We start from the raw sequence: 144,179 nt of genomic DNA, 5'->3' as shown, positions 1-144,179 counted from the left end.
GTCTTCACCTCTGCGAAATTCTCATTGTCCCTGGTAAGGGAAAGACCAGGGTCCACCTCCGAACCTGGGAGGAGAACGGGCGGTGTTGCAATCGGCTAGATTGCACAGTGGGCGTGGAGGACTTCCTATTTTGCCCCCGCCGATACTTCATTCCGGACTTTGGGGGTTGCTGCGGTCTGGGGAGCGGAGAAGGCAGCTGATGTTCGGCGAACCCCTGGGGGCATTACAACTGGCTGGGACAAGACTTACCCCCGCAAGACACCGAGAACTGCTAGGAATGGTGCATTCTGGGTCCTGTAGGCATTGCACCACAAGCAGCCTGCAGGCAGTGTTCTGCGATTGGTACTTACATGGAGGGGCAGAGTCACGTGTCTAGCAGCATGAGGAGGCAAAAGACATTTAAAGTCAAGCAGATGCCTGAACCGTGCATATACCCCTGGCGCTGAGGAAGGCGAACTCAAAGCCGAAATGCATTCGCCACTGTGGGTGTTTTCTACCGAATAAAGAAGCCTTCGCTATTTCCCCTGGTGTGGCCTCTCTTCTTTCTACGGAGGAGTTCTTGGTGATATTTCAGCGCGTGTACCAGAAGTCGCGCTTTGAGAGGTCCCCGCAGCACAAAGTTGGCCCTGGCAACGCTGGTCTTCGCCTCTGCGAAATTCTCATTGTCCCTGGTAAGGGAAAGACCAGGGTCCACCTCCGAACCTGGGAGGAGAACGGGCGGTGTTGCAATCGGCTAGATTGCACAGTGGGCGTGGAGGACTTCCTATTTTGCCCCCGCCGATACTTCATTCCAGACTTTGGGGGTTGCTGCGGTCTGGGGAGCGGAGAAGGCAGCTGATGTTCGGCGAACCCCTGGGGGCATTACAACTGGCTGGGACAAGACTTACCCCCGCAAGACACCGAGAACTGCTAAGAATGGTGCATTCTGGGTCCTGTAGGCATTGCACCACAAGCAGCCTGCAGGCAGTGTTCTGCGATTGGTACTTACATGGAGGGGCGGAGTCACGTGTCTAGCAGCATGAGGAGGCAAAAGACATTTAAAGTCAAGCAGATGCCTGAACCGTGCATATACCCCTGGCGCTGAGGAAGGCGAACTCAAAGCCGAAATGCATTCGCCACTGTGGGTGTTTTCTACCGAATAAAGAAGCCTTCGCTATTTCCCCTGGTGTGGCCTCTCTTCTTTCTACGGAGGAGTTCTTGGTGATATTTCAGCTTGTGTACTAGAAGTCGCGCTTTGAGAGGTCCCCGCAGCACAAAGTTGGCCCTGGCAACGCTGGTCTTCGCCTCTGCGAAATTCTCATTGTCCCTGGTAAGGGAAAGACCAGGGTCCACCTCCGAACCTGGGAGGAGAACGGGCGGTGTTGCAATCGGCTAGATTGCACAGTGGGCGTGGAGGACTTCCTATTTTACCCCCCCCCCCGATACTTCATTCCGGACTTTGGGGGTTGCTGCGGTCTGGGGAGCGGAGAAGGCAGCTGATGTTCTGCGAACCCCTGGGGGCATTACAACTGGCTGGGACAAGACTTACCCCCGCAAGACACCGAGAACTGCTAGGAATGGTGCATTCTGGGTCCTGTAGGCATTGCACCACAAGCAGCCTGCAGGCAGTGTTCTGCGATTGGTACTTACATGGAGGGACGGAGTCACGTGTCTAGCAGCATGAGGAGGCAAAAGACATTTAAAGTCAAGCAGATGCCTGAACCGTGCATATACCCCTGGCGCTGAGGAAGGCGAACTCAAAGCCGAAATGCATTCGCCACTGTGGGTGTTTTCTACCGAATAAAGAAGCCTTCGCTATTTCCCCTGGTATGGCCTCTCTTCTTTCTACGGAGGAGTTCTTGGTGATATTTCAGCGTGTGTACCAGAAGTCGCGCTATGAGAGGTCCCCGCAGCACAAAGTTGGCCCTGGCAACGCTGGTCTTCGCCTCTGCGAAATTCTCATTGTCCCTGGTAAGGGAAAGACCAGGGTCCACCTCCGAACCTGGGAGGAGAACGGGCAGTGTTGCAATCGGCTAGATTGCACAGTGGGCGTGGAGGACTTCCTATTTTGCCCCCGCCGATACTTCATTCCGGACTTTGAGGGTTGCTGCGGTCTGGGGAGCGGAGAAGGCAGCTGATGTTCTGCGAACCCCTGGGGGCATTACAACTGGCTGGGACAAGACTTACCCCCGCAAGACACTGAGAACTGCTAAGAATGGTGCATTCTGGGTCCTGTAGGCATTGCACCACAAGCAGCCTGCAGGCAGTGTTCTGCGATTGGTACTTACATGGAGGGGCGGAGTCACGTGTCTAGCAGCATGAGGAGGCAAAAGACATTTCAAGTCAAGCAGATGCCTGAACCGTGCATATACCCCTGGCGCTGAGGAAGGCGAACTCAAAGCCGAAATGCATTCGCCACTGTGGGTGTTTTCTACCGAATAAAGAAGCCTTCGCTATTTCCCCTGGTGTGGCCTCTCTTCTTTCTACGGAGGAGTTCTTGGTGATATTTCAGCGCGTGTACCAGAAGTCGCGCTTTGAGAGGTCCCCGCAGCACAAAGTTGGCCCTGGCAACGCTGGTCTTCACCTCTGCGAAATTCTCATTGTCCCTGGTAAGGGAAAGACCAGGGTCCACCTCCGAACCTGGGAGGAGAACGGGCGGTGTTGCAATCGGCTAGATTGCACAGTGGGCGTGGAGGACTTCCTATTTTGCCCCCGCCGATACTTCATTCCGGACTTTGGGGGTTGCTGCGGTCTGGGGAGCGGAGAAGGCAGCTGATGTTCGGCGAACCCCTGGGGGCATTACAACTGGCTGGGACAAGACTTACCCCCGCAAGACACCGAGAACTGCTAAGAATGGTGCATTCTGGGTCCTGTAGGCATTGCACCACAAGCAGCCTGGAGGCAGTGTTCTGCGATTGGTACTTACATGGAGGGGCAGAGTCACGTGTCTAGCAGCATGAGGAGGCAAAAGACATTTAAAGTCAAGCAGATGCCTGAACCGTGCATATACCCCTGGCGCTGAGGAAGGCGAACTCAAAGCCGAAATGCATTCGCCACTGTGGGTGTTTTCTACCGAATAAAGAAGCCTTCGCTATTTCCCCTGGTGTGGCCTCTCTTCTTTCTACGGAGGAGTTCTTGGTGATATTTCAGCGCGTGTACCAGAAGTCGCGCTTTGAGAAGTCCCCGCAGCACAAAGTTGGCCCTGGCAACGCTGGTCTTCGCCTCTGCGAAATTCTCATTGTCCCTGGTAAGGGAAAGACCAGGGTCCACCTCCGAACCTGGGAGGAGAACGGGCGGTGTTGCAATCGGCTAGATTGCACAGTGGGCGTGGAGGACTTCCTATTTTGCCCCCGCCGATACTTCATTCCAGACTTTGGGGGTTGCTGAGGTCTGGGGAGCGGAGAAGGCAGCTGATGTTCGGCGAACCCCTGGGGGCATTACAACTGGCTGGGACAAGACTTACCCCCGCAAGACACCGAGAACTGCTAAGAATGGTGCATTCTGGGTCCTGTAGGCATTGCACCACAAGCAGCCTGCAGGCAGTGTTCTGCGATTGGTACTTACATGGAGGGGCGGAGTCACGTGTCTAGCAGCATGAGGAGGCAAAAGACATTTAAAGTCAAGCAGATGCCTGAACCGTGCATATACCCCTGGCGCTGAGGAAGGCGAACTCAAAGCCGAAATGCATTCGCCACTGTGGGTGTTTTCTACCGAATAAAGAAGCCTTCGCTATTTCCCCTGGTGTGGCCTCTCTTCTTTCTACGGAGGAGTTCTTGGTGATATTTCAGCGTGTGTACCAGAAGTCGCGCTTTGAGAGGTCCCCGCAGCACAAAGTTGGCCCTGGCAACGCTGGTCTTCGCCTCTGCGAAATTCTCATTGTCCCTGGTAAGGGAAAGACCAGGGTCCACCTCCGAACCTGGGAGGAGAACGGGCGGTGTTGCAATCGGCTAGATTGCACAGTGGGCGTGGAGGACTTCCTATTTTACCCCCCCCCGATACTTCATTCCGGACTTTGGGGGTTGCTGCGGTCTGGGGAGCGGAGAAGGCAGCTGATGTTCTGCGAACCCCTGGGGGCATTACAACTGGCTGGGACAAGACTTACCCCCGCAAGACACCGAGAACTGCTAGGAATGGTGCATTCTGGGTCCTGTAGGCATTGCACCACAAGCAGCCTGCAGGCAGTGTTCTGCGATTGGTACTTACATGGAGGGACGGAGTCACGTGTCTAGCAGCATGAGGAGGCAAAAGACATTTAAAGTCAAGCAGATGCCTGAACCGTGCATATACCCCTGGCGCTGAGGAAGGCGAACTCAAAGCCGAAATGCATTCGCCACTGTGGGTGTTTTCTACCGAATAAAGAAGCCTTCGCTATTTCCCCTGGTATGGCCTCTCTTCTTTCTACGGAGGAGTTCTTGGTGATATTTCAGCGTGTGTACCAGAAGTCGCGCTTTGAGAGGTCCCCGCAGCACAAAGTTGGCCCTGGCAACGCTGGTCTTCGCCTCTGCGAAATTCTCATTGTCCCTGGTAAGGGAAAGACCAGGGTCCACCTCCGAACCTGGGAGGAGAACGGGCAGTGTTGCAATCGGCTAGATTGCACAGTGGGCGTGGAGGACTTCCTATTTTGCCCCCGCCGATACTTCATTCCGGACTTTGAGGGTTGCTGCGGTCTGGGGAGCGGAGAAGGCAGCTGATGTTCTGCGAACCCCTGGGGGCATTACAACTGGCTGGGACAAGACTTACCCCCGCAAGACACTGAGAACTGCTAAGAATGGTGCATTCTGGGTCCTGTAGGCATTGCACCACAAGCAGCCTGCAGGCAGTGTTCTGCGATTGGTACTTACATGGAGGGGCGGAGTCACGTGTCTAGCAGCATGAGGAGGCAAAAGACATTTAAAGTCAAGCAGATGCCTGAACCGTGCATATACCCCTGGCGCTGAGGAAGGCGAACTCAAAGCCGAAATGCATTCGCCACTGTGGGTGTTTTCTACCGAATAAAGAAGCCTTCGCTATTTCCCCTGGTGTGGCCTCTCTTCTTTCTACGGAGGAGTTCTTGGTGATATTTCAGCGCGTGTACCAGAAGTCGCGCTTTGAGAGGTCCCCGCAGCACAAAGTTGGCCCTGGCAATGCTGGTCTTCACCTCTGCGAAATTCTCATTGTCCCTGGTAAGGGAAAGACCAGGGTCCACCTCCGAACCTGGGAGGAGAACGGGCGGTGTTGCAATCGGCTAGATTGCACAGTGGGCGTGGAGGACTTCCTATTTTGCCCCCGCCGATACTTCATTCCGGACTTTGGGGGTTACTGCGGTCTGGGGAGCGGAGAAGGCAGCTGATGTTCGGCGAACCCCTGGGGGCATTACAACTGGCTGGGACAAGACTTACCCCCGCAAGACACCGAGAACTGCTAAGAATGGTGCATTCTGGGTCCTGTAGGCATTGCACCACAAGCAGCCTGCAGGCAGTGTTCTGCGATTGGTACTTACATGGAGGGGCGGAGTCACGTGTCTAGCAGCATGAGGAGGCAAAAGACATTTAAAGTCAAGCAGATGCCTGAACCGTGCATATACCCCTGGCGCTGAGGAAGGCGAACTCAAAGCCGAAATGCATTCGCCACTGTGGGTGTTTTCTACCGAATAAAGAGGCCTTCGCTATTTCCCCTGGTGTGGCCTCTCTTCTTTCTACGGAGGAGTTCTAGGTGATATTTCAGCGCGTGTACCAGAAGTCGCGCTTTGAGAGGTCCCCGTAGCACAAAGTTGGCCCTGGCAACGCTGGTCTTCGCCTCTGCGAAATTCTCACTGTCCCTGGTAAGGGAAAGACCAGGGTCCACCTCCGAACCTGGGAGGAGAACGGGCGGTGTTGCAATCGGCTAGATTGCACAGTGGGCGTGGAGGACTTCCTATTTTGCCCCCGCCGATACTTCATTCCGGACTTTGGGGGTTGCTGCGGTCTGGGGAGCGGAGAAGGCAGCTGATGTTCGGCGAACACCTGGGGGCATTACAACTGGCTGGGACAAGACTTACCCCCGCAAGACACCGAGGACTGCTAGGAATGGTGCATTCTGGGTCCTGTAGGCATTGCACCACAAGCAGCCTGCAGGCAGTGTTCTGCGATTGGTACTTACATGGAGGGGCAGAGTCACGTGTCTAGCAGCATGAGGAGGCAAAAGACATTTAAAGTCAAGCAGATGCCTGAACCGTGCATATACCCCTGGCGCTGAGGAAGGCGAACTCAAAGCCGAAATGCATTCGCCACTGTGGGTGTTTTCTACCGAATAAAGAAGCCTTCGCTCTTTCCCCTGGTATGGCCTCTCTTCTTTCTACGGAGGAGTTCTTGGTGATATTTCAGCGTGTGTACCAGAAGTCGCGCTTTGAGAGGTCCCCGCAGCACAAAGTTGGCCCTGGCAACGCTGGTCTTCGCCTCTGCGAAATTCTCATTGTCCCTGGTAAGGGAAAGACCAGGGTCCACCTCCGAACCTGGGAGGAGAACGGGCAGTGTTGCAATCGGCTAGATTGCACAGTGGGCGTGGAGGACTTCCTATTTTGCCCCCGCCGATACTTCATTCCGGACTTTGAGGGTTGCTGCGGTCTGGGGAGCGGAGAAGGCAGCTGATGTTCTGCGAACCCCTGGGGGCATTACAACTGGCTGGGACAAGACTTACCCCCGCAAGACACTGAGAACTGCTAAGAATGGTGCATTCTGGGTCCTGTAGGCATTGCACCACAAGCAGCCTGCAGGCAGTGTTCTGCGATTGGTACTTACATGGAGGGGCGGAGTCACGTGTCTAGCAGCATGAGGAGGCAAAAGACATTTAAAGTCAAGCAGATGCCTGAACCGTGCATATACCCCTGGCGCTGAGGAAGGCGAACTCAAAGCCGAAATGCATTCGCCACTGTGGGTGTTTTCTACCGAATAAAGAAGCCTTCGCTATTTCCCCTGGTGTGGCCTCTCTTCTTTCTACGGAGGAGTTTTTGGTGATATTTCAGCGCGTGTACCAGAAGTCGCGCTTTGAGAGGTCCCCGCAGCACAAAGTTGGCCCTGGCAACGCTGGTCTTCACCTCTGCGAAATTCTCATTGTCCCTGGTAAGGGAAAGACCAGGGTCCACCTCCGAACCTGGGAGGAGAACGGGCGGTGTTGCAATCGGCTAGATTGCACAGTGGGCGTGGAGGACTTCCTATTTTGCCCCCGCCGATACTTCATTCCGGACTTTGGGGGTTACTGCGGTCTGGGGAGCGGAGAAGGCAGCTGATGTTCGGCGAACCCCTGGGGGCATTACAACTGGCTGGGACAAGACTTACCCCCGCAAGACACCGAGAACTGCTAAGAATGGTGCATTCTGGGTCCTGTAGGCATTGCACCACAAGCAGCCTGCAGGCAGTGTTCTGCGATTGGTACTTACATGGAGGGGCGGAGTCACGTGTCTAGCAGCATGAGGAGGCAAAAGACATTTAAAGTCAAGCAGATGCCTGAACCGTGCATATACCCCTGGCGCTGAGGAAGGCGAACTCAAAGCCGAAATGCATTCGCCACTGTGGGTGTTTTCTACCGAATAAAGAGGCCTTCGCTATTTCCCCTGGTGTGGCCTCTCTTCTTTCTACGGAGGAGTTCTAGGTGATATTTCAGCGCGTGTACCAGAAGTCGCGCTTTGAGAGGTCCCCGTAGCACAAAGTTGGCCCTGGCAACGCTGGTCTTCGCCTCTGCGAAATTCTCACTGTCCCTGGTAAGGGAAAGACCAGGGTCCACCTCCGAACCTGGGAGGAGAACGGGCGGTGTTGCAATCGGCTAGATTGCACAGTGGGCGTGGAGGACTTCCTATTTTGCCCCCGCCGATACCTCATTCCGGACTTTGGGGGTTGCTGCGGTCTGGGGAGCGGAGAAGGCAGCTGATGTTCGGCGAACACCTGGGGGCATTACAACTGGCTGGGACAAGACTTACCCCCGCAAGACACCGAGAACTGCTAGGAATGGTGCATTCTGGGTCCTGTAGGCATTGCACCACAAGCAGCCTGCAGGCAGTGTTCTGCGATTGGTACTTACATGGAGGGGCAGAGTCACGTGTCTAGCAGCATGAGGAGGCAAAAGACATTTAAAGTCAAGCAGATGCCTGAACCGTGCATATACCCCTGGCGCTGAGGAAGGCGAACTCAAAGCCGAAATGCATTCGCCACTGTGGGTGTTTTCTACCGAATAAAGAAGCCTTCGCTATTTCCCCTGGTGTGGCCTCTCTTCTTTCTACGGAGGAGTTCTTGGTGATATTTCAGCGCGTGTACCAGAAGTCGCGCTTTGAGAGGTCCCCGCAGCACAAAGTTGGCCCTGGCAACGCTGGTCTTCGCCTCTGCGAAATTCTCATTGTCCCTGGTAAGGGAAAGACCAGGGTCCACCTCCGAACCTGGGAGGAGAACGGGCGGTGTTGCAATCGGCTAGATTGCACAGTGGGCGTGGAGGACTTCCTATTTTGCCCCCGCCGATACTTCATTCCAGACTTTGGGGGTTGCTGCGGTCTGGGGAGCGGAGAAGGCAGCTGATGTTCGGCGAACCCCTGGGGGCATTACAACTGGCTGGGACAAGACTTACCCCCGCAAGACACCGAGAACTGCTAAGAATGGTGCATTCTGGGTCCTGTAGGCATTGCACCACAAGCAGCCTGCAGGCAGTGTTCTGCGATTGGTACTTACATGGAGGGGCGGAGCCACGTGTCTAGCAGCATGAGGAGGCAAAAGACATTTAAAGTCAAGCAGATGCCTGAACCGTGCATATACCCCTGGCGCTGAGGAAGGCGAACTCAAAGCCGAAATGCATTCGCCACTGTGGGTGTTTTCTACCGAATAAAGAAGCCTTCGCTATTTCCCCTGGTGTGGCCTCTCTTCTTTCTACGGAGGAGTTCTTGGTGATATTTCAGCGCGTGTACCAGAAGTCGCGCTTTGAGAGGTCCCCGCAGCACAAAGTTGGCCCTGGCAACGCTGGTCTTCGCCTCTGCGAAATTCTCATTGTCCCTGGTAAGGGAAAGACCAGGGTCCACCTCCGAACCTGGGAGGAGAACGGGCGGTGTTGCAATCGGCTAGATTGCACAGTGGGCGTGGAGGACTTCCTATTTTACCCCCGCCGATACTTCATTCCGGACTTTGGGGGTTGCTGCGGTCTGGGGAGCGGAGAAGGCAGCTGATGTTCGGCGAACCCCTGGGGGCATTACAACTGGCTGGGACAAGACTTACCCCCGCAAGACACCAAGAACTGCTAGGAATGGTGCATTCTGGGTCCTGTAGGCATTGCACCACAAGCAGCCTGCAGGCAGTGTTCTGCGATTGGTACTTACATGGAGGGGCGGAGTCACGTGTCTAGCAGCATGAGGAGGCAAAAGACATTTAAAGTCAAGCAGATGCCTGAACCGTGCATATACCCCTGGCGCTGAGGAAGGCGAACTCAAAGCCGAAATGCATTCGCCACTGTGGGTGTTTTCTACCGAATAAAGAAGCCTTCGCTATTTCCCCTGGTGTGGCCTCTCTTCTTTCTACGGAGGAGTTCTTGGTGATATATATATATATATATATATATATAGATAGATAGATAGATAGATAGATAGATAGATATAGATATGTATATATGTATATATATATATAGATATGTATATATGTATATATATATATAGATATATGTATATATGTATATATATATAGATATATGTATCTAACAAGTCTACAGCCCGAACCGCTGAACGGAATCACGCCAAACTTGGCAAAATTGTAGGGACTGGTACGCAGATTTGCCTTTGCTATATTTGGTGAAAATTGCTCCAGTGTTTTTTTTTAAATTTAACTTCAAAAACACATATATATCTATAGGCGCTCTCCGAGCGCTCACAGGTGCGCGTACCGGGGAGCGCACCCGGCGCGCTACCGGAGTGCGCGAGCGGAAAGCTGATTGGCTGTCGGGTGTCTGTCAACATTCTAAACAGTCCGGAGAGTCCGCCATCTTGTGTCTCGGTAGAATCGAGACACAAGAGGTGAAAAAGAAAGGGGGAAATAATTAAAAGGGGGCAGAGTAGACACCCCTTGACCCCCAAGGTTTTCTGAGGGGGGTCTAGAAGGACCCTGAAGGGCAAAAAAACATATTATTTTTTTTGCAATTTTCGCGGGGTAAGCGCTGGGTGCGTTCCCAGGAGCGCGCTCCGGTACGCGCACCCTGAGCGCACCACAGGAAAAAACAGTGTAAAAAATATAGTAAAAAAATAATTTACAGTGCTTAGAGGTAGGGTAGCTCTGAAAAGAGCTGTTGTTTTATGTGGGGGGTTTTTGTACCTACAAGTAGGTACCAATGCAGAGTCTTATATTCAAGAGGAAAACTCTATTCCCCTCATCTGTAAAATGCACACCATCTCTCCTATAGATGCCTTGCATGTTGTAATGCAAGTTGTTGTGGTATATACTACCCATTCCATAGTCTCTCATGTAAGCAAAAACAGATTTTTTTACATGTTTCCTTGCTTTCTCAATCTGTGGACAAAATTGGTTGGACCAGTCCATTTTTGCCTTTGGCATATATTAGAAAATACCAAGGCAGTTTTTGGAAAAAGTGACATTTCCAGACCTACCCCAGTCAAAGTGCCCAAGTCATTGCCACCACAGTGCACAATTATAAGGCCAGGGCGTGGTAAATGCATAAAGGATTTTACCAATGGTATCAATTGGTGACTTCTCAATCCTCTCTGTCCAATCCATACAATGTCTACATTTGGTAAATCAAGGTTGTAATTACCTCTGTTAGCTGCGTATTTTTGACTCCAGTGGACATAGCTATGACCCACAAACCAGATTTTTGGCATCTTAAAGGTAGATGTGCTTCTAGTCAGATGAGTTGTGGAAATGAAAAGGCAGTTTCATTATGAAAAAAAAGTGTTTGAGAATCAGTGCAGTTGAATAACCAGAAATGATTGGAGCTTTCTTAAAAATCTCCACTGAAAATTAGGGTGCATTCTTTTTTTTTTTATTAAGAAGTCATTTCAATGGTTGAGAAAAAGTCATTTAAACAAACATTGCATTTCATTAGCTAGTAGATTGAGAGGTCAAACAGCCTTGATGGATTTTTTTGCAACATAGTATGATGAACTTGTGAACTGTGTGCTGGTTTAAGAGGGAGTTACCATGGTTACTTGGTGAATGAGCACTGGGGGGATGGGTGAATGTTATGTGAGTTTCAAAGTCTTGAAATGTACAACCAATTAAAATGTGCAGTTTGGTTTTGAATTTGTGTGGGAACATTTTTCATTGGTTAGGTTATGGCTCTGAAATGAGAAAGAATCTATGCCATTATTCTCTGGCTCAAGTGAAGGTAGCATTATTCAGAAATTCTCCATAAGAATATCTGCTGACTGTGACTGACACTGTTTTACATCTTCCAAAGCATTTTTAAAGGTGAGTAATGATTGTTTTAGAAAAGATAGAGAGCATAAAGATTTTTCACAAGTATCACAGTGAGTGTCTGTGTGAATTAAGGAATTATATTTTTAACTTTTTCCATAATGTTAGCTGTGTGTTTATAAGGTAGACTTCTTTTTAAATTGTTTTTTATGCTTGGATTCAATGCTGGTTTAGAAATTGTGTAATGGTTTCATTGGACTAGTAAATATGCTCCTTTTTTTGAAGTGCCTTGTGCAACCTTTAACATGGGTGGAAGCAGTGAATGTATGGAGAGGGATAGGAATAGCAGATAGAAAACCATATGAAATGGTGTGGGAGATGCATAAAGTATTTCAGTAATGGTATCAATTGAGATGGAATATAAGATAAAGAGGGGCATATTTACAAGACTTTTGCGCAATGTTTGACATTAAAGCTGATACAGAGATAGTGTATTCGTTTCATTGGCATATTTACAAGCCGCGTGCGCAATGTTTGACATTAAAGCTGATAGAGAGATAGTGTATTGGTTTCATTGGCATATTTACAAGCCGTGTGCGTTATGTTTGACATTAATGCTGGTCCAGAGATACTGTAATGGTTTCATTGGCATTTTTACAAGCCGCGTGCGCAATGTTTCATATTAAAGCTGATACAGAGATAGTGTATTGGTTGCTCGAACCATGAGCATAACACTTTGTTCCCCATAACAAAGTAGCTGATCACATTGTCTACATTTAATTGTGGCTTCATTAAAAGCAGGCTGAATATTAGGGATCAGCTCTTCTGGTCGCCCCCTCACCGATGCAGTTGCTCCTCCAGTTGAAGTAGAGGCACCATCTCTTGGAGCCTCTCGTGCCAGAGTCCTGACACTCTCCCGGACATAGTTCTGGGGATGCCTTCTCTGGACGTGGCGAATCATGGTAGAATTACCAAAACTGTACTTCCTTGTGGGGTCTCCTCGGGAAAGTACAGTATGGCAGATCTTACACTCCACCTTTAGAGCATTTACTTTCTTACGTCCCTCAGGTATATCAAAAAATTTCCAAATGAAATGTTCTTTCACCTTCGGCTGAGGAGGCCCTTCATCTATGAATCCATTAGAGTCTTCACTGCTGCTGGATGCTCTGGCAGCCGTGATAATCCAAAAAAGATTAAGCAGGAAAAAGACAGGTCTTGCAGTCACAAAAGTGAAAGAAGAAGTGAAGGAAATGGGTGGGGATTTCATTCTTTGTAAAAAAAACTGTTAGCAACCAATGAAAAGTGTTATTTTAAGGTCACATGACTTGACACGCTTACGCTGCGCGCACCGGAGCGCTTACGGGGACGCTTACGCGGCACTAACGTAGGCGCTTCCGGGGGCGCTTACGTGGCGCGCCTGAGTGACGTTTTGGTAGCTTTACGGAAATGCAAAATCATTTTCATTACGTAAATCAAAAATACTGCTTTTATAAGTATGGTACTGAATGTCTTGTATTATTATTTAGTTTTCTTACATATTTTTGTTTTACGAACGGAGAAATAGTGCTCTCGCTGCGCTCTCGGGAGAGCTTAAGGGTGCGCGCACCCTGAGCGCTCCAAGTCAAAATGATACGGGTAAGCTTACAGGTGCGCGCACCCTGAGCGCACCAGGAGAAAATGATTAAAAAAAGAAGAAAAATACAGTGAACAAATCATTTAAAAAAAATTATAATAATTATAATTAATAGTTATAAAAAACAGCCAATAAAAAAAAAATCGTAGGTAACAAAGTCGATATACAAAGGAATTAACTTTTAAAAAAACTATGAAATTCACTGAAAAAACCATAGGTTTCACACTCGTTATAGTTAGGAATTAGCATTTAAAAAACCTTTCAAATTCACTGAAAAAACCATAGGTTTCACAATCGTTATAGTTAGGAATTAGCATTTAAAAAACTTTTGAAATTCACCGAAAAAACCATAGGTTTCACACTCGTTATAGTTAGGAATTAGCATTTAAAAAACCTTTCAAATTCACTGAAAAAAACATAGGTTTCACACCAGTTATAGTTAGCTGAACATTTTACTCATACAAAACCATTGAAATTCCCACGTTATAGTTAGTTGGACTCACTATAACTCGCGCGCCCGCAATCCACTGCTGATGATGTCACATATTACATCATTCATGACATGATCGGTGACATCACTGATGACATCTCAAATGACATCACTGATGACATCACTGATGACATCATCCATGTGATAATACGATGCTCCTCCTCACACTCTAATCTAACCTTTGATACACCCAGTGTTAAATACAAACTACCATTCCTGAAATTATTGACACACCAATACCAGTAACTACATACGTACTCACTGATTTCTAGGTCTACACACACATCCACTCATTCACCCATACAATCACTCATACATACGGTCACTCATCAATAGAACACTATCATATCCACTCATACACCTATACAGACACTTACACACTGACACTCATCCACAGAGTTATTCAAACACCTAGTCAGTTATGCAGAGAATCAATCACACTCCCATTTCCTCAACTACACAGTTACACACACTAAACCTTACTTATTCAAACATATACTAACACATACTTACTCTCTTTTACAATCACTGATACAAGTACACATTGATTTATACAGTCACTTACGCAATCACAGGCTCTCATGTATAGTCAATTATATATGCCAACTCTCCCATGCACTGTGTTTTACATATGTACTTACTTGGACATGGAGCACTGAGATAGCCATTCACTCACCAACACATCCATGCAGACAGTCAACCCCCCATACAGCTCTTTCTACAAGCACTCTTGAACCCATATACCAAGTGAATCAACTGCTCACACATATATGCACAGAGTCACACACCTCAACACATGCAGCAGCTTACACAACAACAGACATACTGATGCACACATTCAGACAGTTTAGTCACTAACCAATGCATTCAGTAAGACACATTTAATCACTCACTCATACAGTCAGTCACGCACCTACTAAATCCTTCATCCAGACACTCATACATACACTCATTCTTCAATATGTAAAACATATTTTAACTTTACAGAAACACACATTAACTGGATGATGTCATCAGTGATGTCATCAGTGATGTCATTTGAGATGTCATCAGTGATGTAATTTGAAATGTCATCAGTGATGTCATCAGTGATGTCATTTGAGATGTCATCGGTGATGTCATCAGTGATGTCACTGACCATGTCATGAATGATGTAATATGTGACATCATCAGCAGTGGATTGCGGGCGCGCGAGTTATAGTGAGTCCAACTAACTATAACGTGGGAAATTCAATGGTTTTGTATGAGTAAAATGTTCAGCTAACTATATCCTGGTTTGAAACCTATGGTTTTTTTCAGTGAATTTGAAAGGTTTAAATGCTAATTCCTAACTATAATGAGTGTGAAACCTATGTTTTTTTCAGTGAATATATATATATATATATATTACCTACTGGCGGTTGCCAGTAGGTAGTTATAATTAGGATCGTTTTCCATAGGAAATCCGCAACATTCTATTGGGAATAACTTTGGCGCCGAATGAGGGATCTGCCTGTAATTTTCCTTAACTTTGCCTCGCTGCGCTCCGCTCCTTCCCTGAAAGTTTCGGGGGGATCCGTCAAGCGGGGGCCGAGATAAAAGGGGGGTCCCAAAACGTGTTTTCCCCATGTTAATTTCCATAGGGCGGTTGGACTCACTTTCAGCCCGAACGGCTGAATGGATTTCCACCAAACTTGGCAAAATTGTAGGGACTGGTACCCCGATGTGCCTTTGCTATGTCTCAAGATATATGCTCCAGTGGTTTTTACGAAAATTTACTTTGAAAAAATATATATTGGGCTACATTGGGCTATATATATGTTAGAGCCCAAATGTAGCCCAATGTAGCCCAATGTAGCCCAATGTAGCCCAATGTAGCCCAAAGATGGCCACCAGAGACAAAAAAAACAAATGTAGCCCAAATATCAGCCAGATGTAGCCCAACTATAGCCCAATGACAGAATGTCCCAGAGTGTTCTAAAGAACAACTAGAACACTAACAGTCTTACTTATGACAAAAGTATGGCACACCTGAAGTCATCTTGATTGGAATAAAGTGGTAACACTTAATACATTTAATTTGAAAAGGAACAAAATTAGGGGTTTCATTTTGCCATAGAAATGTTATATATATATATATATATATATATATATATATATATATATATATATATATATATATATATATATATATATATTCACTGAAAAAAACATAGGTTTCACACCAGTTATAGTTAGGAATTAGCATTTAAAAAACCTATTAAATTCACTGAAAAAACCATAGGTTTCACACCAGTTATAGTTAGGTGGAAATGTTACTCCCATAAAACCATTGAAATTCCCACGTTATAGTTAGTTGGACTCACTATAACTTGCGCGTGCAATGCACTGCTGATGACGTTACATATTACATCACTCATGACATGGTCAGTGACATCACTCATGACATCACTGATGACATCTCAAATGACATCACTGATGACATCATCCAGTGAATGTGTATCTTTCTGAAAAATAAATATTTTGTATATATGTATATCTAAAGGTTGATGGAAGAATAAATGGGTAAATAAATGTCTAAATGGATGTTTTTTTGTGTAAAATTGATTGGTTAACTGACTTATTAAATGTATCTTAGTGAATACATATATTAGCGAGTAATGTTTAAATATTGAAATATCTGTATCTGTGTCTCACTTTGTGCATAAGTGGCTGCATGGGTTGGTGAGTAGCTACATGAGTGTGTATATGGGTAATTAGTTGTTTTTTTGAGTATCAGTATCAGTGTCTGTATGGTTCGGTGGGGGATATTACTTAGAGCACAGATGCATGAATGAGTGACTCACTATTTGTATGTATTTTGAAGACAGCATGTGTGCAAGACTGTATGGGTGGATGATTGTGTGTATGGGTGGGTTAGTGAGTATGTGTTTTTATAATTGATTGTTTAAGAGAGTAAATATGTTTCCGTTTCTGTAGAAGTATGTGTAGTGGTGTGTATATAGCAGTATAATCAAGTAAATGGTTTTTTGATAGTTTATTTGCATGTGTGAATTTGTGTGTGAGTAACTATATGGATGAGTATTAGTCTGTAACAGGATGTATAGGTGTATGAGTACATATGATGAGTAAGTACATGCATGAGTGACTATATAGAACTGTTGGTGAATGAGTGGATGTGTATGTAGATGTTGGAATTACCTAATAAGTTGTTGTAATTGGTATTGGTTTCTCCTTTTTTAAGAAAATTTTAGTTTCTATTTTTGAATGTGTGTGTCAAAGGTTATTTTATGCTGATAGGAGGTCTGCCACTTTGTCACAAGGATGCTGTCATCAGTGATGTCATTTGAGATGTCATCAGTGATGTCATGAGTGATGTCACTGACCATGTATTGTATTGTATTGTGGTATACTTATATAGCGCACCTATCACCACCAAGGACATCCTGGCGCTTTTGACTCATGGACCAAGCAAAGCAACGGCTCAACCCAACCTAGGGAAAAGGTACGTTTTCAAAGCCTTTCTAAAGGCTGAAAGTTCCTCAAGACTTCTCAGGGATAGGGGCAGGGAGTTCCAAAGTTTGGCCGCCGCTACTCTGAACGAGCGACCATGTCATGAGTGATGTAATATGTGACGTCATCAGCAGTGCATTGCACGCGCAAGTTATAGTGAGTCCAACTAACTATAACGTGGGAATTTGAATGGTTGTATGCGAGTAAAATTTCCACCTAACTATAACTGGTGTGAAACTAATGGTTTTTTCAGTGAATATATGTATATATATATATATATATATATATATATATATATATATATATATATATATATATATATATATATATATATATATATATATATATATATATATATATATATATATATATATATATATATATATATATATATTACCTACTGGCGGTCGCCAGTAGGTATATATAGTTAGGATTTTTTCTCTATGGGATTTTTGAAAATTCTATGTCTAATAACTTTGGCGTTTGTGGACGGAATTGGCTGAAATTTTCAGGAAAATGGAACATTTTGTTTCTGAGCAGCCCCTGAAAATTTGGGGGGGGTTCGTCAAGGGGGGCCGAGAAAAAAGGGGGGTCCCAAAACGTGTTTTTAACATTGAGTTTTCCATAGGGCGGTTGGCCTCACTTTTAGCCCGAACGGCTGAATGGATTTGCACGAAACTTGGCAAAATTGTAGGGACTGGTAGCCCGATGTGCCTTTGCTAGGTCTCAATATATGTGCTCCAGTGGATTTTGAGAAATTAACGTTCAAAAAAAGATATATATCTGTAACAGCGGACCAGGCAGCGCTCCGGTTCGCGGACTTTACGCGTTACGGAGCTTTGTGAAGCGAAGCTGATTGGTTCTCCGGCGTCTGTAAACATTCCAAACAGTCCGTAGCGGCCGCCATCTTGTCTCTCGGTAGGATCGAGAGACAAGAGGAGGCCAAAGCGAAGGGGCAAATGACCATAAGGGGGCATAGTAGATCCTCCCTGACCCTCTAGGTTTGATGTGGAGGTTATAAAAGGGCCCCGCGGGGCAAAAAAAAAAATAACAATAATAATCGAACGGCTGACTGGATTTGCACGAAACTTGGCAAAATTGTAGGGACTGGTAGCCCGATGTGCCTTTGCTAGGTCTCAATATATGTGCTCCAGTGGATTTTGAGAAATTAACGTTCAAAAAAAGATATATATCTGTAACAGCGCTCCGCTTCGCGTACTTTTCGCGTTACGGAGCTTTGCGAAGCTGATTGGTTCTCCGGCGTCTGTAAACATTCCAAACAGTCCGTAGCGGCCGCCATCTTGTCTCTCGGTAGGATCGAGAGACAAGAGGAGGCCAAAGCGAAGGGGCAAATGACCATAAGGGGGCATAGTAGATCCTCCCTGACCTCTTAGGTTTGATGTACCATTTTGCCAAGTTTGGTGTAATTCCGTTCAGCCATTCAGGCTGTAGACGTATCTAAATGTCCTATGGAAAATTGCATGGGGAAAACACATTTGAAAGTGTTGAAATTTAGAACCAATTAAAATGTTACTTTGGTTTTGTATTTGTGTGTGATGAAAGTTAATTGGTTATGTATATATCTAAAATGAGAGGAAACCACAGCCATTTTGTGATACTACTGTCTGAGGTACATTTGTGAGGAATTTTTGGTGGTCAATTGCTGGTGTTTGATTTACACAGTACTAACACTTCTCCTACTTTTAAAAAGGTGAGTTGTTAATTTGTAAGGGGAACTATGTTGTACACTTGAAGATAATTTGAAAAATGTTTTCTGTTATTTATTTACAGTCCTTCTGTTATACTAAATACTTGATAAAGTTAGTTTTATATTATGTATTACTAAAAACGATAAATGAAAGTGATTATTTTTTTTTGCAATTTACAGCAAGCAATTTCAAAATAAAATGGCTCACAATGAAGAGACCGTGGCAATTTCTTTTGAATTATCCACTACATGTATTGAAATTGAGAGCACCAATAATGAAATATTGTCACAAGGAGGAGATGACTTGAATGATTTTTTGGATCAATCTGTTGATGGCGAATTTATCGAATGTTTGGAGACCATAGAGTTAGAAGAATCATCATTGCAGACTTTTCATGAGGAGATTCCAGATGAGATGATTGAAGAGGAAATTCCTGATGAGGACATGTTACTAGTTCTTTCAAATTTTGAAAATTCAGAAGAATAAATTTATATTTAGAAATCAAAACTTGTTTGAGACATTATTCATTTTTATTTTTAATTTATGAGGTTGTAGCGAAGTGATTGTAGTATAAAATGAGACTTATAGTATAGAGTGCAACATTTTTATGTTACATGGTAAGTTTACTCATATTTACTTTCCTTCTCCCACTATATTATCTTCAATGTGTATTTGACATCTCTTCTTCATCTCCGGCCTCCTTTCTCTCACTGTCTGTCTCTGTTGCATCTTATCGCTGCCATTTTGTGTAATTACAGAAGAGAGTAAAAAAAAATAGTTCGGAACGTGAAAAGGGGGTAAAGTAGAGTACCCCTCACCTCCTAGGCCTTCTCAGGCGGTCCCAAAAGGATCAGTTTCTGCTTTCCTGAGAGATTATGGTATGAGTTCCATATACCACAATAACTTGCATTACAACATGCAAGATATCTATCTCCTATTACCAACTTTTGGAGATATTCGCGCTAAGCGCGAATATCTCCAAAAACTAACACCTGCCCTGAGCAGTTCTTAGCCATGTTATCCAATGGGAGGTGGATAACATGGCTAAGAGCATTAGCTCGGTAATGCATGAATATCGCTGACTTTTTAGCGATATTCATGCATTGCGGCCGTTTTTTATCGCATTTGCGATAAACCTTGATAATAGCAAGGTTTATCTTCGATAATTTCTGACGATGCTTAGCGGTAAAAAATTCGTTGCTAAGCATCGTTAGCGATAAATATCGCTTAACTTTGGTAATATGCACCAACGTCTGTTAACGTTCGATTCGAAGGAAATGAGGAAGTGTTGAAAAACATTGTCTGCGCCATCTTGCCTTTTTTGAAATGCCACACTTTTGTCGTGCACGGCAGCCATTTTAGATGCCTTGACCAGACCCACTCTCTGCACGCTGTCGATCCTTAGCATGGCTCCCCACCTTCGCAAGCATCTTCCCCAGGCACTGGTCACCCCCGCTCTCTGTGTTATGCATGGGCAATAAACCTCCCCCCATCTGCGCTGCTCTTCCTTGAGAATCACACTCTGTGCCCGCCCGACACCTCCCTTTCGCCCTATTCACTACCGCACCCTCTGACACTCCTCTTCCTCTGTGTCCGATTGTCCAGGCTATCAGCTAGCCCTGCAGATGTAGTTTATGGCCCCAGCTGTAAAGAATCACCCCTCTTCAAAGGAGTTATAGTAGATCAAGGCCCACACCCGATGAGATCCGTCACACCACACGTGCTCCTACTATCTGAAAAACATCCTGTATTGTGATTGGGGAGGGGACCGAGCCTGAAGCGGAAGATTCCAGGGATGACTCTTTGTACATCAAAGTTTTTACAATTATGTGTCACATTAAAAATATATAGCACTCCAACAAAGTAGTAGGATTATAAAACTTTAATAACTTATAAATATATACAACAAAACAAAAACAGTAAAAACATTTAAACAACGAAGAGACTGTGGCAATTTCTTTTGAATTATCCAATACATTTATTGAAATTGACAGCACCAATAATGAAATATTCTCACAAGGAGGAGATGACTTGAATGATTTTTTTGATCAATCTCTTGATGGCGAATTTATCGAATGTTTGGAGACCATAGAGTTACAAGAATCATCATTGCAGACTTTTCATGAGGAAATTCCTGATGAGGACATGTTACTAGTTCTTTCAAATTATGAAAATTCAGAAGATGTTGCCTGGGTGCCGCACTGATTTGGGTATCCGGCGTGGGGCGTCCCGGGGGGTGGATTGTCAGTAGCGGTCTGTTGTGCGAATAGTTCCAAGGCAGCAGAAAGCGCTGAAATCTGGATGTCACGAAGGTGATGTCTAGTAAGTTGCCGCCCAGCAAATAACGGCGTGGGGCGCCGCGGGGGTGAGTGAGTCCAGTGGCACCACAGCTATACTTATCGGCATTGCAGAATTACTGCTGGAGACAATGCCTGTGCTGTAGCAGGGTCACAGCAGAAACAAAAAGAATTCTGTTGAAGATGTTGTTGGTTTTCAATTTGAAAACAGTTCTGGTGTCAACTGCTATGCTAATGTAGTGGTTAATGTTTTGTTTACTCTAGAAAATGTAAAAGAGGGGGAGGCAGTCCATAGTTCCGGTAAAAGGGCAAAGGAAAGGATCGGTGGTTTGAACTATCAGTCAAAAAGGGGAGGGGGTGCAACAATTTTTCCTACCGGGTCACACTGTGCTTTCACCGGAACTGAGGTCTGCAGGATTCTAGTCATTCAAACTGAGGCTGGTGGCAGCATGGGAGCGCCGACGTCCCGCGGATACAGTTTCGTCACTCCACGGGCGATCATGGCAGTCATTCCCCATCGGGGGTGTCTGCGGGGGTCGGAGACTCCCGCGGCTCCTCTAGAATCTTCAAGGTCGTGGAGGACTACGGTGGTGGAGTCAACCAGTGACCGGGCCATTTCTTTATGCTGGGCCCGCTCTTGCCAGGTCGACCGCCATTTTGAGAGTTCGGTAGCTACTGGCGATCGCGGGGTCAAATGAGCGGACGGGCTCCACCCTGCCGGGCGAGACGTTGCAGCATCGCCACAGTGGAAGAACCCTTTTCCGGGCGCCTGGAGCGCTGAGGGTGCAGCTGGGAAGCCTTCACCTGGGGAGGCGGGAGAGGCCTGTTCGCATCGTCTCTCCCTCCCAGTGCACCCCACGGCGTCTCGCTTGACATTTGTTATGGCCGGACCAGGCGATGAGGATGAGGGGGGGGGTCGGAGGCATGTGCAAGACATCCCCCCCCAGTGTTGTCGCAGCCATTATAAAAGAAAGAAGAAATGTCCCGTCCGTCTTTGGGCCGCACCTCCGGTGGATGGCGGCCGGACGCCCTTTGCTCTGGCCCCATGAACGGGTTCCTTGGCTCATCGGCTGCAGCCGGATCCCGTCGGCCCCAGCCCCCGGCCGTTGGTGGCCGGACCGGGAGAGAGTGTGGAGGGACAACCTGCAACTCTCAAGGGCCACCGCGGCCGGACTGGGAGAGAGAGGGGAGGGTCGAGGACAGGGACATTCCCCCCCCTGAAACTCTCCAGTGTTGTCAATCCCCCTGGCCGGGTCCCGCTGGCCTCGGCCTCTCCTCCGGCTACACCCTACGTGATGATCTCCTGGCCGAGGCGTGGCAGCAGGACCCGCCTTATATGTGTTGCTTCCGGCTGGGCGTAGCCGAAAACCTGTTGCCCTTTGGAAGTTTCTAGAATGGGGCGGATGTCTGCTGACTTCTATCTTTCCCAGTTTGCCGTTATTTGGCCGTGGCAGGCGGTGGGACAGACACGTTTTGGGGCAGTGAGGGGCGATGTTTTCAGGTTTCTTATTACGGGCTTACTTCTAACGTTTCTTGTTTCTAGGACAATAATAGGTTTTATCATTACGTATTGTTATCGTTTCTTTGTTTGTTATTTAATAAAAAGTTCATCAGTGGCCTACTGATTTTCGTTTTCCTATTCTTTTCTTTCCAGGTTGTTTCATGCTAAAATTTCTGTTAACAGGATACAGTGATCACTTCGTTATTATTGCATATGTCCTTTTCACTAGGGGTGCTCTCTGGTCAGGCCAGATGACCTATCTCTAGTAAATGGTCCGGGTGAAACAGGTGCATCAATCAGTGGGGAGTAGATAGGCATGACAGATTACAACGGGGGAGAAAGGTCCGCATTACGTACCCTTTCACTACTTGCAAAGATTTTCCTACGTTTATTTGCAAACAGGGAATACCTCCAAAAAGAACTAATTCCCAAACAGTCAATGTTCGGACAATCAATCAATCAATTAGGAATGAAATAGGTACGACGTGTTAAAGGCTTGCGTTACCTACCCTTCACTATCTGCAAAGGGAGAGAGAATATTCCTATTCTTCCTCGTTTGCAGGCAGAGAAGATCCTTAAGAGAACCAACTTCGAACAATTCAATGCTCGATTCAAACAATCAACAAGGGGTACTGTGAACAGAAATGAACGCCGCTTATGTACATACACATTGCTATTTTCAACAGGTTGTTCCTAATGTTTCTATTTTAGCGATGTCAAAAAGAGATCCCATTAGTGGCCTACTGATTTTGCTCGATTCCTTTTGTTTTTTTACACGATTTTTCGCTATCTGCAAAGACTAAACAGAGTATTGCGACTCTGTGCTTGTTTGTAAATAGAGAATGAACCAAAGAGAACAATCAATCAAATGGAGAGAGAAGCAGGCACGACGGATTACAACGGGGGCAAAGGCCTGCGTTAACTACCCTTCACTATCTGCAAAGAGAGAGTACTCCTAATAGAAATGAGGGGTGGGGGGCAGCATTCAAAGCAGATCAGTGTGCATAAACACGAAAATGTTTTTACTTACCACGTACTTGACATTCGACAGTGTATGATATTTGCTATTAAAAAAACATTGAAATTCACTGAAAAAACCCTAGGTTATAGACCATATATAGTTAGGAATTAGCATTTACAAAACCTTGAAAATTCACTGAAAAAACCATAGGTTATAGACCATATATAGTTAGGAATTAGCATTTACAAAACCTTGAAAATTCACTGAAAAAACCATAGGTTATAGACCATATATAGTTAGGAATTAGCATTTACAAAACCTTGAAAATTCACTGAAAAAACCATAGGTTATAGACCATATATAGTTAGGAATTAGCATTTAAAAAACCTTATTTTACTCACACAAAACCATTGAAATTCCATATATAGTTAGTTGCACTAACTATATATCGCGCACCCGCAATCCACTGCTGATCATGTCACATATTACATCATTCATGACATGGACAGTGACATCACTGATGACATCACTGATGACATCTCAAATGACATCACTGATGACATCAATGATGACATCTCATTTGACATCATTCTTGTGCTAATACGATAAACCTCTTCAGACTCTAATATAACCTTAGATACACTCAGTGTATACAGACACTCACACACTGTCACTCATCCATGGAGTTACTCACACACCTAGTCAGTCATGCAAATAAACAATCTCACCTCCATTTCTTCAACTATACAGTTATACACACCTTACTTATTCAAACATATACTAACACATATTTACTCTCTTATACAATCCCTGATACAAGTTCACAATGATCCATACAACCACTCACACATTCAGTGGCTCTCATGCACAGTTATTTATATATGCCAACTCTCACATGTACTGTGTTTTACATATGTACTTACTATGACATGTAGCATTGAGATATCCATTCACTCATCAATACACTCATGCACACAGTCAACTGCCCATGTAGCTGTTTCCACATGCACTCTTGAACTCATACACCTAGTGAATCAACTGCTCACACATCTATGCACAGAGTCACACACCTCCCAGCCACCCCTACACAAACTCAATCTCCCATACAAATATTTGGGCAACCAATCAATAACACATATAGCCTCTCGTATAGCTAATGATCAACACATGCAGCAGTTTACATCACAACAGACATTATGATGCACACATTAAGACAGTTTAGTCACTAACCCATGCATTCAGTGAGACACATTTAATCACTCACTCATACAGTCAGTCACGCACCTACTAAATCCTTCATCCAGACACTTATACATCCACTCATTCTTCAATATGTAAGACATATTTTAACTTTACAGAAACATACAGTCACTGGATGTTGTCATCAGTGATGTCATCAGTGATGTCATTTGAGATGTCATCAGTGATGTCATCAGTGATGTCACTGACCATGTCATGAATGATGTAATATGTGACATGATCAGCAGTGGATTGCGGGTGCGCGATATATAGTTAGTGCAACTAACTATATATGGAATTTCAATGGTTTTGTGTGAGTAAAATAAGGTTTTTTAAATGCTAATTCCTAACTATATATGGTCTATAACCTATGGTTTTTTCAGTGAATATATATATATATATATATGTATATATATATGTAGATATATGTATATATATATATATATATATATATATATATATTACCTACTGGCGGTCGCCAGTAGGTATATATAGTTAGGATTTTTTCTCTATGGGATTTTTGAAACTTCTATGTCTAATAACTTTGGCGTTTGTGGACGGAATTGGCTGAAATTTTCAGGAAAATGGCACATTATGTTTCTGAGCAGCCCTTGAAAATTTGGGGGGGGTTCGTCAAGGGGGGGCCGAGAAAAAAGGGGGGTCCCAAAACGTGTTTTTAACATTGAGTTTTCCATAGGGCGGTTGGCCTCACTTTTAGCCCGAACGGCTGAATGGATTTGCACGAAACTTGGCAAAATTGTAGGGACTGGTAGCCCGATGTGCCTTTTGTAGGTCTCAATATATGTGCTCCAGTGGATTTTGAGAAATTAACGTTTAAAAAAAGATATATATCTGTAACAGCGGACCTGGCAGCGTCCCAGGACGCGTACTTTTCGCGCAACGGAGCTTTGTGAAGCGAAGCTGATTGGTTCTCCGGCGTCTGTCAACATTCCAAAAAGTCCGTAGCGGCCGCCATCTTGTCTCTCGGTAGGATCGAGAGACAAGAGGAGGTCAAAACAAAGGGGGAAATAACTATAAGGGGGCATAGTAGATCCTCGCTGACCCCCTAGGTTTGATGTGGAGGTTTTAAAAGGGCCCCGCGGGGCAAAAAAAAATAATAATAATAATAATCGAACGGCTGAATGGATTTGCACGAAACTTGGCAAAATATTAGGGACTGGTAGCCCGATGTGCCTTTGCTAGGTCTCAATATATGTGCTCCAGTGGATTTTGAGAAATTAACGTTCAAAAAAAGATATATATCTGTAACAGCGCTCCGCTTCGCGTAACGGAGGTTTGCGAAGCTGATTGGTCATTCTGTCACTGGGCTATAGTTGGGCTACATCTGGCTGATATTTGGGCTACATTTGTTTTTTTGTGTGTCTGGTGGCCGTCTTTGGGCTACATTGGGCTACATTGGGCTTCATTGGGCTACATTGGGCTACATTTGGGCTCCAACATATATATAGGCCAATGTAGCCCAATATATATTTTTCAAAGTTAATTTTCGTAAAAACCACTGGAGCATATATCTTGAGACATAGCAAAGGCACATCGGGCTACCAGTCCCTACAATTTTGCCAAGTTTCGTGGAAATCCATTCAGCCGTTCGAGCTAAAAGTGAGTCCAACCGCCCTATGGAAATGAAGGAAATGAATGGGTAATTTGTAATTAGCAAATAGCTAATCGCAAACTAGGAATGGTAAAGAATCGCTATTTATTCCTTAAAGTTCGCTATTTAGGAAATGCAAAAAACTTTGATGATACATATGGCGGTTCATCTCTAACAAGATAAGAAGCATAGGGATACATTTATGATGACTGGCGCATCACCAGGGATGTGTTAGTCATTCTGTGCCGCTGTTCCGTCACCTATGGTGTGCTGCATTTACAATGCGGCGCATCATGGGGCAAAAACAGCACAGATGCGTGATGTATCTGTGCCGTAAAGGTGGCGCATTGCTGGAGTTGTATCGCAAGTGTGATGAAGCTCCAGCAAGGGTCGGGGGTGCCCCTGTCGCAGGGTTTCTGTTCTCACACAGAACTGTGGACAGAGGATTGGAACCTCGGCGAATTAGGGTGTCCCAAAACTCACGTTAGTAATCAAAAACTCCTTAGCAAGCTAGGTACAGTGTCACATTGGATATAACAAACTCTCAATGTTTAGACAATCCAGAATATGAACTTATAGTACCTCAGGATACGTGGAACTCATGAACAGTCGGTCGTTATATATTTCTTAGAAACCAGAACATGGAGTTAAGAAGAACACATGTGTATTTGAAATGTTTATTTACTAATGCCGTCTTCTCAGGCGTAGTATCTTAGATAATACAAGTACACATATTATCAGTAGCAAAATTACCAGCATAGTTACTAGTACATAAAAAGCGAATGGTGATAGTATGTTAACATGCTGTAAATGAATAAGAGTTAGCAACACTTATAAGCAGCCGCGGGCCGTGGAGGGAGTTACGGTGAGGCAGGGAGGCGGGGAGGGGGAGAAGCAGGGTGGAGAATACAAGTACACATATTATCAGTAGCAAAATTACCAGCATAGTTACTAGTACATAAAAAGCGAATGGTGACAGTATGTTAACATGCTGTAAATGAATAAGAGTTAGCAACACTTATAAGCAGCCGCGGGCCGTGGAGGGAGTTACGGTGGGGCAGGGAGGCGGGAAGGGGGAGGGGCAAGGTAGAGAGGGCTCCACCCTGCTTCTCCCCCTCCCCGCCTCCCTGCCTCACCGTAACTCCCTCCACGGCCCGCGGCTGCTTATATCTCACCCTCCCTAATACACATATTATATTATTTGCTAAGAAGGTCTCTTTGTGTTGGTTTAGGGCGTGCCCATACTTTAGTGTCTTAGATTTGAAGGAATCACATCAGCATACACCAGCTCTCTCTTCATGTGAACCGCATCAACTGTTGTGTATGTGTGTTCGGCAAAGCAATATAAAACCCGCCTCATGCCCAGAATTGGCAGAAGTTGCACTTATGTTATGAGTATGAAGTCGTGGATCAGACCTCATAACAATTCTGTATCGTGTTGTTCTTGAAACTTTAGCACTCGCTGTACAGATATAGTTTAACAAGCAAAGCAGATAGTAGAGCAATAACATATTATTCTCATGTAAACCACGATGAACTACTAGGTGGAAAGCTAAAGCAACAACTAAGTGTCGTGTGCAGAAGTTGCAAAAAAGGAAAAATGGCGTTTAAACCGGTAATGAGCCCATGCTAACTTAACACGGTGTAAAGATATCCAGGACCTAGATGACACCTCCCCATGATCCGGAAACGAACTGAATAAGATAATAGAAGTGCCATCTCATGAGAGCAGATTGCAAGTTTATATGTGGACGGTCCGCAAGGTAAAGCATTAAAAACTAGGAAAATTTAATGCTAAAGAAAAATAAAACAGCCAAGTACTTTATCGAGTCTTAAGCCAATAGGCAAGGTAAATAATAAAAACTTGACAAATAAGTCAATGAATTGTCAATGAAATGCTAGTACTCAGCATATCAAACATGAAAAAGGTCTATGACATAACTGTGTATGCAAAATAAGCTGCAACAGCCTCCAATAGGAAGTCACCGTCTTCATCCGAAAACAGTTCAGCCATCCAATTTAAAAGCGGAAAATAACATACGTGCTCTCCAGGCACCGGATCCTCTATCACCATCAGAGGACAGCTAGGTGGGTTTTCAAGAAAGCTCTGTTCCAAGAAAGACTGTGCTGCCGCCAGTAAATTCCAGGGACCAAGTAGTCCATGCATCAATGCCACAGCCATAATCCTTTCGCCAGGACAAACCAACTCGTGAGTAATGATAGGAGTCATCAGCTGATTAAAGTCGACGTCAGGAGAAACCGGTCCGCAGAGACACAAATCAATGGCCCAATCGAAATCACAGGTCAGGCAGTGAAATACAGGCTGGACACAGGTGAAGTAGGAGAATCGAAAAGATAATCCATATGCCGTGCTTAATATCGCCAACGGCATTGTGCCATAATATTCTAGCATGCGATTGCGGAACAGTGTCAGCAGCTGCAGGGTGGGAGGTTGCATAGGAGGGACATCCATATTTAAAAATGTAAAAAAGCACAAGAGCGTCCGCTGGTAATGCAAGTAAAAATGCCAATCCACGAACCAGAGTGGAGAAAATAGAATGAAAGGAAGCAGGGATGACTCCAAAGATTTTCTCAAATGAAGTCACGAGACCACTGGTAACAACTTTACAAAAGTGCGCCAGGGCCTTTGTGGAGGATGCGTTAAAGATAGTCGGAACCATCTTGCTGAAATTGAAAGGCAAATCTGAATTGAAAAGGGTCTGCACCTCTGTACGGGTGTTCGCTATGTGAAGCACGAAAGTTTCACGGGCCGAACTCAAGGCCACCTCTCTCTGAGACAAAAGAGCTCTTATTCTTGCCATGCCGTTGAAATCTGTCCCAAGGTTGGTATTTGTGGCCAGATTGAAAACTCCCTATGTTCATGTGTGGGAGGAAATAGAACATTTCTGCAGCAAATAACCCGTTCACTTACTGTTACGATAAAAGGAATACTTTTAATTAACTCAGAACAATCTTCATTATTGAGCATCAAATAACTACCATTTTCCAACAACTTGAACGTGGGGATGATAGCAGGAACTGGCGTGCCTTGCAACACGCAAGCCATATTTGGTCGGTGTTTGTTGCATGAACCGTGTAACTGTATGTGCCTACACATTAGTGAATGATCTGGTGTCTCAGTGCATTCCTCTCCATTCAGATAAACTTCTTGATCATCTTTGAAACATCTGTATGTGTATGGAAGCGACCAGGCCTCATGAAGAAAAGCACTACCTAAAGGTTCATAACGACCTATTGGTATATATTTCATACAATTTGAAAACTTATATAAAGCAAAAGGCAGCGTTATTAAACCGTGGATAAGGCACGTTGCCAAAAAACCCGCAATCCTCTGCTGATGATGTCACTGAGCATGTCATGAATGATGTAATATGTGACATCATCAGCAGTGGATTACGGGTAATAGTATCTCTAGTTTACTCCCCTATAGCTGTCTTTCTTTTAACATAAGTGTCTGTTTCCTTCCCTTATACTTACTGTTTTTGGTTCGCTTCCGGTTCGCGTACCGGCGAGCGAACTGGGAAGCGAACTAAGAGAAATAGAGGTTGGCACAGTTCCAAATATTGTACCAATTTTTTAATAACGGGGAGGTAGTTCTGAAAAGAACTTTTTTTTTATTGTTTTTGTTGTTTTATATTTTTTTTATTATTTTTCGGAACATTTTTTTACTTTTTTTGAATTTTTCTGAACAGTTTTATATTTTTTTGGGTTTTTCTTGGAGGGGGCAATGAAAACGATTCATTGTAAAGGGCTCAACAGGAGCAACAAAACAAAAAAAGAAGTATTTATTATTTTGGGCGTTTCGTACAAACTTGCATATGATAGTCAATAGCTCTGTTGATCAGAGTGATGCTTCTTTCTCCGTAGGAAATGAATCCATCGCAAAATACGCAGATGTGTTTTACTTCACCAAATTTCATTTGTATATTTGGCACCATCTCCCTGCCCTCTGGTCCCGTTACTTCCGGTACAACAGATCTTCTGGCCATAATAGGGAGATTATCTAGGTCGTTCCGAAACTGTGCAGCACTGTAGTTGTTAGGATGCCACCTAGTCATATGGCGATGCATTGTGTAGTTTCCGAAACTGTATTTTTTCTCGGTTCCTCTGGACAGTCTATCTTGACATATAAGGCAAGTTACGTATCTTGCATTTACTTTTTTCTGACCTTTGGGAATTTTAAAAAATTGCCAAATGAAGTTTTCTTTCCGGTGAGACGTCCTGGGCTGCTCAGGCAAAAACTGCCTCTCTTCGTGCTCGTCGTCCTGTTCCTCTTCTTCCTCTTCTTGTTGAATTATAACTTGAGCAGGTGGTCCACTCTTCCTTGGATGTGGCGGAGGTGGTGGGGAAGCACCAGCTGAAGCTAAAGAAGCCATTGCTCAGTGATCACAAAGGGTCTTTCTCTCACAATGATGAAAGTCAGAGTGAGGAAAGAAGGAGGGATTTTCATCATTTGGGAAAAACAAGAGTTCTCGACCAATCAAAAGTGTTCATTTTAGATTATATGACCTAGTCTTACATCATTAGGAAACCAAAAGTGAAATGAACCAATAAAAAGTGTTATTACCAAGTCACATGACTTGCTGTGTTTACGTTAAGCGCTTTGCAGGGCCTCCCGGTTTGCTTCCAGAAACCTGCGCTTTGCGACTCGCTTCGCGTACCAGTTCGCTAACGTAGCACGTCATATGACGTATCACGCGACAACGTGAAACGTCATGCGGACGGGAGGCGTCACGATGTTGTTTTCTAACGCGGCACTTACGGTAAAGAAACGTTTACCGGCTCGCGGTCTATTTCGCGGCATCAAGGTCAGCTAACGGGAAGCTTCCCGATTCGCGAAGCGGGAACGAAGAAAAAAAAATATTAAAAAAAAAAATTATTCATAAACATATAAAATATATTTTTGGATTTAAAGAAGAATACATTTTACAGCTACAGATATTAGCTGTTAAAAAACCAATGAAATTCACTGAAAAAACCATAGGTTATAGACCATATATAGTTAGGAATTAGCATTTACAAAACCTTGAAAATTCACTGAAAAAACCATAGGTTATAGACCATATATAGTTAGGAATTAGCATTTAGAAAACCTTATTTTACTCACACAAAACCATTGAAATTCCATATATAGTTAGTTGCACTAACTATATATCGCGCACCCGCAATCCACTGCTGATGATGTCACATATTACATCATTCATGACATGGTCAGTGACATCACTGATGACATCACTGATGACATCTCAAATGACATCACTGATGACATCACTGATGACATCTCAAATGACATCACTGATGACATCATGACACACCAATACCAGTTACTACATACGCACTCACTGATTCCTACGTCTACACACACATTCACTCATTCACCCATACAATAACTCATACATACAGTCACTTATTATTACAACACTATCATATGCACTCATACACCTATGCAGACAGTCACACACTGCCACTCATCCATGGAGTTACTCACACACCAAGTCAGTCCTGTAAAGAATCAATCACACTTCCATTTCTTCATCTATACAGTTGAACACAGAACACCATACTTCAGTGACATCACTGATGACATCACTAATGACATCTGAAATGACATCACTGATGACATCTCAAATGACATCACTGATGACATCATGACACACCAATACCAGTTACTACATACGCACTCACTGATTCGTACGTCTACACACACATTCACTCATTCACCCATACAATTACTCATACATACAGTCAGTTATTATTAGAACACTATCATATGCACTCATACACCTAGTCAGTCCTGTGAAGAATCAATCACACTTCGATTTCCTCATCTATAGTTAAACACAGAACACCATACTTTTCACACATATACTAACACATACTTACTCTCTTATACAATCACTGATACAAGTACACATTGATATGCACAGAGTCACACACCTCCCAGCCAGCCACACACACACTCAGTCTTCCATACATCCAGTCATTCTTCAATATGTAAAACGTATTTAAACTTTACAAAAACACACAGACACTAGATGATGTCATCAGTGATGTCATTTGAGATGTCATCAGTGATGTCATCAGTGATGTCATTTGAGATGTCATCAGTGATGTCATCAGTGATGTCACTGACCATGTCATGAATGATGTAATATGTGACATCATCAGCAGTGGATTGCGGGTGCGCGATATATAGTTAGTGCAACTAACTATATATGGAATTTCAATGGTTTTGTGTGAGTAAAATAAGGTTTTCTAAATGCTAATTCCTAACTATATATGGTCTATAACCTATGGTTTTTTCAGTGAATTTTCAAGGTTTTGTAAATGCTAATTCCTAACTATATATGGTCTATAACCTATGGTTTTTTCAGTGAATATATATATATATATATATATATATATATATATATATATATATATATATATATATATATAAAAGCCATTCCAAGATGGTGTACAATGTAACGCTGGAAGGGCTGGTCCCTTGTTGATGTCTATCAATAATCACATGACCTTATTTAAATGAGTATGCTGGGAAATGGGTTGTGACACTGACGAAGGCTTCTGCCGAAACGTTTGTTTTGCTGTAATAAACTGCACGTTGTATGAGTAACCCCCCGGAGTGCTGCTCTTCTTTTCCTGAAACGGAATAAGCATGGGCGTATTTTGCGGATTTGCAATCCGCGAATTTGCGGATTTGCGGATTTGCGGATTGCGACAATACGCAAAATCCGCGAATCCTCGCGGATTTGCGGATTTTTTGGGGGGGGGTGTGTTCGCACGGGTTTCTGCAAGTTCGCGAGGGTTTTGTACAATTTCGCAAATTGCGAACTTACTTGTCGGGTCGCCAGTTTTGAGAACTTGTTGTTTCTACGTGCCCAGCCTGTTTGCAAGGCTTTCTTTATCACTGCCACCCTCTGTCACCACTGGCACTCTCTTTGGTCACCCATGCCACCCTCTGGCTCACCCATGTCACCCTCTGTGTCATCACAGCACCCTCTGGTTCACCAGTGTACATTATTGGGGCAAAACAAAGCACTGCCATCCTCTGTCAACACTGGCACTCTGGTTCACCCATGCCACCCTCTGGCTGGCACACCCATGCCACCCTCGGTGTCATCACAGCACCCTCTGATTGACCAGTGAGTGTACATTATTGTGGCAAAGCCAAGCACACCTGCTAAGTGCTTTAAGTTTTGCAAACAACAACACCTGCCCTGCCCCAACTGACATTAATGAAGGCTGGCATCTGCTTGTCTGCTCCCTTTCCTTTTTGTTGCAATAACAGGATGCAATGGCATACTTGTAACTATTCTGTGACTGTCAGAGCAGGGTCACACAATAGTTGCAAGTAGGCAACCGGATTCTGGAGGGCCCCTTCAGGAAGCACTACAGGTAAATGTTTACAAATGATGAGCTCGAACTTTTGCACCTGCTCGTTGGTTTTGCTTTTGCAAAACTCGTTTTTCGGTAATTTCGCCCTATTCGCGAGGCGCGGCGTCGTGCGAAATCGATCGTGTAAGCCGCGAACTCGTGCGAGTTACCCCAAGGTTGAGTACGGGCGCCGCCATTTTGTTTGCGTGACGTATTTCCGTTTCCGCCCGCTATGTGTAATCTCGCGCGATGAGCGCCTTGCGAATACAAGTTCGCACGAGTTCGCGAGAGAAATCGCGTGCGAACTTACTTACACGCACGTGTTCGGGCGGCCATCTTGTTTTTCATTCATTCCTATGTGTCTGGGCATGGTGTTTCTATCCTGTGTATATCTCTGCCATCCTTTGCTTGTTTTATTTTTTTTTTGATCTATTAAACTTTTTTTTCTATCCCTCTTGTTTTCTAGGTCTATATTTTTGTGTTTTAGTCTACTTTTGTTTACTTTTCAACTACTTTTTTAAACTTTTATTTCCTTCTTCTCTACTCTTCTTCTTTTTCATTTTATCTCCTTACCTGCCCAGAACATGGTGAAGACAGCTGTCAAGCTGCCCAAGACGGGCACCGCAGCCTGGCCCGGCTCCCGTGTGGCCGCTTGAGGGCGGAAATGGTGGTGCCCAGGGAGATCTTCAGCCCTGAGGAGGTGGGCTCACTGGTTTATTATGTGCAGCGCCGTCTCCCCAGGACCATCGCGGCAGGCGGCAGGATCGCTGCCGGTTATACCAACAGCCAGGAGCGACGGAAGCGGTGGGGGCAGGTGTGCCGGGCCCTTTTTAACATCACGGGGGTCCAGCGCACCTATAATCAGGTGACCCACCGCTGGACCGATATCCTGGACCGGGAGCACGACCTGCTCGACCTGCTGGGAGTGGAGGTCCCCGGGCTTGGTGAGTAGTAGTAGCAATTTTTTCATCACTCACTACTCTGTTTTTTCTCCTGCTCTGTGTGTATATAATATTGCAAATGTTTGCTTTAACTTTTTTACAAAGAGCAATAATGCTGCTGATTACATTGATAGGAGAGGTAAATTAATATTTCAAAATCTTCTGTGCATTTCAGGTGCACTGCTCTCCTTCTCTGTGGCGGTGCCACTGCTTATTTGTTTTCTATTTTGTGTTCATTTATTTGGGCTTAGTAATGTATGAGTGTACTTTACAGAACTGCGTAATGTTAGACACAAAGGGGCAGATTTACAAGCCCCTTGCGCCACGTTTACGCTGCCTTACCTGACGCACAGCGACGTAAACGTGGCGCATCCCTGCGAGTCATGTACAACGTGATGCTTCTAAGGAGATGCGCCACGTTAAGACCTGGGCCTGCGCCACAATGGGTGCGTTCCCACGCAGGGGGAGGGGGGCGGTCAGGCAGATGTGCGCCTCGCAAAAGTGCCTGCGTGAAATCTACAAGATTTAACGCAGGCACTTCCGCGACGCTGCTACGTCAATTCTTTATGCCTGCTTGCTTGAAGCAGGCGTAAGGACTGATGCGGTATGTTGAGTATTGGGCAGCCCTGAGCATTGCTAGAGTTGCATCGCGCCTGCGACGCGACTCTAGAGATGCACCCCTCTTTCGTCACTAGATGAGTCACGCATCTGCCTACCCTTGCGCCAGGGTTTGCCGCATTGTAATTGCGGCGCATCTGCCGTGACGCAAGGTTAGTTTTGCGTTACGCATTTGTTCTGGTGCACATCTGGAGGTGTCCAGCTCAGAACTCGTAAGTATGCCCCTAAGTGTCAGATTAGCAATTACCTGCGCATCCCTGCAAAGTGTGAGAAACGCCAGCACCACCCATGGTGCGCCGTATTTTCAATGCGGCACGCCATGGTGCCAAAACGTCACCGAAGCGTTACGCATCGGTGCCGTAAAGGCGGCTCATTGATGGAGTTGCGTTGCAACGATGGCGCAGCTCCAGCAATGCTGCGTCAAGCCGTAAGTCTGCTTCATGCAGGCGCAGGGTTTCAGTGACGCATCATTCATTGTCCTAAATGACTAATTGAAATTTTATCTATTCCCCATAGCCACTTTTAGCATGCGTTCCTGCGCAGGAATGCCCTCCCTTGCGCTGGAACGCTCCCTTATGGCACAGGGCTTTAGAATGGGATGCATCTCCCATATGCGTCACGTTGTTAATATACGCCACACCATGGCGCCTCTCTTGTTGTGGCGCTGTGTCACAAAAGTGACGCAAGAATGGAGCAAAAGAGCTGCAAGGGGCTTGTAAATCTGCCCCTAGAGTAGAGGCTCAGGTGCAGTCCTTCCTTTGTAGCCCTCTTTTTGGCTGAAATAGTTGGTTCTTGTTCTTTCTAAATGTTTGATTTGGTTGACAAGGACATCGACAAGCAGCAATCATCAATTTTTTCTGTTCTTTCTTTCATGTTGTACGTCAGGTCCGCCCAGGGGCAAGCGGACAGAAACAGCGGATGCAGTGGCTCCAAAGGAGGAGGATGCAGGCCAGGGCGGCGAGTGCTTCTTTGCTGGCCCCAGTAAGTTTTCATTTAAATATAGAGGACCTATTGTTGTCCAAGCGTTCCTAATTTAATTTTTTCGAAACAGTGTTTAGATAGGAGCAAAATCAATAATACTACTGTTGCAGGGACAATTCTCCACAAACCAAACTATGGACACCAAAGACCAGAGTCATAATTTTTCAGAGTGGTGTGTTTGGCACACTGTATAATCCTGGTAGTGTCAGCGGCACGGACTCCTCCTTGCAAAAATTACAAAACCTTTCGCTCAGTCACTCTAGTCTGGAGGACCAAAAACCACAGAGTCTATTCAAGTTTAAAAGCTTTATTAAAAGTAAAAGTAAACACATATATTAAAATAAAGTTAGCTGGAAAAGGAAAAGTGCTTGGTGCTGAGTTGATGAGTAATGGAACACATTTCTTGTGGTCGAGCCGAGCTTTCACCTGGTTTAGTTGATGTTGCTCTTGTCCGTAGAAGTCCAGCGTCTGTCTGTTCAGAGAAAAATGATGTGTGTTAAAATTAAGCAAGCATTCATCAATTGTGACAAAAAAAGCAGCAAGACAACAGCCTTCCCTGGAAGGAGGGACATTTTTACTTTAGACTAGAGTAGACAGTCAATTATTTTTTCTGTTGTTTTCAAATTTCTTCATTCCTAAACCAAATACTAGTGAGTGGTGTAATCTAACAGTCTTAAATATATTTTTTAGGTGGAACATCTGGTGGCGGGGCCAGCTCGGACGTGATCGTGATTGACTCCGAGTCTGAGGACTACTCTGTGGAGGATGCGGCGCCAGAGGACAATCAGACTGTGAGGAAGCAGGCAGTGGTGGTGGCGAGTATAGGTAAGCTGGATCATGGTACTATCTGACTCTTAGATAGCATATGATGTGTATCCAGTGCTGGCCCAGTGACAAATTACAATATGGTAATTACAGCAGGCTGGGACCGACAGACAGATAGAGGCAGAGAGAGAGGAAGACAGAAGGAGAGAGAGAGAGAGGGAGGGAGCCAGAGGGAGGGTGAGGGAGGGAGACAGAGAGAGAGAGACAGCGAGGTAGAGGGAGACACAGGGAGACAGAAAGAGGGAGACAGAGAGAGAGAGAGAGAGAGAGGGAAACAGACATATCGCCTGGGCCTGGTGCAGATGATACGGTTGCTGGTGTGGTTAACGGCTCAGAGGAAAAGTCACTCACTTCTGCCAGATCTCTTTCATATGAAAGAGCACCAAACCATAAGCGCCCCACCTTGCCCCTCCATGCAGACGCCCATGATACTGGCCTGAATAGATTTGTACTGCGCTGGCTAGTTGCTAGTTGTACTGTGACACAACTTCCTGCTGAATCATTTTGTGTTAATCATATTTTTAAAGAGCATTCGTTACAGATTATGTCTTTCTTTCTTCATATAGTTGGTAATACTAAAACTGCAAAACCGAGCAGGAGTATGCTGGCTGTACTGGCCCGGCAACGGAGGCTGTATGCCACTGTTGCGCAATATCGCCGGCTGGTGGAAATGGAGGGGGACGACACGCACTCAAGTGCATCAAATGTAACATCTTCTGCATCCTCCTCCGTGACCCCACGTTCTGCCGGTAAGCGCAGTGCTCCAGCCAACCAGAGCCGTGCTGGAAGACGCCACCGCCGAGCAGCAAAGGCTGCACCTCCTCACAGTACTGTAAAGGCTCGCTTGCGCCGTGCACTCCGCAGAGTGTCCAACCTGGAGGCGGAGGTCAAGAAATGGGAAGAGTACAAAAAGGTGATGGAGGGCCTCCGCTTAGATCACGCCATGCTCCGGGAGGAGTACGATGCCCTGGCCCTAAGGCATGATGCCCTGGAGGCCAAAGTGAACAACCTGCATCCGTAGAGTGTCCCTTGCCCCTTTTTTAGAGACTTTTGGGGGGTGGGAATTGGGAGTTGGGTTTTTTGGGGACTTTTGATGGACTATTTATTTGGGGTTAGGGAGGGTCTTGCGGGAGATTATTTTGTTAGGGATAGAAATATACTTTTTCAAACTTTATCTGAGCATACCTGTTTTTTACTACTTTTGAGCCTGGTGGGTGGTGGTTTTGCAGTAAGTTCGTTTTACTGAACACTGTCATCGTGTTGGTTCACGTGTAATAGGCCAAATGTTTTCCAAAGTAAATGCCTGTCACAGAGTTTGTTAATTCAAGAGCCCTAGGACTTTACTGCTAGTACCACTGTCACTCTCTCGCCCCACCGAATACTCCATTATACTACCTCCCATCCAAACGCTTATCTTACCTGTAATTTGTGTTTGAGGGCTGGCTCCACCTGGAATTCACAGTGTCCTAAGGCGTTCTGCAGCAGGGCCCCAACTGGAGTTTCCCGGCGTGGATTTTCTGCAAAACAAAAGCAATCAACATTAGAAATGTGGCAGCGGTGCTCACACAACCCAAAAACCTAGAAGCCCCACAGACAGCACCCCTGAGACAGGCAAGCGAGCAATAATAACGCCTAAACGTTCACGTGTAATAGGCCAAATGTTTTCCAAAGTAAATGCCTGTCACAGAGTTTGTTAATTCAAGAGCCCTAGGACTTTACTGCTAGTACCACTGTCACTCTCTCGCCTCTCCGAATACTCCATTATACTACCTCCCATCCAAACGCTTATCTTACCTGTAATTTGTGTTTGAGGGCTGGCTCCACCTGGAATTCACAGTGTCCTAAGGCGTTCTGCAGCAGGGCCCCAACTGGAGTTTCCCGGCGTGGATTTTCTGCAAAACAAAAGCAATCAACATTAGAAATGTGGCAGCGGTGCTCACACAACCCAAAAACCTAGAAGCCCCACAGACAGCACCCCTGAGACAGGCAAGCGAGCAATAATAACGCCTAAACGTTCACGTGTAATAGGCCAAATGTTTTCCAAAGTATATGCCTGTCACAGAGTTTGTTAATTCAAGAGCCCTAGGACTTTACTGCTAGTACCACTGTCACTCTCCCGCCTCTCCGAATACTCCATTATACTACCTCCCATCCAAACGCTTATCTTACCTGTAATTTGTGTTTGAGGGCTGGCTCCACCTGGAATTCACAGTGTCCTAAGGCGTTCTGCAGCAGGGCCCCAACTGGAGTTTCCCGGCGTGGATTTTCTGCAAAACAAAAGCAATCAACATTAGAAATGTGGCAGCGGTGCTCACACAACCCAAAAACCTAGAAGCCCCACAGACAGCACCCCTGAGACAGGCAAGCAAGCAATAATAACGCCTAAACGTTCACGTGTAATAGGCCAAATGTTTTCCAAAGTAAATGCCTGTCACAGAGTTTGTTAATTCAAGAGCCCTAGGACTTTACTGCTAGTACCACTGTCACTCTCTCGCCTCTCCGAATACTCCATTATACTACCTCCCATCCAAACGCTTTCCTTACCTGTAATTTGTGTTTGAGGGCTGGCTCCACCTGGAATTCACAGTGTCCTAAGGCGTTAGGCGACTCGTCAACGTAAGTTTCTTCATTGTGCATAATCCAGGCATCAGCATTATGGGTAATGGATAGGGTGAGTCTGGAGGAGGAGGACTCAGGATAGACGACCAGGACTGAGGTCTTGTCAACTAACTGTTGTGAACCTGAGGAATGCTGCGGCATCAAAATCAAGACAGTTCTGTTGATGGGCTTGTTGTTTTATTGGTTGATTACAGTTTTGTTGGGAATGTGATGAAGCACTTGCTAAAGAAAGACAGACACACAGGAATAAAAGTGAATAAGGAGGACTAAATTTACAATTAATGAATGATTGACTCATTTTCAGAACTCGCTGTCAGGGAAGCAGAACTCGTCCTCATACTCTGCTAAATCATCAGTCGGGGTTACTTCTGGTAACTGAGGAGAACTTTCCTCAGGTAGGTCGGTGTCCTCTTCTTCCTGCGTGGATTCTCGTACTCTGTAATCTGGTGGTATGAAGTGCTGGTTCATCTTTATCAAGGTGAGCCGCTCCACATTTGCGGGCAAGAGGCGGGACCTTTTGGAAGTCACAATGCCACCAGCAGAACTAAAAACACGTTCTGAGGACACGCTTGCGAGTGGGCAAGACAAGTAATTGATAGCCAGGTTGGTGAGCTCTCGCCATATTTTTCTTTTCCCATGCCAATACGCCAATGGGTCCTCAGTAATATTGACCTCTGTTGAGTCATCCAGATAGGCCTGCACCATTGAAAGAATGTCCTCCCGGATTCCTGTACTTTGCACTTCTGTGTCCTTTCTAGGACAAGGAAACCCTAGCTGAGTTAGCCAACCCGCTTCAGACATATCGCCTGGGCCTGTTGCAGATGATACGGTTTCTGGTGTGGTTAACGGCTCAGAGGGAAAGTCACTCACTTCTGCCAGAGGCACAGATGCAGAAGTGCTTTTTTGGGACGCCTGATGGCCTGCTGATTCACTAGTAGTACTGTCTTCTCCTACAGTTTCCTTCCGCTCTCTTTCAAAACGAATGGCTGACTGAGCTAGCCAACCTTTGTACTCTGTAACATCCGATGTTTCAAAAGGAATTATTACTTTGCCAAACAATGGCTTTTTGTAACGTGGATCCAGAATAGTAGCACAAATGTAGTGCTGTTGTTTCTTGATATTTACAAGCCGTTTATTGCTAACTAGGCGTTGTAATAATCTCTGCGCCAACTCATGCCCTTCGTTCTTTCCAACGTCCTTTAATTGTGAAGACACCACCTTGACTTGGTGCTCGAGCTTCAGCAACAATGGGATAGCTTTGCTCAAAGAACAGTCCTCCCTGCTGACGTCACGCGTGAAGACCTCAAAAGGACGAAGCATGTCTGTCAGGCTTTTAACAAGCTGCCATTGCTCCACCGCTAGCATCATTTCTGTCGTATCACCACCCAGGTTGTAGAAATACTCATTGACTACTGGAAACAGCTCATGCAGACGCTCAAGCATGTAGAAGGTTGAGTTCCAACGTGTTGCCACCTCCTGGATAAGTGCTTTCACTGGCATTCTACGTTCATTTTGCTTGCGCCTCAGCTCCTTCCGGGCCTTAAAAGAATGGTTGAAATGTGTGCATATTCTTCTGCAGATGGTCAGTGTTTTGTCGACTGCAAGTTCTTTTTTCAAAAAATTTTGCACAACAAGGTTGATACAGTGCGCCAAACACGGCACTCTGAAATAGAAACCGTCCTCCATGGCCCTAACTACATTGCTGCCATTATCTGTAGAAACATAACCAACCTTGCAATTTCTTGGGGGCAGCCATTGCGAGACCTTTTTGTTAAAGTCAGCCAAAATGTTGACTGCAGTATGACTTTTCTCCATGCCAAACATGGCTAATGTTGCATGTTTACGAGCACCCTTAAAAATCTCGACCAAGTCACCACCTGCATTTATCTGTTTTATAACCCCTGAAAAAGAGACCCAGTGTGCAGTGATGCACATGTAATCAAGGGCTTGGCAACTGGTCCACATGTCTGTTGTCAGGTGTATAGTGTGAACAGCACTCTTCTGCAAAGCTGCCCCCACCAACTCAAGCACCTCTTTATGTAGTGCTGGAACAGCAACCCTGGCAAAATAGAACCGGCTAGGAACCTTCCATTTAGGGGCCAATGTTGCCACGAGTTCAAGGAAACCCACACCTTCGACAAACGAAAAAGGGAGAAGGTCCACCGCTAGCATTTTAGCCAGCTTAGTGTTATACAGGCGTACAGTTGGGTGGTTGGGTTGAAATTGCACATCTGAGGAGAACATGGCTGAAATGGTGTGCTGGACAAATTTACGGGATGATGCTGATGCCTCCTTCGATCCACTTCTGATCAGTGTTGACATTTTCCGCATTGGTGTGTCTCCCAGACTCTCAGTGTGCCTCCTATGTGTTCCGGAGGGTGTGGTGCTGCCAGGGGTACTGGGTGCAACCGGACACATGTCTGACGCTTCTTCTACCTCCCCGTCATCTTCAGATGAAACACCTAGTATGGGTATATTTTGGCCACTTGCCCTTTGGGATCGCTTTCCCTTGACGTTTGCTAGGTGCGGAAACCATTCGACAGCGTGCTTTCTTTCAAGATGACCTATCTGGCCTCCGGTTCCATAGTTGGTACCAGTCTTACCACTGCTAACTCTAGTCTTACAAATGCAACAAACGGCTATGTTATCATACTTTTCATGGACACTAAAAAAGTTCCAAACTGGGGACTGGAAACTTCTGGTTTTGCCGCACGAGGTGATACTGCCAATGCCAGATGAAGCAGTGGTGGATGAGCCTTGCAGACATCTACTGGGTTGTGCAATTATTGCAGCAACCTTACTTGAGGGAGTCGAGCTGGATGGAGTCCCCCTCTGGGGAGAAAATATGGGAGCTGTAGGTTTTGTTGAACTTGTTGTACTACTTGACTGCGTTGGTGGTGCTACCAGTGGCACGTCGCCAGGGTCACGCTCAGCATGACGTCGGGATAGGGTATAAATGTCTGTCTGCTGCATGGCCGGTGTGGCTGGACTGACATGTGTGATGACTAGGTCATTGCTGTCATCCTGTTCAACAACATTAGAATGCACCACTTCATCAAGTCCGACGTTCGGATCCATAAGTATGAGCTTTCCGTGGCCCTTCCTTTTAACATTTGATACCTTTCGCAGCTCATGGTGTGCCTCCCTCTCAGACGTCGGAGATGGTTGCCAATCTAGATCCAGATCATCATCTGATGGAGCGGGGCTTGAAGAGGAACTTCTACACACCCTCCTTGATCTTTTCCTTGCTGGGGAGCTGGGAGAAAATGAATCATCAGGAGGAGTGGCTTCGTCTTCCTGACATGATACCCCGGCTCCAAAGTCAATTTCCTCCTGTGCCCCTACTTCTGGAAGAACAACCATTGTGGGCACTTGCACCGCTCCATGCGCCGCTACATGGGCATCTTCACTGACCTCTACTTGCAAGTCTCCATGGACCTCTCCTTCTCGGTCTTCTCCTTCTCGGCCTTCTCCTTCTCGGCCTTCTCCTTCTCGGCCTTCTCCTTCTCGGCCTTCTCCTTCTCGGCCTTCTCCTTCTCGGCCAGCTCCTTCTCGGCCAGCTCCTTCACAGCCAGCTCCTTCACAGCCAGCTCCTTCTCGGACAGCTCCTTCTCGGACAGCTCCTTCTCGGACAGCTCCTTGCGCATGTACTTCTGCTTGTACTAGTAGCCCATGCAGTTGTTGTTGCGGCTTTGGTTGTTGAATAGTACTTGTGAGATGAGTTACAACCTGTGTTGATGGTGTGCTGCTACTTTCTTGCGATGAACCAACATCACTGGTCGTTGGTGATTCAACAACTAAACAGGCTACCTGTGCAGCACTCATGGTGGGCCTTTGTTTTTTTTGTTGTTTTTCCCCAAAAAATTTAGTGGTTGAGCCATCAGTCTCCTTGGTAAGTGGTGCCACTTGCTTCTTCTTCTCCTTAGTAGAGACATCTTTCTTGCAAGAGGACCTACGGGCACCTCTTTTTGGAGCCATCTTCTTCAGATGTCGGAACAACAGGCCGCAGCAGGACTTCTTCCTGGCACTGATGCTCAACGATGATGCGGAGTTTTGTGCACCTAAAAGCAAACGAAGACAGAGGAACATCAGTAAATATATGTTGCATATGTAGCGCTTCAATAAACAGTTTGCAAGTAGGCATTTATGAATACACACGTGCACACCACACAATATGGAAATTTCAAAATTAGGATTTGCTACATTTTTGGGAAACAGGAATTTAACATTGATCCAAGAGAGCACACACAGAGAGGGTTGTACTTTCATGTACCCCTGACTCCGCCTGGGCACAATGGGTGAAAGCAAGGCAAAATGGGTGCAGGCCTATGTCTCAAAGCTCACTGCCTGCCTTCAAAATGGCCGCTTGACCCCCATCCACATGGCCAGGACCATGCCTCAAAATGGCCACCACCAACATAGCCAGCCCCCAACCCCTACTCCAAAAAGTCAAAAAACACAACACAAATCAAATCACCACAATCCAATGCCATCCATCAAGTTTCAGAAGGCTTATGCTGCCTGCTGGTGGTTTTCCGGTGCAAAATTGCAATTTTTACAATTTCGCGAGTGCGAGATTGTTGCTTCACGGCGCGAACGTGGCGAAAAACCAGCAAAATCCGCGAACAGACCGATTCTGGGCCCCCTGGGCATTGGATGACATCAGAGCACACTGGGTGCAGGCCTATGGCACAAAGCACACAAACTGGCTTAAAAATGGCCCCTAGACCCCCACCCACACGGGACCAGGCAATAAAATGGCCCCCACCCACATAGCAAGCCCCCAACACAACCCCAAAAAGTCGTAAAACACACAAAAATCACCACAATCCAATGCCATCCATGCCCTGGCCAGAATCATGTTAAAAAAAAAATTCAACAAAACAGTTGTATCATGCATGCACCCATAACTAAGCCTGGTGGTTTTCAATTCATGTGCAGAATTGTAATTTTTACAATTTCGCGAGTGCGAGATTGTTGCTGCGCTGGACACGAGCAGTGCGAACACAAGCAAAAACATCCTCAGCTCGCGAACTTGCAGATTTTCCCCCCCAAAAAGTCGAAAAAAAAGCACCACACACAAAAATCACCACAAACAAACAACATCAACTTACTTCTTTGTGAAATCAAATTTCGAATCCAAAAGTAATCCAAAAGGCCTCAAATCCAAATATCCAGCAGCAACCACAAAAAGTAATCCTTCCCAGTCAAGATCGAAATCAAAGTGGCCAGGAAATGGACTAAGCAATGGGAGGAGCTTGCTGGACAGGAACAGGAAGTTGGAGACTGGGGCACTTCCTTCACCCCACCCCTATGGGAGGAGCTTGCTGGACAGGAACAGGAAGTTGGAGACTGGGCCACTTCCTTTACCCCTCCCCTTGTAATTTTTGTACTTTCGCGAGTGCGAGATTGTTGCTGCCCGCGCCGCGGACCGCGAGCAGTGCGAACACAAGCAAAAAATCCGCTTCGCGCGGATTTGCGTATTCTCGCCACATCCGCGAGAGTTCGCGGATTGCGGATTCTCCGAAAATCCGAAAAATCCGCGAGCGTAACGGATTTTACGCCCATGCTTAAAACGGAGGAGTGTTTGAGCGTTTTATATCGCGGGAGTCTACGACCCGCCGAGCAGCACCCGCTCCAGAGTGCCTGAGGGTTTAGTGGAAACTCGAGCGTGGAAATCAGGTATCCCTCGAGCACCGCCGAAGCACATGTGGACACCGGAGAGGTTTCGGCTTTGAAGCAGCGCCGCAACGAAAATTCCTCTATTGCCGAATGTGGTGAAAGACTGCACGTCTGACCGGTGAGCCTTCTTTCTCTCTTATATTTGCGAGGAAGCGCAGAGTGATTAACGGCAGAGCGTCCTGGGGAGTGAAATACAGCGTGTCTCGAACCAGGATGGTTACGAGCAACAGCATCTAATTTAGTGAGAACGACCCTACTTGAGTGCAATATGGAGATGTTTGGCGAACAAGAACGACGCGCATTGGCGCAAGACACGTTTAAAAAACGAGATAGACCGCCTACAGCAACAGCCTCGTCCTCTGGGGTGGGGAACGGGAGTAACAAACTGAACGAACTATTTTTTAAACTTGAAAAGCTTCATGAGCGTGAGATCCGCAAATGGTGGGAGGCCACCAGCCTCAGCAGTTATATCGACGAAAAAATGGTACCGAGGGGGTTGAGAGTGTACACTGTACCTGCCTATGAGCACCCCGACCCTCAGCTACTAACGGACTGGCAGGAACATACCCAAGCATACTGTGATGGCATCCTTAAACTCCTAGTGAAATACGCATGGAGAAATAGGGAAAAGGCAATTGCTGAAATACAGACGCTGGAAACCACCATTGATGCGGAAGGGAATGTAACAAAGGTGAATGAGCTTAAGGAAGCCCTAAAAAAACATCTGGTCAGATATCAACAGAAGATAATGGCACGCAAACAAGAAAAGTTTGAACGTGACGAGAATGACTATCGTCAGGGGCGTATCCTTACGTTCGCGAAAAAATACGATGCACCTAGGAAAGCCATGAACCAAGGTACCACTTTGACACCGGGCTCGAGTGCACCAACCTCAGAGTCTGAGGTAACGGCAGATGAATCGGGAGACGATCAGTGAGAACAGAGGAGTGAGCGTAGGAGAACCCCTGTCCCTTTTCATACAGAGTTCCAATTAATTCGACAAAACTGGCTAAGAGGAGGCAAAAACAAGCCCCCGGAGCGACAAGAAGAAGGAGAACCAGGAGAGCAAGGGGAGGTGGCAAAAGGAAGAGGAAGGGGGAAACCAAAACCCCAAACCCGGTCAAATCGCAAAACGAGGAAGTAAAAAACGTTGATCAGATAAAGGAGAATAACCTCACAGTGGTTAATCTCACCAATAGATCTCTGACCAATGAACAACATGAACTCCTCAGCCTGGGACTCACTTTTTGCCCTAATGCGGATCTAGAATTCACACAAACTAAAATCGACCTGTTCAAGTTTACTAGAAAGCTTAAATTGCATAAGCATTTTAAAATAAGACCTCATATCAAGGGAACGTCCAAACCTGGGCACAGGTTAACAGCCACTGACACCTTGATTGGCAAAGACATGCCCTGTATTGAAGCAATGGAAGCTTTGAGGAGTGAAAATGAGGACATGAATATGGCAGAGAGGGCAGCGGCCCAGGGCATTGAACAAGAAAGAGACGGTAGCCAGTTCAAACCTCTCTCAACGTTTATCCCTCAATCTCCCTGGGATGCCATTGACGCTTTCTCAGAAGCAATGATGATGGAGTTGGTAAAACAAAGAAAGGTTTCCCACTCTATTACAAGCAATATCACCCAATCTCAAAAGAGAGCCTTACAGGAATTATTAAGCGACACAAAAACGATCATAAAACCTTCAGACAAGGGAAGTAATGTCGTCTTAATGACAAGAGAATATTACCATCAAGAAGCTATGAGGCAACTCTCTGACACAAAGTACTACACAACCACCACTAGAGAACTGTATGAACTGAGTGTCAGGGAGTATGATAACTTGATTTTAAAGTGGTATAACCTTTCAATGCTTGATAAGGATGAACATATCTTCCTACGTAGCAGTAACCCGATGGTGCCTACATTTTACCACCTGCCCAAATTACATAAGAACAATATCACTCCACCTGGCCGACCGATTGTGGCATCTATCGGGGGCTAACAGAGAACATGTCTAAATTTGTGGACAATTACATCTTCCCCTTGGTCTTGAGACTTGACTCTTATGTTCAAGACACCAAAGATTTTTTGAGTAAAGTGGACAACATGGACTGGCAACCGGATTATTTATTCCTTGTGATGGATATTACCAGTCTATATACCATCATTGAGCACCTACATGGACTGACTGCTGTTGAACACTATCTTAACAAACGTCCGATTCGTTTTGCACAGCACAATATCATGCTTATGGAATTTGTGCAATTCTGTTTAACAAACAATATATTTCTGTTTGAGGATAGTTTGTACCGGCAGACCTCTGGGACGGCTATGGGCACCTGCTTCGCTCCTAGCTATGCGAACTTGTTCGTTGGCTGGTGGGAGGAGCGGGTGCCCAGAAGCTATCAAGAAGGCGGTGAAAGCGGGAAAGTGGTACACTGGTACCGCTACATTGATAACTTGTTCATCGTGTGGCAGGGGACTGAGGATATGGCCAAGAAATACATTCATTCCCTCAATGATAACATCTATAATGTACACCTGTCTGGGACTATTAGCGGGGTGGCAGCCAACTATCTGGACCTACGGGTGTACATTGAGGATGGCCATATCCAAACCTCTTTGTATCGCAAAGAGACAGCAGGAAATTCTATTCTATTTGCCAAAAGTGCCCATCCACCTAAACTCATTAAGAGTATCCCGTATGGGGAACTGTTAAGAATAAGAAGAAACAGTACCCAAGATAAAGATTTCGAGGCGGCCGCCTCGGAATGTTTATCCCGCTTCCGACTCAGAGGATATGATGAACCACTTTACCAAATACTCTGAAAAAAGTGAGAATGATCTCGAGAAAGGACCTACTCGATAAGAAACTGGGTGGGGTGGATACGAATACCAGGAATGTCTTCAGAATGATTACTCCTTACTCTGCGGGTGCCGAGAGACTTAGAAGCTTGATGCGTAAGAACTGGCACATCTTGCTCACAGATGACGTACTAAGAGACGATTTACCACCGCACCCATTAGTGACCTTTAGCAAGGCTAGGTCTTTGGGGGATTTGCTAGTACATAGTCATCTTGAACCCCTACCCACTCAGACTAACACTTTAAAAACAATGAGTGGTTTTTTCCCATGTGGGAAATGTAAGGCGTGCAGCAATAGCCGTAGGGTTTTGCAATATGATATTCCTGATGCTGGTAGGACTAGAAAGATCCAGAAATGTATTACCTGTAGTACCACCTATGCTGTGTATTGTCTGATATGCCCATGCGGTCTAAGATATATTGGGAGCACCATCAACCAACTTAAATTGAGAGTGCTAGAACATCAGAGGGCTATCGACAAAGTTGACCCCGCGTACCCAGTAGCCCGGCATTTTGCCGAATATCATAACAGGGATAGGACAAAACTGCGCTACTTTGGGCTAGATTATGTTCCATACAATCCACGGGGTGGCGACAGACTGAGAAGGCTTAGACGCCTGGAATCCAGGTATATCATCGACCTGTCCACCTAGTTCCCTAAGGGTATGAACAGCGGGGAAGAAATGGTGGTACACCTGGGCAAATGAAGGGAAGTAACAAGAACACGAAGATATTAGTTCAGGATATCTATCTATTACATTCTCTTACAATACTTGAAAGTAATGTTTATGAGAATATATGTATATACTGTATACAATGTATAGATTTATCAGCTGTATCTTCCTCCCACAATGATCACCTACCTCTATATACAGTACAACCATCAATGAATTATTATTGTATATATCCCATATCTTGAATCTTGAAATTCTCACTTTCTGTGTCTTATTAAGATATGTATATATTTGGCTTTCATAGTCCACTGTACCACTTCACATCATGATATGACGGATTTTATGGACATGATGATAACTTCTTCTGTGTAGTGGTGAACAGTTTGTACATAGCATACCGTGTGTGTTTCCTGCTGGACGGACGTCTGGCTGTCTACTGTGTTGTTAGGTTTATCTTTTTTCATTAATTAATTTTGATTAATTGATTGTTTAGGATGATGTCATTGCGACAATAATGAATTGCCGTTTTATGAGATGCGCTGAACTCATATATATATTTTTCTTAGCATTGTAATGTATGTTGTCATGATGCCTGTTTATTTTCTCTATACAAGGGACCTTTGCCGATCCACGGCCTCATTACTTTTTCTATAATTAGAAGAGATTGTTGAATTTTGCCCATTGTTAATGAAGATTTATCCAATTCATGGATTAATTTTGCAGTGGTTCTGAGGTTAAGAAACCATTCCAAGATGGTGTACAATGTAACGCTGGAAGGGCTGGTCCCTTGTTGATGTCTATCAATAATCACATGACCTTATTTAAATGAGTATGCTGGGAAATGGGTTGTGACACTGACGAAGGCTTCTGTCGAAACGTTTGTTTTGCTGTAATAAACTGCACGTTGTATGAGTAACCCCCCGGAGTGCTGCTCTTCTTTTCCTGAAACGGAGGAGTGTTTGAGCGTTTTTTATATATATATATATATATATATATATATATTGAGGAGAGGAGTATGAATAAAGCATATTTATCTAAGAGAATTTAGGTATTCAGATTTAGGATTTATGATAAGTGATAGGTGTTGGTCCTAGCTATCCCACAAGGTCAATCAGGAAAACATCGACAAACAACAAACACAAACCTCGTGATGACTTATGACAAACTAATCGTTTTTTGTTGAAACCATCTCAAGATCAAAGAATGATCGACCAGATCCTACATCTATTATAATCTAGTATTAGTCATAGACTCATCTTTACTGCCACTGTTTTGTTGCCTGGCAAAATGATTTAAAGTGTGGCAAGTCAATTCTGCTTTGCAAACGAGCATGGATACCTTAGATCCAGGTAAGACCTGGGTTCTTGAGAAGCAATGTGTTTGTGTGTTAATGAAATGTAAGGGAACATTCAGGCACAAAGGTCGATATGAACGGGGAGAATATTGAAAGTAAAGTGTATGCTTTATTTATGCTCAATGCAATTACCAACTGAATTTATGAAGTTTTTAAATATAAAGCCAATTCAAAGAGCGGACAAACATCTCAGAAACTTAAATACCAAGTGATGAAGGCTTGTGAAAAATGTGTTACATTGATTCTTTTGGTTGCCACTTTAGTGTTAACAAATTCTGGCTTCAGCAGGACAGGAAATCTCTTTGGGTTTCTTTCATACCCATCTAAAGCAATCAACTCGCTTCTATTGCATGTATCAAGAAATACATATGGCACAAATATCCGTGTATCCACAAGGGAAAATGGTATGCAATAAAGTTGCTACCATTGGTTGATAACAATAATGCAAAGTATATAGATAGGGTCAGGATAAGCGATCAGCGGACACTTGCTGGTAACACTACACCGAAGAAAGTTTTTTATGAAGGTCGTTTTTATTTCATCACGTCTGAGTAAGAAGAGCATTGGGGCACATTGATATTGACTAAAGGTATGTATATGTGTGTAGAAAATTGCATCTACGTCGTGTATCTGTTAAGTTTTGTACGACTGGAGTTGTGCTGTTTTGCTATGGCATAAGGCCTGCTAAAAAGGTTCAGCCACACATGCTTTCCTAAAATAGAGAGGACTCCTTCACACACAAAATCATACATTTACTCCTGTAGATTTACACCTATGTTTGCAGCCTCTTTTTATTTGATTTTGAAGCGGTACTTTAGGCCCTCTTTCAAGTATTGGGATAGACTCACCCATCCGCTGGAATGATGCAAGGCACATCTCCATCACATTGGCCAAGACTTCTCCACAGGTACTACAGGGCTTTCACTCTAAAGTTAGCTACTGCAGCTGGCAAAATAATATAATGACAGCAATGTCATCATGCCTAACCATCAATGCTGAATTGTCATTGTAGGAAATGACTGTTGTTGTTGTGCTGTGCCCCCATATTTTTGTCCTATCTACTATTACTGGTTGTAGAACCCAATGCACTTTACCCCTGCTTTCAAGTAGACAAGTGCACGTGTTCTCCCTTCAAACAGGATTGAATTGGCTTAACCCTAATTGGTTAGTTTCACTTGCAAGTGCCTAATATATGGTACAAGATAAGGGCCTGTAAGTTAAATGTCGCTGATGGACTGCAGGACCTATTGTGCCATCCACTACAGTGTCAGTGTAAAAGATGGCTTCAGGACTGCCAGCGTAGCCTTACTGTAGCAATATAAAAACTGCAAATTGCTCTGTCAATAGAAGCCCTTATGACAGCTTTGAACCTTCCTTTTAAATAAGATTAAATTACCCCTAAGTAGACCTTATAGTCCATAAGGCAGGTTGCACAGTATTTAAAAGTTAGACATGTAGAATTGTAATGTTAAACATGTTCTCACAGCAGGAGCGGCCCATGCAGGTAAGAGCGGTGGGACCGGGTTGGGGGGATTCGACAGACGCCCACAAGGGAAAATTAAATAAATAATTAATTTTCCCTTGTCATCATCTGTTGAAACTCCCCCCCCCCCCCAATCAGGCCCCAATGCCCCACCGCTCTAACCTGCACAGGCCCTGGCTGTCTCACTGCGACCAGCTCCCGAAAGCTATTGTCACTGTAGTCACTGTTGCTATTGTTTCCCTCTGAGGCGGAAAGCCGGAGGTCTGCTTGTGCTTCCTTGCACCTCTTTACAATTTAACTGCCAAAAAAACGATTGAGACAAGAATTGTTTTTAAGAATTGTAATATATTTTAACTGGTGTGCTTTTATTAGTACTGTCATCCCCTTAGGCGAGACTACTTCGCCGGGGTTCGAACTTCCCCTGCAGCGCCGTAGCATTCAGGCGCAGGGAAGCTTTTGCATTTCACGGGGCCGCCATCTTACATTGGGCAGGCTGGCCAAGAGCTCTGCGCTCCTCCCGCCCTCCCAGGGTATTTAAAAGGCGTTTCTGCATTCGCCTGGACCTTGCTATTGTTTCCCTCTGAGGCGGAAAGCCGGAGGTCTGCTTGTGCTTCCTTGCACCTCTTTACAATTTAACTGCCAAAAAAACGATTGAGACAAGAATTGTTTTTAAGAATTGTAATATATTTTAACTGGTGTGCTTTTATTAGTACTGTCATCCCCTTAGGCGAGACTACTTCGCCGGGGTTCGAACTTCCCCTGCAGCGCCGTAGCATTCAGGCGCAGGGAAGCTTTTGCATTTCACGGGGCCGCCATCTTACATTGGGCAGGCTGGCCAAGAGCTCTGCGCTCCTCCCGCCCTCCCAGGGTATTTAAAAGGCGTTTCTGCATTCGCCTGGACCTTGCTATTGTTTCCCTCTGAGGCGGAAAGCCGGAGGTCTGCTTGTGCTTCCTTGCACCTCTTTACAATTTAACTGCCAAAAAAACGATTGAGACGAGAATTGTTTTTAAGAATTGTAATATATTTTAACTGGTGTGCTTTTATTAGTACTGTCATCCCCTTAGGCGAGACTACTTCGCCGGGGTTCGAACTTCCCCTGCAGCGCCGTAGCATTCAGGCGCAGGGAAGCTTTTGCATTTCACGGGGCCGCCATCTTACATTGGGCAGGCTGGCCAAGAGCTCTGCGCTCCTCCCGCCCTCCCAGGGTATTTAAAAGGCGTTTCTGCATTCGCCTGGACCTTGCTATTGTTTCCCTCTGAGGCGGAAAGCCGGAGGTCTGCTTGTGCTTCCTTGCACCTCTTTACAATTTAACTGCCAAAAAAACGATTGAGACAAGAATTGTTTTTAAGAATTGTAATATATTTGAACTGGTGTGCTTTTATTAGTACTGTCATCCCCTTAGGCGAGACTACTTCGCCGGGGTTCGAACTTCCCCTGCAGCGCCGTAGCATTCAGGCGCAGGGAAGCTTTTGCATTTCACGGGGCCGCCATCTTACATTGGGCAGGCTGGCCAAGAGCTCTGCGCTCCTCCCGCCCTCCCAGGGTATTTAAAAGGCGTTTCTGCATTCGCCTGGACCTTGCTATTGTTTCCCTCTGAGGCGGAAAGCCGGAGGTCTGCTTGTGCTTCCTTGCACCTCTTTACAATTTAACTGCCAAAAAAACGATTGAGACAAGAATTGTTTTTAAGAATTGTAATATATTTTAACTGGTGTGCTTTTATTAGTACTGTCATCCCCTTAGGCGAGACTACTTCGCCGGGGTTCGAACTTCCCCTGCAGCGCCGTAGCATTCAGGCGCAGGGAAGCTTTTGCATTTCACGGGGCCGCCATCTTACATTGGGCAGGCTGGCCAAGAGCTCTGCGCTCCTCCCACCCTCCTTACGTCCCGCCCAATACATGTATAAAAATAACAACTTCGCCCGTCCGCGCAGCGGGCGGGCGCAGCGGGCGCGCCAGCGGCGCGCCAAAGGCAAGCCCGTCTGCGCCCGTCCGCGCCGGGACCGGGCCAAGGGCCATGACCCCTGCCCCGTTTCTCTCCTACACCCGCAATGCTCTCCTGGACCTTCGGCCAGCTCACGCACCGCTCTGCACTAAAATCGATTTATCCCTTATGCAGTCGGTTCTTCTTTCACAATGTTCTCATTGCAATATTTCACCTGTGTTGGATATTCCAACTAGGCACGTCAAATCTTCCGCCATGGAGGTTGACACCCACATCGCCATGGCACTCATTAATGCGCGCTCTCTGAGCAAACACTGCCAGGAAATAGCTGACTTGGTTAGTGATTTTAATTTAGATGTCCTTTACATCACAGAGACTTGGACCGATGACGCATCTGCTCCCGACTATGTCACGGCAGTTCCCCCAGGCTACAGTGCCTATCGGCAGGATAGGCCTACTGGAAAAGGTGGTGGGATAGCTATTATAGCGAGAGACCAATTTGAAGTCCGCTGTTTACCGATTCCAACCATTTCATGCGAAGCCATGCATTTTAATATAAAATTGTCCCCGACCTATAATTTCAAGGGAATCTTGATCTACAGACCCCCAGGGACCAGATCTGCGTTCCTAGCAAATCTTAGTAACATAATGGAGTACATAGCTACAGAAGACTCCACCACGATTATGGGAGACTTAAATTTCCATTTGGAGCTTTCTAGTGATAAGGACACTTTAGCCCTTTTGTCTGACCTAGATACATTGGGCCTTAGACAACTGGTCCTGATGCCTACCCATCAGGCAGGCCATACATTGGATGGTATTTTTACAAATGTTGAAGGACTAAGTATCACCTCAGTTCTCCCAATGACCTGGACAGACCATTCAGTTATCTTTAGCAGATTGACCATTAAAAATCTGCAAAGACAAAAAATGGTTATTAGTACAAAAGGAACGTTTAAAGCATGGAATGATATTAACTCCAAGGACTTAAAGCTGCTTCTTGATACCACCACCCCAGAATTATCCACTGATCCCAATATCGCCACTAATCAATTCCATAAGTGGTTGGGTGAGGCCACGACTCAGTTGGCACCCACAAAATCGCTTTCCAAGAATAGAAATGCACCAAAAGCTCAGTGGTTCACTATAGAATTAAAAAATCAAAAACAACTAACCAGGAACAAAGAAAGACACTGGCGGAGATCTTATGATAGTGAAAAGAAGGAAAACTATAAAAAAGCTCTTGCCACTTATAAAGCTATGATAATAGCTGCAAAGAAAGATTTCTTTACACGCCAGATAGAAACGGCAAAAAATTCCAGTAAACAGCTATTTAACATCGCCAAAACCCTGGCTGGAAATTCTCCAGACCTCAATCCTCCCCCTTCACAAGCACTATGCGATGCCTTATCTGAGTTCTTTTATGCAAAGGTTAATGATATTTATCAAGCCTTTAGCTCAGATCAGGCTAACAGCAGGATTACTACCCCCATGATTACCTCTAAAAGTGCCATGACCTGCTTTACCCCCCTCACCACTGAACAAATCGAGAGCATAGTCAAATCGATTAAAGCAGGCTCTGCTCTGGACCCATGCCCGACCTCCGTGCTTGCCACGGTTCCAGACACAATTATCCCCATTATTACTGCTGTCTGTAATAACATTTTGTCATCTGGTATTTACCCTGACTCTTTAAAAAACACTTTGATTAAACCCCTGCTTAAAAAGCCGGGCTCAGATAAAAGCGAATTAAAAAACTATCGCCCTATTGCGAGCCTCCCCTTTCTAGCTAAGGTTCTAGAAAAGGCAATGAATCAGCAGCTATCTGCCTATATAGAAAATCATAATTTGCTGGATGAAACACAGTTCGGTTTCCGCAAAAATCATGGCACCGAAACCGCCCTCATCAAAGCTGCTGATGACATTAGAATCATCCACGATCAAGGAGGAACAGCTTTGCTAGTTCTTCTGGATCTCTCAGCAGCTTTCGACACGGTCGATCACAAGATCTTGGTCGACCGTGTCGAGAGGATGGGCATTCAGCTTACTGCCAGGAACTTACTTGCTTCCTTTTTGGCCAACAGAACTCAGGCGGTCACCCTGGGCCCCTTTCAGTCGGCCAGCCTGTCGCTACCGTGTGGGGTCCCTCAAGGCTCATCCCTAAGTCCGACACTATTTAATATATATGTGTCGGAACTTGCTAGTGTCATCAAAGCATATGGGATGGGCCTGACCTCATACGCTGACGACACTCAGCTGGTACTGGCAATAAAGGGTGATGGACAGAGGGTGGCAGAGAAATTCCAAAATGGGATGATCGCTATTGATGAGTGGATGGCAAGGAATTGCCTGAAGCTCAACTCCAATAAAACGGAGGTGGTTATCTTTGGCAATCTCACACCAGCATGGTCCGCCATTTGGTGGCCATCGGCCTTAGGTACACCTCCCTCACCTACGGTCAAAGTGAGAAAGTTGGGTGTCACTTTTGACGACCAGCTTAATTTCATGGCCCACGCAAATAAGGTGGCAGCTAACGCCCACTTTAAACTTAGAACGGTAAGGAAAATTATACCGTATCTACCAGACTCAGCAGCCAAAACGCTAGTCACGACTCTAGTTTTGACTTCATTAGATTACTGCAACGGTCTGCTGCTCAATGCTCAGAGCAGAGTTATTAAAAAATTACAGACCGTGCAGAATGCTGCTGCTCGCGTTCTGTCAAAAAAACCAAATTTGCACCTATATCAGACACCCTGAAAAACTACCACTGGTTGTCCATCCACAACAGGGTAAAATTTAAAGCTTTGTGTACAGTCTACAAGACTCTGCAGGATCAGGGACCTCGTTTCCTTAAAAATAAACTGACCCCGTACAATCCATCTAGACCCCTCCGTTCCTCATCACTTAACCAACTAGTGGTTCAACGTAGTCGAACAACTTCTTGGGGTGATCGCCGCTTTTCAATTGCAGCCCCTAGACTTTGGAATACCCTTCCAAATCACATAAAAACCTGCCCCTCTCTTCTTCAGTTCAGAAAGAAACTGAAAACCTGGTTATTCAATCAGTAAGCCACACCTTTTCTGGATCAGGGTGAGACAACAATGCATTTTCAGCGCCGAGACGCCCATGGGTAATTGTACGCGCTTTTATAAATACCAAAAAACATAAACATAAACATAAGACTGGCTGGTCGATAGAGAAATGCAGGGATGCAATATTAAATACAATAATGCTATGTTCCGCTAGTAAACACCAAGAAATATAATTCTTGGACTATTTGTTCTATTTATTAAAAGCCAATTCACTGGCAAAGTTGCATTTTCAATACCTATTACTGTCGGCATCATGGATATGGTGTTGAGACCAGGTGAAGTAGTGCAAATTACAGTGCAAAAAGTAAATAAGTGGGAGGGGAAAGTAGAATTAAGCAAGACAATGAGTGTGGTGTTTACAGCGGAAGAATCACTAGGCAGGAGCGTAGCGTCCAATGATACACCAGGTGCATATTGAACCAGAGATTAAACTTGCCATTGTCTTTGGTCCTCTCTAACAGTTTACAGAACCTGCAATTTCTGAAAATAAGCAGGAGATTATTAATTTCGGTGATTGCGAAAATAAGATCTGCTCCCGCAAATTACATTATAGTGTGCCCACATCCTTCACATTGAGGTAGAGTGCAAGGCACTTGTGTATATGGTGTGCTCCTCATATCTTAGCCGATTGGAATATTGGCTTTGTATCTACATGACTTACCTCTATGTAAGCTGTAACACGTGGAGTTGAAACGTGCCTGTCTTTTGGAGCCCGTGAGTGTGCTCTTTGTACGCTACAATATTTGTTGAACACCGAGGTGCTTCTCAACTGTCTGCCTCTCCTTCGTGTCTGCTCCCTGAAGGAATGGGATTCTTTGTTCAACGTCGCTTCACTTCATGGTGTCACCATGTGTGCAGAGATGACATAACAACTAGAATACTGACGTTTGACTCACATCGACATGCACACTGAGGTGAAAGAAGCGTGTCTCTGAATCCTTTGCAGTGCCACACACACTTACATCAGAGAAACGTGTTCCTGCTTTTCATAATGAAAGCTCTTCTATAAGATTTCACACCGTGTGCAAGGGTGGTATAACAAAAGAGGTTTGACGGATTAGATGGAGTACTTGGGCCTTTGGTATACTAAGAAGAGCAAACACACACAGGAGCACCAGGAAATTGCAGGTGTGCATCATTAGTCACTCCACTGTGTAAGGATGCGGCCCCAGAGAAAGTAGGTTATGACTGGAAGTGGTCATGGGGTATGTGATTGAGGGGAGGGAGCAGAGTAAGACCCTTTAAAAGTGGGCTGGCACCTTGAGGCCCCCCATTAGTCCCCCGATACGCTGCATCGTGGAGGTCGTTGATTGAAATCTCTTGGTGGGGTAAGAGAGGACCATGCAGTTTGTATGGGTTGTTGACCCCATCACCATTGCATGAGTGAGCACACTATAACCACTTAATGTTCACCATTGATATACAACATGCTTCAATACACTTCACAGTCTTTTGTCCCTTTTACCTCACTTGCCGTGTTCAAACCCCTTGCCTTCTCTCCACACTAGGCACACCTTTTAGGCACAGCTCAATGCTCTCCGATATCAGGCTCTACCATGTCCTTCACATTTCTAACCCTACTCCACCATGCACTTTTCTCACACCCTATACTCCTTTCAAACAAACACTGTCCTCTGCTGTGTCTGTCATTGCATACGTGCTGTCCCCTTTATCCTTCTTCCATACTCCTTAAACGTGTTTTCGTATATACTGCCTGTACCTGCCTAAAATGACGGCTGCGACAAACCCTCCTGCGTCTCTCCTGACCTTACCTCCCTCCTTCCCCTACCCCTCCCCACTCTACTCTTCTCCACTTTACTGCTACTGACCTTTGCCCTCACCTGTCCTGGCCCCTAGTCCCCATCCTGTTTAGCTGTGAACCTCATCAATTGAGATCTAGCTATTTTGTCTGATGCCCGATGGAGCTACCTGGTTTAGCTATAGAGGAGACAGGTCGGGGATTCCCTCCTTGGACGTCACCTACCCAGTCAGTCTTTAGACAGACTTCCTTTCATCTCTCCTGTCGTCTCTTCCCGCATCCTCCCTCTATTTATGTCTCTCCTCTCTCAATTTATTGAGACTGAACTATTTTGTTTGATGCCCGATGGAGCTACCTGGTTTAGCTATAGAGGATATGGGCCGAGGAATCCCTCCTAGGTCGTCACCTACCCAGTCCGTTTTTAGACAGACTTCCTTTCGTCTCTCCTTGTTGTCTCTTCCCTTATCCTCCCTTCTCACCTCCCCTGCCCCCTTCACTACTTTTCTCCCTCCTTTCTCTCCTCTCCTAATGTATTGGCTATTTTTTGATGTATTGTGTAATTGTTGATCTTTTTCTGTTACATTGTTGATTCTCATGTAAAGCGCTCTGATACCTTCGGGTCTAGCCAGTGCTATATAAAACTCTTTAAATAAATAAATAAATAAATATCTGTTCTTCGTCTACATTAAGCCCACTCTCTAGGTAATTTGCGTCTGGTAAACTTTTCCTATAAGAGGGACTTCGCTAATACTTTCTGTTGCTTTTTAGTAGTCAGTACTTGGGGCCACTACTTATCCTTTTGCCCTATTAAAAATTCGACAAAAAAGAAAGGTGTTACATCCAAACATCAAAAAAGTGTGCTTCTATATCTTTAGTGTAGCTCGCACATTGAGTGATCAACAACGTTATCCGTAATAGGTTTGACAATTTCCCCATATCTGCATTCAAGCGTAATATGCATAATTTTTGCGAATTATGCAAATGTTGCAAATTACATCCGGGTGAAAATTGCATGCAAAGTATGACCTGCATACAAAAGGCAAACCAGGTACCAGCAGAATGTATTTTTATACCGTTTTTAAAGTCATGCAGAGAACGTCACTGGAGCAGTACGTGTAACCACAACACCAAATCCTGTATTACAATACATTTTCTGGTTGAACCGTGTCTCCTGTGAGAAAAAAATTAACCCTAAAGCCTAAGCAGGCAAAAGCAACGAATACACAAAATATAGGTACTTCAGTGATCGAGAATTTATCGGTATTACACTTGTGTAAAAAACAAATACCCTGACTTATTTTCAACACTGAATATGTTATATTCATAGTAAAAGCAGAGAAATGATGCATTAACTGAAAATGGGGTTACATTCTTTGGTGGGTGATGTCTGCTTTTCTTTTATCTTAAATGTGCATATGCATCTGCCATCAAAATCACTTTATGACACTAAGGCTGATATTAATTGACCTTGCTCCATTTTGGGAAAACTCACCAATTTTAATTTGAAGAACTCTGTCAAGATCCTTTCAGAAATATATATTTTCCTGTGGTCTTTTCCTCTGTGTTCTTTTATCCTTTGCCAATACCTTAAATCTAAATATTTTCTTTGTTCCGTCAACAGAAAACAATTCGAGATGAAGGATGCCCAAACCGTATCATTATATAACATTGTGCAAGGGGTAATAGTGAGCATGCTCATTTGAGAGTTGTTAACACTAGTTATCTTCCTTTAACCGTTCCCAGTATGTAACATGCTATTAGGCAGTCTTAAATAAGAAATTTCAACGCAATTAAGTTTTAACTGTACAACTAAAATAAAATGTTATTGGTGGTATGAATATCACCACAATATCATAGGACCGTTTATGTGTCTTTATTTTCCATGAGCTTTTTGTATATCACTCAATGTGATGCACGGCTGCTTCAAAGATTTGCAGGGTGAGTGGCAGGGTGGACTGTTCACTATTGTTCATTGATTTCACTATAAAGCGGGTCTACAAGTGCTCCAAGGGAAGGCACGGAAAGCAGGGTTGGTCAACAAATATTTTTGGTCTTTGATTGAGGAGTCCTTCCAGTTAGTATATATGGATTTTCAATGAACAATGAAATACAAATAAGTCCTCTTCAATCCTGAGATTCACAGAAAAGCAGTGGCGTGGCAAGAGGAGTGGGGGCAGGCAGTCCACCTGGGTGGCACAAGTTAAGGCGACAGCGGCCTCCCCCCACATCCCCACTCTTACCTGCACCCATCACGGGGTGGAAAACACAAGAATGGCCAGCACCCCCCATACCTGCGGCTGTGGCGGGACAGCAAACACAGGAAGCACCAGCATCTCCCCTCGTTCCTACATGCGAACACCGCAGGGTGGCAAACCCAGGAACCGCCACAGGAAGCAAAAGGTTACGCTGCGCCACTGCGGAAAAGATGATTTGTAGTGATTATTGTTGTGTGCCTGGTCATCTGCCTCGATCGATCTCTGTTTCTCCAATTGGACAACAACTAAGATGTGGGCCATCACCTGTTCGCATTGGCTTGGCTGAGTCAGGAGAGTGTCCATGTAGGACTTTTTGGTCAATGCAGTATGCTTTGAATTACATTGTTTCCTGTGGCTATGGTAACTGTAGTGCTTACAAAACTGTGGACTGTGTATTTAGCCCAAAAGTGGTTCACTCTGTGGTCGCGGGCTCTTTGCAGTATATGCAAAGGTATATCTGAGAGTTTCCTACGTCATCATTGGTTTTTTGCTTCATGGTTCCCCATAATGCAGCTAAAGGTTTTATGGGCCTAATCTACATGTATAAGAGATAACATTTGTCAGTTTGGATATATGCCCTTGCCTTTTGTGCCGCCTGTGCTCTTGCTTCTCTGTGTTTGACAGACACGCATGTATTACTATACTACTGTACCTTTTCTGTGTGTATTGCTATGGATGTTGTCCCTTTTCTATGATTGTGGCGTAACCCTCTATTTTCACGACCTATCCTGTAGTTATTCTTTGTGTTAGGGATTTTCATTGCTGTTGCCCAGGCTGTACCTGTGTCATGTATTTGCGAAGCTCGGAAAACCCTTTTTACTACCCAAGAGCCAAAATAACTGGTATTACCTTTGCTTGTTTGATAGTATCATATCCATTATTTGATTTGTCCCTCAATACCAAATTGCATTGTACTGTATGCTCTCTTGGACAGTTAATGTGAGTTGCTTTACTCTTGAATCATTATAGCATCTATTCTCTCTCGTTCTGTCTTTGGCTCCAGCCACCCTGTATATATTATGTCCTTCTTATTCTTCTGCCTGCTGAATATCTGACAGTTTACAACTACGATACTCTATTGGATCTTCACCACTGCTAATGTAACAAAGTTTCTTTGATGTCTGTTGCCTGTTTTGTGAAATAGTGATATCCTTGTAAATGCAATATAATCCACTCCCTTTACCTGGAAGTACATCTCCCAGCATTTGTTGTATTATATTACAGCATTGCATTTGTATAGCGCTTACTACCCTTATGTGGGGTGCTGATGCATTTACCACATAAAGAGCAAGCTGCACCGTATAGGGTGTGTGGCTGGGAAATCTTTGTTTTTGTTTTGAACCTATAAGGGAAATGTTGTCATATTGTGTGCAATGACAACCGATGTGCGTTTATCCTGTTATGTGACGCAGAGCTCGGTGATGTGATGGATGAGCGTATGTAAGAGAAAGATGCAGAAATTATTATTACAATAAAGACTAACTGGCTTAGCCACAGGAGAAGTAATATGCTGTGTGCCCCTACACCAAAACGTGGTGTAATCAGAGAAGGCCCAGTAATGCATACAGCAACATGCGCCAAGCAGAAATTATGTTGAACAGGCCCGGACTGGCCATAGCGGACACTGGGCGTTTACCTGGTAGGCCGCTAGGGCGGGGCTGGTTTTGGGCCCCTCGGGCCGTTGTTGTTACCTGGGGTTGGCAATATCGGCCCCCCTGTAACAGAATCGGCCGAAACCGACCCACGCAAACTGCTCAGCTTCACTCCCCCTCACCCCAGTGGGGGGGGACGGCTGAGCAGTTTGCCAGGGTCGGTTTCTGTTCCCAGTACGGACCTGATGTTGAATGAGTAAACGGAAAGCAAAACGGCAAATAGGGTAACTGGTAACAAAGGCAAAAGCCATGCACCATTTTGTTTTATTTTTTATTTCATTCTGTTTACTACTGAACAAATACACCCCAGAAAGACAAAGCATGTGGAAGAGAAATCAAGGGTGGTAACCTGAGAAAAAACGACACACACTTTGCCCAGTTTCAACCTATTCCTGCTAGGGCACAGAAAGCCAAAGATTTGTACCAGGAATTCATGCCCATAGCCCTTTAGGCTCTCAAAGGCAGACGAGCACCAGTCGGGCAGGACCTAGAAAGATTAAAGCTCAACCCCCAGCTAGTGGGACTCTATGCACATGCAAGGGTGAGAGATGAAGCGCTTGATAAGTTGCTGCCCTACCAGTGCAAGAGTAAAGTGGTTTGCCTTGTGCTACCCTGCTGTCCTCACCTCTCTATGTGTGCCCACTACTTTTTGTGGATCCTGAAGAAACATGTTCTTTTCAGTTTACATAACTACCTAGAATTGCCTTTTAGAATATGCTTTCAGAAAAACGACCAATCTCATTATTTATAGAGAATGACATTTCAGAGTTATAATGAGATAATGTAGTGAAAGGAAACCAACCTCGCTTCTATTATTTCAGCTAGGACTGCAGCATGCACAGATTTGGTAGATCTCAATTTGCTCAATCTTATTCCAGCTCTTCTTTGACCTGTGAGCTTTGTGAAAAACACTTTTTATATATATCTTTACAAGTCAACTTCCCTTCCAAATTCTTCTGTCTGGTGTATTCCCACTCTACCTCTCGCCCTCCCTTTAACTCTACTTTTAGCTCTAGCCAGGGGCCTTTATCTAAAACAACAGTAGCCACTAGGTACCCGTTCCTGACCAGACTACTCTTAATTCAACACCTCTGAATGCTGGCTCGAGTCAGCAGAGTGTGTTGTTTGAGTTTCAAGTAGCTCAATTTTGGCTCCACCCTCACTCGTCACAAATACCTTAAAATATATGTGAATTTAGCCCTACAGACTTGGGCATCCTAACATTATTAATGTAAAGTATTGCAATCAGACTCAGTACTGAAATGCATTCACTTTAGAACTAGAAAAGATTATATATTGTGCGCCTTATCTTTAGACATTGGACACAATTCTCTTCACACTATTAACATGTATTTACTTTAGATGGAAGAGAGATTCATGTAAACATGTGCACTAATGTTTTCACATTGGTATTCATAATGTAGTTCTTAGTCACACTTTTATTTGTGCATTCTAAGTTACTTTAGGTTTACTTAAAGTGCAATGTGAATCTAATGCTGAATTTATGTACTTACATGTGTAATTTCATTGTAGTTGTTTGTGCACAAACAACACACATTAATTTGCACCATTGAATTATATGCTTCATTTGACTAAAGTAGGCCTGTATTTCTTCCTGCATAAAATATAGTTTCCCTTTCTTCTTGCGTGTCTTTTCCTTTCAGGTAGGTTAACATGGTTTGTTGGTTTGAAAATAGATGTAACTCTGTACTAGCAATAGAGAGCCTGGGAAGAAGACGTTTACAAAGAACATGGAGAGCCAGAGCGCTAACTGCAGTAATGTATCGGAGTGTTCCAGGTGAACAAGGATAATGCCGTTCTCAGGACTGGCCAGGGAGAGTCTGCCAATGTTGCAGCGCACAACGTGAGAAAGGAAAGGACAATGGAGCCCCTGATGGTGTGAACAAGGGGTGTTGCCTAGAAGATTCTTGTGGTATTAACTAGTGTTCTCACAGGTTGATGTCAGCCACTTTTCCGTGGACTTTGGGAGTTGCAGACCTCTATGCTTACCCCTTTCATTCTTTGCTGAGTGTGGCTTCATCTAACACTTGTTCTCATATCCCTTTACGACTCCTGAATGACCTTCTGAAATGCTGACACCTTCCTGAATACTTTTCTCTTTTTCGCATTTACCTGACTTTTTGAGACCCCATTTAGATTAAATTACCTTTAGCATTTTTAGATTTTAGATTAGAGGACTTTCATATTACTCATGTTTAAGGTAGAAGACTCTTCTCTGAGCATCACATTCTGATGTTAATCATTTGTGCTAATGTGACTGAACTTCTGCTTGTCTCATACTAATGCGCACAAATTTTTTCAGGAGGTTTGGATATTCGGTTATTATTCAATACCTTTACAGCTCAGTATTGAGGTTGATTTACATTAACCTAACTGCTAACTCGTAATAAAACTCCTTAACTTTATTTACTGATTTCTGGTCCTTATTGTGCAGCCGAATGGTGTACACTGTTAATTATATGTGTTTCACCAAGTGCTGACTCGCCACCTCTTGGTCGCAAAGAAAAACCCATTGGATAACCAGTGGTAAGAGGTAGGCCCCAGTGGTTAATTTGTAATATAAAAAGCGCTGGGGCTCTCCTCAGGAGGCAATGTTAACAGGGGAAAAGTACTGGTGGAAACTGCTTCCTGACTACAGCCCCGGCACTTATTAGTCTGGAGAGGACTCTGTCTAATGGCTAGAGCTGCCGATTTCGGAGCTGGGGAACCGGGTTTGAGTCTCGGCGTGGCTCAATAGTCTGTGATTATGGGGAATATCCCCTGCCTTCCAAATGAGTGTGCCCTTAATTAGTGGTACAAGCTTTGGTGCTGAGGATTAAGTGTCAGTGCTAAGCACCATAAAGCACCAGCTCAAAATAAGCACTGGTTGGCCCACGCTGGATCAACTCTATTGGCTATGGCACCTTTGATCTACTCTGTTGTAAGAACTAAATAACTCAATGTTTGCATATATTTAAACTCATTCCTTCTCTTGCATCTTCTTTATCCCTCACTACTTGTCTGTTGCCCTCTATGGCCTGTGAAAAAAATGTTAACACAATTGGTCAACATTTTATTCTATATGAAACTGATTTGAGTAGAAAAAGTCTCACAAGAGCAGTAAAAATCTTTCAGGTGACATTTTTTCCTCAAACTGGGTTGCCATGCCAGTATTTCGCAAGATATTTAACAGGAGGTATGCTCTCAAGTTCAATTTTACACTCGATGCCCCAAAAGTTTGTTTTGTGAAATTTTAAGAAATGTAATTTTAATTTAATCTAATGAAATTTTGCAGTTTCTCTCAACTTTGCAAAGGCCTTTCGCCTTTTCTTTTCTTTCACTCAATAGACAAACCTGCCTGCTTTATTACTACTAATGTCTATATAAAGTTGTCTAACAATCTGAAACCTAGTTTAGTGGAATCTGGCATCCACCCTATATAATGCAGTACAGAAATGAAGAAATAAATACATCAAGAAATAAATGTACATATATACACACACACATTAGGAATTAATTAATTAAAATGATGATCTACATCTTACACAATGCAGGTATTCAATCTTATGTGAAAACTTTCTTCATCACTGTCTTAATATTTACCCTTTAACACCCATTTCACCCGACAGCTTACAGGTATATTCTCCCATTCCACCTTCAGCTTGTTCCTTGCTATAAAGCATGTATACCATATTACCTCCTCGTCCGTCTTCCTGTCCCATTCCTTAACAGTGAGCAGCTTGTCTGCTCCCAGAAACCTCATTCCTAGCAGAGTTTCCCCCTATATGGCCCCACTTATCAGGTGAGAATGTAGGGGGAAGTACATCACACAATATCCTGTTCGTTTTTTTTCTGACTTTGTCAGTACTCTTTGCTAGCGGGGCGGTAGGTTGGGTAAGTGTTGTTCCCTTCTTTTTTATTTTTTGGTTTTTCACTGTTTTACATTTATGTTGACGCGCCCCGCTCTAGCGGCCGCTTGTGCCTGTTTGCTCACTTTGGCTTGACTGTTGCTCTGGTGCGCTTGTTCCTGGGCAATTTCTACAGTCTTGGTGTGTGTAGTGTTGGCCGCAGTGCAGCAGTGGGATGTAATGTGCACCTTCTTGGTATTTCCGTACGCAGCCTGCTCTAGCGGCCGCTTCTAGTTTGCCGGTGCCTTCACGCCCTGCTTTAGCGGGCGCGGGACTCCTGTTGATAGCTGACGCACTATGCTTCCTGGTTTTCCTGCCTCCCTTACGGTGTTTTCCATCAGCCTGGCTCATTTTTATGCTTCCGCCCACTTCCTGATTACGTGAGAGGTCGGGTGCCTCAGGACTTCGTTTTCTTTTTAAATTAGTCCTTTTTCAGTTGGTCCCCGACCTCTGCTGGGTTGATTTACGGCACCTATTGTTGACTGTTGCTCTCTTCTTGCGCTGCCATGGAACAGGGTGCATCTGGCTCTGCTGCTCCTACTTTGGATGCCCTGCGCCTCATTGTAAATGAGACTGTGGCTGCTGCTTTCCGGGCTCGGGAGGCGGATGGCTCTCCTGCCAAAGAGCCTCATGGGTCCCTGAGTCAGCCTGGTCCACCGGCTGATGATGTGGGGGCCTAGGAGGAGGATTGTTTGCATGGTCGTTTTGTTTCGGGGGGCGGAGCTCTCTGATTTGTTTGGTCATGTGCGGGGCAATTTGGGTTTCGCTCTTCCTGTGCCAGAATGTCCTGGAGGATGACTTTTTTACTCAGTATCACCAACCAGATCCTGAGTCTTTGCCCTTGCACGGCGCAGTGCACAAAGTGCTTACCCATGTGTGGAAGGATGTTGATAAGTCAGTTTTCCCTCACTTTTTGAGCAAGCGTTGTCTGTTGGAGGGGTTTTCTGCTTAATTTCCTCAGTCGGTCAATGTTGACAGTGTGATGGCCGTCTGTAGTATTGTGTAAGTTGTATTTTATTATTTATTTCTGTAGAGTTTAGAGTTGACTTATGTCATTGGGTTCTGATGCTATATTCTAATGTTGTGTCAAGTACATTCTATGATTCATTTACTGAATTATTTATTATTCAATTACTACACTGTCCTTTCTACGCAGGGCTTGGTTCTGTCGGATGATGCCCTTCCTTCAGACGCTGTTGATAAAAGGGTGAAAGGGGCAGTGAAGCGTTCCTACGCCACTTCCAACTTTGCTGTCAGGGCGACAACCTACTCCAACTATATGGTCCAGTCCCTGCTAAAGAATTTCCAGATCTTAGCTCTTCTGTTGCAGGAGGGGTAAGATGCCTCCTCTCTCTTGGCTCTGATGGAGCTGCAGGTGTGCTATTTGTCGGACATTTCTTTTGATTGTTTGTGTGCTGCAGCAGCTGCCTCTCGGGCTTTGTTTGCTGCTCAACATCATATATGGATGCAGACTTGGAAGGCTGAGTCCTCTCAGAAGTCAGTCCTGCTTAAATTGCCATTTGTGGGTCCCAAGGTGTTCGGGTCCCAGGTGGAGGATTTGGTCAAGCAGTTAGCGGAGAATCGTAAGCTTGTGGCTCCTGTTCGCCCTCCTTCTCGGGCGTGGGTTTGAATACAACCATGCCTTTGGCTTTCCTTCCACCAGGGGTGCTCCGCAGCCCTTTCGTGGCAGGGGTCATGGCAGGGGGGCCCCTGGTGGTGCCAAGTCCCTAGCCCAGGCCAGTTGTTCTGCCTACGCTCCTTCTCTAAAGCAACAACTATCTGCCTTTTCCGGTTGGGGGTTGCCTTCGATTTTTTGTGCATCAATGGTTGAGTCTTCCGGATGCCTGGGCGGTGTAGACATACTCCGCAGGTTACAGGATCGAGTTTGACTCTCCTCCCCCTCCGGTCTTCCGGGAGACTCCTCTGCCTCGTCATCCTCTGAGGAAGGCAACCTTACTGGAGGACGTGCGGCTTCTCTTGGAGAAGGCGGCTACTGTGAGGTTCCTCCTCTGGAGAAAGGCCAGGGTTGTTATTCCATCCTCTTTCGGGTCTCCAAGAAGGATTCGGCAGACATGCGCCCTGTTTTGGATCTGAAGAGAGTCAATCTCTACATTACTTGTTGTCCTTTCAAAATTGTGACTTTGCTGTTTATCCTGCATCTGGTGCAGCATCTGGTGCTGCTGGGGTGTTTCCTTGCCTCACTGGACCTGATGGATACCTATCTACACGTGCCTATCCTCCTGCTGATCAGCAGTTTCTCCGTTTTGCTGTCAACTCCCAGCACTTTCAGTTCTGGGTGCTTCCTTTCAGCCTTTCATCGGTGCCAAGGGTTTTCAAGAAGCTCTTTGCCCCTCTGGTGGGTATTTTCCATTCCGATGGTATTCAAGTTTTTCCCTACCTTGATGATTGGTTGACAGATGTGGACCAGGTCTGTCGTCTTCTGGAGTCTTATGGGTTCCTCATCAATCACAGGAAGTCCTCCCTGATGCCTTCCCAGACTCTGGAGTTCCTGGGGGCTCTCTTCTGTATGGATCTGGGGATGGTGTTCCTCTCCCAGGAGAGACAGTTGGCTTTGTTCCGGCACCTTTCATGGGTTCTGTCCCAGTCCCAGGTGTCAGCCTGGCTCTGGTTGCAGAGTCAGGGGGAAATGGCTTCCACTCTGCATCTCCTCCCTTGGAACCGTCTCCATGTGTATCCCCTCCTGCATCATGTTCTGGCCCACTGGGATCCTCCCCTTTCAGGACTACGATGCTCTTCTTCCTGTTACACCAGGGATTCGGACTGCTTTCCAATGGTGGTTGTCCCCTCAGTCTCTTTCCCGCGGTTTTGACCTTCTTCCTCCTCCGGCTGTGGTGGTGTTGTCAACCAATGCCAGTGTCGTGGGTTGGGATGCAGTCCTAGGTGCTTCATAATCTCGGGTCGGTGGTCCTTGTTCGAGTCTCTCCAGTCATGGGACTGGAAGGAGTTTTGGGTGGTTTGGTTGGCCCTTCTGTGGGTTTCTCCTCTCCTTCTGGGCCGTGCTGCCTCTGTTCAGACCGACAACCAGGTTGTTCTGGCTTATATGAATCATCAGGGGGTCATGTGCCGGTCTCTGTTTCTCCTTTCCAGGAGGATCGGTCTCTGGGCCGAGCGGAATCTCCTGTCTCTGACAGCTGTCTATCTTCCGGGCCGGAGAATGGGCATGCAGACTCACTGAGCAGGGTGTTTCCTTGCTCGGTGACCATGTGGCTGTCCCCTCTCCTGTTCGATCAGATCCTCCTCCGGTTCTGCCTTCCCTGGCTGCATCTCTTTGCCTCAGAGAATTCTGTCCTTCTTCCTCATTTTTGCAACCTCGTTCCTTCTCGGCTGTCCTGGGCGACTGATGCTTTCTTTATTCCGTGGTTGCTGGGTCTCCTGTTGCCTACCCGCCCTTTCCCTTGATCCCTGGGTCCTCAGAAAGATTCGGTTGGATCGGGTGGAGGTTCTTCTGGTGGTGCCGGAGTGGTCCTGTCGGCCTTGAATCCTCCTTCTTCTGGCCTTGTCAGTATGGCCCCCATTGGCAGTTTCCCCTATGTCCCTCCACACTGCGGGCTCCTCTTCTCTGCATGTCCTCTCTGCACTACCTCCGGCTGGGGGTTTGGCACTTATGAGGTTGAGCTTTTTGGGCCAGGGTTGTTCTGTCGAGGTGGCCCCGAGCATCCAATTGTCTTGATGGCCTTCCATCTTGAAGTCTTATGACCGGCATTGGAAGAACTTCTCATCCTGGTGCCTGGGGAAGGGTGTGTCTGTCTTTCTCCTCATGTGAGCCTGTGCGGGCACTGGACTTCTTGCAGGATGGGTTTGTGCTCGGGCTCGCTGTCTCCACTCTCCGTGCTCAGTGGGCTGCTATACTTGCTTTTAGGGGTTCTTCTGTGTCTTCTGTCTCCCCTTTGGTAGCTCGCCTTTTGCGGAGTTTTTTGATTCGGCGTTCTGTCTCTCACTCTCCTGTCCCGGCTTGGGATCTCCCCCTGGTTCTGCAGGCCTTGACTGGACCCCTTTTGAGCCTTTGCTTTCTGTGTACCTTAAGTTCCTTACGACTAAGGTTCTTTTTTTGGTGGCCATTTCTTCAAGGCAGCGGGTTGGTAAGCTTGGAGTTTTGATGCCCCCCACCCCATTTATTACGTTTTTGCTCTGACAAGGTGATTCTTCTTCCTAGTCAGTTTTTTCTCCCCAAGGTTTTGTCATCTTTCCACTGTCAGGTGGATATTGTCCTCCCAGTCTTTTTTCCGGAACCCTCCTCCCCTGAGGATGTGGTTCTGCATTCTTTGGATGTGTTGAGGGCTCTCCGCATCTGTTTGGATCGGACCAGTGCTTTTCGGAAAGTTGATTCCTTGTTTGTTAGGTACGGGATCTCTGGGAAGGTGCTTCTTCCTTTCTTGTCCGCCTTGACTCATTGGGTGAAGTGTGCTGTTGTTTTGGCTTATGAGTCAGCTCACTGTCCTCTCCCTTCTTCTGTCCAGGGTAGGTTCACCCAGGGTCTTCTTCAGGGCTTGAAAAAATAAGTATAATAACGAATGTTCGATCGAGTAATCTTTCGTATATTACAGCTGGTGATTTTTAGATTTTAGTTTTGTGCACCTCCTCATATATTCAAAGTAGTTTTGCACCTTGGCGACCATGTGAGGCGGACGTGATCGAGGACCTCTCCTGTGGAATTCGTACGACTATAACCGGGACATCACCCGTTAATAAAGTCTTGTCACCTGTGAAAAACTACTTTGAATATATGAGGAGGTGCACAAAACTAAAATCTAAAAATCACCAGCTGTAATATACGAAAGATTACTCGATCGAACATTCGTTATTATACTTATTTTTTCAAGCCCTGAAGAAGCCCCTGGATGGGACGAAACGCGTTGGCGGTTTCAAAAGTGTTGCGTTCAAAAGTCTTTTAAAAGAATGAAAAATAAAGAATAAAATGAAAACAAACATCGACTCGCCTATGGAACCAGACTTTTTTTTAACTGTGTGATTTACTACAAATTGTGTTTAAAGTGTGCCGGGCTATCATGTGTTTGTAGGTTGATGAATGCTAGGTTCCTTTGAATCGGCTTCTAAATTAATGGAAGTATAGGGAATTGTGCTTCCAGCCCGTTGTTTGCACCTTTTTCCAAATACTGACAGGGACCCCAAGACAAGTGCAGGCGAAGTATGCTTTGATTCCCATTCTTTTGCCTAGGTTCACCCAGGGTGTCTCCTCCTCCTGGGCCATGTTCAAAGGTGCCTCCATGCGCGACATTTGTAATACTGACATGTGGGTCTCACCCCATACCTTTGTTTCCCATTACCCTCTTCAGTTGGGGATGGCGGCCTTGGCTACCTTTGGCACTAATTTTTTGTCTGCTATACATGGTTTGTGATTTGCACTGCTTTCTTTTTGATTAAATGGACCTGTTTGCTGCATTTCCTGGTCTTTAGGGCTCGGCTTAGAAACGCGCGAAGCGCGTTCTCGCCAGAGAACTATAGTGATCGGTTCAGCCGACAAAGGGAGACAAGAGCTGTGCACGCGCGCAGCATTGTCAATGGGAGAGGGAGAGACAAGAGCTGGCCACGCGCGCATAGGATTTGGTCGCGCGCGTGAGTCAGTCTCCATTTTAGTTTCGGAGCTGCCAATGTGCACGCTCACGGCGCCAGCGTCTCCGCCGCGTGCCGATAAGTGCTCTCTTCCTGGCCGGCTTCACGGAAGGCAGGATGCTTGGAGCCCATAGGCGCCCCCTGTGCCCCGCTGACAGATGCGCTGCGTGTGGCACCCGGCGCACAGGGCATTCCTCTCCCTGTCATTGGCTGGTGCGAGCGGCTCTCAGTCCCATCGGAAGCCCCAAATATATTTCGGCAGAGCTGGCCGGTCCCTCTCTATGACTCGGTCCGCAAGTGTTGGGCTGGCATAACAGAGGGCGGCAGCAGCAGCAGCACGCAGACATGCGTCACGCTGCCCCTAGCGCTAATAGTGCTTAACAGGCACTACATGGGCAGAGCTAGACAGCGCAGAGGGCAGCAGCGCCGGTTCTCCCACTACGGGACATGTACACTTATCCGGCCACAGAGAGTGCTGTACTGAGAGCTCACACCCCCTCGGTAACCGGCTACTGGAGCCTCAAAGCAGCCCGCCACTCCCTAATAAACACGCCACAGGATGCGCTGTGCTCGAAGCACCCTCCCTCCCCCCCTATATTTTAATGGCCACAGGAGGTGCCCAAGCAGCCTGCGGCCTCCAATTAGTACCGGTCCAGGAGGTGCTGGCGAAGGCATCCCCCACCCTGCAGTTCTGTACTCATCTGTGATGTGCTGTGCGGACAGGGGCCTACCCTTCCTGTATTACTCACTCAGAAGGTTCTCTGCTTAGTAGCAGCACCCTTCCCTGCAGTGTCAGCTCTCTACAACAGAGACACAGACCTATGCCCCGTCGGTTGCAGATTCAGTCCTGTGCAAAGAGCAGTCTGGCCAGCACACCGCCTCCCGTGCAGGGACCCAGCCACCCCCACCCCCTTCCTTGCGCTCCAGAACACGCTGTCTGTCCTTCCTTAGTGGCATTACGGTTCCTCCTCACTCCCACCATTTCCCTGCAGCGCCAGACCCAGAGGGCCCCAACCGCAGTGTACAGTGGACAAAGCTAGAGCTTGCGATATCTTGTTGGAATGCCTGAAATTACCTGATGCTGATTCCCCTGACAGTTCCATACACACTGGTCTAAATCCCAAGGATGACCAAGCAGCAGAGATACCGCATGAGGCATGACTTCATTCATACTCAACCTGTGCCCAGCCCACACTGGAGGTAGATATACTTGGTATTATGTTATGCTGGAAATTCAGGAGGCACGGTAAGGGGGAATAGCTTGGGGGGGGTTATTGAAGTTCTGTGCAGGAATGGGGCACAAGCACTATTTGTATATGCATATACTATCGTGGCCTACGAATACTCAAAAAATATTAACCTGATGCGGAAGTTGAGCAAACAGTATAATGTAATATAACTGGGAACGTCTTGTTATTTAACATGCCTGCATAGTATATGATTTTGTTGCCATACAACAATAAAACGTATGTTTGCAAAAAAAGAGAAATCATGCGGTTGAGACTTTTGGACACTATTGAACTGAAATGTTTGATTGGCAGAGTGGAAATGTCATATTTCTGTGATATACAGTGGGCACAATATGATTATTCACACAGCCCTGATGATGCACCTCAGGCAAGGGCTCACAGCTGTTATTATTCACACAGCTCTGATGATGCACCTCAGGCACGGGGCTGACGCAGTTATTATTCACACAGCTCTGATGATGCACCTCAGGCACGGGCTGACGCAGTTATTATTCACAGAGCTCTGATGATGCACCTCAGGCAGGTGCTCACAGCTGTTATTATTCACACAACTCTGATGATGCACCTCAGGCACGGGGCTGACGCAGTTATTATTCACACAGCTCTGATGATGCACCTCAGGCACGGGCTCACAGCTGTTATTATTCATACAGCCCTGATGATGCACCTCAGGCACGGGCTCACAGCTGTTATTATTCACACAGCTCTGATGATGCACCTCAGGCACGGGCTCACAGCTGGTATTATTCACACAGCTCTGATGCGCTCTCTAATACTCTTTACTAATAACTCTCCTACTCACTATCAACTTCTCACTCTACTACTTACTGTGTGTGTGGGTGCTAATGCAATAGGTCTCGCATATGCACGCGATGAAGCTATTGGCAATGTAAATGACAATGCCATTTTTTTTTTTTTTTTACAATCACCGTGTCTTCGGGTATCGGCTCACTGTTAAGGAATGGGACGGGAAGACGGACGAGGAGGTAATGCGTGGTTACTCACCGGTAATCTTCATTACTCCAAATCCTGGTCTTCCCGTCCCATTCCTGAGCCCTCCCCTCCCTCACTGAGTTTTCTTTATGGTGATTATTTTGGTTCTGGGTTTCTTTGGTATTCTCAGGATATTGTGTGACGCACTTCCCCCTATATTCTCACCTGATAGGTGGCGCCATATTGGGGGAAGTGTTAAAAACTCTGCTTGGCATAATGTTTCTGGGGAGCAGACATGCTGCTCACTATTAAGGAATGGGACGGGAAGACCAGGACTCAGTGTAATGAAGATTACCGGTGAGTAATCGGGCATCTGAATGAATGTAGTGTATGAACCAGAAGCAGCATCACAGTGCGCTCCCCGCTTGACTCTACTTACATCAGAAGCAGTTTGTCCTGCTCTGATGACCATTCTTGTGCCAGTGCCAGCATCCGAGATGCATTTGAATCACTGAAAAGCTGTGTACATGAGGAGCATGTTTCAGTCTTTCAGAAAAGTGATTTTACTCTCGAGACTATGCTAAACACATGAAAAGGGGGGGCCCTCGGCCCCCCCGCATGCATGGCGGCGCGGCGACCGTCGCCCCCACTGTCTCCTTGGTCGCCATTCGGCGGTGGGGGCGTGCCCTGGGGGGCGCGGCCCACCGCCGATTGGCTGGCGGCCTCCTTGACCCGGATCCTGGGAAGTGGGTCCGGGTCAGGGGGGGCGGGCTAGAGGAGGGGCCACCTGGCCCCTCGGGAATAAAGAGATAGGGAGCGCCCAGGAGACCCTCTTGTCCCTGGACGCTCCCTCGCCGAAACGGTGTGCCCCGCGCTCGGGGCTTCTTTGCACAGGGCTTTAAAACCTGCAGTATGTTGGACTGGTGGCCAATGCAGGTCCTCAACATTAGATGTCCTCTAACGATTGTTTAGGAGGAATGGCTTTGGACATGGTGCGTCTCGTAAACATGTGCAAGAGCAAAAGGAATGAGTGTGCTTTTGTTGAACTGGTAACTTGACTGTCATTACAGTTTGTTAAATTGGGGACAACTGGTGTTAGCATTTACAATCTGTGGCTGTGGATTTCTCTCATGAAAATTTAGGCATAACTAATAGTTTTCAAATTTGATACTGCGGAGGCTGAACTTATCCTGACTTAAGCTAAATAACAGTATAGGGATGGATAAGGAGGGAGCTTGAGTTCAAAGTAGGGTCAGTGCCTTTCTTGAGTTGCTTCAGACTTAAGCTAAATAACAGTATAGGGATGGATAAGGAGGGAGCTTGAGTTCAAAGTAGGGTCAGTGCCTTTCTTGAGTTGCTTCAGATATATAACAGTTTTATAACTCTATTTCCTACGTACATTCTTTATTTGGGTTCCCTTAGCTTCTCATTCGACGCACGATTGTGAGATGGAAACCAATGTTAGGAGCGACTTAGCATCAGGAAGGCATGAAAACATAAAAGGTGTTTTCACTCCATATCACCATGATCTGACGGTGTCCTGGATTTGGGGTGAAGCTTGACTGGCAACACGTAATGCTTTTTGCGTTTGTTTGGAGTGGGGACTGGCTAATTAGAAATCTTCATGCCATTTTTTCACAGCTTTTTAAGGACAAATGCCCAGTGATCCAGGCAGGTGCAATTTTCTGAACCATAGCATATACCGGACATTTGACTCTTCTCAACTCTGCCCACCTTTCGACATGTGTCAGGGGTTAGGGCTTATTATCCGACAGAGAGTGTAGAACAGGCTGTCCCAGTTCCATGGTACTCAGTGGCGCACAGACACAGAGCCTGAAAGTAAATGTTAGTAGTAACATGGGATCAGGTCTCTCCAATAGACCACTGCACCGCAGGGGGGACTAAAGCTATTTAGTGATAATACGACATCTCCACACCAGTGACACGTGAGATTGCAGCACTGCTACACTTAGGAGCCAGATGGGGATGGGAGAGTCCAAGCAATATTCCAGAATTCACGTCCAGGGATCTCAACAGACCTCTACAGCAGTAGTGCACAGTAGAGGGCGAGGTACTGACAAGAACGGTCAATGCCAATAAAGATGCAATGGGTCACGATGCAAAGGTTAATCTACATCTGAGGTGCTGTTCATTATCCTAGGGGGGGACATTGCACCAGTCCAAACGACTCTTCATTGAGGATAGGTTAAAGCCAACTTTATTGGACAGCTATCCTAGTGGTAGCTGTATTGCGGGCAGCCTTCAGGCTAAGTCTTGAAGGAATGTAGAACAGCTGGCTTTACCAGTCTATATTGGCATGGATGAGTAAAGGAGAAGGGAACAGGTGGATAACAATATATGTATTTGTTTTAAACACATTCCTTTAGTTCCTTTACGAGGCTATAGGCAAGAAATTACAGTCGGTAAACTTATTCTAACACACAAGTAAATGGGCACAATATACGTCGAGTTTATGATGAGATTAGAGGCGAGTAATTACAGTCTGTAGGCCTATATAACACATAGTAATATAGCACCATATACGTGGAGCTCTAGGGGTGTCCCAAGGCCAGATATCAATAAGGTGTAGGGGAACGACGAATGGCATAGAGACAGGGCATAGAGCCAGTAGAAAGACTACCGGGGGGTCCTGATAATGCTACACACCCTTATGTCACACCTATAAGGTGCCCAAGAGCCTAGTTGCAACATCACATAGTTCTGGGGATGCGTCTGGCCATGTCCGGTTGGCTAGGATGATGTTTACCAGAAGCCAAAGTGTCGAGCGAACAGGGCCCTTGGGCCAGCTTACAGGGGGAGCTATGGCATTCATTGGAGCCTACAGGCTTATTCTTAGCCAGGGTTATGTTAATAGGCACCACACGGTAGCAAGAAGTTTAAATGGGCTACGGGTGTCACAAATTGAGGCTGCTGACCACTCGCAACGGAGAGTAAGGTGGGGAGTGCACCTGGGGTTCATCTCAGCTAAAGCCTGGTATCGGAGGGCATTGAATGCAGACGGGTGGGTCAGCTTTCGTTAAGAAGCCAGAGACATTACCTAAATATACAATAGTATGGCACGGCATTTCACAATGTGGATTGTCCTAAGGTAACAATAGATGGGCCATTACATTCACGGGGGACTACAGGTCGACGCTTTCATGTAGGTCATATTACCAGACACCCTTAGGTAGCCCTAATGTAAATGTCAGCAAGTGGCATAAAGCCTAGCATCTGAGTACGTGGAATGCAGGCATGTGTGGATCAACGTGGGGTGTGAAGTCAGGAACATTACCTAAATATACAGTACGATTCTATGGCATTCCACACCGTGTATGGTCCTGAAGTATCAATGGTTGGGCTATCGCATTCATTAAGGACCACAGGTCTAAGCTTACATGAAGGGCTTTCCACCAGGCACCCGTAGGCAGCCATAACGTGGATGTCCGCAAGTGGCACAAGCTGTCACTTTACTAAATACGAATGAGTAGTCATCTGGCGCTAAGGTTATCTGAAAACTTACTTAGCAAGTAAGTGATGATAATGTAAGACTAGCGCGTGTACAGCAGTTATCGCCAGAAACACTAATGGTTTGTGTTTATCTTTTCCACTTATGTATGGCCGGGTCCATGGGGGACATCTGGAGTGCTCCACATCACAACAGCTGCAACAGGTGGACAGCTCAGGGGATGCTGGCGTCAGTCACGGCCGGGTCCAGAGCGGACATTGGAGGGGTGCTCCACACCGCAACATCAGCAGCGGGTGGATGTCAAAAGGGAAGCATACGTCGAGAAAGAGGACACCAAGGGCCCAAGTGTTGCTGGCAGGTGTAAGTGCTACCCATTCCCTAAGGTGGAAGTGGGAATTGTCACCCAGGTTTTCTTGATCTTTTCCTGGTTCCGGCAGTTTCTCCAACCTGTGACGCAGGGGAGGAACTCATCACCTGAAGGGGAGGTGCTACAATGTGCCAGCGCAAGCAACAGGCTGGACGCGGGACAGGGAAGAGTTGGTTTGGGGGACTGTGCCTTGGTCAGTTCAGTAACTTCTTTCAGGGACTCTTAGCTCAGCAGCCCGACCCCCCGTCAGTGGTGATACTTCACCTAGGGGGGACTGACTTGGCCAAACTTGGGAGGTTAATACTCATTGATGAGTTCATCTCCACTGTGGGTGGGTCTTCAGGACTTGCCCGGGTGGCACAGTAGTAGGGTCTCAACCTATCCCGTGGTGGCAGGGGCGAGGGGCGGACTCGGTCAGGGCGTTGAATCACTCGATAGAGAGGATCAACACACAGTGGGAAAAATTAGTTCAAGCCCCCCCTCGGATGCAGACGATCCACTATGGGTGTATTTGAGGTGCATAATTCTACCTGGTGGGGGGAGTCCATTTGTCGGAGGAAGGAAGGGTCCTGTGGTCTGATAATATCAGGGCCTAGTTGAAAGGTTTTGATAGAGTGAGAACTTTCTAGGATAGGTCAAGGCAGGGGGAGGCCAGATCGTCGGTTAACAATGCTGGCCTGTGGCGGTAAGGTCATTATCGGTGAGCACATATTTGAGGTCTGAGGGGGCGGGCATCATCCTATGGAGGTTCCCGCCCAGGGGGAGGGGCCTCCGGGCCACTCCCAGAACTCCAGGGGCAAGGTAATAGATGCTGCAAAGCAAAGGAGCGCGGGTAGGAGTAGTTCACGCTTTCCTTAGGCTGGTAGCCACCCCGCGCGCGTGGACTCATGACGCCACCGGCGCAGAGTAAGGGCCCTCCTTTAGTGGGTAAATGGAGTTCAGGGCGTAGACCGGGCAATTCCCGGGGTAACACTGCGCATGCGCACATCCAGAGGGGAGGCGCAGCTTGTAGGACCTGACACCGGTAGTGACCCTGCCATATGGCCAGAAATGTACAAAAATTCTAGATGAGGATGTTTAGTCTAAGTTAGGAAACAACATGTATTAGAGTTTTGTTAAAGTCAGGCTCTCAAACTTGTTGCTAAGAATTATGTACCTAAATGTCCTGCTGAATTTTTGTATTCATTGTTGATTATGCAATTAAAACCTTTTTTAATTTCATACTTTAATAAATACGGCCGGGCGACTAGCGCCCGCCTTCCAAAAAGTAAAGACGTCTCGTGTCCACGTTCCTGGGTATTGGGTGCCGGATTGGGGGGGAGGCGGCAGCTAGTCGCTGACCATGTGAAAAGGGGGGGCCCTCGGCCCCCCCGCACGCATGGCGGCGCGGCGACCGTCGCCCCCACTGTCTCCTTGGTCGCCATTCGGCGGTGGGGGCGTGCCCTGGGGGGCGCGGCCCACCGCCGATTGGCTGGCGGCCTCCTTGACCCGGATCCTGGGAAGTGGGTCCGGGTCAGGGGGGGCGGGCTAGAGGAGGGGCCACCTGGCCCCTCAGGAATAAAGAGATAGGGAGCGCCCAGGAGACCCTCTTGTCCCTGGACGCTCCCTCGCCGAAACGGTGTGCCCCGCGCTCGGGGCTTCTTTGTTTTCCCACCCACCATCCCTTGGAACAAAAAGTTTTGTAGCAGTTCTTATGTCTGGTTGAATGGTAAGTTTTGAAGGTACGGTCCACGGGTCTCACAGGGTAATAGAGATGGAATTGTTGGTATATTTTGTTGATGCTTTTGTCTAGGAATTTATTCCCCTTTTAGCAAGTCATGTGTGAAGTGAATTGTATGTGATGCTAAGTGTCTTTAGGCCTTTTTTCCCTTTGTAGCTATACGTTGATACTGTTATTTATTAGCCAGTGTAGCTGTCCTTTAGAATTTTTTCCCATAGGTCGTCGTATTTATTAGGTATGGGGCATGCGGTAAGGTCATTATCGGTGAGCACATATTTGAGGTCTGAGGGGGCGGGCATCATCCTATGGAGGTTCCCGCCCAGGGGGAGGGGCCTGCGGGCCACTCCCAGAACTCCAGGGGCAAGGTAATAGATGCTGCAAAGCAAAGGAGCGCGGGTAGGAGTAGTTCACGCTTTCCTTAGGCTGGTAGCCACCCCGCGCGCGTGGACTCATGACGCCACCGGCGCAGAGTAAGGGCCCTCCTTTAGTGGGTAAATGGAGTTCAGGGCGTAGACCGGGCAATTCCCGGGGTAACACTGCGCATGCGCACATCCAGAGGGGAGGCGCAGCTTGTAGGACCTGACACCGGTAGTGACCCTGCCATATGACCAGAAATGTACAAAAATTCTAGATGAGGATGTTTAGTCTAAGTTAGGAAACAACATGTATTAGAGTTTTGTTAAAGTCAGGCTCTCAAACTTGTTGCTAAGAATTATGTACCTAAATGTCCTGCTGAATTTTTGTATACATTGTTGATTATGCAATTAAAACCTTTTTTAATTTCATACTTTAATAAATACGGCCGGGCGACTAGCGCCCGCCTTCCAAAAAGTAAAGACGTCTCGTGTCCACGTTCCTGGGTATTGGGTGCCGGATTGGGGGGGAGGCGGCAGCTAGTCGCTGACCATGTAAGAAAGTTACATAATTCAGCGAAAATAAATTACACATTCAGGCTCAGCTTGTTGTTGCTTGGCCATACAATCTTATTTCAGACGTGGCATTTTTAACAAAATTAAATGTCAACCTGGTAAGGGTATGGCAGATCTTTGCATGATTCATTTGCTTTTTCACAAATATGGTGTGACACTCCTGCTGGATGGGGATCGTCATATAACATAACCTCTCGTGTTTACGCCCTGAGACACTTCATGTAATTTACAAAGTGGACAGAGATTTCGGATTGGTTTTCCACTTAGTAAAGCATTGCATGGCGCTAAGACGGGGATTCACACAATGCACAAACAATCGTGTTTAGAACAAATAATATAAACCTTTTTTTAAAAAGGACAAGATCAGGGCAGCGGCGCGATGCACCCTTTTCAGAAATACTGATGGCGACCCTGTCACAAAGAGTACCGCCTATGCAGTCAAGATCCTTGCATTTCCGGGGCTTGCAGGGGAGGTTCCGGTTTCAAACGGGGGCGCTTTCCTGGAAATATTATGAGTATGATATCATCGGTTGACCTCATCGTGATGAAAACGGAACTATTTTGGGACTGTGTGGTCTTGTCACTGGAAAACGTTTTTATGGATGTGTGTAAGGCAAATGAGATGACTTGGCTGATGCCATTAGCTAATTTCTGATGAATCCATGTTTACTGGAAAACGTACATGATCTTGTACTGTTAAGAATGATGCAATGTCCAGATGGCCGTTTGCAATTACATGATGTGCGTCTGATGATTTCAAAGAGAGCTTCTTTTACCGAGTGTCTCAGGACATTATTTATGATTGCTGCTGCCCCTGCCATGCCCCCCCCCCCGCCCCCGCCGCCACACACGCAACCCTCTCTGATCCATTCTGGGCCGTTCATCAGGAAATCTAAGAGAACTGGTAAACCCCTTAGGCAGAATTATCACCATTTCTTACCCTTTCTCTTACATCACTAACCCTTCTCATTTGAATTTTGTTCCTAATGGTTTGTGAAGTTGTAAAGTTCAAAGCATTTTATTTAAATTGTGGGAACCGATGAAAAATCGCTTACCAAATCACTTACCTTATATTTATATATATTTATAATGGCCAGAATCAGCTGTTCTCCTGCCGCTGCGATTGGCCAATCAGAACAATGAGAGATAGCAAGCTGACCGTTATCCCCTGCGCGGATTTCCACCTTTCCATCCAAACAAATTGCCTCCCACATTCACCTCTGCCAGGACTGCTGAGCCTCGTAAACGGACTGCACCGTGTTGGCCTCACTGGCCTGCTCACCTTTACCCTGCAGGAGAGCCCCATTAACACCACTATCTCTATTCTCTCATCTTGTTCTGTCGCATGGGAGACAGCCATGAGGACGCTAGGTCATTCCCTTCCACATAAAAACCTGTTTTGTGTCTGAATTTACGTGGGGCGTCTGAAACCAATGCACAGTATGAAGGGTGCCCTCTGCTAAATCACATTGTTTCAGACTGGCTTGAGGTGAGTGGTGGCCTTCGCTCTCTGCTCCTCCTACGTTGTCCACCTCGTGGTGTCTTCATTTGCTTTGAGGGCAGTGATCTGACTTGATCATGGGTAGCATCAGGACCCCATTTTCCAAGATTACCCACTCCCCCCAGAATCCACCAACTCGGGTGCCAATGAGAGCACCAGCACACCATGTAAACATATCACCCAATTTTGGATTTTAATTGATGTATCTTTGCTTAAATAATTGTTAAAACATTTTAACAGTGACATTTTTTAAAGAATGACTGGCTATTTATTCATCAATTTTATTAGTGGAACTGGATATCATGTAATGTGCTTTATTTTTGCGGTTTACCCTTTTCTTTGGACACTATGGATGTATTGGATTGGATTTTGCAGTATTATGGGCGGAAAGCCCGAATAAAGTATTTGAAGATGAATGATGATGATAACCCAAGCGAAAGAAATGCTCAGCTGTGTAAAATGCACCTGCTGGACACAACAACATAAAACAAAATAAAGGGTATAGCTGTCGTTCGTGCAGCAGGTATAAAGGCTGCCTGTTCACCATTTGCGGGCTGTCTTTTCTTAGCAAGCAACCATTCTTCTTGCTTGCTTTAGTGCTCTTTGCCCTTGCCTTATCCAACACATGCATCACCAAGTGCTCAGACTGACAATAACAAGCGAGATCCTGAAAAACGTGCAGGTCTGAAGGTTATAAATGAATATTTCTCAAGAAGAGAATATATCACTGCTTTTAAAGAAGAGAGCAGACAACTGGGATACCACATCATTAATCAAGTTAATAATCTGAAGCCAATATGTTCGAATATACTGCCAGGCTCGTTCCCCTTTGAAATGAGTTCTCCTCAGTTCCAATTTGCATTTCTTCCACGCCTGACCTTGACTGTGAGAAGGCCAATGGGGCAGTAATATTTTGACGGCAAAACAAAAGCCTGCCTAGTGACACTCGAAACATAAAACAACACTCCATGGGTTTCAAAGCTTCGAAATTAATCAGGGGTCAATCAGTGCTTCTGTCAGACTCTTAAAGAGCAAGGCGTGGAGCTCGCAAAAGGCACTCAGCCAATACCGGCATGAATCATGCTTAAATCATCAGTGGCTTGCTGAAAACAAGTTCAAAAGCAAGTGCGCTGAGACCCAAACTAAAATAATACAGGGGCATATTATCAAGACAGGCGATAAAATTATCGCCGTTTTATGGCGATAATGGGCTTGATAATATGCTCTATGGAATTCCAATTGAAGCCCATGTTGGATGTCCTTCACATCTAACATGGGCTTCACTTGGAATTCCATAGAGCATATTATCAAGCCCAGTATCGATAATTTTATTGCCTGTCTTGATAATATGCCCCACTGTGATTTCAGCGCGTGAGGCATGTAGTAATCGCACAAGGGAGGAGAGTAATTGGAATATAATATAAGATATACTTACGGGTATTTGTGCGCTTTACAAGTTGTTAAAAATAAATGGTAATAAAATACTGTTTTCATGGCAATATCAATCGAAAACCAAACGTGACGGACTAGAGTACTGACAATTTATGTATGTATGTGCAGTGCTTAATTTGAGCCCGTGGTTTCCAGTGCCCGGCACCAGCACTTAATTGTCAGCACCCACTCTAGTCTCAGTCTGCCACATGGTGGCGATGTCTGTTTAATTTTGAGATAAGCACAACAACTGTGTTTATTAATTTAAATTGCATTGAAAATTAATAATACCAGCCTCTCACAACATTATTACAGCTTTTTGTGGCCTGAAACAGTCTGAATTGTCACACTTGTAGGCGCAAGATGGTCAAGTGTTATATTAGTGCTGTCATTGGCAGCACTGGCAAGGGCAATGCATGGTGCAGGCTACAGTAGCCTGCCAAGAAGGGCCCTGGCACTTAATTTTTTATAAATTAAGCACTGTGTATGTGACATTTACAGATCGCAAACCTAGCCCTAGGAGTAGATATGCATATGATGCAAAGAACAGAGCCAGCAAATGGTTCCCTAAGAGTGGGGCACTTGAGCTCAAAGAGGAGGTATCTATCTATGGTTTTCAGATGTAGCATTTTTTAGGTGAGTCTTGTGCCCTTTCTTGAATTGGAGGAAGGTTGTGGCGATCCTGATGTCGCTACAATACCATTTCAGAACCAGAGTGCATAGAGAGAAAAAGACTGTTTTCTGTTTTGATTGTTTTATATTTCTCTTTTTCCAGTTTTGTTATATTCCGGCTGCATGTAAGTCCACAAAGAGATGGTGAGCTTGTTCGCCAGATTGAACAGCGTGTGGAATGGGATGGCTTTATAGAGGATGAACCTGGCCTAGAAGTTGGTGAGGTCAAGTAGTGGGAACCACATAAGTTCCACCAGGGTTGGGGTGATGCGGTCTAATATTTTTAGGCCCATGAAGTGATATTCTGTCCTGTGTGGGTTACCTTTCAGGATGGTCAACTTGTTGTCACCATCCAGGTGGGAGAGCATGATGGCTTGGATGGCTGTACCGAAGTCGCTTTCAAGGAGAACCAGTTTTACTTTCTGTAGCACATCATGCTACTGTCAAGCCAGCTTGGTCTTTTAGGTGATGTGCTCTTTGAAGGTGTAGTTGATGTTAGGGTGCAAATGAGATACCTAGCACTTGGTGATAGTTACAGGTTGAATTCATCCATATTCATGTTGCTAAGTCAGGTATGGGCCACTTGTTGATTTTTGTTTGCAAACAAGAGGAAACAGGTCTTGGTGGGCCAAAGTTTCAGGTAGATCCTGGGCATCATGGTCTGGTAGGGTAGCAGGAAGTGTTTCAGGCAAACGATTTCAGAAGAGGAGATAACTTTCAAGAATAGTTGGGTGTCATCAGCATATTTGGAAGTTTTGATGTTGTTGTATGTAGAGTATCACACGGCTCAATGAAAAACGATGGGGCCGAATCCAAAGGGGTCTCTGCAGGTGAACTAAAGCTTCTAGGATATGAAGGTGCTCACGTGGATCAACTGGTGTCAGTTTGAGAATCATGAGGTGATCTAGTAGAGGGTGTTTTCAGTGAGAATGAGCTTAAAGTACCAGGTTTCAGTTGTCAGGATTCCTTATGCATCAAGGTAGGAAATTCTATTGATTAGAAGCACAAACTCTAGAGTGGCCACCAGACTTTATTTGTGGAACATAAGTGTAGCCAGCCTTCCATACAAATACATGCGAGTGCCCATATGAGGGCTGACTAGAGGCTGTGCACAGCTGGCTGAGAACCAGGCAACTTGCAGATTTAGAGACTGGGAAAGAAGCTAACAATGTATTTCCTCCAAGAAGAAAGGATGATGCAAGTGCATCCAGGCTCTCTGGAAGGTGAATGTTGTCTGATTTGCTGCCTCATGTGTGCTTTAGTGTGTGAGAGAATAAAATGTTCAAGTAGGATCTAGTTCTAGTTGGGGTGGAGAGCTGGTCTCTGAAGAGAGTGTACCAGTGCTTAAAGGTGCTGCCTGTGGGATTGCTCTGGTAGCAGAGACCTTACACATCCCTGGAGGAAAAGGCTCTGTTAAAGAAGGGTCCATCTTCCCAGGTATGATGGGATGAATGGATATTCAATAGATGACTGATCAGGTATAATGTCTTATTGAGATACTGTTTGCAGAATACCTGTGGTGTTCTACTTTGAGGATCTCACCCTTCCAGGCCTGCAAGGATGCACAGGGGCCAAAGAGGAGTCGATGAAACACAGATGTTCTGTTTCTTGTGACAGCAATAAGTTGGTGATGCACATCAAGATAGAACGAAGGACTACAAACCATTTTGGTCAATTTTAGTGCAGAGAGGGGAGTCTCACATTCCTGACAGGGCTTCTTGTATTGACATTTGCCCACAACTATTGCCAAATGTCTAGTATTTCTCCATTTGAGAGCATAGGCAGGACCCAATGATTACGTGGGTCTAAGTGGGGCTTTTGAGGGAAAAGCCTTACACATGCACTTGTTGCAGCGTAAGTCCTGATACACTTTCAAACATAACCTCAACACTCATACTGATCCCATACTGTTAAGATTTCTACATAGGTTACATACTTCACCTCAGAGGCAATGGTTCTCCAATGGACCTTTCTCTGTCATAGTGAGGAGTGAGGAAACAGGATGTCTAACTATCAGCTACCCAATGAGGACCATTAATTAGTAGCAAACTCACAAATCAGTAATGAGGTTCAGGTAAACACTAGCGAAACCATTCTATAAAAATAAAGTATGTCAATTGAAAGACTGAACCTCTTAAAGAACTTTACTCTAACAAGAATCCTGCAAACTAAAATCTCTGCTGTTGCTACACTGAAGAGCAAAATAACCTGGTGTTCTGAAAATAATCTATGACCATATCTATTATGCACTTAAAAAGCAGCACACTTTCTGTAAAAAGAATTAGACACAGTAAGACTAAAAAAACTTTATAGAATTTAGTTATTGTATTAAAGATCCAAAATCAATGTATAGAAGTAACAATTGGGGAAGTTCAGTCATAAATTCAACAATTTGAAATGTAAAACCACACATCTATTTGAAATAATCTATTCCTAAATAAAAAAAATCCATTAGAGGATGGTTTTGGTCAACAATATTATTTCAGTCACCAGCAAACCAAGACGTTGGTTCTCCAAAGTTCTCCTAGCATGGGCAAGGGGATCAAATTAAAGTCCACTGGAGGCAGAGGCCATACGAATGGACAAGGGGGAATGGAGCAAAAATCAGGAAAGTTCAAGTCTGGTATCTCATCAAACTGCTCCAAGTTGTCCGACAGGCAAGTTAATTAACAAGGGCAAAAAGCAAAGGGGCATAAACAAGAGAGTCTGGCAGGCAGGTTGGAGTAAAGGAAAAGAGATGAAGGGCAGCCTGAGCTTAAATGTGAGCTGTCCGTAAAAGGTGCAAAAAGGCTGATGAGGGCAACGCCTCCTGCGCATCATAGTTATATAGTTCATATTTGTCATCATGACATCAGTTATCGGTCCACAATGGTCTGATCGTCATGTGATTGTCCTTACGTCTTTCCAGATACAAACTGTTACTCTGGCATATTTGCTCACACATATCATGAGAAATTAATGTCCTTCCATCCGTGTAGGTTAGTTGTCAAAGAGCTTGTTCATCTTGCTACTTTCCACAGATATAGGGGAAAAGTCGCTTTCCCACCATTCACACACAAAAAAAGCGATCTTTGTTCTCAAAAGTAATGTTGCATGAAACAAGCACAAATAAAGCAACATTTGTAAAAACGTATCAAAGTCCATTGCACAAGGCTATGAAATAATGCAGCCTAAGGAGAACAAGCATTTGCAATGCAATAGGTCTCGCATTTGGAAAGTTTGAGCTATTGGTCTTGTAAATTACACATTTTTTATTTATGTGTTGGTTTTGAAAATAGCGAAATTAATAGCTTTGTCATTTCCAATGCCAATACGTTTACATTTTGAAAATGTGACACCTATAGCATTTGTAATGCAACATGTTTTGTATTTACGTGACTTAGATGTATTGATTTTACAAATAACAATGGTTTTTATTTATTTTTAATAATTAATACTTAAATAAAAGTTATTGGAATGTATAATGGCAATAGCTTAAGCTTTTGTAATTAACTTTTGTGAAGATTATGTTCAGTGTATTTTACTGTGAGGAAAATCTAGGAACAGAAGTGTAATATTAACATCTTTTTGTGACTTTTGTAATACAGTTTGAAACATTGAGAGAACATATTTGAACCAGTTGTTGTTGAATGGCTGCACATATTGATGTTGTGGTGGCGCTTAGTGATGTTGGGGATGGCAACGAGTGATGCTGTGTCGTTCAGTGAAGCTGTGGTAGCGCATAGCGATATTGTGGTGCCCCTGAGTGCAGTAGTGGTCGGCAGTAGGAGTTACTGCAGGGCGGTGACGTGGGCAGGGGGAGGGGGAGGGTGGGGGGTAGTAATGTATGGATTACGGAGTTTTACCGGTAAGTAAACATTTAAATAAATAAAACGAATTTCTTTGCGCACATTGCATCACCAAATGTGATGCAGTGCGTGCAACAAATTTTGTTTTATTTATTTAAATGCTTACTTACCTGTAAAACTCCGTAATCCATACATTACTACCCTCCACCCTGCCCCTCCCCTGCCCACGTCACCGCCCTGCAGTAACTCCTACTGCCGACCGCTACTGCCTGAGTGATGCTGTGGTGGTGCGATAGATAGATAGAGTGAGGGCGGTAGCTAGATAGAGGGAGGGTGATAGATAGATAGAGTGAGGGAGATAGATAGATAGATAGATAGATAGATAGATAGATAGATAGATAGATAGATAGATAGATAGATAGATAGATAGATAGATAGAGTGAGGGCGATAGATAGATAGCTAGAGGGTGAAAGATAGATAGATAGAGGGCGATAGAGAGATAGATAGATAGATAGATAGATAGATAGATAGATAGATAGATAGATAGATAGATAGATGGATAGATAGAGTGAGGGTGATAGATAGATAGAGTGAGGGTGATAGATAGAGTGAGGGTGATAGATAGATAGATAGATAGATAGATAGATAGATAGATAGATAGATAGATAGATAGATAGATAGATAGATAGATAAATAGATAGAGTGAGGCCGATAGATAGATTGATAGAGAGTGAGGGCGATAGGTAGATTGAGTGAGGGCGATAGATACATAGATAGATAGATAGATAGATAGATAGATAGATAGATAGATAGATAGATAGATAGATAGATAGATAGATAGATAGATAGATAGATAGAGTGAGTGCGATAGATAGATACAGCAAGGGCGATAGATAGTTAAGATAGATAGAGTGAGTGTGACAGATAGATAGATAGAGTGAGGGCGACCGATAGAGTGAGTTCGATAGATAGAGTGAGGGCGATAGATAGACAGATAGATAGAGTGAGGCCGATAGATAGATAGATAGATAGATAGATAGATAGATAGATAGATAGATAGATAGATAGATAGAGTGAGGGCGATAGATAGATAGCTAGAGGGTGAAAGATAGATAGATAGAGGGCGATAGAGAGATAGATAGATAGATAGATAGACAGATAGATAGATTGATAGATAGATGGATAGATAGAGTGAGGGTGATAGATAGATAGAGTGAGGGTGATAGATAGAGTGAGGGTGATAGATAGATAGATAGATAGATAGATAGATAGATAGATAGATAGATAGATAGATAGATAAATAGATAGAGTGAGGCCGATAGATAGATTGATAGAGAGTGAGGGCGATAGGTAGATTGAGTGAGGGCGATAGATACATAGATAGATAGATAGATAGATAGATAGATAGATAGATAGATAGATAGATAGATAGATAGATAGATAGATAGATAGATAGATAGATAGATAGAGTGAGTGCGATAGATAGATACAGCAAGGGCGATAGATAGTTAAGATAGATAGAGTGAGTGTGACAGATAGATAGATAGAGTGAGGGCGACCGATAGAGTGAGTTCGATAGATAGAGTGAGGGCGATAGATAGACAGATAGATAGAGTGAGGCCGATAGATAGATAGATTGATAGATAGATAGAGAGTGAGGGCGATATATAGATAGATAGAGTTTGGTCGATAGATAGATAGATAGATAGATAGAGTGAGTGTGATAGATAGAGTGAGGGCGATTGATAGATAGATAGAGTGAGGGCGATAGATAGAGTGTGTTTGATAGATAGATAGATAGATAGATAGATAGATAGATAGATAGATAGATAGATAGATAGATAGATAGATTGAGTGCGACAGATAGATAGATAGAGTGAGGGCGATAGATAGACAGATAGATAGAGTGAGGCCGATAGATGGATAGATTGATAGATAGATAGAGAGTGAGGGCGATATATAGATAGATAGAGTTTGGTCGATAGATATATAGATAGATAGAGTGAGTGCGATAGATAGAGTGAGGGCGATTGATAGGTAGATAGAGTGAGGGTGATAGAGTGAGTTTGATAGATAGATAGATACATTGAGTGCGACAGATAGATAGAGTGAGGGCGATAGCTAGATAGCTAGAGTGAGTGGGACAGATAGATGTGTGTGGTTTTGTGTGTGTGGTTGTGTGTGTGTGTGTGGTTGTATGTGCGTGTGGTTGTGTGTGGTTTTGTGTGTGGTTGTGTGTGTAGTTGTTTGTGTAGTTGAGTGTGTGGTTGTGTGTGTAGTTGTGTGTGTGGTTGGGTGTGATTGTGTGTGTGGTTGTGTGTGGTTGTGTGTGTGTAGTGTTCTGTGTGTGTGATCAGCACAGGAGAAGAGAACAGGGAGTTAAAGAAGGAGGTGGGGTGGAAGAGAGCAGCAGATCAGCACAGGATGAGAGAACAGGGAGTTAAAGAAGGAGGTGGGGTGGAAGAGAGCAGCAGATCAGCACAGGAGAAGAGCTTAGGGAGTTAAAAAGGAGGCGGGGTGGAAGAGAACAGCAGATCGGCACAGGAGAAGAGATCAGGGAGTTAGAGAAAGAGGTGGGTGGAAGAGAACAGCATTATTTTACATTGAGGGTGATCGATAGATAGAGTGAGGGCCATAGATAGATAGATAGATAGATAGATAGATAGATAGATAGATAGACAGATAGATAGATAGTTGGTTGTGTGTGTGGAGGGTTGTGTGTGTGGGGGGGGGGTTGTGTGTGGGGGGGGTTTGTGTGTGTGGGGTTTGTGTGTGAGGGGTGTGTGTGTGGGGGGATGTGGGCGATAGATAGAGTGAGAGCGATAGATAGAGTGAGGGCAATAGATAGATAGAGTGAGGCCGATAGATAGAGTGAGAGCGATAGATAGATAGATAGATAGATAGATAGATAGATAGATAGATAGATAGATAGATAGATAGATAGATAGATAGATAGATAGATAGATAGCTTGATAGATAGATAGATAGAGTGAGGGCGATAGATACATAGATAGATAGATAGATAGATAGATAGATAGATAGATAGATAGATAGATAGATAGATAGATAGATAGATAGATAGGAGTGAGGGCGATAGATAGATAAATAGATAGATAGATAGATAGATAGATAGATAGATAGATAGATAGATAGATAGATAGATAGATATAGTGAGGGTGATAGAGTGAGGGAGATAGATAGAGTGAGGGGTGTAGAGAGATGGGTGTAGAGAGAGAGGGGGTGTAGAGAGAGGGGTGTAGAGAGAGAGGGGGTGTAGAGAGAGGGGTGTGTAGAGAGAGAGGGGTGTAGAGAGAGAGGGGTGTAGAGAGAGAGGGGTGTAGAGAGAGGGTTGTAGAGAGAGGGGTGTAGAGAGAGAGGGGTGTGTAGAGAGGGGGGTGTAGAGAAGGGGTGTAGAAAGGGGGGTGTAGAGAGGGGGTGTAGAGAGGAGGGTGTAGAGAGAGGGGTGTAAAGAGACGGGTGTAGAGAGAGAGGGGTGTAGAGAGAGAGAGGGGTGTAGAGAGGGGGGTGTAGAGAGGGGCGTGTAGAGAGGGGGTGTAGAGAGAGGGCTGTAGAGAGAGAGGGGTGTAGAGAGAGAGGTGTGTAGAGAGGGGTGTAGAGAGAGAGGGGTGTAGAGAGAGAGGGGTGTAGAGAGGGGGGTGTAGAGAGGGGGGTGTAGAGAGGGGGGTGTAGAGAGAGGGGTGTAGAGAGAGGGGTGTAGAGAGAGGGGTGTAGAGAGAGAGGGGGCTAGAGAGAGGGGTGTAGAGAAGGGGTTTAGAGAGGGGGTTTAGAGAGGTGGTGTAGAGAGAGAGGGGTGTAGAGAGGGGGGGTGTAAAGAGAGGGGGGTGTAGAGAGGGGTGTAGAGAGATAGCGGTGTAGAGAGAGAGGGGGCTAGGGAGAGAGGGGTTTTGAGAGAGGGGGTGTAGAGAGGGGGGTGTAGAGGGGGGTGTAGAGAGAGGGGTGTAGAGAGAGGGGTGTAGAGAGAGGGGTGTAGAGAGAGAGGGGTGTAGCGAGATGGGTGTACAGAGAGGGGTGTAGAGAGAGATGGGAGTAGAGAGAGAGTGGTGTAGAGAGAGAGGGGTGAAGAGATAGGGGTGTAGACATAGAGGGGTGTAGAGAGGGGAGTGTAGAAAGAGGGGGTGTAGAGAGAGAGAGGGGCGTAGAGAGAGAGGGGTGTAGAGAGAGGGGGTGTAGAAAGAGGGGTGTAGAGAGAAGGGTGTAGAGAGGGGTATAGAGAGAGAGGGGTGTAGAGAGAGAGGGGTGTAGCAAGAAGGGCGTAGCGAGAGGGGTGTAGAGAGAGGGATATAGAGAAAGGGGTGTAGAGAGAGGGGTGTAGAGAGAGAGGGGTGTAGCAAGAGGGGCGTAGCGAGAGGGGTGTAGAGAGAGGGGTATAGAGAAAGGGGTGTAGAGAGAGGGGTGTAGAGAGAGGGCTGTAGAGAGAGAGGGGTGTAGAGAGGGGGTGTAGAGAGAGGGGTGTAGAGAGAGGGGTGTAGAGAGAGGTGTGTAGAGAGAGAGGGGTGTAGAGAGAGGGGTGTAGAGAGAGAGGGGTGTAGAGGGGGGTGTAGAAAGAGGGGTGTAGAGAGGGGTGTAGAGAGAGAGGGATGTAGAGAGAGAGGGGTGTAGAGAGAGAGGGGTATAGAGAGAGAGGGCTTAAGCGAGAGGGGTGTAGCGAGAGGGGTGTAGAGAGAGGGGTGTAGAGAGAGGGGTGTAGAGAGAGAGGGGTGTAGAGAGAGGGGTGTATAGAGAGAGGGGTGTAGAGAGAGGGGTGTGGAGAGGGGGGTGTAGAGAGGGGTGTAGAGAGGGGGGTCTAGAGAGAGGGATGTAGAGAGAGGGGTGTAGAGAGAGGAGTGTAGAGAGAGAGGGGTGTAGAGAGAAAGGGGGCGTAGAGAAAGGGGTGTAGAGAGAGAGGGGTGTAGCGAGAGGGGCGTAGCGAGAGGGGTGTAGAGAGAGGGGTATAGAGAAAGGGGTGTAGAGAGAGGGGTGTAGAGAGAGGGCTGTAGAGAGAGAGGGGTGTAGAGAGGGGGTGTAGAGAGAGGGGTGTAGAGAGAGGGGTGTAGAGAGAGGTGTGTAGAGAGAGAGGGGTGATAGATAGATAGATAGATAGATAGATAGATAGATAGATAGATAGATAGATAGATAGATAGATAGATAGATAGATAGATAGATAGATAGATAGATAGATAGATAGATAGATAGATAGATAGATAGATAGATAGATAGATAGGAGTGAGGGCGATAGATAGATAAATAGATAGATAGATAGATAGATAGATAGATATAGTGAGGGTGATAGAGTGAGGGAGATAGATAGAGTGAGGGGTGTAGAGAGATGGGTGTAGAGAGAGAGGGGGTGTAGAGAGAGGGGTGTAGAGAGAGAGGGGGTGTAGAGAGAGGGGTGTGTAGAGAGAGAGGGGTGTAGAGAGAGAGGGGCGTAGAGAGAGAGGGGTGTAGAGAGAGGGTTGTAGAGAGAGGGGTGTAGAGAGAGAGGGGTGTGTAGAGAGGGGGGTGTAGAGAAGGGGTGTAGAGAAGGGGTGTAGAAAGGGGGGTGTAGAGAGGGGGTGTAGAGAGGAGGGTGTAGAGAGGAGGGTGTAGAGAGAGGGGTGTAAAGAGACGGGTGTAGAGAGAGAGGGGTGTAGAGAGAGAGAGGGGTGTAGAGAGGGGGGTGTAGAGAGGGGCGTGTAGAGAGGGGGTGTAGAGAGAGGGCTGTAGAGAGAGAGGGGTGTAGAGAGAGAGGTGTGTAGAGAGGGGTGTAGAGAGAGAGGGGTGTAGAGAGAGAGGGGTGTAGAGAGGGGGGTGTAGAGAGGGGGGTGTAGAGAGAGGGGTGTAGAGAGAGGGGTGTAGAGAGAGGGGTGTAGAGAGAGAGGGGGCTAGAGAGAGGGGTGTAGAGAAGGGGTTTAGAGAGGGGGTGTAGAGAGGTGGTGTAGAGAGAGAGGGGTGTAGAGAGGGGGGGTGTAAAGAGAGGGGGGTGTAGAGAGGGGTGTAGAGAGATAGCGGTGTAGAGAGAGAGGGGGCTAGGGAGAGAGGGGTTTTGAGAGAGGGGGTGTAGAGAGGGGGGTGTAGAGGGGGGTGTAGAAAGAGGGGTGTAGAGAGAGGGGTGTAGAGAGAGGGGTGTAGAGAGAGAGGGGTGTAGCGAGATGGGTGTAGAGAGAGGGGTGTAGAGAGAGATGGGAGTAGAGAGAGAGTGGTGTAGAGAGAGAGGGGTGAAGAGATAGGGGTGTAGACATAGAGGGGTGTAGAGAGGGGAGTGTAGAAAGAGGGGGTGTAGAGAGAGAGAGGGGCGTAGAGAGAGAGGGGTGTAGAGAGAGGGGGTGTAGAAAGAGGGGTGTAGAGAGAAGGGTGTAGAGAGGGGTATAGAGAGAGAGGGGTGTAGAGAGAGAGGGGTGTAGCAAGAAGGGCGTAGCGAGAGGGGTGTAGAGAGAGGGATATAGAGAAAGGGGTGTAGAGAGAGGGGTGTAGAGAGAGAGGGGTGTAGCAAGAGGGGCGTAGCGAGAGGGGTGTAGAGAGAGGGGTATAGAGAAAGGGGTGTAGAGAGAGGGGTGTAGAGAGAGGGCTGTAGAGAGAGAGGGGTGTAGAGAGGGGGTGTAGAGAGAGGGGTGTAGAGAGAGGGGTGTAGAGAGAGGTGTGTAGAGAGAGAGGGGTGTAGAGAGAGGGGTGTAGAGAGAGAGGGGTGTAGAGGGGGGTGTAGAAAGAGGGGTGTAGAGAGGGGTGTAGAGAGAGAGGGATGTAGAGAGAGGCGGGGTGTAGAGAGAGAGGGGTATAGAGAGAGAGGGCTTAAGCGAGAGGGGTGTAGCGAGAGGGGTGTAGAGAGAGGGGTGTAGAGAGAGGGGTGTAGAGAGAGAGGGGTGTAGAGAGAGGGGTGTATAGAGAGAGGGGTGTAGAGAGAGGGGTGTGGAGAGGGGGGTGTAGAGAGGGGTGTAGAGAGGGGGGTCTAGAGAGAGGGATGTAGAGAGAGGGGTGTAGAGAGAGGAGTGTAGAGAGAGAGGGGTGTAGAGAGAAAGGGGGCGTAGAGAAAGGGGTGTAGAGAGAGAGGGGTGTAGCGAGAGGGGCGTAGCGAGAGGGGTGTAGAGAGAGGGGTATAGAGAAAGGGGTGTAGAGAGAGGGGTGTAGAGAGAGGGCTGTAGAGAGAGAGGGGTGTAGAGAGGGGGTGTAGAGAGAGGGGTGTAGAGAGAGGGGTGTAGAGAGAGGGGTGTAGAGAGAGAGGGGTGTAGAGAGAGGGGTGTAGAGAGAGAGGGGTGTAGAGGGGGGTGTAGAAAGAGGGGTGTAGAGAGGGGTGTAGAGAGAGAGGGATGTAGAGAGAGAGGGGTGTAGAGAGAGAGGGGTATAGAGAGAGAGGGCTTAAGCGAGAGGGGTGTAGCGAGAGGGGTGTAGAGAGAGGGGTGTAGAGAGAGGGGTGTAGAGAGAGAGGGGTGTAGAGAGAGGAGTGTATAGATAGAGGGGTGTAGAGAGAGGGGTGTAGAGAGGGGGGTGTAGAGAGGGGTGTAGAGAGGGGGGTCTAGAGAGAGGGATGTAGAGAGAGGGGTGTAGAGAGAGGAGTGTAGAGAGAGAGGGGTGTAGAGAGAGAAGAGTGTAGAGAGAGAGGGGAGTAGAGAGGGGGTGTAGAGAGGGGGGTGTAGAGAGAGGGGTGTAGAGATATTGGTGTAGAGAGAGGGGTGTAGAGAGAAAGGGGGCGTAGAGAGATGGGTGTAGAGAGGGGGGTGTAGAGACGGGGTGTAGAGAGAGTGCATTAGAGAGAGAGAGAGATAGGGTTGTAGAGAGAGGGGTATAGAGAGAGAGAGTGGTGTAGCGAGTGGAGTAGAGAGAGAGAGGGGTGTAGAGAGGGGGGTGTAGAGAGAGGGGGATGTAGAGAGAGGAGGGTGTAGAGAGAGGGGTGTAGAGAGAGAGGGGTGTAGAGAGAGAGGGGGCTAGAGAGAGGTGGGTGTAGAGAGAGGGGGGTGTAGAGAGAGGGGGGTGTAGAGAGAGGGGTGTAGAGAGAGAGGGGTGTAGAGAGAGGGGTGTAGAGAGAGGGGTGTAGAGAGAGGGATTCAGAGAGAGGGGTGTAGAGAGAGGGGTATAGAGAGGGGGTGTAGAGAGGGGGAGTAGAGAGGGGGTGTAGAGAGTGGGGTAGGGAGAGAGAGGGGTGTAGAGAGAGAGGGGTGTAGAGAGGGGGGTCTAGAGAGAGGGATGTAGAGAGAGGGGTGTAGAGAGAGGAGTGTAGAGAGAGAGGGGTGTAGAGAGAAAGGGGGCGCAGAGAAAGGGGTGTAGAGAGAGGGGTGTAGAGAGAGAGGGGTGTAGCAAGAGGGGCGTAGCGAGAGGGGTGTAGAGAGAGGGGTATAGAGAAAGGGGTGTAGAGAGAGGGGTGTAGAGAGAGGGCTGTAGAGAGAGAGGGGTGTAGAGAGGGGGTGTAGAGAGAGGGGTGTAGAGAGAGGGGTGTAGAGAGAGGTGTGTAGAGAGAGAGGGGTGTAGAGAGATGGGTGTAGAGAGAGAGGGTTGTAGAGGGGGGTGTAGAAAGAGGGGTGTAGAGAGGGGTGTAGAGAGAGAGGGATGTAGAGAGAGAGGGGTGTAGAGAGAGAGGGGTATAGAGAGAGAGGGCTTAAGCAAAAGGGGTGTAGCGAGAGGGGTGTAGAGAGAGGGGTGTAGAGAGAGGAGTGTAGAGAGAGAGGGGTGTAGAGAGAGGGGTGTATAGAGAGAGGGGTGTATAGAGAGAGGGGTGTAGAGTGGGGGTGTAGAGAGGGGTGTAGAGAGGGGGGTCTAGAGAGAGGGATGTAGAGAGAGGGGTGTAGAGAGAGGAGTGTAGAGAGAGAGGGGTGTAGAGAGAGAAGAGTGTAGAGAGAGAGGGGAGTAGAGAGGGGGTGTAGAGAGGGGGGTGTAGAGAGAGGGGTGTAGAGAGAAAGGGGGCGTAGAGAGAGGGGTGTAGAGAGGGGGGTGTAGAGACGGGGGTGTAGAGAGAGTGCATTAGAGAGAGAGAGATAGGGTTGTAGAGAGAGGGGTATAGAGAGAGAGAGTGGTGTAGCGAGTGGAGTAGAGAAAGAGGGGTGTAGAGAGGGGGGTGTAGAGAGAGGGGGATGTAGAGAGAGGAGGGTGTAGAGAGAGGGGTGTAGAGAGAGAGGGGTGTAGAGAGAGAGGAGGCTAGAGAGAGGTGGGTGTAGAGAGAGGTGGGTGTAGAGAGAGGGGTGTAGAGAGAGAGGGGTGTAGAGAGAGGGGTGTAGAGAGAGGGGTGTAGAGAGAGGGATTCAGAGAGAGGGGTGTAGAGAGAGGGGTATAGAGAGGGGGTGTAGAGAGGGGGAGTAGAGAGGGGGTGTAGAGAGTGGGGTAGGGAGAGAGAGGGGTGTAGAGAGAGAGTGGTGTAGACAGAGGGTTGTAGAGAGAGAGGGGTGTAGAGAGGGGGTGTAGAGAGGTGGGTGTAGAGAGAGGGTGTAGAGAGAGGGGTGTAGAGAGAGGGGTGTAGAGAGAGAGGGGTGTAGAGAGAGGGGGTTGTAGAGAGAGGGGTGTAGAGAGAGGGGTGTAGAGAGAGAGGGGTATAGAGAGAGAGGGGTATAGAGAGAGAGGGGTGTAGAGAGAGAGGAGTGTAGAGAGAGAGGGGTGTAGCGAGAGGGGTGTAGATAGAGGGGTGTAGAGAGAGGGATGTGGAGAGAGAGGGGTGTAGAACGAGAGGGGTGTAGAGAGCGGGATGTAGAGAGCGGGATGTAGAGAGAGGGGTGTAGAGAGATGGGGTGTAGAGAGAGAGGGGTGGAGAGAGAATAAAAAAATGCCACATGCAATGGCAGTCCAACGCTAATAAAGTAAAGGGGTGTAGAGAGGGGTGTAGAGAGAGAGGGATGTAGAGAGAGAGGGGTGTAGAGAGAGAGGGGTATAGGGAGAGAGGGCTTTAGCGAGAGGGGTGTAGCGAGAGGGGTGTAGAGAGAGGGGAGTAGAGAGAGAGGTGTAGAGAGAGAGGGGTGTAGAGAGAGGGGTGTAGAGAGGGGGGTGTAGAGAGGGGGTGTAGAGAGGGGGGTCTAGAGAGAGGGGTGTAGAGAGAGAGGGGTGTAGAGAGAGGAGTGTAGAGAGAGAGGGGTGTAGAGAGAGAGGGGTGTAGAGAGAGAGGGGTGTAGAGAGAGAGGGGAGTAGAGAGGGGGGTGTAGAGAGGGTTTGTAGAGAGAGGGGTGTAGAGAGATTGGTGTAGAGAGAGGGGTGTAGAGAGAAAGGGGGCGTAGAGAGAGGGGTGTAGAGACGGGGTGTAGAGAGAGTGCATTAGAAAGAGAGAGAGAGGGGTGTAGAGAGAGGGGTGTAGAGAGAGAGAGGGGTGTAGAGAGTGGAGTAGAGAGAGAGGGGTGTAGAGAGGGGGGTCTAGAGAGAGGGGGGTGGAGAGAGGAGGGTGTAGAGAGAGGGGTGTAGAGAGAGAGGGGTGTAGAGAGAGAGGGGGCTAGAGAGAGGTGGGTGTAGAGAGAGGGGGGTGTAGAGAGAGGGGTGTAGAGAGAGAGGGGTGTAGAGAGAGAGGTGTAGAGAGAGGGGTGTAGAGAGAGGGGTGTAGAGAGAGGGGTGTAGAGAGAGGGGTGTAGAGAGAGGGGTATAGAGAGGGGGTGTAGAGAGGGGGTGTAGAGAGGGGGTGTAGAGAGTGGGGTAGGGAGAGAGAGGGGTGTAGAGAGAGAGGGGTGTAGAGAGGGGTGTAGAGAGCGGGATGTAGAGAGAGGGGTGTAGAGAGATGGGGTGTAGAGAGAGAGGGGTGGAGAGAGAATAAAAAAATGCCACATGCAATGGCAGTCCAACGCTAATAAAGTAAAATTTGTGACATAAAGTAGATTAAAAGCTACATTTTGTAAACAGTACGTCTGAATAGTTGTACATTATTAGGTAAAACTGATGTAGTAATATCTTAGAACGTGGCTGCCCGGTGTTATAAATGGTGTATTTTACTGTTCTGTCTTTTTTCGCGCTCATATTTGAAATACATGTGAAATGCATCTGCAGCATCATCTTGAAAAGTGTCTTTTTGTGCACATAAACAACTGATTTTAAAGCATAAATAAAGCGTGCAGCTGCACATAAGTCACACATAAGCAAACTGGAATCTAGGCAGCTTTGGAAGAAAGAGTTTAGACAGGTGGGGGAAGGAGCGGGGAGGAAGCCGATAGGGAAGAGGAGGAAGGGAGAGGGTAGATAGATGGAGGGCACAAGAGAGAAGCCGAGACTGGAAATGGGTGAAATGGGGGAGGAGGCAAGTGAGAGGAAACGAAATGCGGACAACGTGAGAATGGGAGAGTTGAGATACGCAGATTGAGTCGAAATGAAAACATTTGCAAGGAGAGTTTAATTTGAACGGGCGTCAGAAGCACAAAACAAAAAGACGCTGCGAGGCAAAGAGAGAAAGGGCCGCGGGGCAGATAGAGAAAAGAAGAAACAGGTAAACAAGCTCTCGGCATTACTGTGGCGGGGGTGGGCGGGGGAGCGGCAGCATTTGAAGTCTGATGACGAGGCACAGACAGATGGTGGTGTGTTATGTGGCTGGCGTGCACGTGCATAGATCACATGAACCGCATGCGATCCGCAGTAGTTTGGCAGATTTTTTAAACCGCTTACTAGAATCTCGCCTATTTAGCCCTGCGGGATAAAATAGTCGAGACCTAAAAAGCATCTCAACGTTTTTCAATTCAATATTTCATATTTTAGCAGAATGAGCTCCTAATTAAGTTTAAGCATAATGAAATAAATCACACATCTCATATATATAGGATTGCTCACCCAGTACTGTTGTGTCTGGCTGGCGATAGCTTTAGCTGACTGCCAAAGGTCATGCCAACACCACACACAGCATTTATTATATAATTTGCAGAGATGGGCTGTGGGATAGCCCCCCTCAGCCATTGGCTCCAAACGATTTCTCCACCTGCTAGAAACCAGAGGGACACAGCGGGATTACCGGGAAAATTTCCTTATTGACAGCAGGGTCGGCATGGCGCGTTTCGGCGGATTGCCTTAAACATAGCCTCAGCCAACAATGTCCTGCATCGGTCCGCTTTTAAACTTTACAATCGTGCTCCCAATTGGTTGGAGCCCAACTGTGCTAAATTAGGTGAGATGTCATGGCAGTCCACATTGGCGGACTGCAAGTCCCAGAAAGCACCATCTAGGCTGTACGGGAGGCGTCTTCACATGACACACACACACACATATATATATATATATTCACTGAAAAAACCATACGTTTCAGGCCTTATATAGTTAGGAATTAGCATTTAAAAAACCTTTGAAATTCACTGAAAAAACCATAGGTTTCAGGCCTTATATAGTTAGGAATTAGCATTTAAAAAACCTTTAAAATTCACTCAAAAAACAATAAGTTTTAGGGGTGTTATAGTTAGCTGGACATTTCACTCATACAAAACCATTGAAATTGCTCCTATATAGTTAGTTGTACTAACTATATTTTGCGCACCCGCAATCCACTGCTGATGATGTCACATATTACATCATTCATGACATGGTCAGTGACATCACTGATGACATCTCAAATGACATCACAGATGACATCATCCACGTGACAATCACATACACCTTTTCATAAACTAGTAAAATCTTTCATCACTCTTTGTAAAATACAGAGTATCATATTTGAATCCATTGTTACAGCAATACAAGTATCTAAAAACCCACTCAGTGATTCATAGATGTATACACACATCTAATCACTTACCTGTAGATTCACTCATACATGCTGTCAATGAACAATAGAACACTATCAAAAATACTTATACACCTAAATCGCCATTACACACCAGCACACATCCTATTCACATATGAAGTCATCCTACTCACTTATGCAAACAATGGATCATACTTACATATTTACTTAGCTACACACTTATACAAACACAACTTCATCTATTCATTTAGATAGTAAGTCATACTTAGTGAATTATAAAATCATTATTAGAAGTATAAAGTTATCCATACAGTCACTCATACAATCATTGAGTCTTATGTATACTTATTTATATACAACAACTGACACATACACTGCCTTTTATTTTTCTAGTTTGTTGGACATGTACCATTGAGAAATATATTTGCTCATCACCACACTCATAAAGATATTCACTCACCCAAACAACTGTTAGAACATGTAGTTTTAACTTCATATATCTAGTGAATCAACTATTCACACATCTTTGGGCAGTCACACACCCCCCACCGAACCACACACACATTCACTCTCCCATACAAATACTCAGTTAACTAATCAATAACTAATATAGACTTTCACATAGCTAGTAACCAACTGGAGAACCAGTTTACACAACAACTGACAAAGTGATACAGATATTCAACAGTTTAGTCACTATCCACTATATTTAGTGAGACACTATAAATTGGTCAAGTAAACAGTCAATTACACTGCTACTAAATCCTCCATCCTAATATTTATTTTTATATATCCACTCTTTCTTCAATGCAGATTGCTATATATATAATGCATATTTAAATAACGAAGCAAACCACATTCACTGGATAATGTCATCAGTGATGTCATCAGTGATGTCATTTGAGATGTCATCAGTGATGTCACTGACCATGTCATAAATGATGTAATATGTGACATCATCAGCAGTGGATTACGAGTGCGCGAAATATAGTTAGTAAAACTAACTATATAGGAGCAATTTCAATGGTTTTGTATGAGTGAAATGTCCAGCTAACTATAACACCCCTAAAACTTATTGTTTTTGAGTGAATTTTGAAGGTTTTTTAAATGCTAATTCCTAACTATATAAGGCCTGAAACCTATGGTTTTTTTCAGTGAATATATATATACATACATATATAAACATATATAATCTGCATATCCATATAAATACAAATATAAATGCATGCATACATATACATATATGCATACATATGCATGTTATTTACATGAAAGTTTTAAAAACACTAATAAAAGCAAAGCTAAAAAGCCACCTCATTACAAACAGAATGGCTTTAACTTAAACGAGGGCGAGATCTATTGCATTTTCAATGCTTGTTTGCTTTGGTTCCATCAAGAAGGCATTCAGATGTGTCACACATTTGCCATAAATTCTGAATGTTGGCACTCTAGTTGCTCATTAGATCACTGTAGTAAAGCTACTGCTCACCAGGGAATTCTGCTGCTGGTATTCCAAGTGCATGTTTTAGTCTGCATGTCAGAATTCTTTTAATGAAATAGAAGAGGATTTGAGAAGTCACTCAAAATGTGCCCTAATTTTTCTTTCTGAAGCACTAATCATACTTTCTATGGCAAAATATACCCCCTCATTTTGTTCCTTTTTAAATTAAATGTTTTAAGAGTTATCCCTTTATTCCAATCAAGATGGCTTCAGGTGTGCCATACCTTTGTAATAAGTAGGACTGTTAGCGCTCTAGTTGTTCTTTAGAACACTCTAGGACATTCTGTCATTGGGCTGTCCTTGGGCTACATCTGGGTGATATTTGGGCTACATTTGGGCTCTTTTGTCTCTGATGGCCATCTTGGGAGACTGCATGTTCCTTTTTAAATTAAATGTTTTCAGACTTACCACTTCATTCCAATCAAGATGGCTTCTGGTGTGCCATACTTTTGTCATAAGTAAGACTGTCACTCAAAATGTGCCCTAATTTTTCTTTCTGCAGCACTAATCATACTTTCTATGGCAAAATATACCCCCTCATTTTGTTCCTTTTTAATTTAAATGTTTTAAGAGTTACCACTTTATTCCAATCAAGATGGCTTCAGGTGTGCCATACCTTTGTAATAAGTAGGACTGTTAGCGCTCTAGTTGTTCTTTAGAACACTCTAGGAGGCTGCAGTAGAACACAAAGAAATCAACTGACAGTCTCTGTCCTTGTTGGATGTACATGTTTTACTGAGAATGTCAGAATTCATTCTCACATGACTGAGAAAGATAATGTGAATTTATAGAAAATATGCTTTCAGTTTAGCTTATAGATCCCCTTCCAAACCACTGTGGGAAAAGCATGAGATAATAGTTTTCTTTCAAACATGATTCATGATATCCCAGCAGAAAGCTTTTTCACATGGTAAAATCACCTTAGAACACGCCACAATTCCTAAAATGAGTATGGTACCATCAACAAATGATTTATAATGTAACTAAAGTCCTAAAACCCTCTATTAACTACAATGTTTTTTAATGAGGTACTATCATGTATATTGGTCCCAAAATGGCTGCCAACACTTCATGGATGAAGTGCTGACAGCTAATCAGATTTCACGATGAGAGGTGTGGTTGGGCTCCGCCCAGATATATATGTGTTTTTGAAGTTAATTTTCATAAAAACCACTGGAGCAATTTTCACCAAATATAGCAAAGGCACTTCTGCGTACCAGTCCCTACAATTTTGCCAAGTTTGGTGTAATTCCTTTCAGCGGTTCGGGCTGTAGACTTGTCAGAACGTCCTATGGAAATTAACATGGGGAAAACACGTTTTGGGACCCCCCTTTTTTCTCAGCCCCCACTTCACGAATCCCCCCGAAACTTTCAGGGAAGGAGCGCAGCGGAGCTGGCCAAAATCTTTGAAAATTACACACAAATTCCTCAACCGGCGCCAAAGTTATTCCCAATAGAATGTTGCGGATTTCCTGTGGTAGCTAAGTCCTAACTATGTATACCTACTGGCTGTCTCCAGTAGGTAATATATATATATATATATATATATATATATATATATATATATATATATATATATATATATTCACAAGTTCCGTTTCCGCCTCAAGGCTCGCTCACACAAAACGCCCTCCCAAGCAGCACAGACACGGACCATAGATTTCAGTGCTTCTTTATTTCAAAATTCGCATGCAAGTCGCCATAACGTTTCGGCTCGCCCGGAGCCTTGTTCACATGACGAAGTGAAAGTGCATTTACTCCCTTATGTACGTCATATAGCACCCTGCACGTGACAGGGGTCCTGATAGCCATGGAAAACAGACTGTGCAGTAAGCAGCAATGGAACATTGGTAACGAAAATCAAAACAAATGGTTTACAGTGCAGGTTAAAAATCGTAATGTATAATAAATAACCTAATAATTGCTTTAGAGAAAACCATGTTTGATTAAGACAAGGAGCCCTGCATATTCATAGTAAATAGGGCTTAAAGTACATCCTAATAGTCATTTAATGCAAATAAATTCCAGATGCTAATGAGTGTCTGATTTCATGAGTTTGAATTCATAATTATAAATGAAAACATACATCAAAACATATAAACCAATGTAAAATGCATTCATGTCATACACTGAACTTATGCTATGCTTACTGCAACACTTGTCCGTTAATGTGTAAAATATTGGGATGAATCCCTGAATAATCTCAAATGGCCTGTCTGATATCAACTGCAGATCCCTGCAGATGAAGATACATAAAGGGAGTACAAAAAATGTGCAATAAAGTGCTAAGTGATAAATAGTGCAATGTATAATCAAATATATGAAATATATCAGATAAGCATCAGGAGTCAATCTATTGAGAGTCAGCATGGTCGGACTGAGCCCAGTCTCGTCCATTAAACGAAGTCCTAAATTTCTATGAATATTCATATAAATTGATATGAGCAACAGATGAAACAAAGTATTCAGTGCATATAGGAAAACACCACAGGTTATAGGAGAATATAGGTCACCACCTACTAGTTCTAAAAATGCATTTTATCACAGTAGGAATAAAAATCTCCTAAGATAATAAATAGTACATATAATGTTTAAAACCATAATTTCCAAATGATAAAAACCATTTAAAAAATGACAGTAAAAACCAACTTCATATATGTATAAGAGTTTGCACGACTAGAACTATCATGATAGATCAAGCTTTCATTTGACTATTCATCCCAACACTGTATACAAATCCTCAGTGACATTTAACCCTACCGGGGCCTTAGAGTCTAGGAGGAATATATATTTAGTTTCCAATTTACAGAGCGCAGCCTCCCTATTGCCCCCTCTCCTGCTTGCAGGGACAGCATCAATCACAAAACATGTTAGATCTTTATTGTTGCTTTGATGTGCCTCTTTAAAATATATATATATTCACTGAAAAAACCATAGGTTATAGACCATATATAGTTAGGAATTAGCATTTACAAAACCTTGAAAATTCACTGAAAAAACCATAGGTTATAGACCATATATAGTTAGGAATTAGCATTTAAAAAACCTTATTTTACTCACACAAAACCATTGAAATTCCATATATAGTTAGTTGCACTAACTATATATCGCGCACCTGCAATCCACTGCTGATCATGTCACATATTACATCATTCATGACATGGTCAGTGACATCACTGATGACATCACTGATGACATCTCAAATGACATCACTGATGACATCACTGATGACAACATCCAGTGACTGTATGTTTCTGTAAAGTTAAAATATATCTTACATATTGAAGAATGAGTGGATGTATAAGTGTCTGGATGAAGGATTTAGTAGGTGCGTGACTGACTGTATGAGTGAGTGATTAAATGTGTCTCACTGAATGCATGGGTTAGTGACTAAACTGTCTTAATTTGTGCATCATTATGTCTGTTGTTCTGTAAACTGCTGCATGTGTTGATCATTAGCTATACGAGAGGCTATATGTGTTATTAATTGCTTGCCCAAGTATTTCTATGGGAGATTGAGTTTGTGTGGGGGTGGCTGAAAGGTGTGTGACTCTATGCATAGATGTGTGAACAGTTTATTCACTAGGTGTATGAGTTCAAGAGTGCATGTGGAAACAGCTACATGGGCAGTTGACTGTGTGCATGAGTGTATTGATGAGTGAATGGATATCTCAATGCTACATGTCATAGTAAGTACATATGTAAAACACAGTACATGTGAGAGTTGGCATATATAAATAACTGTGCATGAGAGCCACCGAATGAGTGAGTGGTTGTATCGATCATTGTGAACTTGTATCAGGGATTGTATAAGAGAGTAAATATGTGTTAGTATATGTTTCAATAAGTAAAGTGTGTTTAACTGTATAGTTGAAGAAATGGAGATGAGATTGTTTCTTTGCATGACTGACTGGGTGTGTGAGTAACTCCATGGATGAGTGGAAGTGTGTGAGTGTCTGTATACACTGAGTGTATCTAAGGTTATATTAGAGTCTGAAGAGGTTTATCGTATTAGCACAAGAATGATGTCAAATGAGATGTCATCAGTGATGTCATCAGTGATGTCATTTGAGATGTCATCAGTGATGTCATCAGTGATGTCACTGACCATGTCATGAATGATGTAATATGTGACATGATCAGCAGTGGATTGCAGGTGCGCGATATATAGTTAGTGCAACTAACTATATATGGAATTTCAATGGTTTTGTGTGAGTAAAATAAGGTTTTTTAAATGCTAATTCCTAACTATATATGGTCTATAACCTATGGTTTTTTCAGTGAATTTTCAAGGTTTTGTAAATGCTAATTCCTAACTATATATGGTCTATAACCTATGGTTTTTTCAGTGAATTTCAATGGTTTTTTAATAGCAAATATCATAAGCTGTCGAATGTCAAGTACGTGGTAAGTGAAAACATTTTCGTGTTTATGCACACTGATCTGCTTTGAATGGTGCCCCCCCCCCCCTCATTTCTATTAGGAGTACTCTCTCTTTGCAGATAGTGAAAGGTAGTTAACGCAGGTCTTTGCCCCCATTGTAATCCGTCGTGCCTGCTTCTCTCTCCATTTGATTCATTGTTATCCAAGTATTTACTGTTTTAGAATTAGTTCTCTTTGGTTCATTCTCTATTTACAAACAAACACAGAGTCGCAATACTCTGTTTAGTCTTTGCAGATAACGAAAAATCGTGTAAAAAAAAAAGAAAAGGAATCGAGCAAAATCAGTAGGCCACTAATGGGATCTCTTTTTGACCTCGCTAAAATAGAAACATTAGGAACAACCCCTCATGACAAATACAAAACTAGTGAGATGAACTGAACTCCACACAATGATGGCTGCAAAACAGCTCGGCTCCGCCACCCACCCCGCCCAAAATAACGATAAAGAACGGCTGCCATGATTGGTTGCGGAATGACCACGACGGAGCTACGAAATGGTGCTGCTCTCATGCTAACCCCAGCTTCAGTCTGAAACATCCAGAAACACTGTAGACTACCAATTCGATCAGTTCCGGTAGCGCCCCAATGTAACCCGGTAGAGAAGAACTAGCTCTCCCCTCTTTGACTGATGGTTCTTGTTGCCTGTCCCTTCTGTTGTCATTTAACAGAACTATTTAGCCTGCTGAAAGGGGTTGTGTTCCGACCGCTGGTTGGTGGAGACATTTTGACTATATTCTGTACCTGCGTTGTCGCGTAATGCGTCATATGACGCGCCGCGTTAGCGCATCCGGAAGTCATCCGGGGCGCGCAGCGCGTAACGTAAGCATAACAAGTCATGTGACTTGTTAATAAAACTTTTCATTGGTTCATTTTACTTTTCTTATTGTAATGATGAAAGGCTTGGTCATATGACCTAAAAATTACGCTTTTCATTACTTCCGAACATTATTTTTTCTTAAATATATGTTATAATGTTCCAGGCTAATGTACTTTCCCGGAAATTTTACAACTGTCCTGCAAGTAAAATATATTCTTTTTTCGAGAAAAAGAGCGTTTCTTCGTCCCATGACGGAGCCGTTGAGCAAAAGAGGGTCGACCTGCTGTCTTAGTCGCCGATACGCCTGAATATGAGATTCTTATCGATCACTTTATGTTGCAGGAATAGAAAACACAACAGCCCTTGACCATTTATCTTTACTGCGTTCCTTCGTATTATACCTTTTACCCTTCATGTAATTGGTCTGCTTTATTTCACTTGCCTTTTAATGATTCTAAAACAGTCACTATTATTAAAAACTTTACCAATGTATATACTACTACCATGTTTTCTTTTAAAAACCTTTATTGAGAAAATTTCATTATACAAATACGAGCCTATAACCACGTGGGCCGGCCACGGAGCAAACTGTAATCGTATATGATGAATAGACATTTACACTGTAGAGGAACGTAACGGGCGGGCCATTAGGTTGCAAGAACTAAGGTGTCTAACAGTTACGGAATCGGTGGACGTACATTTTATAATTAAAATACGACAGGGCCAGTTACAATAAAATTATCTAGATATACATTTGCGGGCAAGTACCATGGGTGACGTTAATTCGAACTTTCAACAGTACAGTAATCAATAACACATCAGAACTTAATATCAATAGGGATGTCGAAATATTCAATCAATTCTCGTCCCCGCCCGCCATGTGCTTCAAAACTGCATACGTATCTCGTGATTTCAAGGTTCTGCAACCAGTACACAACAAGGAGTTACGAGTCCCATTTATTCTGGCGCCATTTTGGGCGAGGACGGGCAGGTCCAGGATATAGTCAAAATGTCTCTACCAACCATCGACTATGATGATGTTCATATGCTGTATTTATTAGAGTAACACTCATCTGTCCACATGAAATTAATTTGCCACAATCTAAACATGTCATTTTAATCTTTCCAAAGTTCTTCTAAATATTTGGGACCATTTCCCTTGCCTCTGAAGCTCTCAGTGCCACTTCTTTGATGAATGTACTAGCAGGTCAGGGGTTCTCCTCCAAATCTCTCTTTTATGCAGCACTATAATTAATTGGTGCCACCTCTCCATATGACGATGCATGGTATAGTTACCACAACTATATTTTTTTTCGGTTCCTCTGGAGAGTTCATCGTGGCAGATGAAGCGTGTAACGTACCGGGCATTTACCTTTTTTTGCATGTACAGGAAAGGAAAAAAAAATCGAGCGTCCGAGTTCTAAGGTGTCCCAGGGCCATTTTGGTGGACCAGGCCCAAATCCAAAGAACAGCTATCTCACAGGCTAATGGGGCGACCCACGCCGAGTTTCAGCATTGTAGGATGACCACACAAGTACAGCAACTTGCTAGACATCACCTCGGTGCCATCCGGATCTCGGCGCCCCACTGCAGATGAAGTGCCTCTCAACTATGAAACCACCACGGTGACATCCGGATCTTGGCGCGTTGTGCTGCCTTCGGCCTATTCGCACATCGGTCCGCTACTGACGCCATCTCACAGGCTAATGGGGCGACCCACGCCGAGTTTCAGCATTGTAGGATGACCACACCAGTACAGCAACTTGCTAGACATCACCTCGGTGCCATCCGGATCTCGGCGCCCCACTGCAGATGAAGTGCCTCTCAACTATGAAACCACCACGGTGACATCCGGATCTTGGCGCGTTGTGCTGCCTTCGGCCTATTCGCACATCGGTCCGCTACTGACGCCATCTCACAGGCTAATGGGGCGACCCACGCCGAGTTTCAGCATTGTAGGATGACCACACCAGTACAGCAACTTGCTAGACATCACCTCGGTGCCATCCGGATCTCGGCGCCCCACTGCAGATGAAGTGCCTCTCAACTATGAAACCACCACGGTGACATCCGGATCTTGGCGCGTTGTGCTGCCTTCGGCCTATTCGCACATCGGTCCGCTACTGACGCCATCTCACAGGCTAATGGGGCGACCCACGCCGAGTTTCAGCATTGTAGGATGACCACACCAACTTGCTAGACATCACCTCAGTGCCATCCGAATCTTGGCATCTCAACGCCTAGTGGTATCTTCCATACAAAAAATATTGTTACGCTGCCTTTGGCCCCATTCGCACATCAGTCCGCAACTTAGACATCACCTCGGTGCCATCCGGATCTTGGCATCTCAGCGCCTTGTGGTGTCAGTCAGAAAATATTGTTGTGCTGCCTTCGGCCTATTCGCACATCGGTCCGCTACTGACGCCATCTCACAGGCCAACGGGGCGCCCCACGCCGACTTTCAGCATTGTAGGATGGCCACACCAGTGCGGCAACTTGCTACACACCACCTCGGTGCCATCCGGATCTTGGCATCTCAGCGCCTTGTGGTGTCTTCTACTCCGGAAATATAGTAGAAAATATTGTTGCGCTGCCTTTGGCCCCATTCACACATCAGTCCGCTACTGACACCATCTCACAGGCCAACGGGGCGCCCCACGCCGACTTTCAACATTGTAGGATGGCCACAGAAGTGCGACAACTTACTAGACACCACCTCGGTGCCATCCGGATCTTGGCGCGTTGTGCTGCCTTCGGCCTATTCGCACATCGGTCCGCTACTGACGCAAACTCACAGGCCAACGAGGCGCCCCATGCCGACTTTCAGCATTGTAGGATGGCCACACCAGTGCGGCAACTTCCTACACACCACCTCGGTGCCATCCGGATCTTGGCGCGTAGTGAAGCTGCAGCAGCTGCAAATAAGCTTCAGACAGTGTTACAACCGCTGCTCAGAACTCTCAACTATGACACCACCTCGGTGCCATCCGGATCTTGGCGCGTTGTATTGCCTTCGGCCTATTCGCACATCGGTCCGCTACTGACGCCGCCTCACGTGCCAACGTATTTTCTCCGCATTTTATACCCTATGCCGCATAACAGGTCATGTGACTTGTTTATAAAACTTTTCATTGGTTCATTTTACTTTTGGTTTCCTAATGATGGAAGGCTTGATCATATGACCTAAAAACAACACTTTTCATTGGATGAAAACTTTTTTTTTCCCCCAAACGATGAAAGCCCCACCTTGTTTCTGGATGTTTCAGACTAAACTGGCGTCACCATGAGAGCACCACCATCTCGTAGCTCCGTCGTGGTCATTCCGCGAGCAATCATGGCAGCCGCTCCCCACCAGAAGCCTGCAGGAGTCGGGGCCCCCAAAACTTTTGATGAATTCTCAAGGCGGAGGGGACGCTTTCGAGAATGGGGTCCAAGACCTAGCAGACAAGCGTCCGATTTCCAAGGTGTCCCAGGGCCATTTCAGTGGACCACGCCCAAAAAGGAAAGAGCCTGCCGCCATTTTGAGAGTCCTGTGGCAGCCGCCTATCGCTGCACCGCAAGAGTGGGCGCAACTCAGCTGAATGGCGGATTTTGACACAGTGGACCAAAAGCGGACGGAATGGCAACTGAAACGGTAAAGGGGCGCCCCACTAAAACAGATGAGACTCCACCTGGAGAGGCCCGTTCACGCCGCCTCCCCCGGGGCGCTCCACGCCGTTATTCGGAGCAGCATTGTAGGATACCAAAACCAGTGCGGCAACTTACTGGACATCACCTTGGTGCCATCGTTCTGCTGCCTTGGAACTATTCGCACAACAGTTTGCTACTGATGACCCACCCCCCGCGACGCCCCACGCCGTTATTTGCTGGGTGGCAACTTACTAGACATCACTTTCGTGTCATCTAGATTTCGGCGCGTTCTGCTGCCTTGGAACTATTCGCACAACAGTTTGCTACTGATGACCCACCCCCCGCGACGCCCCACGCCGGAAATCTGGACGTTGTGCTGCGTTGGGACTATTCGCACAGCCGACCGCTACTTCGTTGTTTTTCTCTAAAAATGTTTATATGTTATTACTATTTTTGTTTTCTTGTATATATTTATAAATTATTAAAGTTTTATAATCTTACTACTTTGTCGGAGTGCTATATATTTTTAATGTGACACATAATTGTAAAAACTTTGATGTACAAAGAGTCATCCCTGGAATCTTCCGCTTCACGCTCGGTCCCCTCCCCAATCACAATACAGGATGGTTTTCAGATAATAGCAACGCTTCTGCTGTGACGGATCTCATCGAGTGTGGGCCTTGATCTACTATAACTCCTTTGAAGAGGGGTGATTCTTTACAGCTGTGGCCATAAACTACATCTGCAGGGCTAGCTGATAGCCTAGGACCGGCCTGGACAATCGGACACAGAGGAAAAGGAGTGTCAGAGGGTGCGGTAGTGAATAGGGCGAAAGGGAGGTGTCGGGCGGGCACAGGGTGTGATTCTCAGGGAAGAACAGCGCAGATGGGGGGAGGTTTATTACCCATGCATAAGACAGAGAGCGGGGGTGACCACTGCCTGGGGGAGATGCTTGCGAGGGTGGGGAGCCATGCTAAGGATCGACAGCGTGCACAGAGTGGGTCTGGTCAAGGCATCTAAAATGGCTGCCGTGCACGACAAAAGTGTGGCATTTGAAAAAAGACAAGATGGCGCACACAATGTTTTTCAACAATTCCTGATTTCCTTCGAATCGAACGTTAACAGACGTTGGGGCATATTACCAAAGTTAAGCGATATTTATCCCTAACGATGCATTGCAAAGATTTTTTTACCGTCAGAAATTATCGCAGATAAACCTTGCTATTATCAAGGTTTATCGCAAATACGATAAAAAACGAGCGCAATGCATTAATATCGCTGAAAACTCCGCGATATTCATGCATTACCGAGCTAATGCTCTTAGCCATGTTATCCACCTCCCATTGGATAACATGGCTAAGAACTGCTCAGGGCAGCTGTTACTTTTTGGAGATATTCGCGCTTATCTCGAATATTTCCAAAAGTTGATAATAGGAGATAGCGATGTTAGCGACTGTTTCCAGTCGCTAACATCTTGGCATGCCCACTTTGCATGTCATTAGTGATAAATATCACTCACATGCAAAGTGGGACCCAAGATGGTCGCTATCTCCTACTAGCCGTCGCTAACTGGTGTTAGCAACAGCTAGGTAATACAGATATAATTTTATCTCCGCGAAGCGGAGCGCTGTTACAGATATATATCTTGTTTTTGAACGTTAATTTCTCAAAATGCACTGAAGCACATATATTGAGACATAGCAAAGGCACATCGGGCTACCAGTCCCTAATATTTTACCAAGTTTCGTGCAAATCCATTCAGCCGTTCGATTATTATTATTATTTTTTTTTTTTGCCCCGCGGGGCCCTTTTAAAACCTCCACATCAAACCTAGGGGGTCAGCGAGGATCTACTATGCCCCCTTATGGTCATCAGCCGTTCGATTATTATTATTATTTTTTTTTTTTGCCCCGCGGGGCCCTTTTAAAACCTCCACATCAAACCTAGGGGGTCAGCGAGGATCTACTATGCCCCCTTATGGTCATTTGCCCCTTCGCTTTGGCCTCCTCTTGTCTCTCGATCCTACCGAGAGACAAGATGGCGGCCGCTACGTACTGTTTGGAATGTTTACAGACACCGGAGAGCCAATCAGCTTCGCTTCGCAAAGCTCCGTAACGCGAAAAGTACGCGAAGCGGTGCGCTGTTACAGATATATATCTTTTTTTGAACGTTAATTTCTCAAAATCCACTGAAGCACATATATTGAGACCTAGCAAAGGCACATCGGGCTACCAGTCCCTACAATTTTGCCAAGTTTCGTGCAAATCCATTCAGCCGTTCGATTATTATTATTATTATTTTTTTTTGCCCCGCGGGGCCCTTTTAAAACCTCCACATCAAACCTAGGGGGTCAGCGAGGATCTACTATGCCCCCTTATAGTTATTTCCCCCTTTGTTTTGACCTCCTCTTGTCTCTCGATCCTACCGAGAGACAAGATGGCGGCCGCTACGGACTGTTTGGAATGTTGACAGACGCCGGAGAACCAATCAGCTTCGCTTCACAAAGCTCCGTTGCGCGAAAAGTCCGCGAACCAGAGCGCTGCCTGGTCCGCGCTTACAGATATATATCTTTTTTTAAACGTTAATTTCTCAAAATCCACTGGAGCACATATATTGAGACCTACAAAAGGCACATCGGGCTACCAGTCCCTACAATTTTGCCAAGTTTCGTGCAAATCCATTCAGCCGTTCGGGCTAAAAGTGAGGCCAACCGCCCTATGGAAAACTCAATGTTAAAAACACGTTTTGGGACCCCCCTTTTTTCTCGGCCCCCACTGGACGAACCCCCCCCAAATTTTCAAGGGCTGCTCAGAAACAAAATGTGCCATTTTCCTGAAAATTTCAGCCAATTCCGTCCACAAACGCCAAAGTTATTAGACATAGAATTTTCAAAAAACCCATAGAGAAAAAATCCTAACTATATATACCTACTGGCGACCGCCAGTAGGTAATATGTATATATATATATATATATATATATATATATATATATATATATATATATATATGCATTTAGTAATGTTGTCGGTAAGCATCACACAGAAATGTTCAATTTCAAGTATGGCGTACTGCCATTATTTCAGACAGCCGCAACATGTAAATTACTTCTAAAATTAATTACAATAAAATTGTTCTTGAATGCAAACTTTCTCTATCACATCATTCACTTATACTGAAAACCTCAGACTTAAGCATCTTAAAATCACTAGTTGATTATTTCTACTAATTCTGCCTAGTCAAATAGGCTTTTACGGTGCTGGTTTATCAACTTTTCGAAGTTTCTGTGTAATTTTTGTATATTTTATTGTTGAGATAGGTTTTAGAGTTGTTCAAGGAAAGGTATCGTTTACACTGCATCACACTCAAGATTCATTGTTACTGCAATGCTTTTTGCAATACCTCCCAGAGTAGATGTAGGACACTTCAGGAAGGAATATCACCTTCAGACTATAGGGGGTGCTCTTTCTTGAAATTGCGCTAGTAAAAGCATTGTTACCTTACTAATGTGCTTGTGAGCAACTAGGGCTTGTGTATGCAGTAGTTGGTTATGTCTTTATTTTGTGAGTGATTGTACCTGCCTTTCCAGACTGGCTTTGCTGTGCTTACAGTTTTAAAACTTCCTGCAACAGAGCATTGTGAAAACGTAGTGGAGATAGGCACCAAGCCACCTTGAGAATGTGATTAATTTTGAAAGTGTGCGTAACCAATCTTTTCAGGCACTAAGAGAAGATGCTGGAACTATATTGGGACCCTAAAGTACATTGAGAACACAGACTAAGATGTTTGCCCTGATATGTACAATTGAGTTAGTGGCAACCAGTTACACAGGAGGTACAACTACCCGAAAGCGAATATACATTTGCATCAGTGGGAAAACTAGGGGGCATATTATCAAGCACAGAGTTAAAATTATCGCCGCTTTAGCGGCTGAAAACTGCCGCTAAAGCGGCGATAATGGGCTTGATAATATGCCCTTGAGAATTCCAATAGAAGCCCATGTTGACACCAGAAGATAGGCTTCTATTGGAATTCTCAAGGGCATATTATCAAGCCCATTATCACCGCTTAGTGGCAGTTTTCTGTCACTAAAGCGGCGATAATTTTATCGCCGTTTCTTGATAATATGCCCCTTGGTTTTCATACAGGATGACAAGTTTTAAATCAGTGTTTGATCTCCTAGAGAATCTAGGAGCATGGAGGAGAGAAGTTGTACATCTCGATTATTAAATTTTAAGTACAAGAGATAAAGAGCAAACTATGGGCCATATGTATGAACACATTTTCCCATTGACACAGAATGGTTAAAACCCTTTCATACATATGGCCCTTGATCCTCTACCTAGATAATAATCCTAAGTCTTGAAGTATTGGAAATGACTGGGGGCTGTCTGCAAGGAATGGGACCAAAATACCAGAGTAAATGTGGAGGAAATTGATTTGATAAAATAATCTGTTTTAGTTGGGTTGAGTTTGAAAACGTGTGCTATCATAGAGTACCTGATCATGATGATACAAGAATTAAGACCTGAAGCATCACTGTTTTTTAGGTGTGTGAAAAATCTGCGTAAGGGAACATCCAGCTCTCTATACTAGACTACAAAATTTGCAGCCAGGATTTATATCAGAAATCTCTGCACATAAACTCCAAATTTACTCAAGGAAGTGACCACTCAATAATGTACCTGAAATTTGATTTAACTCTGCAGTGTGCTTCTTCATGGGCCTCAACACATGAGAATGGAAACACCTTATTGGCACAGAAAGAAGGCAGAATACTATGGAACACCTATATCATCAACAAAATGAATGCCACAATAATCTCCTCGCAGCTGCAGCAATTTAATGACTACACTGACCCTATTACAATTTTTGAAAACACTCTTGCCTCCGTTGTGAATACACCGCAAAAGCTATCAACCCCTCTGCAACAGAGGGCCAAATTTGGATGTCGGTCGGAAAGCCTCCGACCGCAAGTCAGGGGCATTCCGACCGACATCCAAGGTTTAAACTCTGACTGCCTCATTACATAGACAGCGGTCAGAGTTTAAACCATCCGGAACAGATGGCCTAATTTGGATGTTAATCAGAAACCCTCCGACCCCAGGTCAGGGGCATTCCGACCGACATCCAAGGTTTAAACTCTGACTGACTAATTACAAAGACAGCGGTCAGAGTTTAAACCATCCGGTTAATCCAACTGGCTTCTGATGGGCCCAAGGAGCTCATTGGTCAGTCGTAAGCCATGCATAATCTCTAACGGCGGTGTTTCCGCCATCGGGATTATGATGTCTGTTTCCGACAGGCTTTCCATGTCAGGCTTTCTGACATGGAAAGCCTGTCGAAAAGCAACTTTGGGGGCCCCTAGCAGGGTCCCCTTCTTCCCTGAGCCTATGATTGCGGGCCAGGGGGTCACCCATTGTGCCCCTCTATAAATCTCTGCACAGTGTGGCAGGCACAGTGAGGTGCCTGCCACATGGTGCAGGGATTTAGAGAAACTCCCATTTCTCTATGGAACCTCGTGCTGCGGCCGTTTTCTGACCGCCGCACAAGCTCCAATTAAGAAAGGGGAGCTTGCTATCACACCATGTGCAGTCACATTGTAATTGCGGTTTTTGGACTTCCGACTTGAGGGCAGTTAGTTCTGCAACCACAGAGATGTCGGTCGGAGGCAACTCTGACCGACATCATAATGTGGCTCTAAGTAGCCAAAGAACAAAAAGAAAGTCATCAGATCAACTTAGTTAGGCTCAATAAATTAATCAGACAATAATTCATAAACTACTTAGAGGCCATAAAGAAAGAAATTTCCATATTATTTATTTATTTATTCATGCAATTTATAATGCGTGCAAATACCTATGGGTGTCTCGGCGCTGAGGATTGGAGGCAAGGGGGGTAAGCACGATGATTTACTGATTAAAGAGCCAGGTCTTTAGGTGCCTCCTGAAGGTAAGCAGGGTTGGACTGGTCTTGATGTGGCGGGGGAAGCTTGTTCCAGAGTTTAGTGGTAGCGAACAGAAAAGATCTGTCGCCCCAAGATGCTTTCTTTGTATGGGGGACAATGAGAAGGTTAGCTGTGGAGGAACGTAGTTGTCTGGGGGGTTTGTATAGGCAGAGGGATTGCTTGAGGAAGTCGGGTCCGGTGGAATGAATAGCCTTGTATGCGATGCAAAGAGCCTTGAACTTGGCTCTGCTTCTGACAGGCAGCCAGTGGGCTTGACGAACCACATTAGAGATAGGTTTAAATTTCGGAGTGCCTATCAGAAGCATGGCCGCTGCGTTTTGTACTAGTTGGAGTTTGTTAAGAACTCTTTCTTAAGCATTAATGAATAGGCTATTACAATAGTCTACTTTTTGACATAACAAGTGTGCTGATTACGGTTTTAGTGGCAGTGGATTGAAGGTATGGGACGAGTTTCTTTATGAGTTTGATGGTGTAGAAGGCTGAGGAAACTACTGCATTTGCGTGGTGCATAAATGACAACTTGGGGTCGAAGATGACTCCGAGATTTCTCAATTTTGAGACTGGTGAAGGAGGTGATTCTAATTCTGCTGGCCACCAGAAAGGGGACCAGGAGGGTGAAAGATTACCAAAGATCATCACCTCTGTCTTGCTGGAATTGAGGCAGTTGTTTGCCATCCAAGTGCTTATTGCCTATTACAAAAAAAGTAGACAAATGAAGGAGAAAAGTAGTAAAGAAATCAAAAAATAAAAATTTAAGAGACCTCCAAGTAGTTGCTATGCAAAAAACAGCAAGTCATTCTGGAGTTTGGTCGCTAAAGTAACAGCACAAAAAAATCCTTAAAGACCTCTTCAGTATCTTCATGTGACTGGGAAAAATATTTCCTCGACCATTATAAATTAATCATAATTTCCGTCGACCTTAGTGTGATCTTGTAACAAGAAGTCCCAGGCTGCAGTGGTTCAGCACATAACAGCTTCATCTGAAAGGCAAATCACTCAATACATAAAGGATGCCAGAACTTCAGCAGCTATGGAGCCAGACAAGTGAAAGTCCTGCATAGCAACCAGTTAGGCTGCAGCAAATTTCTAGCCCCCCTTTTTCATTTTCCTATGAAACTGGCAAAATTCTAAAATCATGGCTGGGGAGTATTATTATACCACTCTTAAAAAACAGGCTCTCACCTTATGCCCAGTAACTATCGCTAACTTGCCATTCTGGACGCCAATGGGAAGATCATTGCGTCGAGTATCCTGGATCATCAGAAAGACTGGACATTCGCCAGAGAGGGGATTCTTATGGTCCAAGCCGGTTTCCAACCAAAACACTCAGTGACTGAAAATATTGCAACCTTGCAGACGATTATTGACACATATTTAATGTGTGAATCTCAGTTGTTTACAGTATGTTTGTAGAATTTACAACAGCTTTCGACAGAGTTGTTAGACCCATGCTGTGGAGAAAGGATAAAGAAGATCGGAATGTACCTCCTAAGGCTACTCATCTCATTACACTCTCTAACCTGGTGAGAATACAGATAGGGGGGGTCTGATTTGATTGATATCTTCACCGAATGGCCTAATGCAGGGATGCCTTATAGCACCCCTTTGCTTCTCCCTTTTTATAAGCGATCTACCAAATTGCTTTTCAAAATAAATAACATTCCTCCAAAAATAGCATTTACCACATACTAATATTATGCCGATGATGTTGTCTTACTTGACCTTACACCGATCGGCTTACAACGAAACATAAATGCAATTAGTTACACAGAGGCAAATGTCCTAAAAGCAAATATTTTTAAAACAAAGGTAACACCTTTTAGGGGAAAAAACACTATACCACGTTGACTGGAGACTTGGTGGGAGATCCATTGAGGTAGTTAAAGAATATACCTATCTAGAGAGAATTTTCTCTCAGACACTACAAGATTCCTCCCATATTAGTCTTAAGGCAGATGGAGCCCTGAAGAGATTATACTCTTCTTCTGGAAAGAGACACTTCCAATCCCTACTAGAAGTATATAACATGAAAATCCCTCTTATTTTATCACACGCCCTTGAATAAATCCCTTCACATAAATGGCATGATATAAATATGAAAGGATGGAATCTGCTTTGAAAAATCTCAAAGGTTAATCAAGCTGTCCCTGTCCAAGCACCGTACCTTGAGCTCTCCATAGTAACTTCCTTCTATTGAGCCATAACAAATATGATAAAATGGGCATATATTGTATTATACGCTGAAGCATGATCTTTAAGGGACCTAAATAAACTTAAAACATTCACAAATGCTTCAGGGCAGTATAGTGTTAATAACAATCTTAATATAGAGTTGTTAGGATTGGGGTTTCTGGTTGGATAGGGTATGAACATAAGCCAGGCAGAACCCGCCACTCTAGTCAGGGTAGGGGAGTTGCACACCCAAGATAACCCCTGCTCATCCCCTTTGTAGCTTGGCAGAGCAGTCAGGCTTATCCCAGAGGCAATGTGTAAAGCGTTTGGGTAACACACACACACCAGTGACACATTAGCACACCACAAAAAGCGACTTCACACACAGTTGTATAAAAATATCCTATGCATTGAACTTAAAACACATTAGACCACAATCACACAACTTACTTTGCCAACTAAGCAATTGTCATGACGTCACAAGGTAGTGCGATCAAGTAAACACTTATAGGTGGCACATGTTATAAAACACCAACCCTGTCCATATAAGGCGAATCCTGGAACACAGCTCGCTATCCTGACCAAGGCAAGGCATAACAACATATATTAATAATTCAGCACATATCCTGTGACAGGTATTGGATAAACACATGAATCACAACATATTACATTTAAAACAAAGGGCACCCCACCCTTGTGCTCCTCTTATGCTTTAAACAGCAATTTAGGCACTAAGTGCGGGGCATAGCAGCACCTACATGCATATTAGCCATAATCTGATAATTCACAACACTTGGGAGGCAGGAACCTCTGCCCAAATCTCACAGGTATTATGGTCTTGTTCCTAATGCTGAGAAAGCACCCATGCGCGGTTTTGCAATGGCCACTCAGGACCGGGCAGGCAGGGTGGTAAAGGGAGAGCACAGGTATGACAACAGCCTCCCTGCAAACACTTTGAGCCCGGCACACCGGTACTGCAGTAAGGCGGTATCGTCTGGGCTCGCGGGGCGTCCCCCGCCCGTGGCCAACTTCCTTCCGGGTGCCTCTGCTGGGGACTTCCCCGGAATGCTACAACTTGTGGGGAGCTGCACCCATGTGCGGGGGACCACACCCACCCGCCCGCTCACCAAAAGACCCCAAAAGCTGCCGGCGGATTGCCGGGCTGTGCAACGCAGTCTGAAGTGGGACCCATGTCTCTGGTATTGGCCAAGCGGACTTGCTCGCCCCCACCGGGGTTTTGACCAAGGAGGCTCCTGGACCAAGGGTCACCCCGCTGCCGTCCCTCATGGGGGGGCGGCAGAAGACAACATCGTACTCAGCGCCAGCTCGGCAGGGCTGCTCCTCCCGCGTAAGCTGTCTCCCAGCATCACTCCACCAGCACACTCGCAGTAGGGGCTGCTCTGAGGGTTTGTCAACATCCAGCCAGTGTATCCCTCACCCTGCGGGAGAGTGCCACAAGACAGCGCTTCTCTGTGCAGCAGCGGCACATCAACAGCCCCAATTGCCTGGGGGCATACACACAGAAGAGTTGCCTACCAGTGGGAAACACTGCTCCTTTTCATCGGAGGCCCAGAAGAACATTGTGTTGCGGGCCAAAACCCAGCGCCTGCTCATGGAAGGTTCTTCTCGTAATACGCTGGGGACTTCCCGGACATAAAGTGCTCACCATGCGCAAACTGCAGGGAGAGTAAAAAGTGCTCTCCATGCTGATGAAAATCCAGGGCACACAACAGCGCTAGCCACGTGCTGCTTGGAGCCAGGTGCAAGTGAGCCTGCAATTGAATAGGGCTCACCACGTGCTATGTTTTCAAATCACACAGGGCAGGCCACCAAGCCCTGAGAGATCAATGGGGGCACCAAGCAGGAATAGGTGTAGAAGGCCAGCACACAGAGCCCTTTTAGGGAGCAGGCGGTCCTTCTTGTAGCCCAGCAGAGCACAGGTTAGCACAACAGACAAGGGAGTTCAATGGCAGTTAAATCAATCAATCAATCAATCAGTCAATCAAAAAATGACTCTATTTGGACTATTTTTGACCATAAAAGTACAAAAAAACATGAATAGATGCACCCAATACACACATACCTAATAAAACATTCTTGATTCATGTATACTCTTATTATAGCAATTAATACAAACAATTAAAAATACCGCAGATGAATATGTTAATTCATTTGCAAATTTAAAAACATCCATAAATGTATCCAATGTATAATACTTTTATAATCAGTAAACATCTCAGGTATGCCTTATTTATATTTCTGCATTAAAATCTATGCACCCATTTAAACATTTTTAGCAGCAATCATAAACCTCCCTATGGCACACTCTATGCAAGGACAGCATTTCAATTATAAGTTCCATAGCTTGGGGTCGATTCCTAATCTCATATTTTAGGAAGACTGGGCGTAAAAAAATCTTTTCCACTTGGTTAATACTTTACAGCAATCCAGTAGAAGGTGCAATATGTCGCTTTTAGTGTTTAGACCACATTTAAAATTCCCCTTCTTATCAATCATAACTTTTTAACTTTTCATTACTATAACAAGGTTGTGATTCTAATTCTTGTTCTTAACACTTCCCTTCTCAAGCGGCAATCTGGGATTATATCTACATATGGGTATCCTACTTCCTTTTTCCATGGACCAGACATAAAGTGAACAGATTTTTTCTCCTCAAGGTACCATTTGTTGTTTTCATGTAATAGGTCCCGGCGTATAGCTTTTAACTCACTCTTGGTAGTCGCAATTTGCAGGTCTTCCAAGCACAGCTTAATTCTCATCTCTCTACAAACTTTCACCATAGTTTTCTTAACCTCCATGGCTCATTTTAATTCCCTCTGCAGTATTTCGTTTTTACAGCACAAAGAGATCTCTTCTTCTGAGCTTAAGGGCATCAATGGTATCAATGCCATACTGGCATTTATGTTCCATGGAAGCAGTTCCATCTTTATTCCTATAGTCTGGATCATGGACGAGATAGGTAGTAACAGTAAATGTTTTAGACATTTGCCCTCTTCTGTGTCCCATCTGTTTGACCACTTAAATATAGCAGTTCACTTCCATATTGGAATGTTGATGGTATCATAGTTACAAAGGCTTTCAGTGGTGTGGGCCTATCCAACATCTACCCATATTCTTTATTAAATTTCTTTAGACCACTAACTGAGGTCAAAGCCTTTCATTTCAATGATTCCAGATGGAAATCCCATTTTAATGACTTGTCGAATCAGACCCCTAAATACTTATATTTCTTTACTGTCTCCAGTTTAGTGGGGACTAAGTACCAGCTGAAATTTGTTGGTTTTTTACCAAAAGACAGAACTTTTGTTTTTTCCATATTCACTACCATTTTTTATGCTTACAATATTCCATAAATCCGTCCAATTTTCTCTGTAAGCCTATCTGTGCCTGGTCTAAAATAACCAGGTCATCTGCGTAAAGGAGGCAATCAATGTGATTGCCGTCCATTTTGGGGCTAACACCCTTAGATTCCTTCAAGATGGCAGATCGGTTATAAATAAGGAGAATAGGATAGGAGCCAAAACACACCCCTGTCGTAGTCCATTTTCAATTAATATTTTCTCTATCAGTGTTCCCTCAGTGTCCCTGATGACTTGCACCCAGTTATAACTCTATAGCTCCTGGATTATAGTTCAGAGATAATTTGGAAATCCCACCTTGTTAGAGTCTCCCATAAGTTTTTATGATCCACCAGATCCAAAGCTGCCCATAAGTCAATGACACAGCAATATAGTCTGCCCCTTGTTTCCACCGACTTCCACGTCATTGACCAAAGAGCAAAACAATGTTCAATGGTAAAGTTCCCTTCTTTGAAGCCCCTCTGCTCTGGGGCCTTGATATGATGCGCTTCTGGCCAAACTTTTACTTGTTCCAATATAATTTATTTGAAGATTGTTTCCCCTACATGGATGGATGGGTCTAACAATCGCCCCTCTCAAGCTTTCGGGTATCTGTCCCATCTCAATAATATCCCTGAACATTTGGGAGTAAAATTCTGCCCACCAATCTGGCTTTGTCTTTATGATTACAGCTGGCAAATTATCTGGTCCCTCTGCCCTAGTTAAGTTTTGGTTAGCAATAATGAGTCTAATTTTGCATGTTAAAAAAACAGAACTAATACTTTTAGCATTCCAAGGATTAACCCTTCTTATTGCAGAATCTCCACTTGCCCTGTATATCTCTTCAAGATCCTTCTCCCAAGCCTCTTCTGTCACCACACAATTAATTGCTCCCTGTACCCTGCCCAAGCAATCTTGGACTAATATCCAGATTTACTTTTTTTTAAATTGTTTCTACTGCCTTCAGAAGATTGATTACCCCAACATTTCTCCTTATGATTGCATTTTGTTATCTCTAATTAACTTTTTGTATTGTTTCATTATCCTATGCAGGTTATTATAGTTCCCCAAATCATACCTTAACTTAAGGCTTCTTTCCCCTTTTCCAATCTGTTATTTTAGTATCCGACATTCCTTGCTAAACCAATCATTTTCTTTAACCTGGGCACTCTGATTTCTACTACTGCTATTTTCTTCTGTTTTACTTCAATCTCAAACACTGCACAACCTGCCTGATAGTTTCTTCATACCACCCTAGGTTCTTACTAGTGGAGTTGCTTAATCTTTGGCTCTGTTGGTATCTGGATCATTTATCCATGCCTTCTTTCAACATTCTCGTTGCGAGGCACCGCGGATAATCCATTTGGAATTGGAGCACTATTTCTCTTGGTCCCTTTTACTCCCATTCTAGGACGAGTTTTAGGGGGAAGTGATCACTTCCCTCAACTTAGGGCACCTCAAACCTTCTTACTGTATCAAAATTCCAGGCATGCATGACGATATAAATTATTGGGCAGGATTGTTGTCCCCTCTTGAATGTTCGCCTGGGTGGATAATCTGCCTTCAACCTTCCATTCAAACAAATTAACCCCTTAGACACCAAATACTTTCCTAAGGCCATATCATGGGCACTCATTTCAACACTGGGGAATCTAGCATAATTTATCTGATATGCTGTCAATGTCTCTTTATTCCATGTCGACCGTACGTGGGTCCAATTTATGACTGAAGTCCCCCAAGAGAATAAACAGCTTGTGGGGATGTAGGTCACTAAGTACCTCTATATCCTCCTTGAGTTTGCCCAATTCTACCCTATATCCTTTTCCACCTCCCTCCTGCATATAAACATTTACTGTAGTCATGCAGTCAGATTTTGGGCCTGGGTCCAAGAGTTGCACTCTACCTGCCACTAACAAGCTAGATTTCATTTTCTGTGGTATTACATTCTTTGCTATTTTGGTGGAAATCAGGATTATTTGTCCGCCAGATGGGTGCCACTGATGGCTCTTCTTAGCCGATTTATATATCTGAACAAATCCATCAATCCTCGGGGTTTCGCTACACAGACACGTTTATGGTAGACATACAATTTTGCGCGTTTCTATTTATTTTTTTAAACTTTCAGATTGGATAATTTTCCTGAAATCATGAACATTCCATGTTTGTACCCCGAGTCTGTGTGGCATCCCGTTATCCTACTCTATCTCACTCAACCATCCATCTTCTACATAATCAGGCATTGCTAGAGCCCTATATCTATTTCCAGTGATCGACCCACCCCTTTGTTTAATCTTATCAGTTTGTTCTACTGTGATTTCAATGCTTTCTTTCTCTCTATATTCCTGTAATATTAACCTAACCTACCCAGGTCCCAGACTGGCATTTTGCTGAAGAAAAGATTTTGGATGGTTGCTATGTGTGGTCATTACTGCCTCCGTCCCTAGTCTAATCCCTTCTTTCAACAACTCCTGATATGCCTTCAGTATTGCCAATTTCACCATATTGGAATATGGTTGTACTTTCGTTACCCAATTCTCTTTATCGTTTGCTGTGAAACCCACTTGTTTGAGGTTTTGTGTCCCCAACTCCCTCAAGCTTTTACATTTGTTAAAGGAGAAAAGTAGCTGAGGCAGATTTAATGGTTGTATTTTTCTCACTTTCTTACCTCCTTTTCCATCATGCAAGGGTTCAAAATATAGCCATAGATTACTCCTGTTGTTACTTCCTATTTCTGTTTCTAGGGACATCCCCCTGCACTCTCCTCTTCCCCTATTTCTAATTACTGACCGCTCCCTTCCCTCCCCGATACTATTTGTTTTATGGTTTTCACCTTCTATTTTTCTGTATAATTTATTCAGATCACAGTAATTTCTCATAAATTGAATATGTGGACTACTTCCACTTTTATTATATCTTGTTCATTCTACGTCATGATTTCCCTTCTTTGTTATAATCATTGGATCAATCGCTTCTTCCTGTATATTCTTTTTTTCTGCCTTTGCCTGGCACTTATGTCTTTTATCCTTCCCCCCACTTCGATTTCGATTGTTTCTCCTTTTCCACCTTTTCTAGCCATATTCACCTGCTCCTTCTTCCTTCTTATCCTGGGGATATGTTGCCTCTATCAAGTTGACTCTCCATAATTTTTATGATCAATGGGCATCTGGACGTATATACGCTTTGCGGTATTGGCAGTCGAAGCCCTTCCTCTGCTTACTGGTGTCCTGGGAATCCCGTTGATGATTACTCTTCTTCCACAGGCCTTACTATTGACGGCATATGGGCCTTGATTTGTTTTAGTTCTCCCACTATTGCCTGTAGTTGGTCCTTTTGTGCTTTTAGGACATCATTATTCAGTATTGATACCTTCAATAGGCATTGCAACTTTTTTTGTAATATCATTATTATGCCCAACATGGAAGCAGACGGGATGCCGATATCTCAAGGTTTAGGATAGAATTTTGTGCTGATTGTTCGTTTATTTTTGTTGGAAACTGTTCTATTTTCCCCTTATGTGACTCTTCTAAGGGGTTACCAGATGTAGAATGATGATGCTCCACTTCTCCTCTTCATTCTACTGAGTACCTTTCACCCAAAATGATGGGCATCCAAGGTGATGACGACAGTCTTGGTTCCAGGAGTGTCTCATTATGACTTATTATTTGACGATGATATCTGGCTGACATTTTTACCCTGAATTGGGTGTCCTTCATCACATAGCTGAGATTCTGACAATATGTGTCTTCTTTTGAAATGTTTCCCAACAAAGTCATTTATCGATTTGGTAGCTGATGCCACCTCCTGCTAAGTCCTCATGGGGATATTGATTATAGATAGCTTTTTTAGGTCTCCTCGCTTTGTCTTTTTTTTCTGCTAATTCGACCCCTCCTTTTTCCTCCACATTTTTTTTCTAGCCCAGCCATTGTATCCTTCCTTTTACTGTGGCTGTTCTGTCTCTTACATAATTTACCTTCCCCTGGTGCTATTTATTGGTCTGGAGCCCAACTCCGCTTTTATCAGGGATACAAGCTTCCCTTCTCGATATATAGCCTTTGGTTCCTTTAGTTCCCATTTTGGCTTCTCACTCTGGTAAAACACTGTTAGTTTGAGTAGATTAGATTTTGGTAAAGGCAAAGGTACAATCCTTATTATTTCTCCCCACCGTCCACTCTCACCAGGTCCCCCCAGATATCACCAACCACTTACCTCTGCCCTCTGCTGGTGCCTGCCGCTGTGCCTCCTTTCTTTTACTGCTTTCTATCCTGTCTCCTTTCTCCTTGCTCTCCGTTCTTCTCCTTTTGTCAGCAGTTTTGTCACTTGTATTGACTACTTTACTTCTGAGGTAGTTTAAGGCTTACTTCCAGACAGTCAACACCAAGGGTGTGTCCTGCTGCACATGGTCCTGCTCATGGGGGCCAACGCAGTCACCCGCTCCAGCCAGCCAACCCCTGTTTTCAGGGGGTTTCTGGGCATTTTCTCCTGCCCACAGCTTCAAGGACTTGCTGCTGTGTGCCCCCAGGCCCGTCCATCCAACTGGCTGGATGAGCTTCTCCTACCTCACACGTGCCGATGATCTCTTGAAGGGTGGACACAGTGGAAGCAGACGTCGCAAGCACAGAGCATCACTGCTCCCACGGCGTTTGGCACAGCGTTCAGCACAGAGGGCAGGGCAAGGAAGGGACGGTCTATGTTACATAACATAACAGCTCCTTCTGGCAAAGTGCAGTCTGTAGAGTCAGCAGCTTCTGGTACAAGTCCACGCTGTGTTTAAAATCATGGGGTCACAGTCCCTGTATTTATACTCCAAAAGTCTTTGTTCTGGGGCACTTCAAACAACTTTTAGAAGTGCACAACACCCCCATTCAATCCTCAGCCCTGGCTCCAGTCACACTACGGGGATGGAGACAGCATTGTGAAAGGTAGGCAGGTGCAGGTGACAACTCCTCCCATCACTCTAAATGCATACCAGGCCTATTCAGCCCCACTATGAGCCACCCAGGAAAGGCAGGACACACCTAAACCGCCCTTGTGACTGTCTACGGTTAATGCACACCCCCTGCTCCTGTCAGTCTAAACCAAACATTGAATACACACCAGGCAGGGCACAAAGAGTCATAAGCACACAGAAATGTCCACTTCTAAAAGTGCCATTTCTAACATAGTAATAACAAATCCACTTTCACCAGTAAGCAGGATTTACCACCACTATTACAAACATACCAAGCATGGCCATGCTATCCCTTTCATATCAGAAATTACTACTGAAACACATATCAGGGAATTCCCAGTGCAAACCTATGAGAGGAGAAGTCTCACAGTAATGAGAAACCAAATAGGCTGTTTGTCACTACCACTACATGCAACCCAACAAAGGCACATGCCCTACATTTTACCTACACAGCACCCTGCCCATGGGTCTACCTAGGGCCTACCTTAGGGGTGACTTATATGTAGTAAAAGGGGAGTTTCAGGCATGGCAAACACTTTACATGCCATGTCACTGCTTCAGTAAACTGTACAGGCAGACCCAGCAAAGGCAGAGGCCTGAAACATGTTTGAAAGGCTACTTCTGTGGGTGGCGCAAGCAGCGCTGCAGGCCCACTAGTAGCATTTAATTTACAGGCCCTGGGTATATGGGATACTATTATACAAGGAACATACAGGTACATTAAATATGTCAGACAGGTGAAGGACAATCTTACCAAGTTTACAAGAGAGAGCACACACACTTTAGCACTGATCAGCAGTGGCAAAGTGCTCAGAGTGATAAAACCAACAACTGGTCAGAAAAAAAACATTGGGTATAACCCTGCAAAAAGGGCCAGCTCCAACAAGTGTTAGAACTCTATTAGAGCATAACAGCACTTTTACAGCTTTGGAACATGCATACACATATACATATGTGTGTGTGCATGATTATATAAGTATATTTTATTTATAGTATAACGTATCAGTGGAATGTATATATCTTACACATATTAATATTATATACTACAATATTAGGAATACTTTAAACTCTATATGTGTATGTAGATATATATATATCTACAAAGCATTGATGAATTTTAAAAGCAGTGTTAAAAATTGCTGAAAGGCAATTTTCAACAGGCAGTGTATGTAGCATTGTTTGAATTATTCACTGTCAGCACACTTAGCGGTTAGAGCCTGTTGCACATTGAGATTCCTGGACTCTTACCTGAGTCCCCAGCGCTGCTGCATTTTCTGTCAACTCCTCCCTGGTCCACCACAGTAACATGCTGTTTGTGTGGAGGGAGGTCGGGTAACTAGTTGCCTACTTCAGTAGGCCCACTCCACGGCAAACATCTTGGGAGGGAGAAGGTCTAGTCTTCTCCCTGAGCCCACCCTGAGCCCTCGGCCTCTCTGTATTTAATAGGAGGATGGCGCTGACGTGCAGTGGTCAGCTGCTGACAGGTACCTTGGGGTGGCAGCCTATTTCCTGTTTGTTCGGAACGGACGATAACTATAATGTATTGTTGATGAAATCGACAAAGCATTGATGAATTTTAATACCAGTTTTTTGCAGTTTCCAGTAATTTTTAACAAGCAGTGTATGTCGCATTGTTTGAATTATTCACCGTCAGCGCACTTAGCGGCTAGAGCCTGTTGCACATTGAGATTCCTGGACTCTTACCTGAGTCCCCAGCGCTGCTGCATTTTCTGTCAACTCCTCCCTGGTCCACCACCGAAACATGCTGTTTGTGTGGAGGGAGGTCGGGTAACTAATTGCCTACTTCAGTAGGCCCACTCGACGGCAGACATCTTGGGAGGGAGATGGTCTAGTCTTCTCCCTGAGCCTTACAGAGCCTTCAGCCTATCTGTATTTAATAATGGGATGATGCTCACGCACAGCAGCACCGTGCACCAAAAAATCAGTTTTACGAGAAACTCCCATCTGGCCCTTAATAACTACCCTCATAATTGTAAGAACTCTCTTGATGTTGCAAAGTGGTCTACAACTGTTTGCTGTAGAAGCTGCAAAACAATCCTTAAGCCTTCACACGACACACAGACCAGCAACAGTCTAATCCCAACCTACCTACGAGGTGGTCTTATTAATGTCCGGTCACTATGCAAACATGCCCAACACATTTATGACCTAATCCTAAATGATAACCTAGACTGCCTCTGTATAACAGAGACCTGGATTGAAGCCTGGTGCAATCCAGAAATCATCTGTGCTCTCACTCCTGGCTATTGCATTCATAGACTGGATAGAGCTGAGCAACAAGGTGGAGGCTCAGCAATTATCTATCGCAACTCACTGAAATGTTCAGTATTTGAACTATCGGAACTCAAAGATGCAGAAGGGATCGGTTTCTTTGTCCAGCTAGGGGACTCATTCACCTTCACAGGAGCTTTGATCTATCGCCCACCAGGCCCCACTAAAAATTTCCTGGATAGCATTAGTGATATTATAAGCTCACTTACTCTTAGATTCTCCATTTGTACCCTGTCAGGAGATATTAACATCCACCTCAACGACCTAAACGACCTGAATGCAACACATTTCCGGAAATCATGGATACACTTGGCCTGGAGCCGCGGGTACTTACTTCCACCCATAATGAAGGTCACAGGCTGGATGGTATCTGCTCCAACCTTACGATCCTTACAGTCAAGGCCCCAGTTAATCTAACCAAGTCTGATCATAAGGTGAAACCATTAGAAAGCAGATATCAGCGGCTGAAAAAATACAAGGAACTCATCCTCCTCTCATATCACCATGCCCAGGTGGAAGGGGATGGCAGCCCGTCCAATTCTTAATTGAGAAGCAACAGTTTGTAGTCATAAGTTGTCAGGGGACCCAGTACTAGACAACCAATGCTTTACGCAATAGATATCCACCTTAAGGGACCACTTTGTGTCCCCTGGTTCACTAAACAACCGACCGCTCAAGAAACCTTCCGCACCATGGTACATCTAAAATTTGAAAGAATTACATAGTCACTGTAGGAACCTGGGACGTATATTGCGACACAATAAACCAAATTCAAAACAGCCCTTAAGAACTACCACCATCAAATCAAAGCAGCCAAAAACGCGTATTTCACTGAAATGATGAATCGGGCAAACTCTAACCAAGAAATATCTTTAAGATAGTCAACTTCTTCACTAATCCCTTATCCCTTAAACAAGAGAACACCCCTTCACAGTCTCTCTGTAACCGCATAGCGGACTACTTTGAACAGGAAGTCCACTCACTACAACCAACCTTCCCAGCACCCTCCGCCTCTTCAGTCAGCAATAAGATCGACTTAGATAACAACAGAACAGCCGTCGGGTCTTTTGAGCCCTTCAGCTTAGCCCAAACTCGCCAGGCAATTCTTGCTGTCAAATCTGGTTCTCCTTTCGACCCTTGTCCCCCCTCAATCTTACATGCAGTGATAAATACAGTTATCCCAGTCATAAATAAGATAATACATGCCTCCCTGTCATCAGCCATAGTCCCTAACGAATAGAAGCTTGCTCTTGTCAAACCACTCCAAAAGAAACAACTAGCCGATCCCTTACCAATCTCTGACCCATCTCTCCACTCCCATGTTTAAGCTAGATTACAGAAAAACGTATCAATTCTCAATTTATGATTTATCTGGAAGGAGCAAATATCCTACAACCCAATCAAACAGGTTTCAGGCCTCAGCACTCTACAGAATCAGACCTCCTATACACTTCCGAATCCCTTAATCCCTTAATTCCTTAATCAAGGAAAGAATGCTGTATTGGTCCTATTAGACCTATCAGCTGCTTTCAATACGGTCTCACATGTCATCCTTCTGGACCACCTCGAATCGTACAGTATCTCCCACCTTACCCTGGCATGGCTAAAATCATTTATGCCCCCACCTCCCAACACAGTAAAAGTAGTTAGGAACTTGGGGGTTAAATTTGACTCAACACTATCCTTCCTTCAGCAATCGTTAGCAGTGGCTAGGACCTGCTTCCATATTATAAAATCAATTTAAAAGTTTTTATACCTTCTCCCCTATACGGTGAGACAATCAGTTGCAGTGGCCCGAATTACATTTAGATTAGACTACTGCAACAGCCTCTATGCAGGTGCCAGCAAGTCAGTCCTACACAGATTACAGATGGTCCAAAACGCGGCAGCCAGCTAAGTACTAAAATGGCTTAGGAGGACATCAGCTTCAATGGCATTGAAGGCATTTCACTGGCTACCAGTCCATAACATAATCTTGTTTAAGATCCTGTTAATAACCTTTAGAATATTTCATTTCTCAGGCCCTTACTACCTCAGACATAGGGTGTTGCGCTACATACTATGTCGCACTCTTAGATCATCCAACACAAACCTACTAAAACCTCCTGTGTTCAGAGCTGTCTCAAAGGGGGGGAAATCAATCGCAGTGATTGGCGTTTCAGCCTGGAACCAACTCCCCAATCACCTTCGTCTTATCCAATCAGAAACTCTGTTCAGGAAGTCCCTGAAAACTTGGATCTCTAAGGCATCTGACACGCTATGTATAGGACTTATCTAAATGCTATCTTTCACCCTCAGGTAGCCTGTCTTCTAAGTGATCCGTTTAGGGCCATGATGCTCCTCGGAGTTACAGTTGCGCTTTATAAATGTATAAACATAACATACCATAAAATATATATCAAAAAGTGATAGGTTGTATGTTTTTAGACAATATCAGTGTTAAACTATATTTTATTGCAATATTTTTGTACTTATCATTGGAAGTATAGAGGTACGTTATTTTGATAAGCAATATATTTGACACAATCTTTGGGAAAAACAATATTGTTTAACTCGATATTGTGTCAGTGGTCCCTCACCAAAATGCCAAGATACTTCTATTTTCAGGATAGCCACTTGAATGATAGACTAGCAAGCGATTTCTCTGTTGTATGAGGTGTCATGGGCAAAGTCTCACTTTTGGTCCAGTTTATCTGTTACCCTGAAAGAGGGAAAACATAGAAATGGTTTTCAGTAATGCAGGAGGGATATACCAAGGGTAGCTACTTTCAACAGAATGTTGTTAGCATAGAGCATCAGTTACCCAGTATAGGTGATAATCCACCTCATTGTCAGGGAGTTTATGCTTGTTAACTCCAATGGCTCCAGTGCCAACAGAAAGAGTGGCAGGGATGGGGGACATCCTTGCCTGTTATCTCTCCTAATTTTATGGTTTTGTTTTATATATAAGAAGTTATTAGAGCTCACCATTCCCTGGGACCTTGATACAGCCATTCAACCATGGATATGCAATTTTGGCCAAGTCCAGTTCTTTCCAAAGATTGGAAAATATAGCCCCATTCTACTTGTCCAAATACTTTCTCTGCATTGAGGGACAAGGTCACCTTGTCTTCTTCATCATTTCTGATTTGTTAGCAAATGAAGAAGGCTTCACATGTGTTTCCTTAATGATCTGCCAGGTACAAAATATGCTTGAGTCTTACGTACAAGCAAAAGAAAAGCCTTCCTCAGCCTTGAGGCCAAAACCTTAGCTAGTATTTCAATGTCACAACAAAGCAAAGAAATGTGCCTGTAGTTTGTGCCGGAAGGGGGTCCCTATTCTGCTTTGACATCAGAGAGACGTAAGTTTTGTTGAATTCAGGTTGGGGAAGATAAATTTAGCATCTCCAAAGACCTTCCCTAAGAATGGGACCGTCATTGTAACAATGATTTAATTGAAATCCAGAGGGAATCCATCCTCTTACAGAGCTTTCCCCATTGACATTAGTTAGATGGCCTCTGCAGACTCAGTGTTACAGAGAGTTCCTCTTACAGCTTTGTAGAGAGGCAAGACGGATAACATATTAGCCTTGACATCTTTCTCATGAGGATCTATAATGCACACCTCTCAAAATTAGAGGCCAAAGAAAATGCTCATTCTTTCGTTATATCTAGTGGATGCAAGAGTCGTCTCCATTTGGAGACATATATTCCCGATATTACTGATTTGGCCTCCCATTGTTTCAACTGCAGGAATAACAATCTTCTGGTTTTCTCACCATATTTGAAAGTTTTTCTTTTAATACGAGCCAGTGCCTTTCCAGCAAAGGATGAAAACAGTGTTCAGTTCAAATGTATTTTTTGTTAAGGCATTTACGCTTTCCTCTGCTGACTGGGACATTCGGTAGGATGTCTGTAGCCCTAATAGTTCTGTCTCCACTGTGGACCATCTCTCCAGGGAGGCTTTACGTTCAGATGCAGAGTCAACTCAGAATTTACAAAATAAAGTGCTAACCTTCCAAAAAGTGACTAAACCCAAGTGAACCGTTTGGTTACTAGCATGGTGAAGCAATAACGTTTTTTAAAATAAGCCTCACCCACCAAAAGGTCCCTTGGTGGCATGCTTCATCATCAGGTTCTTCCCGCCCCGCTGCGGGACGGGGCGGGCTACGACCGAAGAATACGTGGGAGCTCTTTGGAATGAAGTAAATTATGGTATTGGTGTGAGAGTGGAAGGGTCAGGAATGAGTGAGTTTAAAAAATAAATGGCTTTATGGAAAAACTTTTTGTTCTGGTTGTATATATATAAACCTTAACAGGTGGTGTGCGCTTTACCTGGAGATAGCATTGTGTTCTCGTGACACAAATAAATGAGGATTGGTAGTGCGCATCATATGAGAGGCTCCAAGTTATTGGCCCATCTCCATTTCTATTAGATGCACACAACAGGACAATGCTCCAGTAGGGTTTATCCTCAAGTTTCAAAAGTTATAGCTTGGGGCCCCAAGGGTGGCAACAGAAAAGGTCTTTAATGGAGATGTAATGAAGATTGAAAATATGTGTAAGATTTACAGCATGAGATTCCAACACGTTTTTAACGAAGTTCAGTAAGAAGCAAGAATGGAGGAACCCCAGCTACTGTCTGCCCCGATGGCCAAGATTATCCCTAGGGGCTGTTATCCATGACGTCTCAGCGATCCGCCAAAGCTTGCTGTACATTGTCAATAGTCCTCCAGGTTTCCCACCTAGGGTGAGAATGGCGAAGGGAAAAAAAAAGCAACTGGTTGGACAAAATATCAAGTTAGCAAGGGTCTACGATCTACTTTTACACCCATGCGGGTAGATAGATTCAACCTGCTGCAGACATTTGGGAAAAAAACAAGACACAGAAAAGCAATGGAAAAACTGTTGTTTTTGTATTTTATGTAAAGCTGCCCAGGAGTCCCAGTTGTGCTTGCAAGCAGACATGAACCTGCTCCGGCCAAGCTTTCTACAGAGACATTGCTTGTAAATGTCACGAAGCAGCGAAGGGACAACAAGCTGCTCTAAAAGAACACAGTCCAACCTGATTGTTATTTGCATTGCAATTGTCAGGCCCCTGAGGAGGAGAGGTAACTCCAGGCACGAGGTACATGCTTACACCGCCTTCCACATATTTTTAAGTCACTGTCGACACCCCGTCAAGGCTATTTTTGTCAGGAACATTTCTTCACGTGCTCCGCGCTTCACCCAGGTAGCTGCTGATTCCAAGTAGACTAAAAAAAAACAGTTCGCAAGATATTTTAATGCTGCTTGCAAGCCAAGTGAAGATTGGGCTTTAATTAGGCTAGCCGATTCTGAATTGCAGACAATGCAAAATTAATCTAGGCATGTGTTGAGAAAGAAAGCCGCCTCCATTTTCCCCTGCAGGCAACTTCTCTGCCAATTTTCTTTGCGTAGAGAAATAATTGAAAGAACACTGCAGCGCTGGGGTACACACCAGCCCGAGGAAAACACTTCACAAGTGCGCTTTAGTCGGTCTCTGGGTTTCTCAACCTACCTTGTAGTCCGCGGAGTGTTTGTCACGGGTAATCATCCTTCTTTCTTTAGCACAGGTTGTCTTTATCCCGACAGGCATTGCGTTTTTGTGCGCGCGGAGCATTAATACAAACGTCAAACTGTGAGTTAGTACTTCTCTCCGAGCTGACCTGCAAGGGGATAATTTATTCGTCTAATTGCGAGTTGTGCGCGCGGTGTTGCGCTGTGGAAAGCGTCCACGGCGATTTTATGGGCCCGAGGCGACGGTAATGATTTAATAAACATGCATACATGCACAATTTGAAGGCAATATATTCTCTTGGACGCAACATTTCAGAAAACTCGTTTAAAATTCTGAACGGCTCGCCTGTGGTCAATCTACAAGCGGGTGTGAAACGTTGAGGATGACTTAAGTGCTGTACAGAGATGGAGAGTTGTTTTTCTTTTTTTCTTGCAGGAAAGAACTAGCTTAGTTTGATAGCTTCTATTTATGCACTAAAAATGAAAAAAAATCTTCGTTTTCTCTTTACAATGCAAAGTGGTCGATGTTTTTTTTAGGTCCTAGTTGCAATTATATTTTATTGTAATTTCGTTTACATAGCACTTACTACCCCTTATGTGGAAGCTCCCTAGTCCAGACAGGAAGGACAGCACACTGTTCTGGAACCCAAGGCTGGTTAATCGAGTGGTTAATGGTTATTGTTGGGGGAATGGGGATTAGGCTTGTGCGGTCAAGTAAACCATTCTATGCATTCTCTTCAGTTTCTTTGTAATAAAAATGAATAGGTGGTAGGTATGGTCATTACTGGGCAAACGGGGTATGTGAGTTCATGCAGATGTTTTGTGAGATCAATAGATGAGGGAGGAAATTAGATATTATACACGTGCGAGGGGGGTATGTCTTTCGAAGAAAGAGCAGATGTGACCTTCAAAACTGATGTGAGCAATTTACAGAAATATAATAATAGATATTAAGGAAAACCTGCATGTCACTTAGAGTATCCTGTGCTCAAAGAGTGGAGCCATTTAGAGGAAAGAGAATAAGAAGGTCATTTGGAAGAAAAGGAATAGGTAGAAATCAGAAGTGTTAAGGCAAGGTACATTTTTCATGCAGGTTTTTCGAATACAGAGGAGGCCTTTGAGATAACATGCAATTTGAATATGCTAAACTGTAGAATTAGACATTATTTGCATGTGAGATAGAGCTATATTAGTTATGTTTGATAGGCAGTAGAATCTGGGGAATAATCTGTGCACTGCAAGTCTACTGCCAGATCAATACTTTAGCAAGTTCAGTTGATCGACTCAGGGGCTGAAAACATATAGTAACAGCTGGACGCATACATGAGTAAATATCAGGAGTTTAAGACTGCGCTTGAGTGAAGCAGTAATCTCATGATGAAAGCAACATGAGATAATATATGAGGTACATAATGCAGACGTCAAAAAGGTGATTCTGCAAACGCTGGAGATATATCTTCTGTTGTTTGCCCTTAAAAAGTGGATAACAGTATTAAAAACAAAAGCAACGAGAGATCCATTTTGGATGCCCCTGTTTTAGCACAGAACAGAATGGGGTGAGGACAGCCTCTCCAAAAGTGAAAGTGCTATGATATATGTATACAAAAATGCACATTGGTAATGTAAAAATATATTTGTACTGCACATTCATTGCTCATGCATAAGTTGAAGTAAAAAACAAGAACTATAACATATGAAAGCCCAGTTCAGATGAGTTGCTCGTGCATGTCTAAATGACACTCAACAGATACATGAGAAAAACATTCAGGGTCTGTGTATCTGCACTGTGAATTTTTGTACACATCCTTAATTAATAATGAAGGGGTTGGTCTGTGCCTAGTCTGACCAAGGGTAGGTCTGGCTCAGTCGAAGTGGGCAAGGTGAACACTGGTAGATACAATCCATGCTTATTTTTCCCGGAGTTTTATATAGCGCAAACTTGACCCAAATGTATCAGGTATCAGAGCTCTTTACATGAACATCAGTTGCGTTACATGAGGACACATTCATTTTTGTTAGGCATCGGGCGATTAAGTGACATGCCCAGAATCACAGGATGTTGAGCGTCATTGCCGATAATCGAACCTGATTCTCCAGATTTGAGATCGACCGACCTAGCCGTTGGGCCACATCCTCTCCCCATGCTTAACCCATTTTGCTCGAGCAGGCATATTAAAATGATTACTAAAAAATAGGAATTCAATCATTGATGCTGGTGAAAGATGTTGGATCTGTGGCTCCATGCAGAACCCTCTCTCACCACCCTTGCAGCTCATGTGGAATCTATGACTAAGTACGTATTGCGTGTATCTCAATAGTAAACTGTTCATGGAGGAATAGACATTGCAACACTCGGATTTACCACAAGGCCATGAAGCTTCCATTTATGAATCATGGGACTGGTGCGGTAAACCACATTGTTCCACTCTGATATTTGGAAAATGCCACCTACAATGTACAAAAATGGCTGTATGTGAATCACAATCATGATGTTTTTGTTCTACACTAGTAAATATTTTGGTGTTTCTCCATCAACAGTATCTTGCAATACCCTGGATGTGTTTTGATTTAAATAGGTAACAAAATAATTACTTGGGGGTTGCTGATCTAATAGCTGTAGTCCTAGCCTTGGTTAGTTTGGTAAATATCGTAGTCTGTCTGCAATTCTATTAATTTTAACAGTTCACCTAAGTTGATCCTGTTTTTATCATCGGACCTACTTGACCTCGTCTGCCTTGGCCATTTCTCTGCATTGAGATGAACCAAGGGCTCTGTATTTTCTCTTCATTTCTTTTCTCTGTTGTTAAAGGTGGCTTGTGTGGACTGATAGTACTTGTGATATGTGTACTATTGTTTGTCTCAGGCACTAGTTGAATTTTATAAGAAACTTTAGAAGTGAAACAACAATGCCCCAATCCTTCCCCCTTCTTTTGGGATTTTATTGTACCCATCAGGATGGCATCACCAATAGGGGCTTGAAGAAACTGATAAGCATAGCCCTCTAGCTAGTTAATTTGAATGCCAATTGAGAATCTAATAAAAGGAACTTGTATTTTGTCCCCTGAGAAAGTTAACCACCAGTTAGGTCTCTGTCTGGATGCCTTTGCCTTGTAAATAACCTAAGGCATTCACAAGCAAGGGACTTGTATGAAAAGTGTGCAGTAAAAACAGACCCCAGAAGGGCCTTCTCTGTGCCTTTCTTCCCCTTTACAATCGATGTGAGTTCCTCCATGACCTACTCATTCACCTAATGGAAATTGTAATTACCCATATTGGAAACTTTTATACACCCCTGTTTGATAGTGTATATTGATTCCAGCATAGGACGTCTTAGGCAGGAATTGACTGTTGGATTTTTGTTGGGATTGTTGCATATGTGGCCAGTCAGAGAGCAAAGTTAGGAGCTGCTTTGAGGAGAGAAGGATTCCCAAGCAGGAACAAGAGAAGTGAGAGAAAGAACAAATGAAGAAACCTTCACTTAGGTGCTGGAGCCCCCTTGGATTCTAAATGTTCATTTTCAATAAACACTTTTACAGTGCCTTGTGTCACATAGAACAGTATAAAGAAATTATAGATTGATCATTTACATGGGTCACTGGATATGTTAAAATTGTCTTCTGTAATTACCGGAGAAGGGTCATGTTAGTGGAACTCAAGTTTGTTTGCCACACAGGGATACTTGTAACAAACAGTGTTCCTAAAAATCTAGTTTACTTTTTGCCTCCACATTTCTAATCTTATTGTCTGGCTGTGTTCTTAGTTTTCCCATCCCAAGAGACCTGTCAAGCCACATTTCATTTTAATATCATTCACTTTGACCACACTGGGGAAGGTAGCATGTAAGTACCTTATGGTTCTAGAATATCGTTGACACAATATCATCAGACATAATATAATATTGAGTCCTAAATATGGTTTACAAAACTATTGCCTCAGATATTGATTATAGAAAATCTATGCTCAATGGGACACCATTTTTTTGTGTGAACCATAAAGGGCATCTGACTCCTGCGAGTACTCAGGTACTGGAACTGCTCTCCAAGGGTCATGTGGTTGGCCTCTTTTTTACCCACTACATAGGCACCAAAAGCAGAAGGACTCCTGACCAGCTGTGGTCCGTGCAACTAGCAGCGGTGGGGCCGGGTGAGAGGGATTTCGAAGGACGATGTGGAGGGAAAATTAAAAAAATAATTAATTTTCCCTCGCCATGGTCCCTCAAAATCCCCCATGTTCGGACCCATGGCCCCACCGTTGTTACCTGCACGGACCACGACTGCTCCTGACTCCAAGAAGGACCAACTGGCAACTGTGGAATGAAAGCTGTAAGCACAGTCTTTTGGGCTCAAGAACTAATGAACTGATGCTGGGCTTCTATTAAGAGTTTGCAAACTCTGAGCTGAATACGTGGACTATACTCACCATTTAGCTGTGTCATGAGTCCTTGGACTAAACCTTAGTCAATTTAGGCTTCTTCCAAAATATGATAGTTACATTTTTCCTCATTAAATTGTTGTTTTAGAGTGGACTGGGGTCAGACTGTATTTTAGAAGGTGGGTATATAGAGAACTGAGCGTTTCTGGAAAAAAGGGGGTCTGAGGACTTGAACCTAAGTCTACTGTCACAGCACACCTTTGCCTCTAAACTCACCAGACTTTCAACAAAGCTCTGGCCTTTCTGGCAAGATTAAAATAATTCCATGGTATTTATTGGTTGAAAATTATGCTACCTTCCACCACATCAAAAAGTGCCTATTTCTTAGCAACAAGAGCCCTGACTACTATTTCCAAAGAGCATATCAGTTACTCCTGGGACTCAACACCCTTTTCCACCTTCAGCAATGTCTGACACAGCTGATAAAGAGCTTCCAGGACCACCATCTGCTTCTCAATCTAAACAAGAGGATTGAGAAGTCATAAGCACAAGTGAGATTGTGGAGACACTACAAAATTAATGTGTAGGGACCTGAACAGATTCCCAGCATAAGAATGAGCAACTGAAGGAGCACCACATATCACAAATAAAAAAAAGTTTCTAGTTTTGTAGTGGATGTTTGTCTCCACAGTTCCAACAATATTAAGTTAAATAAACAAAAAAACTCAACCATCCCAAAACCTCAAAATCCAAAAATAACCAACAAAAACGAAAAAAAAATGATTCTTCTTAGAACCACTGTTAGAAATGGGATTTCTGGTTGGCTGGGGCTGGAGCCAAAGCCAGGCAGAAACCACCACTCGAGTCAGGGCAAGGGAGTTACACGGCGAAGATAACCCTACTCACCCCTTTGGTAGCTTGGCACAAGCAGTCAGGCTTATCCCAGAGGCAATGTGTAAAGCATTTGCACAGCACACTCACACAGCAGCAACACACTAGGCACACCACAAAAGAAACTCCACACAAGGTTATATAAAAAATAGCCTTTGTATTATTCAAACACATTAGAATCTTAATCACACAATTTAATCTATGCCAACTGGCACTAGGCAATATTCACAGGAGATTATATACACATGACAGGGCCAATCGGGCCACTGTCAGAGCCTTTAGAAAGCACTAGTAGCACATATAAAATACAACCAGTGACTACTGGTAAAATAATGTACTTAGAATCATATATTGCAACATAAAACCCATTCTGCATAAACATCAGAAGCATAAACACATTATACATAAATACCATGGGCATAAATTACATTTGGAAACCATCATCACAAACACATTATGCCTACATTTGGCAGTACACCACAGTAACACTAACTAAGTGCATAAATCACAATAGGGCCTTACACCCTATCTACACCATAAAGCTGACCCAGGCCAACTGGCCTTCCTGGGGCTAAACTGCCCTTTGTCCAAAATATCAGGGCTCTTAGCTGTAGGGCCTTCCACTGGCCCTCTGGCTGCCTTGGCAGTAAAACAATGTGCGAAATGCACGGGGGCACGGTGGTGAGTCTCACCCCCTCCTCATCAATAAACCAAAATGCCCTGTTTGTTGCAACTGCCCTCGGTCCGCGGGGCAGCTGTAGGAAATTGGTTTTGGCACCAGGTTCTTTGCCTTGCGTTCAAAATCCTCAAAGGTATGTCTCCCAAAATCTTGGAGAATTTGCTAACGCCGTATGTCCCTTCGCGTACCCTTAGATCTTTGGGGCAGAATCTGGTGATGGTCCCGCGCTTTAAACTGGTTAGAGCTGGTGGCCGCTCTTTTCGTGTGCTAGCGGCGAAGTGGTGGAACTCTCTTCCTCCGCATATCCGGGCGATGGATAACCTTCTCCAGTTTAGACGGGCCGTCAAAACTCTTCTGTTTGCTTAAGTTCCTCTGCTGTCTTTTTTTCTTTTCGGAGTGTCTTAATGTGGTGTTGTGTTTACCTTGTCAAAGCGCCAGGACGCCCCTTCGCTGGGGCAGCTGTGCACGGTACAAATAATAATAACATAACATAACATAACATAACATACCATAACATAACATAACACTTTGCCTGGGGGAGCCCCACTCTGGGGCTCCTACAACAAACATACCCCCCATGTTGCAGCGGCCCGCTCTCCTGCAGGACCGATGAGGCAAAGAGGCACGGTCAAAACCAATGCTATGGAAGCCCCACTCTGGGGCTTCTAAGACCCAAAAGAGCCCAACAAGGAACTCAGCACAGGCACCACGGTGACTCCAAGAGCGTCAACACTGCTTCGCTCTGCCCCCACTCACCGGGATAGATTGCGGCTGGCTCCGGGCATTGACAATGTGCCTCGGCGGAATCCTGCTCCCAGGGCCTCTCTTCACATCCCCGGTGTCTTCTGGCAGCCACACTCTGGCAGGATACGACTCGCGGGGTTCCCACTGGTATACAGGGGCCTCCCTTGCTCCAGGCAGTGTGCCTGACTTCCGGCTGCTTCCTTCCTGCTGGCCGGCCGGGTAAGGCTCCACCCACAACCAGGCGGCACTTGCCTGGCATCCGGCTTGCTCTGCGGCGGAGGCAGCTCTCATCACCGAAGCGCAGGGTAGGCTCCCGCCTTCGAATAAGCACAACTGCTGGGTGGGCTACCACCAATGGGAGAACAAAACAGTGGGTTGGGATCCCGCTTCCATAATACTTGTAAATGCGGGGTGGGCTCCGACTTTCCGCACAAGGAGGAGTGGGCTCCCGCTCCTCCTCAGAGCATGGGGGAATCCCCACGCCGGGGTTCCCTCCAAAGACAGTGATGTGATGCAGGACACACAACAGCGGGGTGGGCTCCCGCTTTCAGGTGCGCAAATACAGCAGGGTAGGCTCCTGCTTCCCTTCGGCAATGCAGGGGGATCCCCACGTCGGGACCTCCCCCAGACACTTCTTAGCCCAGTGCTGCCAAAACGCTCCCCTTGTCCTGGAGCATAAAAATAAAGGTGCAGTGCTCACGAGGCGCTGCGAACCGAAAGTCCAAGGGGAAAAGGCTGGGCCCTGGCAGGCCAGCTCACAGGGCCCTCCAGCAGGGAGGCAGTCCCTCGTGGCGGTTCCTCCTGGGGACCAGCAGCAGCAAGTCTCCCCCCAAGTCACATGGAAGCACTCTGACATGGGGTCACAGCCCCAATATTAATAGTACATTTTCTTTGTCTGCCCTGGCACAGGGTTTGGGAGAATCAAGCCTCAACTGGTTCTGGGGGGGTTTGGAGCACTTTGTTTACAGGGCTCCCACCCTCCTTTGTCAGGTTGGGGCTCTCTCATCAGACACACCACAGGGGGGCGGAGCCAGCATTCACCTAGGCAGGCCCAGACCTATTCAGGTTCAGGGGACTACTCCTCCCACTACTCCAAATGCAGATCTCCATTGCAGCCGAGCTCTGACTCACCCTGCCCTCCCTGGAGCCACTCCCCCCTCACCAGCCTCTGTCACTCCAAAGCCAGACATGCAATCCACATCAGGCAGGCAGACACATAGCACACAGAAATGCAACTTCTAAAAGTGGCATTTCTAAAATAGTGATAATAAATCTGTGCACACCATTGCGCAGCATTTATTATTACTATTCCAAACATACCAAACTTGACCACGCTGCTCCTCTCATTTCAGGAATTACCACTGAAACACTTATCAGGGAATCCCCAATGCATTTCTACGAGAGGGAAGCCTCACAGCAGTGAGAAACCAAAATGGTTGTTTGTCACTACCAGGACATGTTACACACTTAAGGTACATGTCCTACCTTTTACCTACAATGCACCCTGCCCATAGGGCTAGCTAGGGCCTACCTTAGGGGTGACTGACATGAAGTAAAAGGGGGGTCACAGACATGGCACACACTTTAGGGGCCATATCACAGCGGCAGTAACACTTCATGCACAGGCCCAGCGATGGCAGAGGCCTGAGACAGGTTTGAATGGCAACTTCGGTGGGTGGCGCAATCAGCGCTTCAAGCCTACCAGTAGCATTTAATTTACCGGCCCTGGGTATCTGAGATACCACTTTACAAGGGAATGACAGGTACATTAAATATGCCAAAATGGGTGTAGACCAATCTTACCATGTTTACCACAGATAGCACGCGCACTTTACACTAGACAGCAGTGCTAAAGTTCCCAGAGTCCTAGAACTACCAACACCATGTCAGAAAAAAGGCTAGAAGGAAGGCAAAAAGTTCAGGAATGACCCTGCAAAAAGGGCCAAGTCCAACAACCACCAACAAAACTCAATAAAAAATCTTGTCTCCTATAGTAGGCCGTTCCAAGTCATCTCTGATGACTTGAATGCAGAGACTAGCTGCTGTACAGGCCGTGCAGCCAACCCCCACTGGATATGGATAAGGAGATGTGCTTAAGGGGCTGGTCACCTGTGTCAGGTTGGGCACCGGGGCTACCCTTCAGGGGTTGGTCACCTACGATGGGTTAGTGCACCTGACCACCTTTGTGGGTTCAAAGTTGGATGTAGAATGGCGTTAAACAAAAAAAGGAAATTCACTGACAAAAACTCAATTAATGTGAACTCACAGCTTTGGTTAAAACAACTCAATGTATG

Source organism: Lissotriton helveticus, chromosome 9 (assembly GCF_964261635.1).
Source record: "Lissotriton helveticus chromosome 9, aLisHel1.1, whole genome shotgun sequence".
Lineage (NCBI taxonomy): Eukaryota > Metazoa > Chordata > Amphibia > Caudata > Salamandridae > Lissotriton > Lissotriton helveticus.
This window is presented reverse-complemented; position numbering follows the sequence as displayed.